This window comes from Copadichromis virginalis, linkage group LG19 (assembly GCF_057382275.1).
Source record: "Copadichromis virginalis isolate Kocher_CV1m ecotype Utaka linkage group LG19, C_Virginalis_male_GT1.1, whole genome shotgun sequence".
Taxonomy (NCBI): domain Eukaryota; kingdom Metazoa; phylum Chordata; class Actinopteri; order Cichliformes; family Cichlidae; genus Copadichromis; species Copadichromis virginalis.
In genome coordinates, this window is record NC_140636.1 from 2854313 (window position 1) to 2998491 (window position 144179).

The 144179-nt window shown below is 41.1% G+C and overlaps 5 protein-coding genes across 6 annotated transcripts; 3 read left to right on the forward strand and 2 right to left on the reverse strand.

Annotated features, from left to right (window-relative positions):
- Positions 1–1015: 1015 nt before the first annotated feature.
- On the forward strand, positions 1016–77990 carry gabrr2a (gamma-aminobutyric acid type A receptor subunit rho2a). The gene is made up of 9 exons (XM_085441221.1): positions 1016–1497; positions 15449–15555; positions 46281–46348; positions 47297–47520; positions 56353–56435; positions 64866–65006; positions 67644–67796; positions 71577–71785; positions 77200–77990. Exons 1-9 carry the CDS (start codon positions 1376–1378, stop codon positions 77533–77535), a joined length of 1443 nt encoding a protein of 480 aa, XP_085297347.1. The 5' UTR covers positions 1016–1375; the 3' UTR covers positions 77536–77990.
- LOC146685369 (uncharacterized) lies at positions 23045–27723 on the reverse strand. The gene is made up of 6 exons (XM_085441293.1): positions 27703–27723; positions 27461–27610; positions 26546–26763; positions 26310–26457; positions 24641–24750; positions 23045–23736 (listed from the first exon to the last, which is right to left on the reverse strand). Exons 3-6 carry the CDS (start codon positions 26741–26743, stop codon positions 23425–23427), a joined length of 768 nt encoding a protein of 255 aa, XP_085297419.1. The 5' UTR covers positions 26744–26763; positions 27461–27610; positions 27703–27723; the 3' UTR covers positions 23045–23424.
- LOC146685370 (uncharacterized) lies at positions 27387–30891 on the reverse strand. The gene is made up of 5 exons (XM_085442363.1): positions 30883–30891; positions 30400–30816; positions 30126–30316; positions 27505–27610; positions 27387–27407 (listed from the first exon to the last, which is right to left on the reverse strand). Exons 1-5 carry the CDS (start codon positions 30889–30891, stop codon positions 27387–27389), a joined length of 744 nt encoding a protein of 247 aa, XP_085298489.1.
- On the forward strand, positions 31690–35971 carry LOC146685371 (uncharacterized). Its single transcript, XM_085442364.1, has 4 exons — positions 31690–31731; positions 32070–32396; positions 33380–33478; positions 33613–35971. Exons 1-4 carry the CDS (start codon positions 31690–31692, stop codon positions 35737–35739), a joined length of 2595 nt encoding a protein of 864 aa, XP_085298490.1. The 3' UTR covers positions 35740–35971.
- Positions 77991–90321: 12331 nt separating the features above from the next.
- On the forward strand, positions 90322–141210 carry syne3 (spectrin repeat containing, nuclear envelope family member 3). Of its 2 annotated transcripts, none has more exons than XM_085441036.1 (18): positions 90322–90452; positions 97114–97271; positions 100813–100985; positions 105658–105967; positions 107301–107456; positions 107768–108127; positions 111519–111655; positions 112572–112746; positions 114557–114739; positions 115698–115841; positions 117880–118014; positions 121513–121674; positions 126775–126947; positions 127639–128125; positions 129565–129708; positions 132951–133136; positions 133971–134021; positions 138323–141210. In XM_085441036.1, exons 2-18 carry the CDS (start codon positions 97128–97130, stop codon positions 138506–138508), a joined length of 3306 nt encoding a protein of 1101 aa, XP_085297162.1. In that variant the 5' UTR covers positions 90322–90452; positions 97114–97127; the 3' UTR covers positions 138509–141210. The 2 variants fall into 2 exon arrangements, with proteins under 2 accessions (XP_085297162.1, XP_085297163.1); XM_085441037.1 differs by having other exon boundaries at positions 138326–141210.
- Positions 141211–144179: the final 2969 nt, after the last annotated feature.

Here is a 144179-nt window from a genome sequence, read left to right on the forward strand (position 1 = left end):
TAAGAAGCAGGACAGTGCAGGAGGGACAGGTGAAGAAGCCATGCTGCTAGCGAGTCGGCTACAAACTAAACTAAGCTGACAAATCTCTAAAGACACAGTGATAAATACTGTGAAACAACTAGTGGGTGATTCAGGAGAGAATGCACTTTGGATAAAGCATGTGACGATCACACAATGAAATAAGATGTTATCTGTGAGTTTTTCCTTAAAAAACACCACTGTGTGTTGTAACAGGAACAGGAAGTGATGCTCTAAGGCAGAGAGAGGCAATCCCACGTGAGAGCCTAAAATAAGTGGACTTATCAGTACTGATTTGTTAGTCTATTTTTTGTATGTATGATTGGTCCTAAAGACATACTGTTTACTATTATTCATACAAATATATGTTGGCTTTGTCACAGGAGTAGAATTTTGATGGAGCTCCATGTGCAGCATACCCATATGGAAAAGAAATAGTAAAAGCTTACATGATTTACTCATGAAAGTGGCCACTTTCTCATTACTTTCATATATTGTTTTAGGAAGTATCCAAAACATACAAGTTTCATATAATTTTTCAAGGGATCTTATATCTGTTTTCACTCTTATATGCTTTTCATACAAGTTTCACACAAGGCAGATACAAACTTTATAAGATTTATATATATCTTTTCCATATGGGTATAAATGGTCTCCTGCTAAGTACAGCTGCAAATCACACCAACATAAGATATCATGTGACTTGGTGGATATTTCTGCCCAGATCCCCAGAAATGCTTCAGCCAGCGCTGCATTGAATGGTTGCATTTAAAATGTTCCAACATGCCTCTGAGCTGGGTGAAACGTGATTCCTGTGATGAGGTTTTTATTTATTTTTTATTTAGAGGGGGTTATAATCTGGCTCTCTTGTGTCATACCAAGCAGCATAATCTCTCTCTCGCTCTCTGTGTGTGTGTGTGTCTGTGTGTGTGTGTGTGTGCGCGCGCGCGCGCGCGCGAACTGTCTTTGTGAGAACCATCTTGACGTTTGTGGTGGACCTTTTAAGAACGGCAGAAAGTAATGTTTAAGGTTGGAGTTAGCATAGATACAGGGAATTCATTATCTGTCAGTCCTCACAGTGGCAGTCTTACTTGTATGTGTGTGTTTCCTCTCGGTGCATGCAGGCTGCAGATGTTCCTCTCGCGCTCTCTCGCTCGCGGGAAATAACTGCAGGCAGAGTGCAGGATCACACACAGACACGTTCCTCTCCAGCTGCCTCGTGAGGCAGAGTGTGATGCCATGAGCGAGACAACGTCCATCCTCTGCTGACAACCATGAGCAACCGACTGATTCCTGCTGTAATGAACCGTCTGAAAAGGACTTTTAAGGGACTCGCCGGTAGATTCACGCAGTCAAGATGCGTTATTTGACCAAATCTCTGATTTTATTTCTATATTTTGCCATTACCGGGGAATGTTATAAGCACGGTCACCGGGTGCGAAGGTGGGCCGGTACTGGGGAGACCCCAAAGCATGGCACGTAAGTGAAAAATACAGAGACAATCAAAGCACGATTAACACGTGGAAATGTGGGTGACTCATCTTAGTAAATTATACGTTTAACAAAACTGTTTATGTCACAAACAAATGTGTTAGTTATCTTACATTAGATATGATGGTTAATGTAGATGCTAAAGATTAATGGATGGCGTGTGATGTTAGAAATATTTAATCTAAGGCGACATTAACCACAGCTGCTCTACCTAAAATCAGTTGAAATTGTTTAGCAAAGAATGGTGTTGATCAAAATGGTGTAGAGGCGTTTGAGTTGAAATTAAAGGTTTTGTCGTTGATTTATTTTAGATGTAAATAGTGTTTTTTAAAATCCCTGAACTTTGTGCACTGCATCAATAAGGTGTGGTCAGAGCTGAATGTCAGTGTGATTATATCTCCTGCTTATGATTATTAATCATTGTACTGGTTATTTTGATTATTTATGACTATTTATTCTTATATATGGCTTAACAGCAATCTATGGACTGCGCTGACTATCAAAGTGCGCTACCAAACGTGTGTTCGCTGAATAATGCTCTTAATAGAAATTTCAGAATTAGAGACTTGTTCAAGGATGCACTGAGAGGTCGTCAGAGACCCCTAAAGAAGAAAAGCATCTGTAACTTGTTGAATTGCATAAAACAGCAAACAGACTTCTGTGTTAATGAGAAGTGGTGTAAGAGCAGAAGTAATATAGTGCACATGGTGTGATATTGATATATGGTTGCAGGAAATAATTTACAATACTTTAACATTTTCTATATTTCAGCAAAAATATAACCAAAACATCATCAGAGTTTTATACAGATGCTAAAAGCCAATGCAGAGATCCTAGTTGGATAAAATACATGACAATATTGAAATTGGACTGGTTCTTATGTCCTGCTTTTTGCCTTGCTTGACCATTCGTTATTCCATTATATGTGCTTTATATATATTACATCCATTAATACAAGCATCTTTTTCTATGCCTGAGTGCTTTCTGTATAGCATTCACAGACATTGTGGGGTGGCTGTAGCTCAGGTGGTAGAGCAGGTCACCTACTCACCGGACGATTGGTGGTTCGATCCCAGGCTCCTCCAGTCTACATACCAAATATCCTTGGCGTGTAACCCCATGTTGCTCTCCGATGCATCCATTGGAGTGTGAATGCAAGTGAATGTTGGATAGAAGCACTAAAAACCTTAGATAAAGTGCTTGTGTGAGCAATGGGTATGATTGGGTGAATGCACGAGTTGAGTGCGCTCAGTGAGAGTAGAAAAGCGCTATATAAGAACCAGTCCATTTACCATTTATATTCTATCTGAGAGCAACTTGGGGGTTTTGGTAGCTTGCCCAAAGACACGTTGGCATGTAGACTGGAGCAGGAATCAAACCACCAATATTCCAACTAGCAGATGACCTGCTCTAGCTCCTGAGCCACAGCCATCCGATCTATCAATGGCCATGATTAGTGCCTCTTTGCTGTCTTTCAGTCCAGCCACTGGTAGGACTTCTGGATGTCAGCCACTTCCTCTATCTGCCAGTGGTACATACCATGCAGGGGTCTATCCTTTCATGATGTGTTACGTCCCCACATGAAAGCTAGGCGAAGAGGGTGGGGGACAGTAACAGTTGGATCTGGGTTGAAATGAAAAGAACGCCAGGCAGAGGTATTTAACACAAAATATCTTTATTATAATCAATTACCTCAATATTCATATAAACAATAACAACAAAAAGAGACAGCAACGCTGCTTTAATGATAAATCAGACAAGCCAACCCAATGACATGGTGACCACTTCAACAAAGAAAACAACTATAAGGCTTCAACAGAAAAAGACAGCAACGCTGCTCTTGGCAATAACCAGGCAGGCCAAACAAAATAATGGAGGCCGCCGTCACCTAAGTGAAACCACTGCTCAGTTAAGAGCTACTCACAAAGAGCCACGCACGGTGGGGCTGGTCACACACACAGCAGGCCTTTTCCACACCTAGACCAGACTCACACACTGACCAGCACAGAGGAAATCCACCAGAAGCCTCTCCCACATCCACACTGCTCTTCTCCAGCTTGTATCACCTCTGAGGGTAATTGGTGGTAAACGAGGGCAGATGAGCAGCAGGTGTGTCCTAAAAGAGAAGGCAGGGGCAGAGAGAGGAGGAGGCGGAGAAAAAACACCACACCCACACAAGGGCAGTTTCAGGAGGCCTGGCTAGGGCTGTAAGACCCCCTCCCATAAATACAAACCAGTGGTTTGTCACAGAATGTCCTACACAAATCTTAAATCTCTCACCTACCATGCACCATAATAATGGTTAGGCATACCCTGCCAAATCTGCCAAGACCTTTTTGATGGGTTGAAAACACTGAATGGGGTTGGCTCAAGTCCCTCAACATAGTGTCCCAAGTGACAGCCAGAAGTTTTTTGAGCCATCACATATGGAGAACCCGTCAGGCAGCTAGAAGGCCTTACAGCAACACTTCTCTGACGCTTCTTCGCTGGGTCATGGCGAAAGGCATGCTGGTTAGCCAGAGGTGCAGGTTGGAATGGTTGTGTCGCACACAATCTGTCACACTGTAGGTCATCTGGACGATGATCAACAGGTGGCAGCTCAGAATTAGTCGACCTCTGACATTCACCAAATGACACCACTGAGCAATTATGCTCCCAATTGTTGCCTATGACTGGCAACCTTGTCTGTTTGTGAACCACAGTTCACTCTTTTGAAAGCAGATCGATTTTGCTTTGAGTTGGCTTTTGAACAGTGAGCAATCAGGTGGCCAGGTTTGTGGCAAAAGAAACAGAGCTTTATTCTGGATCTTGAAACCATGCCAGCATTAGCTTTGTTAGCAGGCACACTCCTAGCCCTCGAGACTGACTGTTTCTGTTTGTAGGTCTTACAATTTGCTACTAAATGGCCAGATTTAAAAGAGTAAAAACATTTTCGGTCTGACCTGGGACAAGGCACAGGCACCTCCCCCCTTGTGCCTTGCTCACCACTAGCACTGCTAGCCTTCGCTAGTGTGTCGTGTCGCTCTTGCTTAATGATACTGGCTTTATGGACGAGTGCGAACTCGTCAGCCAGTGTGGAGACCTGCTGCAAAGTGGAGACTTTCTGTTCATTCAGATATACTGCCATCCGCTCGGAGATGCAATTTTTAAATTCCTCAATGAGAATTAGCTCCCGTACCGAAACTAGGTCTGCAGCTTTACAGGCCATACACCATCGGTCAAAGAGGACACTCTTTTCCCTCACGAAATCCAGGAAGGATTGACCCTGCACCTTTTTCAACCCCCGAAATCGCTGCCTATAAGCCTCGGGGACTAGTTCGTAGGCTAGCAGGATAGCACCTTTCAGTTTGTCGTAATCCAAACTGCACTCAGCGGACAACGAGGAACATACTTCCTGTGCCTTGCCCACCAGCTTGCACTACAGCAGGATGGCCCACGCATCCCGCGGCCAACGCAAGGCTGTTGCTATCCGCTCAAATGATTCAAAATAAATCTCCACCTCAGTGTCATGAAATACAGGGACCAGACGACTATTCCTTCCTACATCAAACTGTACCTCTGTCTGTGACAGCGAAGCCGCCACAGGAGGGGAGGAGGCCTGCTGGAGTTTCAGCTGTCGCAGCTTGACCTTAGTCTCCGCCTCCACCTTCTTCAGCTCAACCTCCCTAGCCCTAGCCAGTTCCACATCCAAACGCCTAAGCTCTAACTCCCTTCTCAGCTGGAACTCTCTCTCACGCTCCTCCTTTTCCAGCTGGAGACGAGCCAGGCGGACTTTGAGCCTAGCATCCTTCTTAAAACCCTCTGATGACTGGGTGGAGAGCGGATCAAAACGGGGCAGCGTCATTGGCCCACCCTCGGGCAGCCCCTGGCCCACAGGTGTACACACTGACGTTTCTACGACCTGGCTTGGAACATGAGGCGCTGCACTTGGTCCATCCGGACCGGGTGTGCTCGGTGGTTCTTGCATTACAACCACCCTCTTCTCCAACAACCCAGACACCAGAGCGGCCTTCAGCTCCGCTTTGCGTAGACCAGTGGAGACACTGATCCTGTAATATGTTGCCACCTCATGCAGATCCCTTGTCTTCCTCTTCTTTATTGGGTTTCTGCTGCCTGAAGCATTCATTGAGCGCACAGTCAGTTGGAGCCATCTTGCTGATATATTCTTGGATGTTTGTCTCATCCTGGACTGTGGTACTGACACTCACCAGTCCCTAGCCTCCTTTCTTTCGCTTAGCATACAGCTTTGGGGTGCTGGACTTGGGTCAGAAGCTACTTGTAGCTGTCCTCTGTGTCTGCAATGTTGCCATCTGGCGGTTCAATCCCCTCAGATCTGACTATGTTCCCTCTCTTTGTTATCATCCAACAACACTTCTCCAGTCCAAATGACATTCCGATGCCAATTCCTTTCTGTGCCCCACTCATGTTTTGAGCCATATGCCTATTCATCTTAGCTGCTATGATGCCTGACAGGAGCTTCCATGTGGTGCTGAGGCAGGTTATTGGATGGTAGTTGGATGGGACTGGTCCCTTATGGGGGTCCTTAGGGATCAACACTGTCTGGCCTTTGGTTAGCTATTCCGAGTGTGTCTCATTGACTAGCAGCTGGTTCATTTACAGTGGGGCAAAAAAGTATTTAGTCAGCCACCGATTGTGCAAGTTCCCCCACCTAAAATGATGACAGAGGTCAGTAATTTGCACCAGAGGTACACTTCAACTGTGAGAGACAGAATGTGAAAAAAAAAATCCATGAATCCACATGGTAGGATTTGTAAAGAATTTATTCGTAAATCAGGGTGGAAAATAAGTATTTGGTCAATAACAAAAATACAACTCAATACTTTGTAACATAACCTTTGTTGGCAATAACAGAGGTCAAACGTTTACTATAGGTCTTTACCAGGTTTGCACACACAGTAGCTGGTATTTTGGCCCATTCCTCCATGCAGATCTTCTCGAGAGCAGTGATGTTTTGGGGCTGTCGCCGAGCAACACGGACTTTCAACTCCCGCCACAGATTTTCTATGGGGTTGAGGTCTGGAGACTGGCTAGGCCACTCCAGGACTTTCAAATGCTTCTTACGGAGCCACTCCTTTGTTGCCCGGGCGGTGTGTTTTGGATCATTGTCATGTTGGAAGACCCAGCCTCGTTTCATCTTCAAAGTTCTCACTGATGGAAGGAGGTTTTGGCTCAAAATCTCACGATACATGGCCCCATTCATTCTGTCCTTAACACGGATCAGTCGTCCTGTCCCCTTGGCAGAAAAACAGCCCCATAGCATGATGTTTCCACCCCCATGCTTCACAGTAGGTATGGTGTTCTTGGGATGCAACTCAGTATTCTTCTTCCTCCAAACACGACGAGTTGAGTTTATACCAAAAAGTTCTACTTTGGTTTCATCTGACCACATGACATTCTCCCAATCCTCTGCTGTATCATCCATGTGCTCTCTGGCAAACTTCAGACGGGCCTGGACATGCACTGGCTTCAGCAGCGGAACACGTCTGGCACTGCGGGATTTGATTCCCTGCCGTTGTAGTGTGTTACTGATGGTGACCTTTGTTACTTTGGTCCCAGCTCTCTGCAGGTCATTCACCAGGTCCCCCCGTGTGGTTCTGGGATCTTTGCTCACCGTTCTCATGATCATTTTGACCCCACGGGATGAGATCTTGCGTGGAGCCCCAGATCGAGGGAGATTATCAGTGGTCTTGTATGTCTTCCATTTTCTGATGATTGCTCCCACAGTTGATTTTTTCACACCAAGCTGCTTGCCTATTGTAGATTCACTCTTCCCAGTCTGGTGCAGGTCTACAATACTTTTCCTGGTGTCCTTCGAAAGCTCTTTGGTCTTGGCCATGGCGGAGTTTGGAGTCTGACTGTTTGAGGCTGTGGACAGGTGTCTTTTATACAGATGATGAGTTCAAACAGGTGCCATTCATACAGGTAACGAGTGGGGGACAGAAAAGCTTCTTACAGAAGACGTTACAGGTCTGTGAGAGCCAGAGATTTTCCCTGTTTGAGGTGACCAAATACTTATTTTCCACCCTAATTTACGAATAAATTCTTTACAAATCCTACCATGTGGATTCATGGATTTTTTTTTCACATTCTGTCTCTCACAGTTGAAGTGTACCTCTGGTGCAAATTACTGACCTCTGACATCATTTTAAGTCGGGGAACTTGTACAATCGGTGGCTGACTAAATACTTTTTTGCCCCACTGTATGCTGCCAGATGCTCGTGGCAGTCTGCTTCTTCTGTCAGTAGGCGTGAACCATATCGGGGCCTGGTGCTGTCCAACTCTTCATACTGGAGACCCTTTCTTGATATCTGCCTCTGTGATGGTTACTGGACCTTGTTCAGGGAGGTTGCTGTGGTGTCCTCTTAGATCCACTACCCACTGAGCATTGCTGTTGTGGGTTGTGTTCTTTTCCTATATGCTCTTCCAGTATTGCTCCATGATGATATCTCCCCCCTGTCATCCTGGCTCCCACTTGCCGTTGCATGTGTATTGTACCTCATCAATCTCTAGCTGTGAGAGCAGTCCCTTCCTCTGAATGCTGGAACACTGAGCTTCTAGTTGATTTGCCGTCAATGTGGATGTTGGGCATCAAAGATTCTATAGTCCCCTCATCCTATTCATGTAACCCCTTTTGCTGGGGTTACTTGTGTAGTAGTATTCCAACAGCACCCTATTTTCATGTCTTGCCCACCGATGCCTTCGTATTCCAGTAGCTCACTTCTCATCAGGGTGCCCTGGTTCCTCAACACCTGAGCTTGTTGATCTGGTCGACATCCGAGCCAGTATGACTTCATATTTATCTCTCTCGCTCATGGCTGCCACAGGCTTGGTTAGCATGGGGGTCTAGCCTAGGATCCTTACTGGATACAGACGCCCCAGACAGGAATCAAACTTGCCCTACCGCACGCAGCTGAAAGAAAAACAGCACCCAAGAGCCATCAGAGCCCTTGGTTATGACCCAGATCCAGGTTATGACCAAAGTCCCCGGTCAAGCCCCCCACGAAACCAACCCTTAGTTAACCCTATAAAAGCCTTAAAATAAATAAGCTCTAGTATCCCATCCCACGTTTAGAGTCACCTCTGCTTGCTGCAGGTTTCACTGCAGTAGAAAGTGGGATGGCTGCTGTCAGCCGTTCTTTCACTCCACCTGAGCTCACTGTTTTTATAATGGCTCCACCTCTTTCCAGTGTGTGTGTGTGTGTGTGTGTGTGTGTAGACAGACTCAGGCTCCATCTTAAACCATGACAGCCTCATCCTCTCTGCTACTGTTGTGTTATTAGTGTTTTGTTTAAAACTGGGCGGTTGTTTGGGCCTAATGTAGTTTTATTTGCATGTTGTTCCTAAGTACAGTCAGGGAAAAAATTATTTGAACCCCAGCTGGTAAGTTTATTTGAACAGTGAGAGACAGAACAATAACAAAAAAATCCAGAAAAATGCATTTCAAAAAAGTCATAAATTAATTTGCATTTTCATGATAGAAATAAGTATTTGCTCCCTTTGCAAAACGTGCTTTAGTACTTGTTGGCAAAACTTTTGTTGGCAGTCACAGAGTTCAGATGTGTCTTGTATTTGCCCAGAAGTTTTTCACACATCTCAGGGGAAATTTTGCCCCATTCCTTTTTGCACATCCTCTCCAAGTCCATGTTTCGTGGCTGTTGTTTGGCAAGTTCAAGTTCAAATTTTATTCGCCACATGCAGTGGCAGGTTGCCCTGCAGTGGAATGAACCCGCCCCCTGACCTTACACACACAACACAGACATCACATGGGAATACAAGTCAGAGAACAGTTGCATTACAGAAAAAAAACACTGAAATATACACTACAATGGGAAAGTACAAGAGGAAAAAAAGAGACCTCTACTCATGCTGGGCTATAGAGGACAGCATGAGAACAGGAAACAAAAAAACTCCTCTGCACAGAAAGCACTTAAATGTCCACAGTACAACATTATAGAGAGCACGTGACCAGCAACAGGGTTGGGTAGGGGATAAGGAGTAATCCCAGGCAACACAGCAGCCATCCTGTCACTGCGCCGACTCTCCAGCGCAGGCCCAGACCCGCCTCGTGTTCCCAGGAGGCAACAAGCATCGAAGGCATTGGAAGGGAAGGGGGGATGTGTGAGTGCTTATCAGTGTAAATGTATGTGTGTGTGTGTCCATAGTTCAGCTGAGAAAGTGTCCTCCGCCCTATCATGCTAAGTAAACAGTCTTCCAGCCAAACCAGGTGGCCTTGCATAGAGTGGGAAGAACAGTCTAAACACAGTCGTTACCAGGGAGTTTTTGTTCGACTCCAGCCTTGAGCCCACAGCTGGCGCCGAGGGGGTATCCGCATTTGATGTTGATGTTGTTGATGTTGTTGATTTTTCTTTTATGCGAGCAGCTCATGAGAATTTCAAAGCTGTTCTTTAACACTCCGACACTGGTCTCTCAATCTCCCGTTGGAGAACCGCGAGCTACCAAACTTGCGGTCCGTGGTCTTGTCATTCTTGTGCTCAGAGAGCCGATTCTGAGAACTCACGACTGCAGTGAGCTGTTCCACGATGTAATCCAACTTTCGCTCAGAGATGTTATTCTGAGCTGACTTTTCCTTGATGTAACCCAATATACAACTCGAACCTTTAGCTCCCTCCACAGATTTTCTATTGGATTAAGGTCTGGAGACTGACTAGGCCACTCCAAGACCTTGATATGCTTCTTCTTGAGCCAATTCATTGTTGCCTTCGCCATGTGTTTTGGATCATTGTCATGCTGGAATACACCACCCACGACCCATTTTCAATGCCCTGGCTGAAGAAGGAAGTTCTCACCCAAGATGTAATGGTACATGGCCCCATCCATCCTCCCTTTTATGCGGTGCAGTTTTCCTGTCCCCGTGGCAGAAAAACACCCCCAAAGTATAATTTTCCACCTTTGTGTTTGAGGCTGGGGATGGTGTTCTTGAAATTATAGGCAGCATTCCTCCTCCTACAAACATGGCAAGTTGAGTTGATGCCTATCATCAGAAGGCATAGCATAGAGTTTCACTGCTATGCAGATGACACACAACTTTATCTATCTCTGAAACCAAATAACACACCAATTAGTTAAACTGCAGGAATGTCTTAAAGACATAAAGATCTGGATGACCTGTAATTTTTTGCTTCTAAATTCAGATCAAACTGAGGTTATTGTAGTCGACCCTGAAATAGAAATATGGTATCTAACCAGATTCTTACTCTGGATGGCATTACCTTGGCCTCCAGTAACACTGTGAGGAACCTTGGAGTCATTTTTGACCAGGACATGTTCTTCAACGCACATATTTAACAAGTATGTAGGACTGCTTTCTTCCATCTGGGCAGTATCTCTAAAATTAGAAATATCCTGTCTCAGAGTGGCGCTGAAAAACTAGTTCATGCATTTATTACTTCTAGGCTGGACTAGGGCTGCTCAATTAATCGAATTTTAATCACGATTACGATCTGGGCTTTCAACGATCATTAAAAATGACTGAGCCGATTATTAGCCCCTCCCTCATTTATCCGCAACACCTTAAAGGCCGGTCCGTGAAAATATTGTCGGGCATAAACCGATCCGTGGCGCAAAAAAGGGTGGAGACCGCTGATTAAGAGGACCCGAGGGAAGCTCGGAAAGCTAAGCAGAAGTTATTTGGAGAGGAGAGTGACTGCCGTTGGTTGAAAAGAGAGGTTAAAAAAAAACTTCAGTGGTGTTGCACACTATTTTATATTATTTTTTAAAGTCATTATTCAATACATTGTTATTGTTAACCCTTTAAAGCCGGTCAGAGCTGCACGCTCCGTTTTGTGTAACTATTTTTAAATCCCTGAAGAACCCTGAGCCCTGTAAGCTAGGGCAATAATTTTTTTTTGCATATGAAACCAGAGGAGTTGTACTTACATCTTATGACATCAGCTTGTCCTCGGTCACGGTTTCCTTCCACATAAAGCTTTGCAAAAATTGCATAAAAAGCGCTTGCAGGAACAAAAACATAATATTCCAGAAACACGCTTTGCCGATCCGATTAGCTGTTCGTAACACTTCCAACAGTGAAACAGAAGTCAGTGTGAATTATCGCGTATGTCCGCCATTTCCTGCCCGAAAACGGAAATGACGTCATTTTCGCGGAAAATGTAGTTTTTTACTTGCAGGCCTTAAAAGCCTATACTGGTGTTTTATAAGTCATGTTTGACTTTTCTGAATAGTTTCTGTGATGCTTAGAACTCGAATTGCACTGCTGGAAATAGTTTATTTTGATGCACATGCTGTTTTCTTTGCAAATTTGCATCATAGGATTGTTTTTTCGTTTTTCCTGCAGTATATAAAAATTGGTGTATCTCCAAAATAAAACTATGAAGACACTCAAAATAAATTTCGTGTTGTTGTAAACTATTTTTTGCAACTTTTTTGTATTTAAAGTTTTGAGGGATAAACCTCTTAAATTTCTCCAAGTAGAAATATATGTAAAAAACAAAACAAAAATGATTTAATTTTTTCGTAGTTTATTGCACTTTTTTGCAATTAATGTAGTTACTATGGACTTAACGCATACATATTATTAAAATATGGGCTATAATAGTTGTATAGCAACTTGAAATGCTCCCACAAATGGCACTACAACATGTAAAAAAAATAATATAAGCTCTGGCGGACTTGGTTCTATAGTAGGTCGTAAGGGTTAAATAAATGTCGTCAAATAATCAAGATCTCAATTTCAGTAAAAAATAATCGTGATTATCATTTTTGCCATAATCGAGCAGCCCTAGGCTGGACTACTGTAATTCATTATTATCAGGATGTCCTAAAAACTCCCTGAAAAGCCTTCAGTTAATCCAAAATGCTGCAGAAAGAGTCCTGACAGGGACTAGAAAGAGAGAGCAGATTTCTCCTATATTGGCTTCCCTTCATTGGCTTCCTGTTAAATCCAGAATTGAATTCAAAATCCTGCTCCTCACGTACAGGCTCTTAAATAATCAGGCCCCATCTTATCTTAATGACCTTGTAGTACCATATCACCCTATTAGAGCACTTCACTCTCACGCTGCAGATTTACTTGTTGTTCCTAGAGTATTTAAAAGTAGAATGGGAGGCAGAGCCTTCAGTTTTCAGGCCCCTCTTCTGTGGAACCAGCTTAAAGTTTGGATTCAGGAGACAGACACTATCTCTACTTTTAAGATTAGGCTTCAAACTTTCCTTTTTGCTAAAGCATATAGTTAGGGCTGGACCAGGTGATCCTGAATCCTCCCTTAGTTATGCTGCAATAGGTGTAGGCTGCTGGAGGATTCCCATGATGCACTTTCTTCTTCAATCACCTTTCTCACTTATGTGTTAATTGGGTCTGCAACCCAGTGTTTTGTGGTTGTGGATTAATTTATATTCCTTGATTATTGTTATTCACGGTTTTGATTTTCTCATTATCGTCTTCTGCTTGTGTTTTATTTTTAGTTCCTAGAATTTAGGTTTCTGTTACTTTGTCTTCCCTGTGTCCCATTTCTAGTCACTCGTCTCCACGTTCCCTGTTTCCCATGTCAGTTGTGTTTCTGTGTCTCAGAGTCTAGTTTGTGTCTTTGTGATTGTCTCATGTTTCCTGTTTTACTTTGACGGTCCCTTGTCCCGTGTCACTGTATCTAGTTTTGCTTCCCCTTTAGTCCCAGCTGTGTTCCCCTCCTGTTTCCCATTCCATCATTACTCCCTTATGTATTTAAGCCCTGAGTTTTCCTTTGCCCTTTGTCGTGTTTCTGGTCTTTTTACACTTCTAATTTCTCAGTGTTTTATCCTTAGTTTTATGCTCTAGGTTTTTGGTTTGTTTTCTGTAAGTTATATTATGAAGGATGTTTTTTTTTGTTTTGTTTTTTTAGCAAATAAGGTTGCCACTTTAAGTTCACCTTTTGAGTTTGAGTCCTGCATCCTGCCTGCCAGATAGACCTCTGCATTGAAATGTACTTCTTATTAATCTCTAGCTCTCTTCCAAAGCATGTCTTTTATCCCTCTTCCTTCTCTCACCCCAACCGGTCGAAGCAGATGGCCCGCCCCTCCCTGAGCCTGGTTCTGCTGGAGGTTACTTCCTGTTAAAAGGGAGATTTTCCTTCTCACTGTCAACAAAGTGCTTGCTCATAAGGGGTCATGATATTTGGGTTTTTCTCTGTATTTTTCTCTGAGGCGACCGTGGCTCAGGGGATTGGGAAGCTCATCTGTAACTGGAAGGTTGCCGGTTCAATCCCCCTACTCTCTCCGTCCTGGTCGTTGTGTCCTTGGGCAAGACACTTTACCCTACCGCCTACTGGTGTTGGCCAGAGGGGCTGATGGCACGATATGGCAGCATCGCTTCTGTCAGTCTGCCCCAGGGCAGCTGTGGCTACAACTGTAGCTGCCTCCACCAGTGTGTGAATGTGAGAGTGAATGAATAGTGGATTTGTAAAGTGCTTTGGGTGCCTAGAAAAGCGCTATATAAATGCAGTCTATTATTATGTATTATTGCAGGGTCTACCTTACAATATAAAACACCTTGAGGCAACTGTTGATTTGGCGCTGTATAAATAAAATTGAAAAAATTGAATTGAATGCCAAAGAGCTTGATTTTGGTCGCATCTGACTATGACCATCTGCATGAGCTTGTTGTCACATCGTCCCTCGTAGCTGTGTGATTTCCTGTGCTTCGTGTTCCTTTGTAACTCCTAGTTTTCCATTCCCTAGTCTTAGTTTCAAGTTTTCCAGTTTAGTATTCTATGGTTTTTCAGCAAAATAAAGCTGCCTTTTTTTAGTTCATCCTCATGTGTACGAAGTCCTGCATTTGGGTCCTAATCCTGCCTGCCACACAGTGGAATCATGGCACTGGGAAGGTTCACCACTATTCCTTGTTTTCTTTATTTGTGCATAATGGCTCTCACTGTGGAGTTCTCAAAGCCTTACAGATGGCTTTGTGACCCTTTCCAGACTGATAGAAGTCTAACTTTATTACTCAGCTGTTTCTTTAGATCGAGGATACTTTTTGAGATCTTTTAGCCTGCTTCACTTTGTCAGACATGTTCTATTTGAGTGATTTCTGCCAGATCTGCAAGTAATCAGGACTTAGCTTTCCAAAAAATGTGGACAATTACAGTTCAATCCTGATTTAACAAGAGGGGCAATTACTTTTTCACACAGGGCCAGGTAGGTTTTCTCCTTTTTAAGCCACAAATGAATGCTCTAACAGAGGAGTCATTACAACACATGGCTTGAGGCAACTGTTGTTGTGATTTGGCACAATTTGAATAAGACTGAATTGAATTGAATTTAACCAATGTGTAAAGCAATACACTGTAGCTCAGGTGGCAGAGCAGGTCAGCCACTAATCAGAAGGTCGGTGGTTCGATCCCAGGCTGCATCCTGGCTGCATGCCAAATATCCTTGGGCAAGATACTAACCCCGTGTTTGCCTACTGGTGGTGGTCAGAGGGCCCGGTGGCGCCAGTGTCCGGCAGCCTCGCCTCTGTCAGTGCGCCCCAGGGCAGCTGTGGCTACAATGTAGCTTGCTATCGCCAGTGTGTGAATGTGTGTGTGAATGGGTGGATGACTGAATGTAGTGTAAAGCGCTTTGGGGTCCTATGGACTAGAAAAGCGCTATACAAATGCAGGCCATTTACAAATGCAGGCCATTTACAATACCCCAGCATGGCCTCTACTCAACAAAAACACAAATACTGTAATTGTACAAACAGTACAAACAATAAACTCAATCACTCTGGTGTCAAACAGAGTGACTGATTTGCTTATGTTGAACTGAACTTTTCAATCATCAATCATATCGGCATAAATCAGTTCATACATTTCTTATTCAGTGCATATTATTTTGTACCATTCTTTCCTGGTGCATTATTTTTTAATTCTTAATAATCAAAACTGTTTAAATCAGCTATCTGACAGTGACTGTCATCCTGCTGTAGCTCCTTGTCAAAGAAGCCTCCAGATGTGACGAAATCTCGCAAAATGAAGACAGAACACCTGCTCAAAGTAGATGACCATGACTTCACCATGAGGCCAGCATTTGGAGGTAGGTGTAGAAATTTCTGCTTTTGTTTGTCTTTCACATAGCATTAGATGTTGATTAAAAGTCAGGGTTGAATTACATAAGGGATTAGCATTGAGCTGCTTCTTGCAATGGTAATGGACAAGTGTCTATGGTGTTTGCAGAAAAATTGTGATCTGTAGTGAGAGTAGGGAGCAGGTAAAGAGAGTGTCAAGAGTATGGGGTATTTCTCCTGTTGTTGTGGACTATCTGGTCCCTGGGAGGTGTTCTGGGCATGTCTCACCAAACCCTAAACCCTCCATGCATGGTAATAAGCTTTTTCAGGTTTGTGCATGATAGGCCATAAGTGTTGATTGCCCAGATCTTGTAATTCTCACAGGAACACATGGTAGGTTATTGGCCAGTAGTTGATGGGACCTTCTGGGGATCCTTTGGGATCAGAACTTCAGTTAGCCATTACTGGTTTATTTGTTCTACCAGAGGCTACTGGATCCTTTTCAGGGAGGTTGCTGTGGTCTGCTCTTAGATCCACTAGCCACTGAGCATTGATGTTATGGGTTGCGTCCTTCTCCCTCACGCTTTTCCAGTATTGCTCTGTCTCCAGCCTTGGTGGGGCTGTTCGCATATTGTTGCCCTGCCACTGAGAATACACCTTAGATAGTTCAATGGAGTACAGCTGGTTTATTCTCCTGCCTCCTTTCTCTCTGGTATACCTCTATAAGTGACTGGCCAAGGCTGAGAGTCTTTCCTTGGCAGTTTTCAACGCCTAAGGCATGGACAGCTTGCTGTACTTCTTAAGCAACCCTTTCTTCATCACACCTTTCTGCAGTATCAATAGTTGGCTTACTTCCCTCCACACTCTCCTCTAGTCCTTTTCTCCATAGAGGGTACTTGTGGCAGTTTGTCTTATAGCCAAGCATCTCTGTGATCACTGCTGCTTTGGTGTAGATCAGCTGATTGGTTTTGGTGATGGTCACAGTAGGTGTAGTCTGTAATGCTGCATTCACGTCCTGTAGTAGACCTTCAGAGGATACGTTATAGAGTCTTGGTAATCTGCCACATAGTGTCCAGGTCCAGCTTTCTTATACTTTCCTATCTCTCAGGTGAGCAGCTCTCACACTTAACACACCTTCAGTAGTTAACCATGGTATCAAATCTTGGCTGGGGTTGAAATCTCCCCACTGACCAGACGTCCTGGCTCCCCTTTGTCGTAGCATTTGTGTTGTACCTCATTGATCCGCAGTTGTAACAGCAGTTGCTTCTTCCAAATCTTGGAACACTAAGCTACTTGTTGAATTCACTGTCAGTCCTGATGCTGGGTATCAACGCTTCCATAGGTCTCACATCCTCTTCATGTAACTCCCTTCTTATTCCAGTACCCCACTACTCATCATTGTTTACAGGTTCCCCAACACCTGAGTCAGACCTTGTCACACAATTTTTTTCCTTCTGATGTTTAAACCTTTTTGAGTTACTAGTTAAAATATATTTTTTAATCTACTTGTAATAGGTTAGATAAACATAATAATATTTAATTGATAAACTTGAGTATATACAGAAATTTACGCTTAGGTCTTGGTGGAATTGTGTCTCTTTTCCAGAGTCCAATTTTTGTGGTGTCCTTAAAACTCAGTGGAGATTTTATTAAGTTATTTGTACGTTAACATCCACCCACATCTCTGTACAGGAGACAGGTGGAAAGCAATTAAAGCTGATTCTTCTTCTTTAATAGAGTCAAACCAACCAAATGCATCATTATGGATTTTATTTAATTTCACAGTACCAATCAGTAAACTATTGCTTAGAAACTCAAAGCTTTGACTCATGAAGGCTTGACTGCCAGTAAAGTACACTTTTCTTCTTGATACAATCCCACTGATTTTCCTATATCACCATCTGGATGGGGCCAAAGCCCATGACTGGCACCTATTTATTGACTTTTCTTCAGCATTTAATAATATCCAGCTACATCTCCTAGCTGATAAGCTTCTTAACCAGTTTAAACGTGATTTTAATCTTGTTGGTTGGATTTTAGACTTTTTAACTGACAGATCTCAGTGTGTGTGAGAGTAAACGGCTGTTTTTCCAATCAGCTGAATTCTTCCACTGGTTCACCACAGCTTTGTTTTCTCTCTCCCCTGCTATATATTTTGTACACTAATGACTGTCATAGTACACAGGCTGAAAGGCATTTCATTAAATATGCAGATGACACAGTCATTGTACGCGTCCTTCATGGTGAAGAGTATTCCCATGGACCTGCTGTGGATGAGTTTGCTTCTTGGTGTGATCAGTCCTTAAAGATCAAAACCTTACAAACTAAGGACATGGTAATTTACTTCAGGAAGCCCCCCTCCAACAGTAGTAAATGGTGCAGCCATTGAACTGGTGGATAGTCATAAGTATTTGGAGGTTGCTCTTGATAAGGCTCTGTCCTTTGAGTCACATTTTGACTCTACAGGGAAAAAAAGGTAAAACAACGATTGTACTTTTTAAGGAGATTTTAACGTTTCACCTCAGATGATTACCTTTTTTATAAAAGTTTTATTGAATCTGTTTTAATCAGCCCAGTGCTGAGGAAGGCAACCTCTGTCATGTCATGTTCAGACCATCCTCTCTTTAGAGACTTTCACCTGTTTCCCTCAGGTCGCTGGTATAAAGTGCCGCAGGGAAGACCGAGAGACATAGAGTGTCTTTTATACCTGCTGCTATTGTTATGCTCAATAACACTAAGCCATAAGTGTTGTTGCCATCACTACTGCACATTGCACTTTGTTGATGCTACTGATAACATTTGGGATGTTTCTTTGTGTGTGTGTGTGTGTGTGTGTGTGTGTGTGTGTGTGTGTGTGTGTGTGTGTGTGTGTGTGTGTGTGTTATTGATGTGTTGACATACTACAAATCAATGTCCCATTGGGGGCAATAAAGTTACCATTCAAAGATTCAAAATGTTTATTGTCATGTGTACAGAAGAAATAGCATTTCTCTGTGCAATGAAATTCTTCTTCTTCTAATGCCAAGTTAGGTAGGGTTGAAGGAACAAGATAAATAAGGATAAAAATAAGACAAGATATTAAGATAAATAAGGTAAAAATAAGGATAAAAAATACTGAAAGATAAATAAGTACAAAATAAGTAAATGAAGACAAGTGAGGTCCTGGTGATCCTCTCCGCAGTTGTTATCACTCTCTGCAGGCGTTTGCGGTCCATAGCAGTAGTGCTGCCGTACCATGCATGATGCAGCTGGTCAATGTGCTCTCCACAATGCAGCTGTAGAAGCTGCTGAGGATCTTGGCTGACATACCAAATTTTCCTCAGGCTCCTCGGGAAATACAGCTGCTGGTGAGCCTTCTTGACCACTGTGTGGTGTTCAGTGTCCAGGTGAGGTCCTCACTGATATGAACGCCCAGATACCTAAAGCTGCTCAACCTCTCCACTTCACTCTCCCAGATAAACAGCGGCTGGTGAGGCCTCGTCTTCTTCCTCATGTCCACTATCATCTCCTTTGTTTTATCAGTTTTGAGGGTGAGTTTGTTGTCCTCACATCATGACACCAGACCGGCCACCTCTCTCCTATAAGCCACTTCGTCCCTTCCAGTGATGCGACAGATCACTGCAGTGTCATCCGTGAACTTCAGTATGACCCTGTGGAACTCCAGTGTTTGTTGTAATGCTGGCTGAAGTCCTGTTGCCGATCCAGACAGACTGAGGCCTGCCAGTCAAAAAGTTCTGTAGCCAGTCACAGAGGGTGGGGTGCAGGCCGAGTGTAGACAGTTTGTGGATGAGTTTTTGAGGGATGACTGTGTTGAAGGCGGAGCTATAATCAACAAAGAGTACCCTGATGTAGGAGTCATTATTTTCCAGGCGGGAGAGTGAGTAGTGGCAGCAGCGATGGTGTCTGACGTGGACCTGTTGGGCCAGTAGGCATACTGCAGTTTTCTCTAATGCGCTGATGACTTCGTGGAGTTTGCCGAGCGCTGCTGCGAAGTCAGCTCGTGGCGGGATGTAAACAATGGCCAAAAACACAGCTGAGAGCTCCCGCGGCAGATAGTAAGAGCGGCATTTCAGCATTAGAAACTCCACGTTTGGCGAACAGTACTTGTAGACAGTCTGCACGTCTCCACACCACGAGTTGTTAATAAATGCACATAGACCTCCCCCAAAAGCCTTACCGGATTCTCCAGTGTACAGAGTGAGTCTGCAACTGGACGGCACATTCCAGGACTTTATCTGAAAGCCAGGTCTCGGTGAAAATAAGAGCACAGCATTCTCTTATCTCCTGCTGTGTTGTGATCCTGGCTCATATTTCGTCGAGTTTGTTTTCCAGGGACCGCACATTGGCTAGTAAGAGGTGGTTGGCTAGCCCGAGCTTTTAGCCTAGCATGGAGCCCACCCCTATTGCCTTGTTTGCGTCACTGTCTCCAAAGTGCTCTCCTGGGGTCGGCTGGCTCACTTGGGCTTGGTGCTTCGTGGCCTTCCTGGGAGTGGTGGCGGTGGCTGCCGCGGGAAAACAATGGCTGTAAGTTCCGGTGGTAGAGCCGAAAGCTCCAGGGGTAAGAAAAGAGTAGAGTCCAGATAATTGTGTGAGTTGCCAATGTCTAGTACTGCCTGTCTCGTGTATGTTAACAGCGCACAACACTTGTCCAGTGCAAAAAGAACAGTGAACACACAAAAAAGCAAAAGAAAGTCGGACATTGACCATTGACCATTTACCAAATTCATGTCCAAAAGCTTTCTTGATTAACACTGCTTTCCACAGCTTTCATATCTTACAACCCCATTTGCATTAAGTTCAAGCAAAGTAATCCCTGCACTCCAAGACCATTTTATAGATACAAATACTCAGATATCATCAGATCTGTACCAATGCCACTTGCTGCAGTATAGGGAGGATGGGCAGGGGAGAAGATTGAGGAGAGGGTTGGGAGTGGGGATTGTGGGTGTGGTGCATGATTTCTCTTAATCCTTGGTAAAGTAACACATTAAGCTTGTTTTTAATCCACCGAGAAGGGAGAAGGATTGAAAGTCCATCAGTGAGATCATTTGATATATGGGCTTGGAATGGTTTGTTGTATGATCTACTAAGAATAGCATAAGAATTGTGTTCTTTTCAGAAAATGTAGAGTTTACCAGAGGATACAGTTTCAAAGTTATTACATGAACATGAAAACATACACACTCAATGAGTAGGTCTGGCTTAGGTTTCATACAGAAACAGTTGAGGATCAAACTGTGCAACCCTGCTATTAGGGGACAATCCTCTTATAGATGACGACATTATCATACAAGTGACATGACAAATGCAAAGCGTTTTTTCCTCATGTCATTTGAGACTGGTCTTGCCAGAAGAACAACAATATTGGCTCATTATTGAAGGAAATTAAAATGACCAGAAAAGAACCCCTGTAAGCAGAGCTTCAATGCCCAACAGTCCGTTTTCGCTCCTGAAGCGTAATATACTGACGATTTGTCAAGTCCCAAGGCATTCCTGAGGAACGCGGAAGGTCACCTTTCGCGTTCTTATGCTACGCGCCGGGTTACGGATGAAATCCAGTAGAATGACGCTCCCGCTGTAATACACATTCCAGCCATGTATTCCAGCCCTAACCCTAACCAGCACTTTAATGACGTTAGATAGTCTTTCCAAAGCGATTTAAGTAAAACAAACATACATGTGTAAATTCATTCTGAACGATTCTCGTGTTTCCTCATTTTTCCAATCTCATAATATAGGGACGTGTTGGGTGCCCGGAACGTAATATATCGTCACCTAGCGTAAAATGTTACGCTTTGGGAGTGAGAACGTGTTGTGCCCAAAGTGCCCAGATGCAAAACACATATCAGTATTTGGTAAAGAGCTCTACAGATGCTGGTGAAAATTAAACACAGACATTGTGTTTTCTTTTTCTGCTTTCCACTTTTCCACACCTGAAAACAAAAAATAAAAAATTAAATGTGTCTCATCATATTGATAATGCTAATTTAACACATTAATGGAAAAACAAGCTAAATATCACCTGCTGCACAATGAATCTGATGTCAGAACTCTGGAGATCGGATGAGAAAATTGTGCTGAGCAGCTATATATTAACAAACAGAAAAACAGAAACATTGGTTTATGCTTCCTCTTGCTTTAATTATTAAAATCACTCTAAATCACGTCATTTTTAAAGGTGTGCATGGCTGTATATTCCCATTAAGATATTTTGAGCTTGTGAAATGTAATGGACAGCAGAAGCTTGTCATTTCTGTTATTTAAGTACACATTATCCCAGTGCATCATCTCTGAGGGGACAAGAGCTCAGGGAAATGACACAATAATCAGCATGGTATTTGTTTCCTTTTTTGTTGCTAAAGCTTTAAGCACTCATTGGTGAATGGGTCAGTTGCACCCATATACCATCTGGAGATGTTGGCTTAATATGACTAGAGTGACTAGAGTTAGTTCAGTTGCTAGCTTTACTCAGTGCAGCTCCCCTTGGCTGTGTGGGCAGCCCTGCCTAGTGTTGTCTAGCAGCATGCCAGACTCCACTCCAGCAGTGACAAGCAGATTAAGCTGACAGCAGTTCCTCATGTTTACAGCTTAGATTAGCACAGGCACCAATCTGTTACGCCATCAGACAGCTGTTGCTTCACCAGTGACACTTTGTCCCAATTTAAGAGCAGACATGGAACTGAGAAGTGGTCCAAAACTGGCTGTGAAAGTACATTCAGTATTATTGAAGGTACTTTGAAATTCTGTGTTTGATAGAAATTCCAATGTTTATGAACACTTTCTCCATCATAGTAATAAGTCATGGTGACACAAGGATATGTTTTCACTATTCCTTGATAAATTATCATTTATACTTTCCTTTTTGATAAAACTTATATTTAGGGCTGGACAGGTGACAGGTTATGGGCTCAGGCTGCTGGGAGACTTCCCATGTTGCACTGACCTTTTTTCTACATTTTCCTCCTTTTCCCTGACTGTATGTTCAACTATTGCATTTCACTATTTTTGTCTACACTGCAAAAATGGCTAGTCTATATTTAGGAAAGAAATACTACATTTGATACAAAAAGCACTGAAAACAAGTGAAATTATCTGTCCATGCAGCAAGTTTATTTTACTTAATAAGAAATCTTGAAATAAGATTTTTTAATCCAGAAATAAAAGAACACATTTGAGAATTGAAGAGGGTTAAAATAAGCTTTAAAAAGCTCAATTTAAGATAAAATTACTTGATATCAAGTCCCAAAAGTAAGTTAAATATGCTAAATTACAGTCTTTTTTATGTTTTGAATTCTTACTTGCAGCAAATGAATGCACTGCAACGAGAAAAATAGTTCTAATACTATGAAAAACTACTCAATATTAGTGAAGTATGATTAATTTGTTTCTTGATTCAGGTTGGCTTATCTTAAAATAGAGCCGAATCGATATTAAATCCAGGCAAAAAAACCTTAAAACAGACCTTTTTCCTAGAATACTCCTTGGCTTCTACTGAAATCACAACCAGGGCAAGAGTGATATATGTCAACATTTATTTCTCTCATGAGAACAAAATCCTTTATTTAAACAATATAGGGCTGCTGCACAATCCCTAAAAGTCTAAATCAACCCTTTAAAAGGCCTAAACAGAGAAAAGAAGTTACATTTTTGGCCTTAAACTTTTGTGACAGTCACATAGTCTCACAATGTTGTAAATAATGGCATTACTGACTTAAAACTTTACATGCCTCAGGTAAAGTATCACTAAGAAAAAACAACAACAACTTTCATTTGTAAAGCATTATAAGTAAAGCCGTTTCTCAGGACATTGCTAGGCAAATTAGGAACAAAGTTGTACAAACGTACTACAAAACTAAACAAACTGCAAATGACCTGATAAAATCCTGCTTGGTATTCACCTATTTCTCAAAGAACGACTTCCACTCAGCTATTGCTTTCTTATATGCACTAGTGGCATCTTGATCATGGATGGCATCAGTGATTACCTCAGTTTGTATGACAGAGAGGACCGTTGCAACACATTTTGGGTATGTTAAGTGCAAGGTGTAGTAATATGCCATCAACACCAACATTCCTTCCCAGAAATCCTCCAAGGGGAGAGTGGTCACTGGTATGTTTCCTACAGCAACAATGCTGGTTGTTCCATCAAAAAGCAGCACTGGGGAGGAGAGAGGCCGCTTCTCCAGGTATAGCATTGCATCTTCACCTGGCTAGAAAAGCACAAAAAAAGGACAAATTCTTCAAGATTTTAAATGAAAGGGTTGCTGTGCATCCAAACAGCTTAAGACACAAAAAGCAATATCAACAGTTTAGAATGCTCCAACTGATTTACTGTTGGAATAGAAGAAATAAATATAAAATATCTGACTTACATGAATATGAAATTTTGGAAATGTACACAGCAAAATCTCCAGTGTTAAATTAACACTGGAGAGTGTCTATATGGGTCCACACCTCTGAGTGTTAAATACAACACTGTTGAGTGTTAAATTAACACTTTGACAGTGTTATATGTTTAAAAGTAACCTAGTCAGTTTTGAAGATTAACAATGGCTAACACTGAGCAGTGCTGATTTTCTAACACTGGAATATTTCTAACATTTTGATTTATTTTCCTGTGTTAGAAAATCAGCACTGCTCAGTGTTAGCCATTGTTAATCTTCAAAACTGACTAGGTTACTTTTAAACATATAACACTGTCAAAAGTGTTAATTTAACACTGGAGATTTTGCTGTGTATTAATTCTGAGCATGAATTTTCTCTAGTTTGCAGCATTTTTATCATGTCTATTTGTGCTTTTTTTCCTCATTTGTTTTTTAAAACTATTTCTTTTAACTGTTTTACATATTCTAGTTTTTGAAGGCCTTTTTAAATATATCATTTTACTGCTTCTACTTGTATCCTAACTGCAATGTGCTTTTGCTCTGTGCTGCCTCTCTGGAGTAGGTTTTGAATAACAATTAAGAAATCCTGACTAAGGAGTAATTTAATCCCTGCTGAATTGAACTTCAACCCACTCTTATTAAGCAGGAAAAGCAAAATAATAATATTAATAATAACAATACAAGTAAATGGAGTACAAGTTACAGTGGCTGGTATTGCAGCTGTTCGCACCTTGAGGATATGAAGGAGAGCCTCACTGGCACTTCCCAGCCGCTTTGGTGGTGTAGTTTTTGAAGGAAAAAGAGATGGAAGTGCATTGAAGAGAGTGACAGTAAAATCCACTGTGAACGGAGAAAAGTATCTCAACAAAGTAGGGCTGAACGATTATGGAAAATAATCTAATTGCGATTTTTTGCCCCAATATTGCGATTGCGATGCGATATGCGATTATTTTTTAAGGTCTTTGTCTTCTGTATTATTAAACAAAGACAAGCAATACATCATATAGTATGGCCAATACTATATTACATTAATTTTAAACTGTTCTTTCCTGGAAGACAGACCTCTGTTATGATGACATGAGGTGATGCATGAATTGATGACTGACATTTTTATTTAACTTCTTCAATCACAACAGTATATTTGAACATACACAATAGTTTATTTTTAGCTTACAAACATCTGAGCATAAAGTGCTGACAAGGAACCCTGGTGTAAACATTAAAATGAAAGTCAGTACAATGTGCAGATTGCAGAAATATACATAAACAAAATCAGTGGCTTTACCACACTCAGTTTTTCGACATCTGTGAACTACTAGACAGTCATTCAATTAAAAAATAATATTAAATAAATAAAACTAATAAATAAAAAATACACACATCTTACTGATCTCTGCAGTCAGTAACATTACACATAAAGTGCAAACATAATAGCAATTGTATAAACACATACACAAACACGCCTTTAAAGTTTAAAGGCGTGAAATTGGACGGTCTAGTTCTGATTAGCGTCACCGCTGTCTCGGTGGAGTTTAATAAACTCGGCCGTCTGCTTCTTGCTATCTAAAATATAACCAGACACTGGTGTAAATTCTCGACTGTCTCATACTTCTGTTTAATAAGTTTTCTGTTTGACGTTTAGTCAGCTGTGTGAAAACCAAGGAGGAACCCACCCGGGGGATTAATAAAGTTTTATTTTATCTAATCTAATAACTTTAATCTCAGCCAAACCGATTTACTCACGAACAAACAAAACACTGAAAAAAGCCCAACAATAACATTTTTAGGTTGTCTAAGTGACTTATATATTACGTTTAACCCGAGCAGCGAAACTCCGCGGTGATCTGAAAATGATGTGCCGGGAGTTGTGCCGTTCTTGGCCGCATCAGTAACCCTCGAGCTCCCGGCTAGCTGTCGAGCTGGTGGGTAGCAGACGCCTCTGAAAACGTCGAAGCACTTTTGCAAATATGGGATATCTTGATAAACCGAGCAGATATTTGATGTTTACACAACTACTTTCTCGCCTGAAAATATTTTAAAAGTTTATTTTGTGACCCAGAAAGATTAGTATGAGTAATTTTAAAACTTAGTAGCGGCCGCCATTGTTGGAAACTGGAGTTTGGCTGGGCCGCGCTATGAATTCTGGGATATGGTAGTAATTTGGACAGCCTTCGGCGCGTCGCTGTGACGTAATCGGTCTACAAATGCGGCCTCAGGAGGATGCAGCCCATGAATTTGGACATGTCCAGAGTATAATCGCAGCCTTTGCGGTTAGAAAATTGCACTTGATCATGTCGCGATATTATCGCAAATGCGATATATCGTTCAGCCCTACAACAAAGCAATCCGAACATATCTGATGTATGATTTTAATGTATGCAAAGGCCACTTACCTCCACGTACATCCAAGGGGAGAGGAGGTTTCAGGACCTTCTTCCAAATGCCATAGAACTGCACCTTCGAACAAAACTCTGCCCATCGACCCTTCATTTGATCTATGTATTTGCAGTTGGAGCCACCAATGATGCGACGCAGTTCATCCATCGCCTATGACAAAGTTGTGCTCAGTTAGTCAAGAACTAACTAAACCTATCCGGGGAAAGCAAGGAATTTAACTGAAGGTAGTTGAACTTACATTTCGTATGTCTTTGAAGCACGGGTATGCTTCAAGTATTTTTCTAGGCCTGTCTTCTTCCCTTGTAACATCTGCGTCAATAAAGGCTCGTCTGGCCTCAAACTCCAGGTCCAAAATTTGAGCAACGTCACTTTGGTTGGGTTTTGCATTGGGTTTCCTGTACATGTTGCTCAAGGTTTTGTAATGTCTTGCCTGCATCTTCAGGCTGTCATGGTCTGCTAGGGAAAGCAAAGAGCAATTGTAAGACATGGTGTAACTAGACTTCACAAAATTCAGATTTTTCTAATCAGTCATTTCTAGTAAGGTTGCATGGTTGTTTTTAAGTATAATATTTATGAGAATTAATGTTTAGGTTAAATATGTTTGAGTAATGAACTGACCCTATATGTCCTGATCATTTCCCTTTGTGTCCTTTTCTTATAATGATCATGGATTTATGTTAATTGTTAGTTTGAACAGAATCAAATATTAAAACGAAAGTTTAAGATGCCCGTGAATAAAACTGTGGTGAAAATAAGGTAAAGGTTGTTTACTGTGTATATCGTTCACATCAGTGTGAACAGTGATTATGAGCTGATGGATAAAAATATTTTAGGTAATTTGATCTATGACAGAAACACTGTGATAAGGCATGATAGATGTGACCAGCATGAGGATTTACATGTGTAAATAATTAGCACTGAGTAACACCCATTACAACACAAAGTGGTAAAATACTTACTATGGCTAACTGGCAAACTGGAATGAGGGATCTATCATATGTTGATTTTACACACCAACTCGAGTTAATGACAAACCACTATGATTTATGGAATAAACACTTAGAATGGGGTTCATTGCTTCAACCATATTTTGGAAAGAGCTGTAAGAGGAACAGTCAGACTGAGAGGTAGATAAGGGTGATGGTGGACTTACCAACAACATCATCTGGAGGTGCAGTTGAAGGACCTATATCAGACCTGGGTGCAGAGCATGAGGCTGACTTGAATAATAGTGGTAAAGCCAGCGTAGTATTGTTTGACGTAGTTGGTACAGTGGAGGGTAGCGGCAATTGGGATTCTTTCTCTGAGGAAAAAACAGAAGATGAACAGAATGGGTGGTCTCTTTGAAGTTTTAGATGTCCAAAAGTCATTAGTACAGCAGACCAAAGTACACACCTGCATTTGAGTTATCCTCGCTGAGGTAATCATTGCTCTCAAGAAGTATGGTACAGTCACTTGAACCACTTGCTTCACCACTTAGGTCACCTTCAGTCCCATTGTCTGTGTCCAGTGGCGTGTCTAGAAAATTTTTGTTGGGGGGGCCAGGTAGGGGCACAGATTTGGAGAAGGGTGGCAGATTTAATTGGCAGATAATGTTTTAAAAAAAAATTCTACCAACCCTTAACCATAATTCAATAATCCTATAAACCTAATAACCAAATGCACTTTTAACTCTTATTAGAATGAGATTTTAACCACTACGGTGCAAAGTTTTTAGATACTGCGTTGATAAAGTACAAGAGATACAATCAGTGCTTTGTCAGTGTTTACTCAGCATTCAAGGACAGCAATATTTGCATAGTATTTTTACTGACATATACTGCACATATATGTTTTGGGCAAAAACATTTTTGAATATTAAAATACGAACATTTGTAGCAAACAATTGACAAATTAGCCATTCCAATGCAAAACTTTCTCTGCCTGTTAAAAAAAGAAGATAATCTTCTCACAAACTGGTGTTTGATTTTGAAACAGGAAAAAAGTGGAGAAACAACTGAAAAGACTAATATTTGAATAAAACCTGAAAGCAAGTAAATACTTTCTATGCTGCCTTATGGTAAACTTTGGTAATATTGATAAAGAACAACACTGGCTGATGATGAAATACATTCAGCTGGCATGGTGACACTGCCAGTATAACCTGCAGGGCTGGACTGGGACAGAAAATCGGGCATTTTGACTACAGACCGACCCACCAGGTATTAAAGCCATAAAGCCTTTGAATGAAAACAAACCCTGTTGTGACAGTGATGTACAGTCTTTTTGGTATATGTATGATTTCTATACATTTTACGTCAGATAAAAACTTTGGTTGTAAGATTTAGATAATTATTTAATAAAAGCTAGATATTTTAAATGAGAATAAGAAAGAAAAGTATTTCTTTGTGCCCCCTTTCCCTGTTAATGCCCTACCTGGCCCCCCTGGCAAAACTTTGCTAGACCCGCCCCTGCACAGTTACCAGCTGTCAGCTACATAAAAAAGGATCCTGGTGGGTGGTCTTCACGTTTCCCTCTAACTAGATATCCAAACCGACATCATGACCAGCAGCTTTACAGCTGTGGCTCCAGCAAACAACAGCTGATACTAGAAATTAATATTAAATAAATTCTAACAACAGCCGATCAAGCTTAAACGTGCTGCTGTTGTTTAGCGCGACATCTGCTGGTTTCGTCTTTCTGGCGCAAAGTGGGCGATAAACAAACAAGAGAGAAAAGCCGATCAGCTGATCATCGATCAGTTTCATGATTGAAGTAGCAACAGGAGAGGCAGGGGGAGAGAATGAGAGAAGAAGAGGCAGCTGTGCAGCGTAACGACAGAATAAATCCAGCTTTGTGTCTTTTTCCATTCTAGCTGAAGTTCGGGACAAACTGCGTCTCTTCTCAGCTCAACACGAAACGTGTAATATTTTCTCTGATTGAGGGACCATTCCATTTTTTTAAGGAGCCGTTGGCAACTCTACTAACCTTATGAATAAAATAAAGTTCACTATCAGTAACATCATAGCAACCGAACAGCTGTATAAAAACTCCAAGCTGGCTAGAACGCAGTATGAGTTATTGCAACTGACAGTAAAAAGTCAGCACAACGAAAATAAACTCCACCTAAACTTAGTTCATATCTGACCCAGATAGACTGCAGGTCATAACTTCTTACCTGAAGTTCAGTTCACCTGACACTCGGACTGGCGGCTGCCTCGGGGCTCTCCTCCTGCCTCCCCTTCCCTCATCCACCTGCTGCCTCTGTGGAAGCCCCGCCATAGCCACCACCAAACAACGGAGTTATTTCTACACATCGACCTGCATCTGGCCAATCCACCACCTCTCATTGTTCATGCCGTTACAAAAAAAATAAAAAATAAGTCAAATAAGCCCGATGGCCAGTCCAGCTATGTTAACCTGCAACCAAATCTGCAGCTCCATACAGCAATGTTACGACTTAGATTATATCTTATAACTCATAACTCTTATGTTAGCTCCCCTCTGTAGCATACTGTCTGAAATATTCCACGGCTGCAATAATTCTTTAAGTGTTATTTTTTCCTTGGTATTCTAATTTCGCCGAAGTTTACTAAACTCAACAAACTTAATATTACTTACCGGGACATTTATTCTGTCCTCATTTTCTTTCACCGAAAAATTGTTTCCTGCAGTGACGTCTTTCGTGCTTGGCTCTCCTACCTTTGCTAACGTGATGCACATAGAGCAGAAACCGATGCTGCATTCACTTACACTCGGATATCTGAGCGTCACCGTGAAAACATAATCGGACATTTAATATTTGATTGAATTTTATTGTTTTGCCTTTGGGGTGGCACCTGGGGTGGCCAGTCTGGTTGGGGGGGTGGCCTGTGCCCCCCCAGGCCACCCCGCTGGACACGCCATTGTCTGTGTCATCTGAGCTGAAAAGAGTCTTCCTGGGCCTGCCTCGTTGTGGCATGGAGCCCTGCCTCTTCCTTGGAGACTTCATATTTTGGAGTCGTGTGTACAGTTTGGTGTAGATGGTCAGCTGTGGTAAAATAATATATTTTTGTACATCCTTTTATTATCTCACTCATTTTTAGATATTGTAGTGGGTAAAGAATGACTTACGTATGGCATGTGTGTGTCAGCATCACGTAACATGGGGTAATAGTCGACAATCTTCTGTGACATTGCTCTCATTTCGAGTTTGGAGGGGTATGTTACTTCTTTCCCCATGGGACTAGCTCGGAGGATTGCAACCATGCTGGTGACTGTGTTCCTTACAAGTCTGCAACAGAGCTCCTTCGACATCCTACAGTCCTTTTCCTTTCCACTGTGGAGCAATGCAAAGTACTGACTGCGCACCATGTCCAACTCTGAATCTGTATACACCACATACTCTGGTGGGTCTGGCATTTTCATTTTTTTGTCAGCAGTGTAGGAAATGGGAGTGGAAGTTTGAGGCTGACATTGTGACACATCAAAGCCTAAGGGGTTACTCTCGCTTCGATGGAAAGTGTTGGCATCTTGGTCAGTACGTTTAAACTATAACAGTTGTGGGATATAAACAAAAATACACAATTAGGCAAGTTAATGCTAGACAATATGGACAGTAATCATCTTCTTAGTGGTATAATGTGTTTACCTTTTGGCTGATAAAATCCCAAATCTTCTTTCTATGGAAGAAATTTTCATGGCCCGGAAAAAGATCCTTTAGGTCATCCCGGGTAAAGCTTCTCAAAGTTTCCTCATCAATATTCGCAGCTGTAAAAGAGAAAAACAACTTCAAAAGTGATATTTATTTCTCTTTTCCTGGGCGTGGCTTACTACATATTGAGGTCATTTTTTGTCAGTAAATGTATTTTAGCAATAAGTAATATTAACAGGATAAAATGTCAAACTTAAAACAGTTTATCAAATATTTGGGAATGCAATAAAACTATTTTTGGGTGTCTTCAAGAATGATGTTCCAAGTCTATTTAGGCAAAGACAGCTCAAGGCTATAATGTGGATAAAGTTCAGAGTAGAGTACAATCCTAGCTCCAAGTTTCAGAAATGATGCTAACAGATGCTGAGGCTGCTTAGCTAACGTACCAAAATAACTGAAAAATAAGACTTACCCTGCAACACAGACAGTATGGCATCATCAAACTTGTCCATGCCGTGACAGCAGTTCTCTAGTTCGTTCCAAAGCCTCTACTCACAGTACCTGGAAATATCCTACAGCTTAAATAAGATCATTTAGCTAAAGTTAACACATTAGCTAGATTGCTAACTAGCAGCAGCCCTCACAAAACACGACTTTATCTTAATAACACCGTTGTACCATAGTATTTTTCAAATCAACTTAATGTTACCAACCTTAAATTACTGTTCGCTTTGTTTAGATAAATAATTTTGATCTTCGTAACGGTCCTGATGGTTAACAAAGCAGGGGAAAAGAGTTTGTCCCGCGTGAAAGTAACGTCACGACCGGAACTGAGAATGCGCATGCAGAAAATTATTTATATTTAAATTTTTTTAAGTAAAAAAAAAAGAAAATAAAAATATAAATTCAGTCTTAAACACTTATTGCCTAAAAATAAATATAACTGATGTAATTTAAACCTGAAAAATTGGATAATTAAGGATACATATATTTTTAAAATCGCCTACCTTTCCCATGGTCCCACACTCTCATCTGTGGCCTTCAGTGGAGAGCGGTAAAGTAAAGCTGCATTGCTACAGCGCGAAAACAGTTCACCATGGCGCTCTGGAGATGTATGATCTGTTTTATCTTTGTTTCTTTAACTCTGAAGGTGCTCCTTAGCCACATAAATGCAGCTCATGGTCGAAGGCAGGATTTTTGGGTTTACTGTGGAATAGATGGCTGTGAACAAGATTTCAGAGTTTTTAACTCATTCTTTCGCCACATTAAACGGACGCACCCTCTGTATTTGACGAATGGAAGCCCACCAAGAGGATGGAGGATCCCCCCAACAGCCCACTCTTTAGGATCGGAAAATTTTGGTGTTTCAGTCTTTGCCAACTGTAGTACTGCAACAACAACCAGCACCGTGGAAATATCAACTGGTGGATCTTTGCCTGAAGTGCAGGAGCCTCAGGTTGTTGACAGCCCGATCACGGTAAGTGTTAAACTAAATAAAATGTAGTGTGGCTTCTGATGACAAATTTAGCTATGTCTAACTCCTCGTATGTGGTCCTATATTACTTTTAATCCTTTTCTCCATTTTTAATCAAGAGAAATTTAACGAGATCTCGCGATATTATACCGCTAGATATTGTTCTTCAATCTGTTACAAGCGATTTCCACTATGGTTGGATTTTAAATCACAATTTCATCCTGCAGGATGAAATAAAAAATAAATAAACAGAATAGCAGTTCAGTGTAGATAGTACAGGCTATGCTGCAGCCGGAGAAGGCACACACTCTGCGGCTGGCATGTCTCCTGGTGAAGTTTGCATCAAAGACACTCTCAGCGCGCTTAAATCGTTCAATGTGGCAGCAATTTGGGTATCTCGTAGGAATTATAAGTGGTGAATACGGTTTCAGGTAAGACACAGAGTATTTCGAAGCACTGTAAAAAAATCTGTTGGCCAGAAATACTGTCAAAACATGGCTAAGAATGATTTTCTTGAAAATTAAATAAATTAATAAATGCATACAATAAAATATATCCATATACTAATACTAACATAAATTCTAAGTGCAAATCTAAATTACGTGATTTAAAAATACATAAATTATTTAATAAATACAACAAACATGTAAAGAAACTAAAATCTAAGTGCGAACAAAAATTCATTATTTAAAAAAATAAAATCTTATTCTCATGAATCCAATCCCTAGCCTCATCAAAACAATGGACAACCCCTTTTTTTGTTTCTTTGTCTTTGATTTCTTTTCCATTTCTTTTTTCTTTATTCCAAAGAATGAATATTATATTATCTTATATTATATTGAATATTCACAACTGTAACACTAGTCACTGTCATGCACTTTGTTTTTTAGTGGACCAATCATTAGGTGTAACTGATTATACCTGTTATGTAAGAATTTCTATAATTGGCCAGGAGTTTGGAGTAACTTTGTTTTTCTGCTCTAAAGGAAGAAGCTGTTGCTACAACATCCTTTACCAGACATGATATTACCAGATCTGCTGCAGCTTTTGCTATCTGTGTTCAAGAACAGTGCCACTTATCACAGGTATGTTATAGTCTTAATGGATCAATACATTACATAAGGCAATCAATGTCTTACTTGTTCATAATGGAATTCAGAATTATAATTTTTTTATATAAATGCAGAATAAGTTACTTTTATTTCAAATGTTTTCACAGAGAACGGTCAAACATATCATCTCAGGAGTGCAACAGTATCAGGCTGTTCTTTTGGATACGCTCAAGGAAAGAATGAAGACAGTGTTTGAAGATAATGCCGAGGGAACCACTCAGCTTCAAGATGAGGCTTTGGCTACATTTGATAAATTCATGGATCCTTTCTCCACCATTGCATATGGACAGAGTAGAGCCATAGGGGAAATGTTCTGTCAAGTCAACGCAGAGGAAGTAGTAGTATCCCAGAAGATATGTTGGGTAAAGCAAGGTCTTTCAAGGGTCATGTCCATAAGGAACAAAAGTTTTTACTATGTACCATTAATTGAAAGTCTAAAGCAGTTAATGACTAATGAGAGAATCTTTACCATGTTGAACACTGCACCACAAAGAAGCAGAGAGGGATTCTTCTGTGATTTTAGAGATGGGTCCCTCTTTACATCTCACCCCTTGTTTTCTCAGAGGCCAAATGCATTGCAATTAATACTGTACACAGATGAAATTGAAATATGTAACCCCTTAGGGTCCCATGCTTCTGCAAACAAATTGGTCATGTTTTATTATACTTTAGGAAATATTGATCCAAAATTTAGGTCAAAGTTAGCTGCAATACGACTTCTTGCTATTGCTAAAGCAAATGACATTTCTCAGTGGGGTATTGATGTTGTACTGAAAAGAATACTTCAAGATCTATCACTGCTTTACAATGGTGTAAGGATTGAAATGTCAAATGGTGAAATTGAATTGTTTGGTGCTGTTATAGCCATTTGCGGAGACACGCTAGCCCAGCATGAGATTGCTGGCTTTAAAGAAGGGATTGGTTTTGCTTATAGCAAATGTAGACACTGTGAATGCAACTTTGATGATATGCAAAGTGTTTTTGAGGAGAAGAAGTTTGTTCAAAGAACTCTGGAGAAACATATCAGGCAGTGTTTTGAAATAGATAAAGCAAGCACAGATTTATTGAAAGCATCCCTCAAAACTACTTATGGAATTAATAGAAGAAGCAGACTAGTTGATGTTCCTGCATTTGACCTGATCAAACAAACTCCACAGGATATAATGCATGTTATTTTTGAAGGTGTTGCATCAATGGAAGTTAAATTTGTATTAAAACACCTAATTCTCTCAGGACAATTAGAATTAGACAAGTTTAATTCAGACATTCAAAATTTTCCTTACTCACCTCTTGAAATACGGGATAAACCATGTCCTATTAGCTTTGGCACTTTAGTGGCTAACGACAACAAATTGAAACAGTCTTGTGGACAGATGCTAATTCTTTTAAAAATATTACTTTTTCTTTTGTATGGTGTGGAGAGTGAGTATGTTGTATTTATTAGAAAGTTAATTATGATAGTTCAAATAGTTCTTGCTCCCATTATTTCTTTACAAACTGTATTGCAACTGAGAAGTATGATTGAAGAACACCTGTATCAGTTCAAGCAACTTTTTCCCGAAGCCAATATAATACCTAAGCAACATTATATGTTGCATCTTCCCAGTCAAATCTTATCCCTTGGACCTTTAATAAGGAGTATGTGCATGCGCTTTGAGGCAAAGCACTCCTATTTTAAACAGTGGGCTTCTAAGTTAAATTTTAAAAATGTTTGTAAATCCCTAGCAAACCACAATCAATTTCTTGAGTGTTGTCAAAATGAAATAGGAACTGAACATCCTATTTTTGCAAAAGAAAAGGAATTCGGGCCAGTATCAGCTGTTAAAAATAATGAATATGTTAGGAAAAAAATTAAAGAATTTTTTGGAATAGATGTCATGCAGTCTGTTGTCTCAGTGAAATGGTATGTTCTAAATGGCAATAAATACATTGCTGGGAAGTCCATGATTATTGCAGACGTGGATGGCACTTTCCCTGTGTTTGGACTGATAAAGGATATCTTTTTGATTGACTCATCTTTTATTGCTTTTGAGTACCAACGCTATGAAACTTTGAATTTAAATGAAGACTTATTGGCATATGAAGTAACTGTGCCCATTGTTGCTCAAGCTACAGAATTAGCCCATGAGCTCATTGATTATACTTCATACTTTTCTATTAGTTTTAGGGACAGTGTGTTTGTGCCAATCAAATACAGTCTTTCTGATATTATTTCCCATAGAAATCACCCTTAAGATTAGGGTTGCACCAAGTATTGGCTTAGTGTAGTTTGTGATGATATCAGTTGACAGTCATTAAATGTTCCCTAAACCAATGTCAATGTTGTACCACATAATGCTGGCATGCTGGGACAAACAGCTGTCTTTGAAATGTGATTTGTATCATAAATTGTGGTTAATTTTTTTCCCTTATATGTACAACTTTGAAGTCAGACATGATTTTGAATAAATCATATTTTCAACAGGTGCCTTTTGTGAATTTCCTAAATCAAGCAAATTGAGTTTGTCACTCTATCTTGAAACAAGTGATATTTTGAGAGACATCTGGTGAGAGACCTAATGTAGGCTATTTTAAGAGCTATTCTTCCCATTTCTGGATTTCTGTACTAATATAGACACAATTATATGGTTATTCTCAATTTAAGTTTATTATCTAAAATCTAGACTTAGAAACAAGTAAATCTTTTTTTAAAACAAGGCAAATAATCTGGCCTGTCTAAAAATAGGATTTTAAATCATGGCAAGCACCAGATAATTTGCAGTGTACTTTCTCCTGTTTATTGTTTTTGTTCTTAGTTGTTCATGGTCTCGCTATGCTTGTCTTTTTTCAATTTCCTTTTACTGTTACGTCTAATACTTTGCAAATATAAAGGCAGTTAAGACAATTGTTGTTTGATTTGGCACTGTCTACCTGGAACTGAACTGAAATGAATAAGTATTTAAGAAAATGGATGGATCAATTGATCTAATTTGATTTTCTTCCAAGGTCTGTCAAACTCTTAAAATAGTAAACATTATTATGGCAATAAAGAAAAAAAAGGTGAGGTATAAGTAAGACTTTATCAAGGTCATTGGAATAAGCATTAGTCCGAAGTACTTTTGAAGTTCAGTTATTTAAATTTAAATCCAGGTTGAAGACTCACCTATTCTCAGCTGCATTTGAATAAAACACCAAATCCACACATTTAAGCTTAAATTTCAAAACTTACATTTTAACTACTGATTTTATCTACTATTCTGATTTTATCTACTGTTTTTTTAATCAATTTTAAATCATGCTTTTTATTTGTTTTTGTTTTTTAATGTCTCTGTAAAGCACTTTGAATCACCTTGTTGTTGAATTGTGCTATATAAATGAACTTGCCTTGTCTTGCCTTATTTCAAATTTATTTATGTAGCGCCAAATCACAACAGTCTCCTCGAGGTGTTTCATATTTTAAGGTAAAGAAAGCCCAATAATCAAAGTCATCATATTCATATGTATAAAATGGTATGCATGTCAGGTTCACAGTAAGTACGGGACCCAAATGCAGGACTTTTCCAAAAGAGACAATGAGTTTATTTACAGTGCAAAAGGTGAATGACAACAGTGACAGTCCTCGCTCTGTGGCTCCCCTGTGATTCTACCAAAATCCCACACAGTGCTCGTGTCCGTGGCGTGAATCGGGAAAACTCCAAACCCCATCTATACAGTGGCTCCGCCCCCGTGACAAACTCTGTTCCCAGATACTGACAAAAAAAGATGCAGTGATTAGTCTGGCAAGCAACACACACACACACACACACACACACACACACACTTTACTATAGAGCTGGGGCTGTACCGAGTCAACTCAACGATCCAATAACATCGGAGATCTCTGTCCAGAAGAGCGCAGTCCTTGGAACAGTTAAGATACTGCGCAGGACCCTCAAGCTCCCAGGCCTCTGGTAGAGGACCCGAGCTTGGAGGATAAACCGCCCGCAGGGGCGAGCTGGGTGTTTTTTTTATTTATATATATATATATATATATATATATATATATATATATAAAAACACCCAGCACGTCCCTGCGGGCGGTTTATCCTTCAAGCTCGGGTCCTCTACCGTACGTGTTGATGGCCCGGATCTTGTTCTTACCATTCAGCTGACTCCTCAGCACTTGCCTGACCCTCTGGAGGTACTTGGTGGTTGCAGAGGATCGCAAGTTCGATTCCTGGGGCGTCTGTATCCAGTAAGGGTCCTAAGGCTAGACCCCCTATGCTAAGAAAGCCTACCGCAGACATGAGCGAGACAGATAAATATGAAGGCATGCCGGCTCGGACGTCACCCGGATCAACAAGGTCCGCGTCAGGTGTTGAGGAACCAGGGCACCCTGACGAAAAGTGGGCTACTGGAACAAGAAGGCATCGGTGGGCAAGAGACGAAAACAGGGCGTTGTTGGAATATATATATATATGTATATATATATATATTAGGGGTGCAACGATACTCGTATCGATATTGAACCGTTCGATACAGTGCTTTCGGTTCGGTACGCATATGTATCGAACAATACAACATTTGTAATTTATTTTATCAACTTTCCTTCTGACGATGCTGTCTGTGTTAGCGCTCAGTGAATCTGCGTTCGACTACTCCGCCTAGGCTGCACTGTCGAGCGCAGATCCACTGAGCGTTCAACACAGACAGCATTGTCAGAAGGAAGAGCGCAGGGCAAGCTAGCGAGACAGAAGTTAAGCTCTCCTTGCAACATGGCAAATTGAACCTCCCCCACCCTCATTCAGATCTGGCGTTTGGAATTATTTTGGTTTTCATGTGATGTATGACCCTGAAGGTAAGCGCGTCATGGACTAAAGTAAAACAGTATGTTGGATGTGCCACGCAATGCTCAATTACATGGGTGGGAACTAGTGTGTTAGCTCAGTTAGCTCGTTAACGTGTTGGCCGTCTAGCCCCATGCAGGGGTAGCTCGTTAACGGAGATTTGCCGTGTTGTGGCGTTAAGGCCATTTCAACGAGATTAACGCTGACAGCACTAGTGGGAACACAACGAATATGACTGCACATTTACGCCGACATCATCCTAGTGCAAAGACAAGTGGAAGCAGACAAAAACAACAAGCATGCATGCTACAAACTTTACCCGAGTCATTTAGACAGCCGTTAGCACAGGATTCTCCATATGGGGACCTGATATGTTTAATATTGTGGCGAGCTCAGACAAGGAGGAGACGGAGGTATCGTTTGGTCTTGCTTCCCGTGAGCTAGCCAGGGAGCACAGCCGTTTATTGACATTTGCAGAAGAACACTGCGCTAGCTAACTGCTCAGCGCGGCAATCGCACAGCAACAACAACACACAGAGCGCCCTCTGACCCCGGAAGGACACACCGTCGCAGCGAGAAGGCGTCACCCGTCACTATGGCACCATAAACAAAACATAACTGTACAAACAGAACCCCGAACAGCGCTGACCTGCTACATAGCCCCCACCTAAGGGGTCAGTCGTCCCCGACGACCCCATTGCCCCACACAAAGTCCTGCAAATGTCCAGGTGCCTCCTTTTGGCGCACCGGCCGGTCACGACCGGCGGGGGAAAAGTCACTCGGGTCAGAACATGGGGTGCCACCATCATCCCACTTCTGACACCAATGTGGCGAGCTCAGACAACGAGGAGACGGAGGTGTCTTTGGTCTTGCTTCCCGTGAGCTAGCCAGGGAGCACAGCCGTTTATTGACATCTGCAGAAGAACACTGCCGCTAGCTAACTGCTCAGCGCGGCAACCGCACAGCAACAACAACAACAACAACAACACACAGGGCGCCCTCTGACCCCGGAAGGACACACCGTCGCAGCGAGAGGGCGTCACCTGTCACTATGGCAACATAAACAAAACATAACTGTACAAACAGAACCCCGAACAGCCCTGACCCGCTACATAGCCCCCCACCTAAGGGGTCAGTCGTCCCCGACGACCCCATTGCCCCACACAAAGTCCTGCAAATGTCCAGGTGCCTCCTTTTGGCGCACCGGCCGGTCACGACCGGCGGGGGAAAAGTCACTCGGGTCAGAACATGGGGTGCCACCATCATCCCACTTCTGACACCAATGTGGCGAGCTCAGACAACGAGGAGACGGAGGTGTCTTTGGTCTTGCTTCCCGTGAGCTAGCCAGGGAGCACAGCCGTTTATTGACATCTGCAGAAGAACACTGCCGCTAGCTAACTGCTCAGCGCGGCAACCGCACAGCAACAACAACAACAACACACAGGGCGCCCTCTGACCCCGGAAGGACACACCGTCGCAGCGAGAGGGCGTCACCCATCACTATGGCAACATAAACAAAACATAACTGTACAAACAGAACCCCGAACAGCCCTGACCCGCTACAATATGCTGCTGAGAATATAGCCCAGAAGAAGCGGATAGTATAGCTTTTATTTTGGAAAGAGCCATTTCTCTGTAATAAACTCTCTTTTCCAAAGATGAGTGATTCCTCAGTCAGATACAGGGCTTGCAAAATCGCTAGCCCGAGGTCCCGGGGCTAGCGATTTTTCCAGTCGGGCTACCAAAATCTATCTCTGCCCTGCCCATCGGGCTATTGTAGGAAGGAAAAATATATGTCAATGCTTTTGCATTCTTTCGGAAATGTAGCTGGGTAATTATGTCATTGGCATCGGTGAGCCACTGTCAATATGTGACATATTGAAATCGCGTTTGAATTTGCGCTTGTTTTTTGCTTTCACTTTGCAATCGCGAACTGTGTATAGAGAGCGACAGCACTGATTGGTGAGTGATGATAATTTGCGCACCAATTCCTCTGACATCGTTTTATCAATCGTTAGCTTACTATGCAAACATGACAAGTGAAATCTCCCGCAGCAAGCTTAAACATATGAGAGGTTGATCACGCAGAGAATCGCTGAGCTTATGTGTGTAAAAGCAGCAGGATATATATTTTAGTTCTGCTGAGCCAAATAAGACAGGTCAGGGTGAAGAAGTGACAGCCAAAGAAAAGCTTACCACAAAACGGAGAAGTTATGACAAATCAGACTATAAGGCAAAAAGAAAGTGCAGCTTTATGGTTTCTTGGACAAAAGAATTTCTGTGGCTGCAATATGACGAGCTATATAACCGGGGCTGCACATAAGTGGTCCGCAGGTGCGCATTCACTGTCAAAATAAAAAACAATATAAGAAGTTGCAACGCGTGCTTGCATACATAAGATTTTCTGGAGGAGGACAGACATTTGTTTAGAACTCTTAAAGATGTCGAAGAAGCTCCTTTAAGCAATTACTTTGGTGTTCCTCCACCTCCAAAGAAATGTCAGAAGGAGTCCCAACCACAAAAGAAGCGCGTATTCTCGGAAAAGTGGTTGCAGGAGGTGAGCTGGCTTCAAACAAATGATGAACGCACAGAGATGTGGTGCGGAATGTGCCGTGAAAATCCCACTCTAGTGGACAAAAACAGCTTTTTATATGGACGCAAACGCGTGTTGCAACTTCTTATCTGGTGCGCGTCTTTTATTTTGACAGCGAATGCGCACATGCGGACCACTTATGTGCACCCGTGTAAATAACATAATGTTCTGCCGGGTGTGTTGTTGGTTTTCTCTCGATTTCTGAGTCGACAAGCGCCTTTGTTACTGGGACCAGTCATTTTAAGAAAGGCCCCCATTAGAACCCATGAGAAATGCAAGAAATGCATTATTGCTCAGTCTGCAATATCTTTCCCAGAACAAACACCAATTGCAAATAACATACTAAAAATAAACCTGAAAAATCTGTTTAGAACAGCTACTATGTTGCAAAGAGTGAACTACCACTGGCAAAATTTAGCAGTCTTTGCAAACTTCAAAAAGCAAATGGCCTCGATCTTGGTTCCACTTGTCTCTTACCCGTGACTTCAGTGGAAATTTCAAATTCAGGATCTGACACAGACGGATTCATGTCCTACACAGTTCTTACAAGTTCATAGAAATTTCTGTTCAATTAGAACCAAGTATTTGAGTTGATGATTGTAATTTTTATACAATGTTGTAATTTGTTTTTCAACAATTTTTTGATTAATGTTTTGTTTCCTTTACAATATTATACTTTAATGTATAATATTGTAAAGGAAACAAAACAGGAAACAAAACATCAATCAAAAAATTGCTCTCTTTTTTATTTGGGCCACTTACATTTATATTGGGCTACCAAAAACTGAAGAGTCCCTGCCCGAAGGGCTACCAGGGATTTTGAAATTTTGAGAGCCCTGAGATATATTTATTTTTTTAATTACTTTTGTTTCAGCAACATTAAATTTAAAAACTGTACTTTTGAGTTAAAATATATATTTATAATTTTAATAAATGACAAATTAAAAAGGCATGAACATTTTTTTTGTATCGAAAAAATATCGAACCATGACACCAAAGTATCGAATCGAACCGAACCGTGAATTTTGTGTATCGTTACACCCCTAATATATATATATATATATATATATATATATATATATACATATATATATATATATATATATATATATATATATATATATATATATATATATAAGACAAAAGTGCTTCTTATCCAGTTACTCAATTAATATATGGGATAATCAATAAATTATTTGATTACTTAAATAATTAATAGCTGCAGCCCTAGTTCACTTACTCCCCATGCAGCTTCTGTTTCTACCTGCTCATGTTTCTACAGTAGAATCACTGTGGCGATCACTTTGAAGTGTCTTTGTGCTGGTTGTCATCTTTGCTTTTTGTTGTCAGTTTTGTGTTCATACCAAAGCACTAAGAGAAAGATCATGTATGTTTCCTCATTAGGATAAGGATTTTTGTTAGTTTGTAGGACTGTAGCCTTGGTTTCTATCTCGCCTCTGTCAGTGCGCCCCAGGGTGGCTGTGGCTACAATGTAGCTGCCATCACCAGTGTGTGAATGTGTGTGTGAATGGGTGGATGACTGGATGTGTAAAGCGCTTTGGGGTCCTTAGGGACTGGTAAAGCGCTATATAAATACAGGCCATTTACCATTTACCACTGGTCTAGTTAATGGCAACAGAAATATGTGGCGGAAAAACACTTTGAGGCACAAACTGTATATGAAAGATGGTCATTGCCACACTGTATACATTGTTCCTTTTAAAGAAAACAAACAAAAAGCACTGATTGTCAAAACACAAGGTTGAAATGACTGAAACTGCAGAATGCTGCATGCTCAGTTCATAATGATTTCTCTGTCACAAGTTGTTAGTAAATAAGCAAACCCTACTTTATGCTACTCTCCGAGTCTGAAACAGACCCGAATTAACTTCACGGTGTATTCAGTAAAACTTGAAATTAGTGACTGAGCTCACAAAGTCAACAGGAAAGTGTTTACTAAGGTTAACAGCAAAGGCGCCGAGGGCTGTTTTTATATAGACCTCTATACTACCTGAGGTCTTGCAGACACTCTCTGGCTTTTAGAATGTCCATCTTCTAAGAGAGGTCATGGTCAGAATATAGCCTAACTATCAGATATTACCAGAGGGTCTTTGGAGTCTATGCTGGTGGTGAAGCGCTGCAGACAGAGCTTGTGCAGAGGCTCAATAGTACAGACATCCGGACCAGCAGATAGCAGGAAAAGTGCTATACAAATACAGGCCATTTACCATCTATTGTTAAATGGTAGTTATGAGACAATGCTTTTCAGCTGTTTTACAGGAAAATGAAAGTAATGTAATGAGTAATATAATGAACTACTTTCTCCTTTGAGTAACATAATGCATTATTTTTTAAGAAAAGTAATATGTGGGGACCAGTGTTGGGAAGGTTACTTTTAAAATGTATTCCATTACAGAATACATGCCCTAAAATGTATTCTGTAACGTATTCCGTTACGTTACTCAATGAGAGTAACGTATTCTGAATACTTTGGATTACTTAACATATTATCATGCATTTTACAACTACGTGAATGTACTATTGCTGTGTGATTTATTACTGTTACTGAAGGTCTGCGGCTCCGAACCCGTAGTAAAGGGACCTCTGACTAATACGGTTCCGTGTCGGGCTCGTAGCTGAAAAATAGCTTTACTTTGTTGTCTGGGTCAACTCTGCTTGCGAGAGACAGAGAGAGGCGTTGAAAGGCTGCTCCAACAGAACTTATTGTTTTCGGAGGAAAACACGAACACGGTGTACAGTCGAGTCTTAATAGCTTACTTACAACTGGGCTCATCAGGCTCTCTTCTTGGCTGCAGTGGTTATTATTATATTTACATGCTTCCAGCTCCCGTTTTTGCTCGATGACAACTCGTACCTTTCCACTCCCCTTTTTCTCCCTCCTCGCTCACAGACACATAACGGGTATGGCAGTCCATTCTCCCTGCAGCACGGACTACACTGCCCATGATGCTACATTCTTTAGAGCTGTAGCATTCTGCCTATTAGCTTAGCACAACAACAACAACAAAAAGGCGCTCTCTCACCCAGGAAACACGCAGAGCGAGAGCGTCACCCTGTAACCATGGCAACCGTAACACTGCCGCCTGGAACTACAGAACGTAGCTGTCAAACAAAACCAAACAGTCCTGACCCGTGACAATATGAAACAGGAAAGTACCGCAGTGTAATCCATTTATTTCAACAAAGTAACTGTATTCTAAACACCACCTTTTTAAACGGTAACTGTAACGGAATACAGTTACTCATATTTTGTATTTTAAATACGTAACGGTGGTACATGTATTCCGTTACTCCCCAACACTGGTGGGGACAGATGTCTAAAGAGGTATGATTTGAGCTGGGAGACATGGAAAACCTTGTGTACGTGCATATTGCAGGGTAACTTCGGGTGAGCAGAGACAGGATTAATCATTGCCTCGATTTCGAAGGGGGGCTAGTATCTTGATTTAGTGGCAGCTGTGCAGACGGGACTGTGTGCTGACCTTCTATTACTGGAAAGAGTGGTGGGTAGTAGCCCAGGGAGACCTCGAAGGGGAACAGGATGGGGGGCAAGGTAGTCGGGCAATTGTGGGCATATTCCATCATCTATTGTGAGGATTACCGTGTTTCAACCTGAGGGAGGCAGACCAGTCACAAAGTTAAGGAAAGGTGTGAGACCAGGGACACCCTGGAGTGGGAAGGGGTTTGAGCAGGCCTACAGGAGGGGAACTAGCAGACTTATTCTTCACACAGGTTAAATAGACTGAAACATACTCTCTAGCATCCCTAATTAGTGTGGGTCACCAAAAGAGATTGGAGGAGAGGTTGCAGGAAAGTGAGAATCCTCCTCCAATCATACGTGAGGGGGAAGAGACAGAGCCAGATGATTCCTGGACACCTCTGCCAGATCAGGAGAGGCAGTGATGGAGTTAGAGTGCTAATGGAATGGACAGAGTAACAGATTTTAGATGGTTCATGTGGAAGTCATTACTTCAACAGGAGATGCAATCCTTTCTCCAATCGATACAGGGGATGTGTAGTTGTAGCTAAGGATGGCCCAAAACTATGGCGTTATTTTTGTGCCTCTATTCTGAGCGCACGTAAATAATTTTTGCAAGTAAAAATATTGCATTTTAAGGAGAATATTTTGTGTGAAGAAAATTCATTGCTGCGTGCAAGAAATGTGTTTCAGTGTTTGCTACTATCCATATACATGCACAATTACAGCCCTCTCCCTCAGTTGTTGGCATTTGCTCTTGCTCAGATCTCTGCTCTGTGTGCTGACAGACATCTGTGGACCTGCTCTCAGAGTGTCGCTCCAGCTCTCAACATCTCTGCTCCCTGCACGCTCAACTCTTTCTGTACTCCGTTATAAATGTGCCACAAAACCAACCACTCACAGACTTGGATGCAAAAATTCTGATTGGTTGTTGTGGTCTCCAATTGGCTCGCTATTGACTGCATTCCGGAAACACTGTCCAAAGTTTAGCTAAAACCATTTTCGGTTAGCATGTTATTTTATTTTATTGTAAAATATATCATTTTTTTAAGACCATCGTTGGTTTTAATATATTTAAAACCAAACCACTCCACTGGATTTATCTACATTTCGCTCAAATTAAGCTTTTTTTCACTCAAAATAATTTTCTCCTCAAAATGCAACATTTGTTCTTGCAAAAATTATTTACGTGCGCTCAGAATAGAGGCACAAAAATAATGCCATACAAACGCTCTGTGTGATTACTAGAAAGGGACAGGGTTTGGGTTTGGTTCTAAGAGTGACATCGAGCAAGTGTTGACCATTTCAAACTGTGACCTGGATGGCACGAGGCTGAGTTTGGAAATAATACATTTTTGTGCCAGGGAGTTATCAATGAAACACTGCTCTACACCCAAATCAATAAGCGCTTGGACAGAGTGGGTCTTCCCATGAATCATGAGGTGCAGAGGACTGAGAGAGCCAGAGATTTTGCCCACCAGTACTTGTTCCTTTACAGGTGGGCGTAACCTTTTGGCCAAATAGGACAGGCGTAGATGTAATGACTCCTCTTGTTTAAAATGTGTAATAATTACTTTTTTGAATAATGACCCCAACACTGATCACAACAAAAAAGGCAAATGCCTTCAACATGCCCAAACATTTGACCACACAACATGCAATTAATTTGAACAGATGCAAGGTCTATGTTGTTTAGCAATGGTGGTGATGCTCAAAGCTGAGCCATGGAGAATCCGTAAGGAAATGAATCAATAAGTGATATTGACAATGCAATCAGTTGTTATCAATCATTATTAATGTCCATCCCTACTGATGTGTGTGTTTTTAGGCTATATAGTCTACTACAGTATTTGGTCATGATGGAATTTTGTTTGGCAGGTCCTGCAATCCCTGTTGGAGTGGATGTTCAGGTGGAGAGCTTGGACAGCATCTCTGAAGTTGATATGGTAAGCTGGCTACACACCACAAAGAGCAAAGAGGCAGCCCTGTTACCAAGGTGGTGAGCTGAGGTTGGGTGAAAGAAAACATGTGAAACAACTTATGAAAAGAGAGAAACAACCATGTTATCCCTTATGTAAAAGATCTATCCATGAAAATCAGGAGAATGTTCTCCAAGCACGACATCCCAGTACACTTCAGACCTAGCCACACCATCAGACAAAAACTGGTTCATCCCAAGGAGAAAACTTGAACATAAGCTAAAACCAAACATAAACATAACATATATGGTTTGAAAGAAAACATTAAATATGAAAACAGAAATGAAACATAGTCTACATACAAATTTAATATGAGGTCAGCAAGTACAATGTAGGTGTATTGTGTTAGGATCAGAAATTAATACTTTTAAAACAATAAAATTGCTGTAAAATTGATTTCTGCCAACATAAAAAACAATAGAAAATCAAGATAGATATGGGTTGCAGAGGGGTGTATCATTGAACAACCATTAGAATATAGAGTTTTCCGAGATCTACTTTAAAACCAGTGTTGGTTACTCCCTTACACTTTAAACTTTTGCTTTGGTATGATAAATACCTTGTGGGTTCATGTATAAGAGGATATTAAAGAAATTGAGTCAATCACTTTGTTACTGTTTGTTAGTGTTGTTGTTTCTCTATTAGTATGCCTGAGATATACATCTTACCATAAAACTTGGAAATATATTTTTTCTTTTTTTTCCTTTGGTGCCAATGATATTTTTAACACAAAAGCAACAGAGGGATTGGAATGCCTGTAGCTTTCTCAATTTGATTATTTAATGAGAAAATTGGCATGGCTTGATGAGTGCAATTGGTACATTAGAATTTGGTAAATGTTTGTGTTTCGTTCACTCAGTCACTACATAATCTCCACATTTACAGTCTTTTAATTACACTCTTTAACTCCACCAGGACTTCACCATGACCTTGTATCTGAGACATTACTGGAAGGATGACCGTCTGTCCTTCACCAGCAGCACCAACAAGAGTATGACGTTTGATGGCCGTTTGGTGAAGAAGATTTGGGTCCCTGATGTCTTCTTTGTCCACTCTAAGAGATCCTTTATCCACGATACGACTACTGACAATATCATGCTCCGGGTCTTTCCTGATGGACATGTGCTTTACAGCCTGAGGTCTGTAGAATCTCTGCATCTGATTTATTGACAGATCAATATTTGAATCAGCCTCCAATTGTATTTTTTAATTGAATTATTCAAATTATTCCTCTCCAAGTTTCTTGAAAAGCGATCTGGAAGCTTTTGCAATTTTCCTTTCAAACATCAATAGATCTCATTGGTGGAGTAATTATGCCTCAGGTTAATTAAAATCTTAGGTGGGCATTTAAACAGGGAACATGTCCTGGATGGCCGGCCAGGTTTCACCATAATTTCACAAAAATTGCATAAAAATTATATAATTTGCTTTTTAGTCAGTTTTTAATCATGGTCACTTTGCTTTCAACTCATAATGTACCTCCAAAAGCTACTTCATCAGACAGAAGTTATAAAGTAAACCAGGATTTCTAAGCATGAGATTTTCAGACCATATCTGATTCCACACTACTCACTTTTAAGGTTTCGAGGATTCAGCGGATTTCCTTTAAATCCATCCATCCATCTTCTTCCGCTTATCTGGGGCTTGGGTCGCAGAGGCAGCAGCCTAAGGAGTGGAGTCTAGACCTCCTTCTCCCCTGCCACCTCCTCTAGCTTTTCTGGGGAAACAGTAAGGTGCTCCCATGTCAGCTGAGAGACATAATCTCTCCAGTGTGTCCTGGATCTGCCCCGGGACCTCCTCCAGGTAGGACATGCTGAAACACCTCACCCAGGAGGCACCCAGGAGGCATCCTGGTCAGATGCCCGAACCACCTCAACTGGCTGCTTTTAATGTAGAGGTGCAGCAGCTCTATTCTGAGCCCCTCCTAGATGGCCAAACCTCTTAACCTATCTCTAAGGGAGAGCCACCCTTCAGAGAAACTGCTCTGAAACTGCAATGCTTGTATTCACAATTCCATTCTTTCAGTCACTACCCAAAGCTTGTGAGGGTAGGTAGGTAGACCAACCACTAAATTAAAAGCTTCACTTTTACACTTCACCATGACAAACCACTCCAGTGCCAGTTGGAGGCCATCACCTGATGAAGCCAACAGAACCACATCATCTGCAAAAAGCAGAGATGAGATTCTGAGACCACCCAAGTGGAAGCTTTCCGTCACTTGGCTATGCCTAGAAATTCTGTCCATAAAAATTCTGTCCAACACCCACTGGAAATGAGTGGGTGCGGGGCCAGCTATCTGGATCAAGGTCTTGGGCTAGAAACCCCATACTCCTGAAGCATCCCCAAAGGACACACAGAGGAACATGGTCAAATGCCTTCTCCAAGTTTACAAAACACATATGGACTGTTTGGGCAAACTCTCATGCCCCCTCGATTATCCTCGAGAGGGCAAAGAGCTCGTCCAGTGTTCCACGCCCGTGGCAAAACCTGGATTGTTCCTCCTGTATCCGAGTTTCGACTAACGGACGGACTCTCCTTTCCAGCACCCTGGCATAGACTTTACGGGGGAGGTTGAGGAGTGTGATCCCCCTATAGTGGAGCACACCATCCGGTCCCCTTTCTTGAAGATGGGAACCATCAGACTGCCAATCCAGAGGTACCGACCCTAATCTCCACGCAACATTGTAGAGGCGTGCCAACCAAGACAGCCCTACAACATCCACAGCCTTCAGGAACTCAGGACAAACCTCGTCCACTCTTGGGGCCCTGCCACCAAGGAGTTGTTTAACTGCCTCATTGACCTCATCCCCAGAGATAGGCAAGTCGTCCCCCCTCTTCCCCAGATTCTGCTTCCTCTAGGGAAGACATGTCAGAGGGATTAAGGAGGTCCTTGAAGTATTCCTTCCACCACCTAACAATGTCCTCAGTCAAAGTCAGCAGCATTCCACCCGCAATATATACAGTGCAGGTACATCACCGCTTTCCTCTTCTGAGTCGCCTGATGGTTTGCCAGAATCACTTCAAGGCAGTGCAAAGGTGTTTTTCCATGGTCTCTCCATACTTCCACCACACTCAAGTTTTGCTTCAGCCACTGTCCGAGCCGCGTCCCGCTTAGCCTGTTGGTACGTATCGGCTGCCTCCCAAGTCCCACAGGCTAACCAAGCCTGATAGGACTCCTTCTACGGTTCCCTTCACCTGTGGTTCCCACTATCTGGTTGGGAGTTACCACCATGACAGGCCCCAATCACCTTGCGACCGCAACTCAGTGCAGTTGAGATTGGCTGGACATGGTAAATGGTAAATGGACTGATTCTTACATACAACATGCCACAGTCACACCCACACACTTTCTCTAAACTTAGTGCTGTCTAACCACATTCACACTCCGATGGATGCATCGTAGAGCAACTTGGGGTTAGTATGTTGCCCAAGGATACTTGACATGCAGACTGGAGGAGCCAGGAATTGAACCACCAACCTTCCAATCAGTAGGTGACCTGCTCTACCTCCTGAGCTGCAGCCACCCAAAAAACATGTGAGGCATTCCCAGCACACCCTCACTATATTTTTAGGCGCACCAGGTCTACCCAGTATCTTCCAGCGCCACCTTATCCACTTAAATGGTGATCAGTTGACAGCTCAGCAACTCTCTTCACCCGACTGTCCAGAACATATGGCTGCAGATCTGATGATACGATTACAAAATTGATCATTGACCTGCGGCCTAAAGTGTCCTGGTGCCATGTGCACTTATGGACACCCTTATGTTCTAACATGGTGTTCATTATGGACAAACACAGAAGCACAGAAATCCAATAACAGAACACGACTTGGGTTCAGATCTGGTTGGCCGTTCATGCCCCTCCAGGTCTTACTGTCGTTGCCCACATGAGTGTTGAAGTCTCCCAGTAGGACAACAGAGTCCCCAGGTGGAGCACCCTTAAGCACAGGCCGGGTACTCTTAACCATCTTTCAGCACATAAATGCAGACAACAGTCAGGACCCATTCCTCAACCAACCCGACAACAAACCCTCTCGTCCACTGGGAAAAAACCCCAACATACAGGCAGCAAGCCTGTATGTTGGGTGTAGGATACCCACCCCAGCCCGCTGCCTCTCACCAAGGGTAACTCCAGATTGAGACAGTCAAGCCCCTCTCCAGGAGTTTGGTTCCAGAGAGGTGATATGCCATGTCCCAGTTGCTAATTTCAATAGCTGGGGGATCAGTCAGCCAGGGTATCTGCCCCTGGCCAGTGCCCAGCACACATTGCACCCAAATCCTATGGCTCCTCCTGTGGGTGGTGGGCCTATAGGAGGGTGGTCCCATGTCCCCTTTTCAGACTGCCGAGCCAGGCCCCATGGACTAAGGCCCACTTGCCCTTGCCACCCTCCCTGGGCTTGGCTCCTGGGACACACAAACCCGTTGACCATGATATGGTAGCGATTCACAAAGTGGCTTTTAAATAGTCCCAGTTGCATCATATAATGGCATGGTAAAACACTTCATGCACTTCATTACCACAAACAGGAAATCCAAATTGGAGCTGGACATAAAGTCATTTAGAATGAAAGTTTTATTCGATATGGATCTTGGGCTGGTTAGCACCAGCTTGGCTGGAAGGGCCATGTGATGTGATAAGGGTTTTTACAACAGAGGGCTAAGGGGTCCGGGCCACTGTGCCATATGCCACCATGTTTCACTGTTTGCCTGGCAGGGGCACCGCCGGGAGGAATTTCAAAGTCAGCAGCTGAGCCCATAGGGCAATGTTCCCTCTAATTTTTCATGTTTCTGAGCGAACACACAAATTCCCGGAGCGGTCCCTTGGACCACTGTGGTCACGCCAGCATCGAATCCATCCAAGTTACATGGTTTATTAAAATAATCAAATTACAGCATTTACATTTATGTTAGACTACTTTTAATTAACTGCTTTAGCCCACTTATAATGAAAATATAAATATATATATGCATTTTTATTTTATTTTTTTAAAGCTCTGACTTGTATTATGAGTATGAGCCTGTGGTCTGGGAGAGAGTCCTGTAACTCTCTGTCTGCAAAATACAGTATATAATGACCATCCATCCATCCATCCATTCACTCCCGCTTATCCTTTACAGGGTCGCGGGGGGCGCTTGAGCCTATCCCAGCTGTCATAGGGCGAGAGGCGGGGTACACCCTGGACAGGTTGCCAGTCTGTCGCAGGGCCTATATAATGACCAATGTTGGGCAATTTAATTATATAGTTACTTCTTCAAAAAAGTAACTGAGTTTTGCAAACAACAAAGTTTTTTGCAGCTGTTTACCTAAAAATGCAGCCAAGGCGTTTTTTTAAATAAACATTTCAAACTATTTACAGAACAATCAGGTGTTTTGCATCAAATTTGATGCCACACAAATTATTTGTGCCACTCTAAAAACTAATTTCTGTCCACTATGAGATAAAGGAGAACAACAGCCTGAGACCTGCAGGCCTGACAACAGGAGATGTATCACTGCTGTAACACCTGTAGCACTCAGTGTCGCCTCATGGTTCTGACACACACAACAAAACTACTGACTACACTACACACTAACTACACAAGATTTGTGCTAAACGTTGCAAATCTCTCACATCTCAAAACACCGCCGTCACTCCTAAAACTTCCCCCCTTCCTAAACAACTAAATGCCATGTTGCCATTAGGGCTGCCACAAACGATTATTTTGATAGTCGACTAGTCACCGATTAATTTTGCGATTAGTCGACTAATCAGGTCATGCATCCATTGGACGTAAAATTTACAACTTATTGAACCAGCATGCATCTGTCTTATATAACTATCCTTAGCTTACAGCTTTAAGTGTTTAAGGTATGTGCTAACTAAAAATAAAGACAAGATGGTACTTTATTAAATTTTAATGAAATTTGCAGATTGTTTCGGTGAAGTTTAATAAACTCCTTGATATCTAAACTATAACGGGACACCGGAGTAAATTCTTGAGCATCTCACACTTCTGATAATCAGCTGTCTGCTTGACGTTTATTCAGCTGTGTAAAAACTATAACTTTAATCTCAGCCAAACCGATTTACTCAGGAACAAATAAAATACTAAAAAAAGCCAAAAAAATAAAATTTTTAAGTTATCTAAGTGACTTATATATCATGTTTAACTGAGTAGCGAAAGACGGCGGTGGGTTTGAAAATGATTTGCCGGGAGTCCGATGTTCTCACAGCTCTAGTGAGCCTAGCCCCCGGCTAGCTATCGAGCTAGTGGGTAACAGACGTCTCCGAAAACGTCGGAGCGCTTTTGAAAATATGCGGTGTCTTGATAAACTGAGCAGATATTTGAGGTTTACACAGTTACATTCTCGCCTGAACATATGTTAAATGTTTATTTTGTGACCCAGAAAGAATAATAAGAGTAATATTATAACTAACTAGCCGCCGCCATTGTTGGAAACTGAGCAGGGCCGCGCTATGAATTCTGGGACAGAGCTACTTCTTCTTCTTCTGGGGTTTAACGGAAGCTGGTATCCTTGTACATGCAGTGCTGCCATCTTCTGTTTCAGTCCGTTATTACACTCTTAAATCCTGCTACTTATTCCTGCGTCTGTTGTGATCTTACAAAGCTTCAAACGATTAACTCAGTCGTCGACGATTTTGATAGTCGACGTAATTGTGACTAGTCGACTAATCGTGGCAGCCCTAGTTGCCATATCATTTTTTGATTGGTCGACATGGTACATTTTTCGACCAATAGGAAAGGGTGGGGGTTTTTTGGTTTTGGTTTTGCTCACAGGCGGAGAGTGCTTTCGAGCATTTTCCTTATAAAACGCCGTTTTTACCGTTTCTTCCCGCAGTAAATATAAACAACGATAGTATTCAGGAAGAAAACCAAACATTGCATATATTTTTATCATAACTCTGGTTTTACATGTGCGCAAGCGCACAGCTTAAAGCATAGGAGTCAAACTCTGGCCCGTGGGCCAAATTTGGCCCGCAGCCTAATTACATTTGGCCCGCAAAGCCATACCAAATTACTATTAGAGCTGGCCTACTGGTATTATACAGCTAATATATATATTATTTAGTATTAAGCTTTGCTTGTTCCATATTCAATTTTTCAGCAAAACTTGTTTGAGTCCATAAGAAAAGATTCATTCTTATATCTAGAGGAAGATTTTTTTTTCAATAAATATTAATGTTAGCCCGCGACTTTGTTCCAGTTTTGAATTTTGGCCCACTGTGTATTTGAGTTTGACACCCCTGGCTTAGAGGGAACATTGCCATTGGGATAGGTTGGAGGAAAGTGTATCTGGGCACAAGGGAGTGGCAGTGGATTAGTTGGATTAGCTGACAAGGCCAATCAGATCCATCTTCCTCAAGGTGAAACAGGCCTGAAAAGTAGTGAGCAGAGGGGGGCTCATGTTAATCCACCCTGCTTCCAACAATCGAAAGGGATATTTGCTTTATAAGTAAATATATTTCCTTATATTACTGATTCATATTATATACTAAAACAAGTCACAGTGCAACTAATAAAGGCTGCTGTAATTGTATCACAAAGTCTCTTGATGCATGCTCAATCATCCAGGTAAATGAATCCCCAAAAGTTGATTCTGTTCAACTGGGTGTAGCGTTTTCAGAGGGAGAAACGTTTCGTCACTCATCCAAGTGACTTCTTCAGCCTCTGGAGTTGTTTGTCATCAGCATCACATGATTATTGGTCCACATGCAGTAGACTTTTTGGGTGCAAAAGAAAGAAAAAAATCTAGTAATCGCAGGAAAAATTCAACAGAATGCACTACAACAACAACAAAAAAACTTAGTGGAGAAACATGAAAAAGCAAACTTCAAATAAAGCAAACTGAGGTTGGCAAACAACCTCCCCAAAGGAGACAATATAAAACAATATATACACTTAGACTCCGCGGGGGTCTAAGTGTTAAAAACAAGACTGAAAATGAGAAACAATTGGCAGTTGTGTTATAATCATAGTAACAAATCATATTCTATGTGTTCTATACTCTGTCATTAAAAGATACACCCTGTGTTAACTGAGATGTACCATAGCACTGTGACTTGTGATTCCTAAATTTTAAATTTCCTGCTGGTCTGTAACATCAATTGTAACTGAATAATACACATACACTGACTGGCCAATTCGTTTGGCAAATCATTAATGCAAATATCATTCAGTCACATGGTCCAACATGATGCATTTACTAATATTCTAATATATGTTCATGACACAGTGAGGTTTCCCACGTGGTGTGGGAGTTGGTGACTTATGGCTGGCTTATTGATGCCAGAGATCAGAAAAGAATGGCTAAACTGCTTTAAGAAGATAAGATAAGATAAGATAAGATAAGATAAGATAAGATAAGATAAGATAAGATAAGATAAGATAAGAAGATAAGAAGAACTTTATTGTCATTGTAGTTATACAACAAAATTTGTTTGGTAGCTCACAGAGGCCAGCAGCAATAAAACAAGAAGCAGCATAGTAATAAATAACCATAGTAAAAGTATAAGATATAAAGTAAAAGGAAGGCACTTAGCACAGTAAATAACAAAGAAAATATAATAGTATTTACAATATAACAAACAGTATAAGATAATATAACAGTATTTACAATGTGGTAGTTGAGTGCAAACATGAATGTCCCATAAAGTGTCTAAAATAATACGTATAACAGTATTTACAGTGTGGTAATTTAGTGCAAACATTAAACATTAACGCCCAGTAAATGACTTTTTACATTAGCAGCAGACATGATATGGGGTAAAAGAGAGAGAGTTAGCTATTGTGTGTTGGGGGAGGGGTGACACAGGCTCCAGCTCTGGGGAAAAAGCTGTTCTTTAGTCTGTTTGTGTGGGTTCTGATTGCCCCATATATCTTCCCCGATGGGAGGGGTACAAAAAGTCTGTGACCTGGATGGGTTGGGTCCTTGATGATGCAGCTAGCTCGCTTCTGTAAACGGCTAGCATATACAGTGTCAAAATTCAGGAGTTTGGTTCCAATGATCCCCTTGGCAGTTTTAAACTAATAGAAAGGCAACAGTAACTCTTGTTGCCACTTTTTAAAACCAAGGTATGCAGCAGAGCATCTCTGAACACTCCACATTGTACCTTAAAGCAGATTAGCTATATCGGCAGAATATCGCACTGGTGTCTTCAAGTGCCGGACTTGTAAACTAAGAACAGGAAACAGAGGCTACAAAAACATTTCTCGGTCTGATGAGTCTTGATTTCTCTTGTTACATTTGCACTGTAGAATTTGGCATAAACAACATGAATCTACCCAGCATTATATCAGCAATAGAAGCTGCCAGCAGTGGTGTAATGTGTGGGGGATATTTTCATGATGCTCTCTGGGGCACTTAGTATCAATTGAGCAGCATTTAAATTTCACAGCCTGCCTGAGTATTGCTGCTGATCATATTCATCTCATTACAATTATACTATGCCCATCTTCTAATGGCTGCTTCCAGCAGGTAACACATCATGTCACAAAGCCCAGATAATCTCAAACTGGTTTCTTGAACATGACGATGAGTTCACTGTACTAAAATGGCCTCCATAGTCACCTCATCTCAATTCAATAGAGCATGTGATGGAATGGATATCATGGATATATAGCTGACAAATGTAATCATGTCAATATGTGGACCAAAAGTCTGCAATGTTTCCAGCACCTTGTAGAATTTATGCAACATAGAATTAAGATATTTCTGAAGAGGTCCAACCCAGCTAATGATGTGGTACATGAAGGGGCACAAATTATATCTGTATTATAATTCATTCCACAGAAATATGAAATATGCTGTGATGACAACCAAACTCTAATCCTGGTTCTGACCGTGTCACTGTGAGGGTCTTTTCCACTTGTCTTCTGATAAATTGATATTCTTCATTTTGTCACATGTGAATTTACAGTGTGCACTACTCTCACTGTGTCCCTCTATTGGTGCATTGTTTGCTCACAGAGTAACAGTAACAGCAGCCTGTAACATGGACTTCAGTCGCTTTCCTCTGGATTCTCAAACCTGTTCACTGGAGCTGGAGAGTTGTAAGTAAATTTCATCTGATGATAAAATGGTGCACATATCAAGTATTTCATTATTATTAGTAAATATCAATATATTATCTTCTTTTTAAATTGTATTGTCTACCATGTACTCTGCTATTTCTTTGTTTTGTTTTTTGTAACAGTTCCTCTATATTTGAACTTTTCTCCATACATGTTAGGAGAATTGCAGTTAAACCAGTATAAAACTGACAGACCATCATCTTGATGCATCAGCAGAGGTGGCAAAAGTGCAGACAGGGTTACAAAGTACTCCAGTAAAAGTTGAAGTACTGATTCAAATTCTTTACTCAAGTAAAAGTCAAAAGTAAAAAGCAAAGAAACAGACTCTGAAATGTGCTCAGAAGAAAGTAAAAGTAGATCTTTTTGAAAACATTTGCCCCAGCTGTTTTTTATGTAAAGCCAACTGAACCTCGTGCTATATTAATGTAATGTAATATACTCAGCAAGCAAGCAGAGTAAAAAAAAGGGTGAATTTTTAAAAGTAGCTCTATTTTCTGTTACCTCAGTCTGAGGAAAAGAATCAAAACTTTTCTTGGTGTACAGGCTGTGATCAGCTGCCATGCTAATACCAACTTTATGTAGCAAAACTACATAAAGTTGGTGAACCACATTCACTGAATTCATCTAAGCATCATATACTTAAATTCAAATTAATGTCTGCTCCCCATTATGCAACCCATAGCCACTGTGCACCAGTCTAACACAATGTTCTTCACTTTAAATCCATTCCAATATGGCAAATTAAACTTCAGAGTGTTTTTGCAACCTTTTAAATAACACAAAATCGTTAAACACCTCAATTTGTTTAGCAAGACTTTTCAGTATATCAAAAATATCAAAAGACATAACTTCACATCATATGCTTCCTTTATTTTTTCAGCTTATCAAATTCCTACTGTGCAGTCCTTACCTTTAAATATCACCTCTCTTCTTCCTCTCCTGTCCTGTCAGCCTCATTTTTCTATGTATGGATTAGCTCGTACTCGCTCGTACTCTTTTCTCTCCTTGGACCATTAAGAAGCTAGCAGACTCAGTGTGCAACAAACTGCACACAAACAGTTTGTATGTATGTATATTTGTTGACCTCATAGAAATGCTACATTTGAAGTTGCCGTTTAAAAAAATGTTACTGACTTTATGCTAACAATTGAGCTGTGAGGTCAGGTCCTTGATCATTAACATGCAAATTGTCATGAACATTGATCAAAAACCACTGATCAAAGCCCATTGATCATTGGCCATGAGTACCATTCACATTGTTCCTTCAGTGGGCTGGTTTCAGTCATTATGCAAATGTACTGTTTATAAGATTGGGGAAACCTGCAGTCAGCTGAGACTGAAGAAGTCACTTGGAGGAGTGACGAAACGTTTCTCCCACTGAAAACGCTACGTCCAGATGAACAGAATCAACTTTTTGGGATTTACTTACTTGGATGATTGAGCATGCATCAAGACATCCTATACACCTGCACACAACCACAAGTGGATAAACAGCTGATTCAGTGCTCCACAACCAGGATGTGGAACATTGGTTCTCCTGGATATAAAGTTAGACTAATGGAAAGATTCTCCATAACGACCTATGCCAGTGGTTCTCAAACTTTTCACAATGAGTACCACCTCATAAAATATATGGCTCTTAAAGTACCACCCTTATGACCGACATTAAAGTACAGTAGTATAGGCCTATTTAACCCTTGTATGGTGTTCGGGTCTGTGAGACCCGTGTTCAGTTTTTTTCAAAAGAAAAATTAAACAATTAATTATTTTTTCACGTGTAAATGTGTTGTGTCTTTCCACTCACTCCACTTGATTATAACTGATTTATTTATAACATTTTATATAAAAGAAAAACGAGAAGCACATTAATTCATAAATGTGATCTAACAAAGGTAAAGGGAAAAAATTAACCATGTTTGCTGTTCATATGTCTTGTAATTGGGATGAAGTAAACATCTGTTGAGTAATTTAACATAAAATTGTTTGATAGTGTTAATTTGGAAAGCCAAAACTGTAGCGGGTCCACCAGACCCATGAACACTGGCTGAGTAACAAAAATACGAACACCACACAAGGGTTAACACCACATACTGTTTACCCAAGGCAATTTTATTTCTTATATGAATGTTATTCATTTTAACTGTCATAAACAGGATGTGAAAAGTGATAATAATAACAACTGTACTGCATTAAAACATTCACAGCAGGTGGGATATGCAATCTTTAAGTGATGACATATGAACCCTGCTTCCATGTCCAAACTATTCTACATTTATTAAGGCTGTTGTGTTTTTAACATGTTTTAATGTTTTGAATTTTGTTCTAATTATTTAGAACAAGCCCCTAAAAAAAGTTGGTGATCACTGTCATCCTCTCTTGGTTTTAATCATCACTATTCATTTTAAAGCTCTATTCATTGTAAAACCTTACAATGTAACTACAGCCCAGCCCATGCAGCAGTATATTAATGACTAACCTTGTATTGTGGATGGATTATCTCAGTTGTTCTCCTGACTGAAGTTTGGTCCATTTAAATCATCCCGACATGCAATTGCATTTGTCCTTAACCATCGGGAACCTTCACGTTAACTTTTATCGAGTGGAAAAAGGTTAGCGTTCATCCTCCAGCTTCACTGTGTTTATGTTATGCTAACTATAGCTGTGTAGCTAGCCACATCATTATATACCGGCTAGCCCAACTTCAGTAACCCTGCAAACGCTTTTGCTGTTTAGTTTTCTGTCTTCATTTATGTTGGAAGTGATAGCAGAGCTGTACATTTTAATTTTTGCTGTGGCGGTTAAGCTGCCGGATTTTTGGCTTCACGACCCTCCTTCATAGTTTGTGTACGTCGAAACTCAGTTTGCTCAGTTTGCTCGTCGTGGTGTTTCAGCCAACGACACAAAATGTGGTGGCCTTGCTGGATCCGCTGTCCACCCGCCATGTGATGACCCTCCTCTGGGATCTCTCCAGCCAAGGAAAATACACCGCGCTCAGTACATCGCTACTGCGGTGCTACTCCCTTTCTCACATAGAGCAGGCCGTGAAACTCCTCTCTCTCTCGGGCCTGGGTGATGGTGCCACTCTCGAGCTCATGGAGAGCACGCTGTCCTTGCTAGGAGTAGATGACGGCGGATTCCTGTTCACTCACGTCTTTCTCCGATAGTTGCTGGTGCGAGGTGGCCTCGCCAGCTGGGTGCGAAGGATTAACGCCCTCTCGCAGAAGAAGTGGATCGCATCCTGACCCACTGACGGTATCTCCCGCACCCCTACCGATTCTCCCGGGAGCCTCCGACTCATTGATGGTGGCTGGGATCGCAGCACCGCGGAAAAGGGCAGTGTTTTTACCGTCAGCGTGACAGCACCATGGCACCTTTGCAGTTTTAAGGCCCAGGGAAACGAGCCTGCCAGCACTCTGTAGTCTGGCTGTGACCTTTTCTTTTTACTATTTAATCGTAAAAAAAATGGAGATTTCCCGCGTACCACCAGAGAGAGCCCAAGTACCACTAGTGGTACGCATACCACCATTTGAGAAAGACTGGCCTATGCCATTATGGTGCCGAGTGCACTTACAGACACTCTTATGCTTGAATGTGGACAAACTGTGGCTGTCAAAGAATTCCAACAACAACACACCTCTCTGGTTCAGATTGGACCAGAACAGTGCCAATCACACCCCCCAAGGTTGCACTGTCATTGCTGACGTGAGCACTGACATTTCCCAGTAGAACAATGGAGCACCACACCCTGAAATTACAAGAAGGCTTGGTACACTGAACTGTCATTTGGCAGATAATTACAGAGAACAGTCATTCCTAGGTTACCAGAACTGAGGCCATAGGGAAGGAAAGTAGGATTTGGTGTAAGATCAGTTGCAGTGGTGCTGTGTGGGGAAAATAATCACTTAAAAATAAGTCAATAATTTGTATTATGAGTTCTAATAGAATTTGATTTATGAACAGACTGTGATTAGCTGACCTGTGTTGCTTTGAGATACTGTGCTCGGTGGGACAAAAATGCAACTAGAACATGCTGGAGGTATTAAAGGTATTGCGCTACAGTAGTTTGAATGATATTATTCCAGTATGCTCCAATTTGTTCAGCTAAATGGAGAAATCTTCCTCATACAGTAAGGTTCATTTTGGAGTTCCACACGGTATTGTGTTGGTAATTTAATTTGTTTCAATTTATATTATTCACACCTCCCTCAGGCAATATTCTTAAAAGTCATAGCATACATTTTTCTCAGAAGAGAATTAAAGGGTGAGCTGTGCTACTAGGCGCACATGTCATATTTACCATCAACTACAGGTTGAGGCATCTGACAGTCTGTATTATTTTGAAACACCATTACTCCTGCATCATTTTTTTCCTCTAACCTCTTTGTGTGTGTGTGTGTGTGTGTGTGTGTGTGTGTGTGTGTGTGTGTGTGTGTGTGTGTGTGTGTGTGTGTGTAAGGTTTGTGAGGTTATACCCGTAATCTACATAAGATAAGCACACCCCTAAAAACATTGTGTACGCTAGCTTAGATAAACACCAGGTAGTGTGGTAACTTATGCTGTACAAACAACTCAACAACATGCTGTGTGACAAACATGCATGAAAGTCTGCACCAGTTTCCAGAGCCACCATGGAGATCTAGTGTAAGTCATCCAGCATATCCCAGTCCCTGGACATAGTAATGGCACCCAGAGAGAAGGTCCCAGAACACCACAGAAGCCGGGGGACTGCGAACAAATCCGAAGCCCAAGTGGGGCACTGGACAACACAACCCAGGCATCACGGCCCACCCCAAGAGGTGCAAAACAACCAGCCTGAAAAGGGCTGAACCCCAAACTCCCAGACGCCTACCAATCCCAGGAGCAAGAGGCACCCACCCAAACCCAGAGAGCCAGGTGAAGGGAGAGGACAGTGGGCAGGGAGGGCACCAGAACCGCACCACACAGGCCATATGAATAGATCCTGCTCTGACATATGGCATAGAAACATTTAACAGGATTCCTGGAAAACCCTCTTTTATCTGATCATGTCCTAATCAGAGGTGGTAAAAGTAAAGACAAAAAGTAAACCACAGATTGTATAAAACTGACAGACCATCCATTCACGATCCATCAGCAGAGGTGGCAAAAGTAAAGACATTGTGTACTTAAGTAGAAGTACAGATGCTAGTTTTTACAAATACTCCAGTAAAAGTTGAAGTACTGATTCGACTTCTTTGTCATTCTTGATAGAATGATAGATGCGCAGTGAAATTTAAAGTAAGTGACATGAATGCTAATTGGCCTGGAGAAAATGATTTGACTAGACCAGTGATCACACAAACAGCTTAAAAGTATGGAAAAGGGGGAGTGATAAAGCTTGGATTTGGCCGGCAACACCTGGGAGCAGACAGATGTGAGACCATAGATTTTCCTTATTGAACTTACTGGAGACTAAGTTTCATTAGTCTCCAGCCTCCTTCCTTCCATTTACCGTACAGTCTCAGGGTGCTGGATTTGAGGTTAAACCTTCCATACATGGTCAAGAGCTTCCTTGTCTTCCTTGTTCTTGATTTCTATCTCCTGTCAACACCTACAAGGTGTTGACACCCCGGATCTTGATCCTACCATTCCGCTGACTCTTCAGGACTTGCCTGACCTTTTGTACTGCAGGTACTTGGTGGTTGCAGCTTTCCAAGTGGCCTCTTCCTGATTCCATTTGCTTGTGGGATTTCCAAATACTTGTAGCTGTCCTCAATGTCTGCAATGTTGTCTCCCGGTAGTGCGATCCTTCAGTTCTGACTACCGTCCAACTGACATTCTGATATCGTTGCTGTATATCTTCGTGGTGTGGATCAGTGAATCGATGTCTCGTTCACTCCTGGCATACAGCTTGATTTCATCGATGTAGAGGAGGTGGCTGACAACTGCTCTATTTTGTAGTCGGGTTCAGACCTGTGAAGAACAGCAGTGGGGAATGGGCAACTCCTTGGTAGATCCCGCACTTGATGGTGACTTCGGCTATTGGTTTGAAGTTGGCTTCTAGTGCTGTTCACCACATCCCCACTGAGTTCCTGATGAAGACTCTTAGGATCCTGTTAATCTTGTATAGTTCTAGGCATTCCAGGATCCATGTGTGGGGCATCAAGTCATAGGCCTTGTAGTCAATCCAGGCAGTGCACAGGTTGGCCAGCCTAGTCTTGCAGTCTCAGGTGACTGCTCCATATACCAGGAGCTGGTGTTTTACGCCTCTGGTATTGGGGATCAGGACTGTCGGGCCATTCTCTGTGTTTCATCCCTTAGGAGCCTGTTCATTTTTGCTGCCAGATGCTCATGGAGTGCAATCAGCTTCTTCAGCCAGTAGGCATGAATCATGTCATGGCCTGTTGCTGTCCAGCAGCTAGATGTTTGCCACTGTAATGCTTACTGGACCCTGTTCAGGGAGTTTGCGGTGGTCTGCTCTTAGATCCACTAGCCACTGAGCATTGCCATTGTAGGTTGCATCCCTCTGACTTATGCTGTTCCAGTATTACTCTGTCTCCAGCCTTGGTGGTGCTGTTCTCATATTCTTCCCCTGCCATTGAGAGTACACCTTGGATGGTTTGGTGGAGTACAGCTGGTTTGTTCTCCTGCCCTCTATTTCTCTGGTATACCTCTTCAAGTAGTTGGCCAAGGCTGTGAGTCTTTGCTTGGCAGTTTCCAAGGCCTCAGGTATGGACTGCTTGCTGTACTTCTTCGGCACCTTCTTCATCACACCTTTCTGTAACGCCGATAGTTGGCCAACTTCCCTCTGTGCTAACTTGATCTTGGCTTCTAATCTCCTTCTCAATGTAGGGTACTGTTCCTTCTGGCTTTTCATCTTATAGCCAAGCATCTCACTGATTAATGCTGCTGTTGTGTAGATCAGCTGATTAGTCTCGATGATGGTTGCAGTAGGGATTGTACATAGTGCTGCATTCACATCTTCTAGTAGATCTTCAGAGGGTACTTCATGCAATCTTGGTAACCGGCTTCGTACGGTCCAGCTTTCCAGCTTTGCCATGATCCTATCTTTCAGGTCACTACTTCATACTTGGTGCCCAATCTTGGGTGGGGGTGATGATATCTCCCACCTGGCTCCCCCTTGCCATATCATTTGTGTTGCACCTCGTCGATCTCTATCTGTGAAACCAGTTCCTTCTTCTGAAAGTTGGAACACTAAGTTACTAGTTGTTTCACCATCAGTCTGGATGCTGGTTAGGGTTAGGGACCTCTGTGGCCAACAATAAACACCCCTCTAGCTCCACTGCCAGTCGGTGTTGTTTTCCGCCAATCACCACGCAGCTGTCAATCCTGCATCCTCGACCGAAGCTATTGGCTGAGTCTGTTTGAGTCTGTTTGAGTCTGTTTCTTTGGCGAGTGAATGGGCATTAATGAAGAAGCGCAGGCCACTCCTCTTACCCTGCTTTTTTTTCCAGATGTCTCCTCCGTCTACTAGGCCCCAGATTGAGGATGGTGACAGGACAGGACCAGGACCAGTAGTAGATTTGCATTACCACAAACAGGACAATGAAAACAGGAAAAATCCCACAAACTGCCATTTCTCATTATATAACTTCAGCAACAGCAAATTAATTATATTTAATACAAAAAAATGTTGTCAGAAATCCCTGAAAGTGCAATCAAACTAGGCCAAGTAAATGCCATCCAGTGGATGTCTTGATTGTAGGATCCAAGGGTTCAAGTAACTGTGGCTCTGTGCATAAAAAACATAATTTTCCCTGTTATTTCTGCAATACTCTTCTTACTATCCAGAGATAGAGCTACCTGTGTACCTGGGCACCTTAGTACCCAGGTACACTGCACCTTCAGCCTGTTCATTCCTTTATTTTTAAAGGCATCAAAAAGGCTGCCAGGAAAGCCAGCACACACTAGTGTCTCTATACATTACATCCTCTCATGTTTTAAATTTATCTGTGAACTATGCGAAGCTTCAAAATCTCAACAAAAGACAGTTAAGGAATTGCAACAGAAGACAGTTGCATTGTGTAGTAAATTTCTTGAGTACCACTTCAAAAAGGCTCTTTTTTCAGTGGTACATTTTACATTTGCTGAAGAGACAGTGCTTGGCATAATATTTATAAATCCTGTCCAGCACTGCCTTAATAATACAATAAATACAATCCCTTACTAAGGTTGCTATAGCTCAGGCTATAGAGCAGATCATCTACTAATCAAATGGTTGGTACTACTCATATGTGGTATGAGTAGTTTTTTCATGTTATGTACATACTAATATATATTCTTCTGACAGTTTTAAGTTGCAGTTTCTTTACTTTTGATTTAGGTTGCTCCTCTGTTTTGTTTTGTTTTTCTTTTTTTTTCTTAATGTAAAGAAATGGTTAAAAGTTCTACTGGCCAAGTCTAAGCTTATTACTGCATGGTGTTTTACAGATGCTTACACAGATGAAGACTTGATGCTGTACTGGAAGAGCGGAGATGAGTCCCTCAGCATTGATGATCGTATCTCCTTATCACAGTTTCTTATTCAGAAGTTTCATACCACATCTCGCTTGGCCTTCTATAGCAGCACAGGTATAAACACTTAACAAAAAATCATAAGTTCTTGATGCTTTTTAAATTATGTTTTTGTGTATCTATACAGGCTTGCACTTACTTACTGGGTACAGTCAACATAAAACCTTTCCTTTAATTCCACCCTTAGGATAAATTCGGACCTTTTATATTGGCTGCTATGCTAGCATGGTTTTAAGGGGGAGGTTTTTAAAGAATCTGAAATCCTCAAATAGTCAAACTGAGCCTAAGTTAAACTCATTGAAAATGAAATCATTTATAACAGTAAATAATGAAAAGTAGAAACAACAACTTTAAGTTTACAGAGGTAGAAAGACATCATGGAATTAGCCGGTAATAACAAGTCAAATACAACTGTCAATCTGGTGGGACCAATACCAAGTCTGGACCACTACATGGAGTACAAATTATTATCATATCTTCATGTTTTTATGTTTCTTTATTTCATGCTTATCTAAATAAGCATATGGTTAGCCCTGCTAAGCCAGGTCTCAGTAAGCACGAGTAAACAACTGTCTTTCACCTCTCATGTTGATGTTACATCCTGTCTGAGATGGTTCCGTTTATTTTCCAGTGAGTGGACGTTTGCTTTGTTTAGTATAGCAATTCTTCTTGATACTTCGGAAATTAATGAGATGATGAAAAGCATAAACGAGTGTCTGAATAGCCTTGCAGGCCCGGTATCTTACCAGTGATACCTGTTATGGCAGATACCCTCTAAATTGGTGCACTGGGTTAAATTTTGGGGCCTGGACAGTAGACCTCAAAGTTCTGTTACTTTCAAAGGGCTAGAGTAACCTGTAAGACCTATTTATACCAAAAGGATTAATACTCAGAAATATACCTTTACTGTTTCACAAACGATTAAAAATGACTTTAATTACAGGATATCAAATTGAAACAATTTAGCAGGAGCAAAGCAAAAGCAGAATCAAATAATAATAGCAATCACAAGTCATTGAAATCACTTCATTGCATTTTTTCTTTTCCATGTAATACTTAATATACTTTTAATAATTACACAGCATTTGAACCTTCAGTCAGCTATGGATACAATATCTTAATGTTTCATTTGTTTCAGGTAATTCTACTTCAGGTAGATTTGTCATTAATACATTCTCATATGTACATCCATTTTAACACAATTCAAATATAGAGGAATACTCACTTTTTCTTAATAGAACTTATATTTATTAAATTATACATTATAAAAATCAGACATTCTTTGGTGGCTCCTCCCCATCCTGCAAAACACACACACACACACACACACACACACACACACCTCCTAAGGCTGTTTCTACACAGCCTCTCAGTTAGACCTGTCTTGGAATCATTTCATAGGTTGTATTGGCTTATTTGTTATATTTGTTCAACTTTAAAATACTTGCCAAGGTCGAAGCTTGATCACGTGGCTGTAGCTCAGGTGGCAGAGCAGGTTAGCCACTAATCAGAAGGTCGGTGGTTCGATCCCAGGCTGCATCCTGGCTGCATGCCAAATATCCTTGGGCAAGATACTAACCCCATGTTTGCCTACTGGTGGTGGTCAGAGGGCCCGGTGGCGCCTGTGTCCGGCAGCCTCGCCTCTGTCAGTGCGCCCCAGGGCAGCTGTGGCTACAATGTAGCTTGCCATCGCCAGTGTGTGAATGTGTGTGTGAATGACTGAATGTAGTGTAAAGTGCTTTGGGGTCCTATGGACTAGAAAAGCGCTATACAAATGCAGGCCATTTACCATTTACCATTACAAGATCACTGCTCAAACTTAAGAATAAGGATGATTTACTAAACCACACAAAGAAACTCTGACTGGATGTTAAGCCTTTTCGTCCTGTCTCTGAGGTGATGAGAGGTAAGTCAGGGGGACTTCAATCTGTCTCTATCCCACCTTTCTTGATACAACCTATCTACAACCTATCCCCAGCATAAACTCTGAAGTTCTGCATTCTTTTTCGAGGCAGAAATGTTAGTGATAGTATTTCTGGATTTTAAAAAAAAAAGGTATAGAAATTGTTTAACTACAATAAAGTTCAACTCACCAAATACGGATTGAAGAATTTGAAATAGCTGGCAAGAGCCACCCAGAGGGTGTGATTTTAAAAGCATCACTTTATTATTTGAAAAATACCTTTCTCAGAAACCCAGGAGACTCATCTTTATAAATGTCTTTTGCTGCTGAACATTCTAAATTTTGCTGCACAAATAACGAGCATTCAAACATTACATATTACATCTGTCTGAAAGTCTTTACACTGGTTAAGCACTTAGTTAAGCACTGATTTCATTTCATGAGTTTTTAAGCCAGTGCGTGGGTTTTATCAGATGTTTCTTGCGGATAACCAGTGGTTTATAATCGAGGAAGGCCCTGTGGATCTTCCAGCTGTTTTCTCGAAGAAGAAAAATATTTGGTTAGGCTGCTTTTTGTTTCTATCTGTCACCAGGCAGTTTTTATGTTATTAAGTTAGAGGGCAAAAGTCATACATTTTGTTGCAGTACTTTAGAGGAAATAAGAAGCAGAATTCTTCACTTCTTACATCTTACACCTACACATTTGACACCTCATGCAAAATCTTGACATTTCAGGTAAGGAAAGCTCTGACTGTTTTACCACTCTGAGAAGGTCTCTTGTTGTGTTTTCAGGCTGGTACAATCGTCTCTACATCAACTTCACATTGAGACGGCACATCTTCTTCTTCCTGCTGCAGACGTACTTTCCCGCCACACTCATGGTGATGCTTTCATGGGTGTCATTCTGGATTGACCGCCGGGCTGTGCCAGCCAGAGTCTCCTTGGGTAAAAAGAAAAAGAGAGAAAAAAGAAAAGAAACTCATATCAAATGTTCTTTGAAGAGGCTCTGCATGCCTGAGGAAAATCTGTCTCTGTGGAATGTTGAAAGCTTGTTTTGACATAGCTCCACCAACTGGGAATACACACATACATGTGTCATCACACAAGCCTCCCACGCTATACCACGCTTACTTTTCTTTTGAATTATTTTCTGTATTGGGGCTGTTGCTGTACTTGTCACGCAGGCATCTGCTTTCCCCCTTACTTCTCTTATGGCTCAGCTTATCGCTCTTATTAAATTCAGTTGGTGGAGATGTTTTTACGTGACTGTTTGAAGGTCTGTTTTTTTCTTCTTTCTGCTTTGTGCATTTAATAATTTACAGCAGCAATTTAAATTTGAAAGTTGCTCAGGCAGTCCTTGGGCAGTCTATGCAGATGAAATTAACAGGTAGCTAATTCTGGTGTCTTTTCCTTTGAGAATTCTTTTAAGAGTACCTGACAAGTATGTTAAAAAAAAAAAAAGTAACACATAAAGCAGAAAGGTTGGTTCTCTACCTCCTATTAAATTGAAAAACAGCTCACTTACTGTCTCCAAAAGTTGATTCTGTTCATCTGGACGTAGCGTTTTCAGTGGGAGAAACGTTTCGTCATCATCCAGGTGACTTCTTCAGTCTCAGCTGACTGCAGGTTTCCCCAAATCTAATTGGGGAAACGTTTCTCCCGCTGAAAACGCTACGTCCAGATGAGCAGAATCAACTTTTGGAGATTTACTTACCTGGATGATTGAGCATGCATCAAGACGTTTTAACCCGCACTTACTGTCATTCAATGGATTTACCTACAGAATTTTATTTTAGCTCTTCAGCTAATATTGCCAACAATGACCAGTTTAACCTGCATTGGCTGCTTTGAATACATGCTGTGTGTTCAAATAAACACCTTTGGAATGCTAACACAACTTTTGAACAATTCCAGACCTTTTACCTGCTTAAAGACTTTCTCAGTCAGTTGTTTGATAACATTTAAGCCTCCAGAATTGGGGGGGGGGGGGGCGTCTCACCTCTCAGTTAAAAGCTAAATGTAACCAATTTTTCATCCCATAACTGTAAACTGAATAGGTTTTGGTACACAGCTGGAAAAGTGCAAAAATGTACCAGTGTCTAAAATTATATGGTTCTAGCCAAAATTCTGCAGCCACCCAATTTTCTAGTGTACATGCTCCCCACCTCCTCACTTCATTAATGGAGTCATTCTACTGGACTCCCTACATTAATGAGCTTCTCAAACAAAATGATTTTTAATAAAATGGACTAGAGAATAACCTTTTTATTAACTTTACATGACATTTAAACTAAGCCTATTATGGATTTGATTCCCTTATAATAAATTAAATGTTAATAATGTTTCACTTAAATTAATCTTTAAAGACCTGTTTAACAAAGGACTTAAAAAGACAAAATATATACTCATTTTGAATAGGCTGTACATTTATCAGTTATCTATAATTGACGTCTTCATCTTCTAATATTCTCTTAATTTATAAAAAGAATTTCCAAATTCCCAGTCATGTCCTCTTGCTACTTGTTAATCTTTAAGAAATGTCCCCATGCCACACAAACAATGTCAGCGATTGCTGTATGCACCATTTCATTTGGTTCTGTGGCCAACAGAACCAAATGTACTGATATTATAACTTCAAATGAAAAACAAGATGGAAAAAATCCAGACACGACCCAGCAAGAACTGTGCATGGTCAAGCTGTTTTAAGAAGCATTTTTCAATTCTATAAATATGGAGCTGTTAAAGATTGATACCATCAGTCGGAATGAACATGATAAGGTCTTTAAGCCACAGATGGTCCTTTTGAGAGATGAACTAACACACTACTAGTTTTGGTCTTTTTAAAACCAGGAAAACATGAAACAATTGCAAGCCTATCACTGAAGTGAAATGAGGCGAGCACTGTGTTGGATCTGAGGTTGCCGAACTCAATTCCTCACATTCCAAGCATGTAGGAGAAACTACTGTGACTTCACAGTATGCTTGGCAGACCAAATGTAGATAACATTGGTTCATTTTAAACAAATGAAAAGCAATGATTCATAGTTTAATGCGATTATACAGAAAATTGCTCATACTTTGCACCTGTAACACATTGGTCCTTTAAAGACATCTGGACTCATCCTGCTGTAAAAAAATGGAGGTATTAGAAAAATGAAATGACATTCAGGTTGGCTCTCTCTCTTGCAGTAGAGTATCTCTTCCTGTTACAACACACACTGGTGTTTTTGTGTAGCTTATCTGCGTAGCCAATTTAATTAAAAACTCGCTAGCAGCATGGCCACTTCACTCGTCTCTCCTGCACTGTCTTGCTCACTGCTTCAGATGTTTAGTTAGTCCTTGACATCCTTGAGTAATAATGTGTGTTTGCACATTATTCCACACCAGTTGATTAATCAACCAAAGACCTAGACAGAATTTTAATTCATTCAAAAGCCTGACACTTAGCCTTGTCCACCCCAGCTGGAAAAATCAAACAGTCTTATTTGTTGTTACCCATCATCCACCTAGGCTGAGGTTCTGTCCGAATTCTCAGACTTTGTCTCTGATTTATGGGGTCATATAATTGTTGGGGATTCTCTGTTTTCTTTTTATTATTATAGGGTCTTTACCTTACAATATAAAGTGTTTTGAGGGAAGTGTTATTGTGATTTGGCACTATATAAATTTAATTAAATTGAATTCTGTCACAGTCTGGCGAGAGCAGACTGTATGAATTGAGAAAAGGACCCAAAACGCAGACTCCAAGGAACAGGGAACAGAACTTGAAATGTTAACAAAAGGCGAGCCGTTTAATATGGCTGGTAGAAAAGGTACAAACAAAGGGCAAGGCAAACTGAAGCAAAATTAACACAAACCTAAACTGGGGAATCTAAACAAACAATAAGAAAAACCTAGACAAGAAACTTGGAAGCATGGCATGAACAACAGACGACCTGACAATCACACACTGAAAATAGAGGACTTAAATACACAGCAGGTGATTAGGGGAAGTGGGAACACATGGAGGAACAGCTGACTGACATGAGCCTAATGACAGGACAAGGGAAGTGAAACTAAATACAATGAACAAAGAACACACGACTCCTTCAAAATAAAACAGGAAACATGAGACAGACATGATAATACAAACTTGATAACATAAGACACGCAGCATGAAACACGAAGGTTGAGGGGAAACTTAAATACAGGGGAAGAAAACACAAGGAGTCTAATAACCAAATGAACTTAGATAACCTAATGAACAAAATAAACTCAAACTTAAAACGCTGGGTCAAAAGACCCAGGATCATGACAGAATTCAGTTGTTAATAGTTTTGCAATTACAAGTGGTTGTGAGAGATCCAACAAATTTCTAAAACTCACACTTGTAAATTTACGATGATGTTAAAACACCTACTATCATTGTAGGTAATACACTATACAAGGCCACAACGCACTGATGTATTTTTATTATTTTCTAGTTATATTTAATTTAAAATGATGATTTTATTATCTTCAGCATATAATCAAATATCCAGCCTTGTCATGTCACATGCATTGCGTGGCAATGGTATTGAATCAGGGTAATGCTTTTACGCCTGCACTTTTAGCTATACATAAGATTAGCTCCCTGACTGAAGATAAAAAAGAATTATGCTGTAGTGTCTACAATGTAATATGAAAAAGATGCATGCTAAGATTCAAACATGTTTACTTTAGTAAAACTTTGTATCCTGTGTCCAGGCATCACCACAGTGTTGACCATGTCCACCATCATTACTGGAGTGAATGCCTCCATGCCCAGGGTCTCCTACATCAAAGCTGTGGACATTTATCTCTGGGTCAGCTTTGTCTTTGTCTTCTTGTCTGTGTTGGAATACGCTGCTGTCAACTACCTGTCCACTGTCCAGGACCGTCGAGAGCGCAAAATGAGAGAGAGAGTGCGGTCTCAGGTTTGTTTCACTGCACTGATAAATCAAAAGAGAAAGTAATGTAACTAAAAAGAGGTTAATTCATTCTACTCACAAGGCACACCTCAACTCCTTCAGCTGTATCAAATGGCAAAACCTCCAGACTCTCTTCCCGAGTCACTTCACTTACTACAATATCTGTCAGGGTTTCTGTTTTACAAGCAACACCTCAAGAGTGCCAAAGAAATAAAGACAGAAATAAAGAACAGAGAAACAGTGAGTGTTTGTGGCCAGCAGTTTGTTAGAGTTAGTGAAATTTGTGAGATCTCATCCCTGAATGATGTTTAACAGTTGAATTATACATTTAGGGAAACCAAAGAACCCTGGCTAGGTGGATGGCACAACACAGAAGAGCTATCTTGTCAGGCCAGGACTCCGCAGTCTATTTACACCTACAGGCCAGTCTTCCAGTGATGAGGATGTACACATCTTGGACAGGGAGAAACGCTGGTTGGAACAGAGTCAGGGAGGTCTTTAATGTTAGAAAGGGAACGAGCATCACTAAGCTGAGGAGGAGTCACCATCCTACAGTGCTGTGATTGCAGCTTTTTCCAAAGTATCTCTCCCCCCACCACACTCCCTGCCATTGCATTCGTGGTTCTCTGTGTCTGGCGCTGGGTTCTCGGGTGAGTACTGGCTCACTCCCAGCAGCTGCTTGGTGGGGCCTGGTCCCCCTGGCTCAGTTGGGCACCTCCCGGGGTGTGGAGGGCCCTTGGATCTCAGGTCTCTGGGCCCGGGGCTTGATCTGCTCTGGCGTAGCCGTCTGCCTGCTGGAGCCTGCAGGCTCCTGTATGCTGCTCAGTAACATTCAATATTTATTATTTACTGTTACTGGTTTGTTGGTTGGTTGTTGCTGTGATTCCCCTACTCTGTTATTTTCTTTTTGCTTTTTTTTTCTTCAGCAGGTGATGGAGCAGATTTTTAGTGTCTTTTCTCTCTCTATCACTCTTCTCCTTTATTTTTCTTTATATCTCCTTCTGTTAACTCAGGAGACAGACACATCTCTACTTTTAAGATTAGACCAAAGTGCCTTGAGGCAACTGTTGTTATGAATTGGCGCTATATTAATAAAACTGAATTGAACACCTTGTTCGAACATAAGAGTGTCCATAAATGCACGTGGCACCAGGATGCTGTAGGCCGCAGGTCGATGATCGATTTTGTAATCTTTCCACCAGACCTGCGACCATATGTTCTGGACACTCAGGTAAAGAGAGGGGCTGAGCTGTCAACTGATCACCACCTGGTGGTGACTTGGATCAGGTGGCAGGGGAGGACGCTGGACAGACCCAGTGCACCTAAACGCGTAGTGAGGGTGTGCTGCGAACACCTACAGTGTGCACCTAATGACGTTAGATAGTCTTTCCAAAGCGATTTAAGTAAAACAAACATACATGTGTAAATTCATTCTGAACGATTCTCGTGTTTCCTCATTTTTCCAATCTCATAATATAGGGACGTGTTGGGTGCCCGGAAGCGTAATACAGTGGGGCAAAAAAGTATTTAGTCAGCCACCGATTGTGCAAGTTCCCCCACTTAAAATGATGACAGAGGTCAGTAATTTGCACCAGAGGTACACTTCAACTGTGAGAGACAGAATGTGAAAAAAAAAAATCCATGAATCCACATGGTAGGATTTGTAAAGAATTTATTGGTAAATCAGGGTGGAAAATAAGTATTTGGTCACCTCAAACAAGGAAAATCTCTGGCTCTCACAGACCTGTAACGTCCTCTGTAAGAAGCTTTTCTGTCCCCCACTCGTTACCTGTATGAATGGCACCTGTTTGAACTCATCATCTGTATAAAAGACACCTGTCCACAGCCTCAAACAGTCAGACTCCAAACTCCGCCATGGCCAAGACCAAAGAGCTTTCGAAGGACACCAGGAAAAGTATTGTAGACCTGCACCAGACTGGGAAGAGTGAATCTACAATAGGCAAGCAGCTTGGTGTGAAAAAAATCAACTGTGGGAGCAATCATCAGAAAATGGAAGACATACAAGACCACTGATAATCTCCCTCGATCTGGGGCTCCACGCAAGATCTCATCCCGTGGGGTCAAAATGATCATGAGAACGGTGAGCAAAGATCCCAGAACCACACGGGGGGACCTGGTGAATGACCTGCAGAGAGCTGGGACCAAAGTAACAAAGGTCACCATCAGTAACACACTACAACGGCAGGGAATCAAATCCCGCAGTGCCAGACGTGTTCCGCTGCTGAAGCCAGTGCATGTCCAGGCCCGTCTGAAGTTTGCCAGAGAGCACATGGATGATACAGCAGAGGATTGGGAGAATGTCATGTGGTCAGATGAAACCAAAGTAGAACTTTTTGGTATAAACTCAACTTGTCGTGTTTGGAGGAAGAAGAATACTGAGTTGCATCCCAAGAACACCATACCTACTGTGAAGGTGGAAACATCATGCTATGGGGCTGTTTTTCTGCCAAGGGGACAGGACGACTGATCCGTGTTAAGGACAGAATGAATGGGGCCATGTATCGTGAGATTTTGAGCCAAAACCTCCTTCCATCAGTGAGAACTTTGAAGATGAAACGAGGCTGGGTCTTCCAACATGACAATGATCCAAAACACACCGCCCGGGCAACAAAGGAGTGGCTCCGTAAGAAGCATTTGAAAGTCCTGGAGTGGCCTAGCCAGTCTCCAGACCTCAACCCCATAGAAAATCTGTGGCGGGAGTTGAAAGTCCGTGTTGCTCGGCGACAGCCCCAAAACATCACTGCTCTCGAGAAGATCTGCATGGAGGAATGGGCCAAAATACCAGCTACTGTGTGTGCAAACCTGGTAAAGACCTATAGTAAACGTTTGACCTCTGTTATTGCCAACAAAGGTTATGTTACAAAGTATTGAGTTGTATTTTTGTTATTGACCAAATACTTATTTTCCACCCTGATTTACGAATAAATTCTTTACAAATCCTACCATGTGAATTCATGGATTTTTTTTTCACATTCTGTCTCTCACAGTTGAAGTGTACCTCTGGTGCAAATTACTGACCTCTGTCATCATTTTAGGTGGGGGAACTTGCACAATCGGTGGCTGACTAAATACTTTTTTGCCCCACTGTAGCAGAGGCCCCAGTCTGTGAGATCTTCAACGCACACCACCGGCAGAGCTGCAACAGCATTCCGAGGGAGACTGGGGACATTGAGTCCAAATGGACCATGTTCAGCATCTTCATTGAAGCTGCTGCATTTAGCTGCGGCCGCAAAGTGGTTGGTGCCTGTCGTGGTGGTAACCCCCAAACCAAATGGTGGACACCAGAGGTGAAGGGAGCCACCAGGCTGAAGAAGGAGTCCTATCAGGCTTGGTTAGCCAGTGTGACTTCGGAGGCAGCTGACAGGTACCGACAGGCCAAGTGGAATGCGGCTTGGGCAGTGGCTGAAGCAAAAACTCGGGTGTGGGAGGAGTTCGGAGAGGCCATCGAAAAAGACTTTGGGACTGCCTCGAAGAGATTCTGGCAAACCGTCAGGCGTCTCAGGAGGGGAAAGCGGTGCTCTACCTGCACTGTGTATAGTGCTGGCGAAGTGCTGCTGACGTCGACTGAGAAAATTGTCGCGCGGTGGAAGGAATACTTCGAGGACCTCCTTAATCCCTCTGACATGTCTTCCGAGGAGGAAGCGGAGTCTGGGGATGAGGGGAATGACCCGCCAATTTCCGGGGGCGAGGTCACTGAGGCAGTTAAACAACTCCTTGGTGGCAGAGCCCCTGGTGTTGATGAGGTCCGCCCCGAGTTCCTGAAGGCTCTGGACGTTGTAGGGTTGTCCTGATTGACACGCCTCTACAATGTTGCGTGGAGATCAGGGGCAGTACCCCTGGACTGGCAGACGGGGGTGGTGGTCCCCATCTTTAAGAAGGGAGACCGGAGGGTGTGTTCCAACTACAGGGGAATCACACTCCTCAGCCTCCCTGGGAAAGTCTATGCCAGGGTGCTGGAAAGGAGAATTCGTCCACTAGTCAAACCTCAGATACAAAAGGAACAATGCAGTTTTCGCCCTGGTTGCAGAACACTGGACGAGCTCTTTATCCTCTCAAGGATACTTGAGGGCGCATGGGAGTTTGCCCAACCAGTCTACATGTGTTTTGTGGACTTGAAGAAGGCATTCAACCATGTCTACGGGATGCTACGGGAGTATGGGGTGTCTGGCCCATTGCTACGGGCCATTCGATCCCTATACAACCTTTGAAAGAGCTTGGTTCGCATTGCCGGCAATAAGTCAGACTCATTCCCGGTGGGTGATGGGTTCCGCCAGGGCTGCCCTTTGTCACCGATTCTGTTCATAATTTTTATGGACAGGATTTCTAGGCGTAGCCAAGTGGCGGAAGGCTTTCACTTGGGTGGCCTCAGAATCTCATCTCTGCTTTTTGCAGATGATGTGGTTCTGTTGGCTTCATTGGGTGATGGCCTCCAGCTTGCACTGGAACGGTTTGCAGTCGAGTGTGAAGCAGCGCCGTGGTTCTCAGACGGAAAAGGGTGGAGTGCCCACTCCGGGTCGGGGATGAATTCCTGCCCCAAGTGGAGGAGTTCAAGTATCTCGGGGTCTTGTTCGCAAGTGATGGGAGAAGGGAGCCGAAGATCGACAGATGGATTGATGCTGCGGCTGCAGTGATGCGGACGCTGCACCGGTCCTTCATAGTGAAGAGAGAGCTGAGTGTAAAAGCGAAGGTCTCAATTTACCAGTCGATCTATGTCCGTACCCTCACCTATGGCCACGAGCTGTGGGTAATGACCGAAAGAACGAGATCGTGGATACAAGCGGCGGAAATGAGTTTCCTCCGAAGGGTGGCTGGCCTCTCCCTTAGAGATAGGGTGAGAAGTTCAGCCAACCGGGAGGGGCTCAGAGTAGAGCAGCTGCTGCTCCTCCACATCGAAAGGAGCCAGCTGAGGTGGTTCGGGCATCTGACAAGGATGCCTCCTGCAGACCCAGGACACGCTGGAGAGATTATATCTCTCGGCTGGCCTGGGAACGCCTTGGTGTTCTCCCGGATAAGTTAGAGGAGGTGGCTGGGGAGAGGGAGGTCTGGGCTTATCTGCTTAGGTTGCTGCCCCCGCGACCCAGCCCCAGATAAAGTGGAAGAAGATGGATGGATGGATGGATGGATGGATGGATGGATGGATGGATGGATGGATGAATTTAAACAAATGGCACTGTGCTGTACTGAGAGCTTTTAAAGCAGAAGTTTGAACAAACACAATCCTTTCTGATAACAGTAGCTGAAATGAATAAGATTGGCACATTTACAAGACAGCTATCATTCATGCAGTGATCTTCAAAAAATCTGTGTTCCAGCTGCTCTGTCCTGGAGCAAAGATGAACTGTTGATATGTGGTGATGTTGCATGCAATAATGACTTCAGTTGTATTTCTTCCCTGCCAGTCACTGCCCTGTACCTGTGGTATTTCCCAAACACGAACCATGACCATGTTGGATGGCACCTACAGTGAAGCTGACACCAATAGTTTGGCTGGCTACACTGAAGAGCCCATAGTACCTGAGGAAGTACAGGCAGACATGCACGAGGTTTCTGATAAACCTGATCATATGGTGGTACACCTGTCAGTGAGTAGTGAGTCCACAACAACGAAGAAGAAGAAGAGCCTTCGTGCCCTCAACATCATCCAGAACACGCATGCCATTGACAAATACTCCCGAATGATTTTCCCTGGTTCATACATCTTCTTTAATCTTATCTACTGGTCAGTATACTGCTAAACAACACTGTCAGTCAAGACTGAGGCCAGTGGGGACATTAGCATACACAGATAGTATGAATGCTACATCAGTGAGACAAGGGACTAATTCTGAGTGCTGTTGTGCTGCTAAATCATTATAATGAAGGACATGAGCAAAACATGTCTTAAATGTTTCCAATGTGACTATGGGATGTCAATCAGTTAAAAAAAACAAAAGATATAAATTCTGTTCCAAACCACTGATGCTAATTCTTGTCGTCTCTTTTAGCTTTGTCAGTTGTCAGCTGCTATTGAAAAGGTCTTTGTACAAATTACTGCTATTCCTGGTATGATGAAGAAACCGTATATTTTGTATTTTAATTGTATAGATAAAGATACAGTGTATAGTGTCTGTATTTATGCCGTGAGGTATTGATTGTTTATTTATATTTATTGTTTTGATTTTTAACAATCATAAAATGAAAGTCACAATGAGGTGCATTGTTAATCATGACTCAGTTATTTTCATATATATATGATAGATAAATAATGAACTCTGATCATATTTGTAAGACAGTTATTTCAGCTAAAATGATATTCTGACCTAAGATTGAGGAACACACATTAAGAGTTCTCCGAGGTTACTCTGTTAGTATGCGCATCATCTTAAAGGCGAATAAGTGCTTTTGCTTTAACATGGATACCTGCTTCTATTTTGCTGCTGTCAGTTTCAGCATTTTCATTATATGCTGTATAGAGTTCTAGAAACAAATGTGGGAACAGCTCAAATGTTTTTGTGAAGAATGGCTTCTAAAAATATGAAAGAAATTGATTAAATACAAAGTGAAGCTGATGAATGTCAATATAGTAACATTAGTGGAAAATAATACATAATCAAAGTTCTCTGTAAAAGAAATCAAGAAACTCAGGATTCATGCCGTGGAAAACAATACTATGTATACCAAAGTTTCTTGTAATGTAACCATAACTGCAGAGATATTTCACTTACCTAGGACACTTGAACTAAAATTCAACGTACTAGTAACACATGACAAAGATCAAAGGTCTGTTAGTCAGTATTAGAAGTTGGGCTGATCATATAATGGCTAACTCAACAGTAACTCAGCTGTTAGCATCTTGCTGGTGATTGATCAACACAATCACATAAAAAAAAACAATCAATTCTCAAAAGACAGAAATATGTGGATATGCGTAGCAATGGGTTTGTTTCAATAATGTGAATAATTATTAGTCTGCATGGTTCAGAGCAAAGATTTGGTCTGCTGCTATTTTTAACACTTCTTTAGTCTGAAAGCTGCAGTCTGGCAGGACTTATTTACAATTTTTTACACTCTTTTAAATAAAATTAAAATGTAAAAAATATTTGGATGGAAACAGGCAAGTTCCAGAATTTTTCATGTGCACAGGCTGTGGTGGGAAGTTAAAAATACAAAGTGGTTGAAAATACAGCTAGTTCTAATGATTTTAAATGTTCAAACTCCTGCCTCCATACGTAAGGTTTAGAAGTAGTGCTGTCAGTGTTAATAAATGTTAATAACGAGATTAACGCTGACAGCACTATTTAGAAGACATGACTGCCTCATAAGAGTACATTAGCTGAATTGAAGCTCAAGTTTCAGCAACAAGGTAACTGAGCTAATAACATATGCTCTGGTTAATTTTTTTCCCACATTTTCCTTAAAACTCACCATTTCAGTGAGGTCAACAGACCAGTAGGTAGTAAACCTAATCACTGTGAGGCATATGAAGTGGTGTCCATTCTTAGCCAGTCATCATCACTGTTGAAAGGAAGGTGTGTTCAATTAGCACAGTGATGGATACTCATTCATCTAACAATATAGACCGGTAATGTTTCTATTATTTAGTATATTCTAGCCAAAAGTGATGGAATGGGAGAGGTTTAAATGGGCCCAGCTTCGGCTTTACAAGTTTCAGAAAACATGGCATCAAAAAGGTCATCATAAACCAGAAGTTTTTAGAAGACACCTCTGAAAAACATTGTTCTACAATTTAGATAAAAGGATAAAAATCAATTTTGGATGCCGATTACCTTCAGACCCTCAGATGACACTGAATTAAGAACAGGTATCATTCTATCGTGAACTGCATAGGCTCAGGAGCACCTCCAGAAATCATCTGTGAAGACAGTTTGATGGCTGTAGATTAAAACTCTGTTATACAAAGAAAAATTGACTTAAACAAAGTGGAAAACACTTCTGTAATAAGACAAACTAAAATTTGAAATTGTTTTTGGAAAACAGAATTGGGCACTTGCTCCTCTGGACTAAACAGGAGAGGGACCATCTGCCTTTCTATCAGGACTCAGTTTAAAGCCTCCATCTCTGATGGTATGGGGAGCAACTTATGTACCATCCAGAGTATGGCTTCAGGGAAGGGTTTGCATATTTCAGTAAAACCACATACTGCATCTCTTCCAGCAGCATGGCCTTGTACTAGAAGCATCTGGCCACCAACTGAAAAACATTTGGTGTGTCTTGAAATGAAAAACATGAGAAAAAAGACCCAGGACTGTTGAGCAGCTAGAATAATCTATCAGGCTACAATGGGGCAACAATATTTCTCTCCCAAAAGAGCAAGATCTCCTCAGTTCCCAGACGTTTATAGACTGTTACCAAAACACGAGCGTAGTGCACCTCAGGAGGTAGTGCAGGTCATCTGCTAATGGTGGTGCAGTCCCTGGCTGCTCAGTTGACATGCAAAGTATCATTGAGCCAGAAACCCTAAACTACTTTCTGATGCAATTATTGGAGTGTGACTGTTAGAAAGCACTTAGGTGTAGAAAAAAGGTGCTGGTGTGAATGAGATAAGTTGTACAAAGCACCTTGAGGATCTTTGGGTTCCCCAACACACACCACTGGACGCAAGTCTCTGGTTATGCTTGTCCAAAGGTGATACTAGACCAAACCCAGTTCGCTCAGTTTTATTAACTGTCAGAGCTACAGTGACTGCCAATCAAAGTCAGCACCAACCACACCTCAGTGCCAGCTTACCAAGTGTGCACATAAATAGAAGAACATAGCAAAATAGAAATGGCCTCCTCTGGTACTCGTACTAAACATAGTCCCAACTATTATCGAATTTAAAATTAGCTATTTTTTTCTTCTTAAAAATTGTACATTTTCTACGTTTCAACATTTGATGTATTTTCTATGTTCTGTTGCGATTAAAAGATGGGTTTGTAACATTTTCAAATTGTTGCATTTTATTTAAAATTTACATTTAATACAGCATCTCAAATGTTTTCAGAACTGCTGTTATATTTAAAGTTGTGTTTAAAGCCACATGTGACTTGGGATTATGTTTTGTAAACTGCTGCAATTGCAATCAATACTATGGGTAAAAAAAGGAAACTACCTACCTCTTCTGGTGTCATGTTTTCTAAAACATCATGTTTCTCAAGCATTGTCGTTTCTGTATGAAGATAACCACACATTTATGTATTTCTAGCCACCGGTTTTCTGGAACCACTTTCACTCAGCAGGGATTCAAGGTGTGTCTGACCAGTCTGCAGATTCAGATGTGAAACACTGATGCCCTGTACTTCTTCCTGCTGTGTTCACATGTTTCCTGACTTTTTATTTTGTTATGCAGTTCAACAAAGTGAAGTGTTAAAAACACACAATTCTGCAGTGATTACGGGGTGTAAACGGACTCACGCGCAGACCAGGGATCCTTGCAAAGAAGACAGTGAATTTATTTACAAAAGACACCAGGTGATAATATGCACACGTGCAAGAGGGGGGAAGCGGGGAGGTCCAGGGCTCCAGGCAGAGGTGGGACCAAGTCATTGTTTTGCAAGTCTCAAGTAATGTCAGGCAAGTCAGAGTCGAGTCTCAAGTCACTGGTGTAAAAGTCCGAGTCAAGTCACAAGTCTGAAACTTTGAATTTCAAGTCCTTTCGAGTCTTTAAAAAAAAAAAAAAAAAGAAAAAAAAAAGGAAAAAATAATGTTGCAGTTATGCTAAATGTAAATATTAGACCATGTAATTTTAAAATCTGTGTTTTTCTCAACACATGACAAAATAGTGAACTTAGAAAATATACACAAATTGTGAAATTGCACCTCTTTAAAATGCAGCTCAATTAAACCTAGCTCCAAGAATAATTTTCACCGACAGTTCTGAGATAAGCTGCATGTTATTCTTGGATGCGTTTGTAGGACCAGCTTTAAAATCGCATGACAAAAATATCATACACATTTAAAAAAAAAAAAAAAAAAAAAAAAAAAAAAAAAAACTGCATCACCAACGTAGCCTGGACAACATTTGCTAGTTAGATGAAGTCAGCTATCTCATCTTAGCATATTTATATGCATATTTATAATTATACGGTTCTTGGAGTGAGTGCACACACTCATGAAGTTTAGTAACTTCCGGTCACTGCAACAAGCCCAGGTACAGTTTACTGACGGATGGGTGCAGGACCTTGAAATGCACCGTGTAGAACGAAAGACCATCGTACGTATCATAAGTTTACCAGTCTCACAAATCGTCGTCATAAATACACATTCGTTAACCGTTTATTAATAGGACCTTTGAGCTCAACGGTAATTAATTAGCAGTGGAAATAATTTCTGGTAGCATCACAGAAATGTAGCAGTGACAATAATATTGTATGCTGTAATCGTACTGGGCAATTAGTGATACAAAAAACCTGTTTTATCCTGTGAATAAAAGTATGTTTTTGTCAATGTACCATAATAACAGAAGCGAAACGCAATATTGTGTCAGGATAATTCACTATTTATGCACAACAAACAAAGGAGCATAGCGCGACAATTTCTGTTCAGCGCCAGACTTGCTTGTAACCTATATCACCAATTATGTTAAGAAAAATGACGTATTAACTACTAAAAAACACTGACCTTCGTGTAAATGCTTGGAGCAGACTAACGTGTGAGCTGGAGGGTTCTGGGACGTTATATTTGATCTTTGAATGGCTGCAATCCAGGCCATCCGTCGCGTCTTTGTTACTTCGGAAACATGGCTCGAACAATTTCTCTTCAACGACGTAATCCGATAACAACCGATCTCTTTACCCGTCGGCTTCCTGTGGCTGTCATGCGACCGGCTATTGCAGTTAATAATACAACGGCTTCTTGACATTTTTGTGTTTCTTTTTATCGCTGTGTAACTGATTTTAATTGAAAGCCTGTGTGCGCTAGTACCGCTTGCCACGAGTTCCCAGAATCCTTTGCGGTTCTACCCGTGAATGACGTCACATTTTCAATCTCTATATAATATGCATGTTAAATTTTATATTTGGGGTAAAATATCAAGTCTTTTCAAGTAAACCGGTTCAAGTCCAATTCAAGTCCCAAGTCATTGGTGTAAAAGTCCAAGTCAAGTCACAAGTCTTAGAACATTTTTTCAAGTCAAGTCTAAAGTCATAAAATTAATGACTCGAGTCTGACTCGAGTCCAAGTCATGTGACTCGAGTCCACACCTCTGGCTCCAGGGTCCGTGAGGGATCGAACAGACTCCAAACGTTTCCAAATTTCTCTCCTCCACAAGGTCGTACACGCCACACACTCGCTCGCAGGCGGGTCCGGGAAAGATCTGTACACAGAAACTCCAGTTAGAAACAGACTGACAGAAAGCAACTCACAGATTCTAATTTTCTGACTGCAGGGGGACTGCCGCTGACAGCTCAACGATCCAGCGACGAGTAGCACAGTGCTGCCATCTTAAGTAGGGCTCGGGATTACGAAGATAGGCAGCAGGTGTGGAGATGGCAGGTGCGTGGGCCAGGGGCGGGAGCCCATAATGAGCACCAATGAGCATAATGAGCTGATCGTGCAAACAGTTCTTTTAGCCCGTTCTAATTTAATCACATCATGCCGAGATGATATTTGACAGTTGCTGGATTTTTCAAAGAATGTATGTATGTAAAGTACAAAGTTTGTTTGTTTGTTTGTTTGTTTGTTTGTTTTTTTGGGGGGGGGGGTTATATTTAATAATACATTTATACGTCAAACAAATATACTGTGACAAATTTTTTCAAATCCACCAATTTTATCCTATGACAGCATCAGTAATTCAAAATTTAATTAAGTTGAGTGACAAATGACATGTCCACAGTAAAGCTTTATTCATATCGATCGTAACTGTATAGATATTTATGTTTTTATTTGGAAGCTGATCCTGTATCATTAATAAACATGAAGCCTGTGACTGAAATGCTCTGTACACATGAGTTGTTACTATTTTTTTGGATATATTAAACACATTAACTCACTAAATCCTCTCATGTAAAATTGCAGTAATCCATATTTTATGTTAGCTCTATAGAGCTTATTGTATTGAATGATATTTATGTCATAATGTATGTGCAAGTAAAAAAAGCATAATTCAAGCAAATAATTTCATGTCACAAATGCAAGCAATTGCCTAAGCTTGACTACTTTATCTATTCTGTAGCAATCTTTAGCATAATCTTTACTTATATACTTTACTTATATACTTATATACCATGCATTTTAATGAATTTAAAACATGATAAAGTAAACAAAAGACAGAACGCTTTTTCTTAAACAAGTGGAGAGCTCAATGTTTAGGAAAAATACAGTTTTTCTCTATTTAAATTAATGCCACTTTATAATTGCCTTGAAATTTAATAACATTATCAACAGTGTATCAAGAATATCATTTTTGATCTTTCCACACATACGTGTAAAAAAAACTCATGCGCAGTTTGGAATCAGACCTGTATGAGTCATACATTTCTTATCCTCTGGAGGGCGTCCACATGTCAACTAAACAAGAGGGGAATTTAAAAAGTGGCCATGTATTTGTTTGCACTCTTTTCCTCTCTTGTGTGTTGTGTTTTTCTACATGTACAGCACTTCTGTCTGCCCCCATGTTCCCGTATTTTAGAAAGATGTCATACTGCCTTAGAGATGTCTTTAAGATTTGAACCAAAATTAAAATGAGCAATCTTAAGAACACAAAATACTTGCTTTTAATGTAAACTTGAGATGTCCTTCTCAAAGTCATCAGAGTGCTCTTGAAACGTCCCATAAGAATAAGACAAGAGGGTGTGACATCACAGCAGAACACAAAGAGGATGAGCAGACTGTTTTTGCTAATGAAGCTTGTGTGTGCACCAAAATGTTGAAGATGTTCTGTCAGTCACTTCTGGTGAGTGCCGTGTACTTTGCTATGGTGTGCTCCATGAGCCGTACTCCATCATGGACAGTCCTGACCACCCTGCGAACAATCATAATCCTCTAATTCAGGTCTGCTCCTCCAAAGAAAGATACAGGAAATCTTTCATGCTATCGCAGTCTATAATGTGACCCAGTTCTGAAAGCCTTGGACTACTGTGTAAAATGTAATAACAGAGTGCAGTGATTTTCATGTTTTAAGAAATAAAAATAAAAAGTTATTCTTTGTAATCATAAATGTCACTTCAAGGTCAACCACTTCAAGTATTATTTTTTAGTTATTTGTTAGTTTTACCAGAGCAAGAAGTGGACCATACATTTGAAGACTTGCTGGTCTTTGTAACTGGAGCTGCCACCACTGGGGTTCCCAAAGTCCTGCAATAGTTTTATGACCAGGAACCAGGATTGCGCTGCATATTGTACGCTTACGACATGCAGCTTATGCCTCTATCTGCCAAGAGGTGTCGAGAATGAAGAACAATTTAAAGAACTTATTTACACTGCATTAAAAGGATCCCTCAGTTTTGGAAAGGCATGTGACTTCATGTGAAGTAATTGTGCACTGCTTTGAACAGCTGACTGTAAACCTGTGACTTTAAAGATTGCATGTTCTCAATACGCCTGGATTCACCCTGGCTTTCTGAGTTTTTCCGATGTATTTTAAAATATAGACCTTGAAAGTGTCTAAAGTGTACTCTTAGAAATTGTGCCTTCTCTGTATTTACTTATATTTATTGTTTAGTTTAGACAACAGTTGGTTAAGCAGGAGGCAAACAGTGCACAAAAATTTGTTTTCTTTGAGTGTTGACTGTGTTTTAATTTTGTACAAGCCTTTTGAATATAAACCTGTTAACATGAACAGAACTGTCGCTGGAATTATTCAAACATAAACCTAGCTGCATTGACTATAGTAAAAAATAACCAATAATTTATTTATTTTTTATTAATTCCAATCAAAAAATGAAAAAAGGCAAAGCAGAGACTGTGTGTGTTTCTTCATGTATGTGTTGGTAGGTGGGCATAGCACCAGGGTGTAGTTTAGCCTTGTACGGTTGGTCTTAAGTGTCAGAGGATGAATAATTTGACACAGGCATAGGGTAGCCATTATAAGTGTAAAAACTGTCTACAGGAGAACTAGGTTTTATTGTAGGCAGAATATTATGTAATGTAGGCTGGCACTACCTTTCTGCACAACAAATTAAATAGACTATGTTTGTGTTATTCAGATGTTGCATGAAAATGCTCGGTAGCTTTGTGCAGGAAAAACAGGTTCGCTTGCAGTAATGTGGTGAGCTCACAGTAAAGGCTTTGGTGTTCATGGTCAGTGATATATCAAGTGTAGCCGAGATTAATTTATTTATCTGAATAGTGTAGTATCCAGCAGCTGGATGTGTAGTGGTACACTAAAGTAAAGTGCTATACAAATACAGGCCATTTATACAGTTTCGAAGTGGGAGTCGCAAGGCTGATTCCAACCCGGTATCCAATAAGGGTCCAGGCTACGTCTGCAGAATGTCCGCAGTTTGAACACAAGCATTTCACTACATGTTGACTGAGATAGTTTTGAAACATCTTCCTACGTGTTGTTTTCAAATTCAGTTGTGTAAATCCATAAAGAGCAGCTCGTCCATTAAGAAAATCTACTGGAATTCACATTAGAAATGATCCTAGTTTTTAGTATTTCCCCCACGCAACAGCACAAAACAACAGATCTTAGGCTTCCCCCATCTTTTGAATCTTACTTTAACGCCTGACTGTTCTCATTTTTCTGTTTAGGTGTGGAGGCAAAGTCATCCTCAACCATGTAGGCAACAGAAAAATGAGATAATTTAAAATTCTCTCTTACTGCTTGTGTCCTGTATAATAGATTCAAGCAAAGAACATTCATTAGAATTAGAACTGAGATTTAAATAACATCAGTATTCTCATGTACTACGATTATATTAGTATATAATGAATATAGCAGAACGTCCAGTTACCTTTCCATAAAAAATATGGTAGAAATGTATTTTAAGGAGCCACGTTTTGCTTTCTTACTTTGAGTGCATTTCATAGCCATTACTTTTTCACTTTTATTGAAGTAAAGAAGTTGAATCAGTACCTCAAGTTTTACTGAATTTTTTTTAAACTTTCTTTTTATTGTTTTTCTTTAAACACTATACAACAAAACAAAACAACAAAACAACAACAACAACAAAAAGATAAATACAACAAGTAGGATAACAAACAAACAAACAAACAAACAAAAACATGTTGGATCTCTTTGTTTCTACAGTTTGATCATTTCTCATTATCAATGTGTTGGTCTTTATCCTGTTGGGTTTATGTGCTCAGTCCATTTCTCCCACTTTTTATGGTATTGATCTTCCTGAGTCCTTATTCTGTAGGTCAATTGTTCCATGGTTTGTATTTCATCTATAATTTTGATCCATTCGTCCTGTGATGGTGGGTCTATCTTGTTCCATTTTCTTGTAATTGCCTTTTTAAAGGCAGCAAGCATAATTTTCAATATGTATCTACCTTCTTTCATCACATTTACCGTAATGACACCAAAGTATATTAATGTACAAGTCTTAGATACAGCATAACCCAGAATTGTACCTATAACTAAATGAACATCTTCCCAAAATTTTGTAATCTTGGGACAGAACCAGAACACATGGGAATGATTCACATTTACCTCTCCACAGCCCCTCCAACACGGTTGTGGTAATGAGGTATGTTTGTTCGTAATTTTGGGTGTTATAAAAAATCTAATTACATTTTCCCAGCAGTGCAGTCTCCAGGCACGTGATGATGTTGTTGACTGCTGTATTTTCCAGGTTTGTGAACATTCCTCATCAGATATGTTCACTCCCAACTCTCTCTGCCACTTCAGTTTTACATATGTTATTGTACACCCTCTTGCCTCCATTATATGCTCGTAAATTGTAGAGATTGTTCTAATTGTTTTTGCTTTGTAAACTTCAGTTATGGTTTTAATTATCGAATTTTTATCCAGATGTACACTATGTTTTACTTCTTTATTAAAAAAGTCCAGAATCTGTAGATATCTGTAGTGATCTTGATTACTTAGGTCATATTTTTGTTTAATCTCCTGGAAACTCATAAAATTCCCATTTTTAATTAGTGTACACATCGCTGTTAATCCAGTAGGAATCCACTGTTTAAATCTTTGTTCCACATAACCGGGTGTAAAACCCTCATCATAGGCTATCCATCGAACTAATCCAAGCTCTTTTTCTAGTTTGTATTTTCGTATCAGGTTAAACCATATTTTAAGCGTAAACTGAGTGACTGAATTCAGCTGTTTAATTACTCTCATTGTTTCTTTTCTGTCTCCTGTAAGGCTTTGAATTTCTCTTCCTTGTGCTGATTTTTCTAAATTCTTCCATTTGGCTTCATAATCATTGTCACACCAACAAATGATTTGTGCAGCATAAAAGTATGCCTCAAGATTTGGGAGTGCCAAACCCCCCTTATCCTTTCTTATCTGTAGTGTTTCAAATTTAATTCTTGGTCTATGACCATTCCATATAAACTTGGATATAATTTTGTCCCATAATCTAAATTGTTTTTCAGGTATATCAATGGGTAGTGACTGAAAAAAGTAGAGAAGTCGGGGTAAGACACATACTTTTATCGTCTCTATTCGAGCGCCAATATCTGATGGAAGAGTAGCCCACCTATCCAAATCTCTCTTAATTTCCTTATCTAAGTTAACGTAGTTAAGTTTATATAAGTCCTCAACGTTTTGTGATAAGGTTACCTCAAAATATTTCATTTTTGTTGCTCTCCAATTCAAATTATATTTTTGTTTTATGGTTTTGGATGGGAGATAGTTGAATGTTAAAATCTGAGTTTTATTCAAGTTATGCTTGTATCCTGAATAAAACCCAAATATGTCGAGTTGCTTAATTAATATGGGAATACATATGTCGGGATCCTCTAAAAAACAGATCACATCATCTGCAAAAAGTCCTATAATATGTTCCTCATCCCCCACCACTATTCCTTTAAGATTTCTATTTTGCCTAATTGCTTGTGCAAGGGGTTCTATAAAGATTGCAAACAAAGTAGGAGAGAGGCAGCAGCCCTGTCTGGTAGACCGCTCTAATTTTATACTCTCAGTTAAACTGCCGTTTATTCTTATCCTTGCAGTTGGGTTTTGATAAAGCGTTTTAATACATCTGATAGCTTTATCATTAAATCCAAATTTCTCAAGTACCTGATATAGAAAATTCCAATTTACGCTATCAAAAGCCTTTTCTGCATTGAGGCTTATAAAGACTGCACATTTTCCTTTTTGTTGAATATGATTGATAATATATAAAGTTCTCCTTATATTGTCTTGGGTTTGATGTCCCTTTATAAAGCCTGTCTGATCTTCATTGATAATATCTCTAATAAAATATTCATATCTTTTAGAAATAATTGAGGTATATATTTTATAGTCAACATTGAGTACTGATATAGGTCTATAATCTGAATAAATCTCACTTGATTTTTTTTGGGGGGATCACTGTTATAACCGCTTCTTTCCATGAAGGGGGCATTTCACCATGTTCGAGTGTATAATTGAATGATTTTTCGAGTAGTGGTATAAGCTGTTCTTTAAAAGTTTTATACCACTCGGAGGGTAAACCGTCACTGCCAGGAGATTTATTTGATTTTAATTTATTTATTGCTTTATCTATCTCTGTTTTTGTAATAGGAGAGGTCATAAGGTCATTTTGATTGTTCCCAATTGAGGGTAAATCCAGTTTCTCAAGAAAAGCTTTTATTTGATCAATGTCAGCGGAGAGAGGTTGACTGTATAACTTTCTATAGTAGTTCCTAAACTGATTTCCAATCTCTTTAGAGTCATAAATTATTTGATTAGTTTCTATATCCCTTATCTTATGAATTGTCCGATCTGTTTTTACTGAAATTTTTAACAGAAGTATCTGTATTTCTACTTAAGTCTGTAAGTTACCATGGTGATTTAGCCGGTTAAAACTTCGCGACACAGATAACTCGACACGCGCTAAGCCATTAATCTTGCTTCGTAGTTACACCCCTCCGGACTCAGCAGCTGCTCCGGGTTTGTTTAGTCCTCTGGTTCAATCTGTCGAGTTCAGGTTCTGGCGGAAACACTCTAGTAATACGACTAGAACTGAGAACGGTATGCAATTAACGGTCAGGAATACCATATTAGTGGAACCTGCAAATCTGCAGTCAACAAAAACCTGTATGCATGTTTTTCGTGAATGTGTCAAATAAAATTGTGATTTCACGATTACTGTTTCTATCTCTATTTGAGGAATAGGCAAAAATGTACTATCTTCCTTCTAAGCATGTCGAATGCTACAGGAATTTTCATACTTTTACTCGGTTTGTTTGAGATATTTCTCTGTGTAGTTTTGCATTTGTTTTTGTATTTCTTTTGACAAATCTAAAATCTTCTTTTTTCATCCCACTTTTCAGAAACCTTAGCAATATTATTTAACAGTATTTAATTCCTTTAGTGTTTTTTTGTTTGTTTGTTTGTTTTTATCTGCGTCTGAAGCACATTTCTGGGTTAGTTTGAAACATCAGGTCATTTGCAGTTTACATGGTGTCCTTGAAGGCAGCAAGGCAGGCTGCCTTGCTTGCCGTACACTCCAGCCCCCGAAGGCCAGGGTTACTTCCTGCCTTTTGTAACTTTGCTGTACACAACATAGAAGTACAGCGATCGCGGCGGTGGCTTCTCTCACTTGATGAACTCAAAGCTGTAAGTTTTTATTGTATTTTTTTTATGCCACATGATAGTAAATGCACCGTCGTGGAGATAGCCGAATCACAGAACTAGCTCTAGCTACAAACACGGATAACTCTCTGTACTGTACTTAGAGTTGCTCTCTGTTAAAATACTATGCAAGAAAGAGTTAGGTAGAACTGAAATGAACGCACATGGTTTAGTTGTGTGTATGTATGTATGTATGTGCTTTTAACAGTAAACCAGTGGGGCACCGACCTTGAATTTTGCCTGATAGTTTAGCATACCATAGCATAGCATAAAAGTCGTTAAAAACGAGACTGTAGTTAGGTGTGGAAGTTGAACTATGTATGAATATTCACATGTGCCTTTGAATTCTAAATGAGCATGGGAACCTGGCTTAGCATGACAGATAATTTGTTTAATTGTACCGCCGTCAATTGTAGATGCGTGTAAAAGTTGGAAATAATGGTAATGCGAGTTGACCGCACGAGCTGTGAGGAAGGAAGCGGGGTGTCACTACAGCCATGATACAATCAAGCAAACCAAAACAAAGGTTCCGGCGGGGGCGCAAAACGTGTCAGCTGCTCGGTGTGTGTGAGAGAGAAAGAATTTGTTACAACGCAAGTGAAAAGTTTTCGTTGGAACTTGGCAACGTTGCTTGTTGTGAGCAAACCCGAACACATCTGCATTTCCTTTTTAACTTGCTGCGTTGCTGACTCACCTGACAACAAACAAAGCAATAAAAGGGGATGCCAGCTAGTATACTAGTAGCTACATTTAGTCGTCAAATATAACGATAGTTCTAATGAAACAAGGCATTAGCAATGAAGATGAAACAATTTTTAATAAGGGAAAAGCACGTGGGTGTTGGCAAGGATAAACAAAGATTTAAAATTTCCTATCTTGAGTCGGGAAATGAAGTCCTAAGTATTAGCAAGCCTCCATAGTCTGAGGTAGAGTGTGCAGATATTTGTTAGAAGGAATGCTGTGGTGGGGAAAAGTGAGTCACTCATGAGAGGGGCCTGTGCTGCCTTTCTATTTTCCCTTGGGTTTTTTTTTTTTCTTTTTTGGGCTTTGGCTTCTGCAGTGAACAAAGTGTCATAATAAGAGTATTCTTCTCTTATCTGGGTTCACTTGGCCTGGCAGTCAGTCACATGAAGCAGGCTATGAATTTGCTAAGTTAATTCAGCATGTTCGCATAAAAGATTTTTCTTTTACTTATTTAGTAAAAAATCTACTTGGGGAAAGTAAAACTCTGAGTCCCCTGACCTCAGGTTTTTTTCCCCACTGAATTATTGTAAGTAAGTAAGTAAGTAAGTAAACTTTATTAAGCGCTTTTCGCAGACAGGCAATCACAAAGCGCTGTACACAAATATTAAAATATTAAAATAAACAATAAAATCAATAGACATTATATACAATGTAAAAGATCAAATGTAAATAATGTAAAAAAAAATAAAATAAAATATGTAGATCAACAAAAGGCTTGTTAATATTGTTAATATTAATTTTTAACATCTACACCATCATAACGTTTTGTTTTCAGCAGAAGAAAAATTCTGCATCAAAACAAACTGGCAAACTTACTTATTCACTTGCTTGATAAATGTGAATACACACACTCCAAATCTACCCCATTCAGGAGTAATACACTGTCAGTACACCCCAGATTAATGTCAGAAAACCTGAGAGAGACAAAGTTATAGAGGTGAAATAAATATTTGATGCCTTAGTTTAGATTGCATGTATATTTTCATGGACCGGCCTGTAAAGTGTCGCAGATAAGTACAACAAAATAAAATGACACGACCAAGACAAAAACTGTGGTATTTTGTAAATATAATAATAAACCCAAATTCACTGTGTAACTTTATTAGCAGCATCCTCCTGAAATGCGCCAACAACATTGAGAGTAACATCCTCTTCTCTGCCCCTTAATGCTCTCTGGGCGCTATGGTAACGCGTAAATATTTCTTTCAAAATAAGACGCACAACTACAACACGGGAAAAGGCCCATGGAAACCATGATAATGATAAAAACTCTGAAAACCCTAAATTTCACACCCGAGCCTCAACTCTCGCGGGGGTTGGGGACCGCTGTCTTATTTTATTTGGCTTTGACGTTTGAGCACATTTGAGATTCTTTAAATATTTTTGCATTTAAAAAAATGTTTTCTTTAAAAAAATGAAATTTAAATATAGAAAGTAAATACAGTCACAGCTTCTAGTTTTTTTGTGTTTTGTTTTGTTTTTGACAGTTGTATGCAGTTGAACTTTAAAACATTGCAATTTCTAAAATGAAAATAAATGATTTTTTTTTTTAAATAGCTGTTTTTTTTTTTGTCTTTTGAATGTTTATCATTTGTCATTAATAAGACAGAAGTATTTCATATCTGATTACTTGATTCATTGACTGAATAGTCAATAGATTACTCGATTAATAAAATAATCAGTAGCTGCAGCCCTAACCCTAGGCGTTACCAACCTTCTGTTGGGATAACAGCAAAATGTGGCCTGAGAATGTCAGAGCCATCAGGAGTTCTAATCGTCCAGGGCAGAGGTTCAGGTTTTGTTTGTAATTGATCTACAATAAAGTGTGGAACCAGCAATGAAGCTTTTACATTTATGCTGAAATAAATAGACACTGTTCTTTATAAATTCTAATATAAGTTTAGCACAGAATTTTAGATCATCTTATTATTTGGTGTATTTTACTTTTACCACAGCATGTACTTAAACTCTCAGAGTCCTCAGGTTTGTCTCTCAGGTTAGCCCACAACGAATCTTGGTTTTGATCCCAATTCTTAGTCGAGTTCAGAGATTATGAATGTGAATCAAGAACCGCTAGTTCAATTCCTTGGAATTTGTTGGTCATGGTGGACTGGCTTTTCTAGTCTGAACACTCAAAGCACTTTACAAAACTTGCCTCATTCACACAAGCACTTGCTTCCTTTGCACTTTCTATCTAATATTCACATGCATTCATACTCAGATGGATACATCGGAGAGCAACATGGGGTTAGTATCTTGCCCAAGGATATTTGGCATACAGACGAACAGACAGAGATCAAACAACCAACCTTCCGGTTGGTAGGTGGTCTGCTCTGCCACCTGAGCTACACTTCCTTGAACTTTCGATCCCATTTAATCTTTTGCTGTTGTGCTACAATAAACTGATTTCAGTTTGTGTGCTGGAGGATGAAAATATTGCCATAGTCTACAGCAGCAGTCCCCAACCCCCGGGCCTCGGACTGGTACCGGTCCGTGAGCCGTTTGGTACCGGGCAGCGAGAGTTGAGGCTCAGGTGTGAAATGTATGGTTTTCAGGGTTTTTATTGGTTTTCAGCGTTATTTTGTTATCGTTTTTATTGTTAACTCGGTTTTCCTGGGTCTTTTAACGTGTGTTATGAATAAATCTTCTTTTTTTCGGTACCGGTACTAGTTTTATTTTGTTGTATTTATCCGCGACACCTTAAAGGCCGGTCCGTGAAAATATTGTCGGGCATAAACCGCTCCGTGGCGCAACAAAGGTTGGGGACCGCTGGTCTACAGCATGGATATGGATATTACTTTTACTTTATTATCATTCTGTTGTCTTTTTGTGCAAAGTGGAAACTGCATCCAGGACAGAAATGCATAATTAATATAATGAGCAGTATAACAGATTACTTTCTCCTGGGTGTAATTTAGTAACATACTGCATTACTGTTAAGAAAAGTGTTCTGTGTAATATGTGTAATTATTACTTTTTTTCAGTAGCAATTTCAACACTGATCACAACAAAGACTGAACGCCTCCAATATGACAAACACTTGACCACACAGCATGCAGTTAATTTGCACGAATGTAATGTCTTTGATGCTGCTTAGCTCAACTCTGTGGTGACTCTGAAAGTGGAGCCAAGGAGAACCAAATGACAATTTGGAATTGAATTGACAAGTGATGACTATCAGAATCAGAAAAGCCAAATTATTATCAATTCCCATCCTTACTCCCCATTTTCTCAGGAGCATCTCTGAATCACTACCAGTACACAAGAGGGTTTAGAGAGGACTTTTGCTGATTGAGTCTTGTCTTTTTTTAAATAGTAAATTCATCATCTGTGATCTAGCTATCTATCTAGCTATCTATCTAGTTATCTATCTAGCTATCTATCTAGCTATCGAGCTATCTATATAGAGAGAGGGAGGGGCTGGGGTCTATCACACCCGGCAAGACCCCAGGTGCAGGCTGTGTAAAGATGCCCCAGAGACAATCCAGCACATAACAGCAGGGTGCAAGATGCTAGCAGGCAGGGCATACAGTGGGGCAAAAAAGTATTTAGTCAGCCACCGATTGTGCAAGTTCCCCCACTTAAAATGATGACAGAGGTCAGTAATTTGCACCAGAGGTACACTTCAACTGTGAGAGACAGAATGTGAAAAAAAAATCCATGAATCCACATGGTAGGATTTGTAAAGAATTTATTCGTAAATTAGGGTGGAAAATAAGTATTTGGTCACCTCAAACAAGGAAAATCTCTGGCTCTCACAGACCTGTAACGTCTTCTGTAAGAAGCTTTTCTGTCCCCCACTCGTTACCTGTATGAATGGCACCTGTTTGAACTCATCATCTGTATAAAAGACACCTGTCCACAGCCTCAAACAGTCAGACTCCAAACTCCGCCATGGCCAAGACCAAAGAGCTTTCGAAGGACACCAGGAAAAGTATTGTAGACCTGCACCAGACTGGGAAGAGTGAATCTACAATAGGCAAGCAGCTTGGTGTGAAAAAAATCAACTGTGGGAGCAATCATCAGAAAATGGAAGACATACAAGACCACTGATAATCTCCCTCGATCTGGGGCTCCACGCAAGATCTCATCCCGTGGGGTCAAAATGATCATGAGAGCGGTGAGCAAAGATCCCAGAACCACACGGGGGGACCTGGTGAATGACCTGCAGAGAGCTGGGACCAAAGTAACAAAGGTCACCATCAGTAACACACTACAACGGCAGGGAATCAAATCCCGCAGTGCCAGAGGTGTTCCGCTGCTGAAGCCAGTGCATGTCCAGGCCCGTCTGAAGTTTGCCAGAGAGCACATGGATGATACAGCAGAGGATTGGGAGAATGTCATGTGGTCAGATGAAACCAAAGTAGAACTTTTTGGTATAAACTCAACTCGTGGTGTTTGGAGGAAGAAGAATACTGAGTTGCATCCCAAGAACACCATACCTACTGTGAAGCATGGGGGTGGAAACATCATGCTATGGGGCTGTTTTTCTGCCAAGGGGACAGGACGACTGATCCGTGTTAAGGACAGAATGAATGGGGCCATGTATCGTGAGATTTTGAGCCAAAACCTCCTTCCATCAGTGAGAACTTTGAAGATGAAACGAGGCTGGGTCTTCCAACATGACAATGGTCCAAAACACACCGCCCGGGCAACAAAGGAGTGGCTCCGTAAGAAGCATTTGAAAGTCCTGGAGTGGCCTAGCCAGTCTCCAGACCTCAACCCCAAGTATTGAGTTGTATTTTTGTTATTGACCAAATACTTATTTTCCACCCTGATTTACGAATAAATTCTTTACAAATCCTACCATGTGGATTCATGGATTTTTTTTTTTTTTTCACATTCCGTCTCTCACAGTTGAAGTGTACCTCTGGTGCAAATTACTGACCTCTGTCATCATTTTAGGTGGGGGAACTTGCACAATCGGTGGCTGACTAAATACTTTTTTGCCCCACTGTACATGGAACGCCATAACCAAGTGGCCGGCATAGTGTACAGAAACATCTGTGCCGAGTATAACCTGGAAGTCCCAAGGTCAAAATGGGAGATGCCCCCAAGGGTGGTGGAGAATGACCGAGCTAAGATCCTGTGGGACTTCCAGATACAGACGGACAAAATGGTGATGGCTAACCAACCGGACATAGTGGTGGTAGACAAACAGAAGAAGACGGGCGTAGTGATTGATGTAGCAGTTCCGAATGACAGCAACATCAGGAAGAAGGAACACGAGAAGCTGGAGAAATACCAAGGGCTCAGGGAAGAGCTCGAGAGGATGTGGAGGGTGAAGGTAACGGTGGTCCCCGTGGTAATCGGAGCACTAGGTGCGGTGACTCCCAAGCTAGGCGAGTAGCTCCAGCAGATCCCGGGAATAACATCGGAGATCTCTGTCCAGAAGAGCGCAGTCCTGGGAACAGCTAAGATACTGCGCAGGACCCTCAAGCTCCCAGGCCTCTGGTAGAGGACCCGAGCTTGAAGGATAAACCGCCCGCAGGGGCGTGCTGGGTGGTTTTGTTTTTTTTTTTGGGTTTTTTTTGTTATAATAAAAATAAAAATATATACAATGGGCGGTCAATATATACAATATAGATAGATAGTTTTTATGTCTTGGAGCAAAGCGTGAAGTTTTTGCAAATGACCATATAGAACCCCTTAGAAACCTTCAGTCTAACCATGATTTTTTTTACAGAAAAAACTCCTCACTGCTTTGCTGCAAACGAGCACAGCCATATGTACGGAGTCACTGATTGTAACAAGAACCTGAAGTGGATATGCAATGATTCTACTCTTGTTCATATCAAAGTGTTGTTCAAGTTGTTTCTCAAAACGTCACCAACCTACAGCTGGTAAAGTTCCTCTTCAGCAGAAAGTGTCTACTAAAACTGCCTGCTGTTGTTCTTTTCAGACCCAGAACTAGTCATGACTCTACCGGAGCAGCAGGAGTTCACAGACAACCTGGATTCAGCCAAGTCCTGGATGACAGCCATCCAAGAGAGGCTGAAGGCCAATGACAACACGCAGGGCCCCCGTCAGGCTCTGGAGGCCAGACTTAGGGAGACAGAGGTGGGTTGGTAAAATTAATCTTGACCCTTCCCTTCTGACCCATGCTGTGTTGTTATACATCTGACCAGTTTCAGACAGGGTCTAACTTGAGGAGACATAACCCGGTGGAAAGCAGCTATTTGATCTCAAGGACTGCTGGAATTACATCATGCCAGCCATTCGGGAAAACATGAGGCAGGCCAGGGCTGGTGGGGGAAGGAGGTAGCTCAGTAGGTAGAGTGTTTGCCCCGAAGGGTTGGGGGTTCAAATCCACCGAACAGCTACCCTGACGTACCCCCGAGCAAAGTACCGTCCCTACACACTGCTCCCCGGGCACTGGATTTTTGGCTTCCCACTGCTTCACTGAGTGAATGGATTAAATGCAGAGGAGTAATTTTCCTACGGGGATTAATAAAGTACACATACACATCGGTTAGTTGAACTTTCAAAATAATCAAAGATGGTGTTGTTTTCTCAGATGAGTAAATAAAAAATTACAGGTCACCAAATATTGTTTCACAAAGGGCTAAAAGGGAATGCCACAATTTAGACAGAAACAAAATACTTGTCTAATTAACCTACTAATGCCGACCTTGTTCTAATTTTTGTGAGGAGAAAGGTTGGAGGTGAGGATAAGCACAATCAGATCTGAAGATGCACTTATCTAAATCCTCCCTAATCTATAATCTAACACGGCAAAAATGAGCAGAGAAAAAGCCAAAAAATACAAAACAGTTTTGCAAGTTCACAATTTGGGCAGCTGTCAATGTCCTATGGCGTCTCTGCTGGACTACTCTGAACTGCTCGTGTTGCAGAAGAAAAAGGTAAAACCCCATATCTCTTTTTCACATAACTTTCAATACCTGTGATATCTAATCACCGGATGTCCAACCACACCTTATCATACACTCTGTGACTAAAAAACAAAACAAAAAAAAAAACATACCCCAAATCACAGAAAGTTGGGACGGTGTGTTAAATTAAAATCAAACTGAAAACAGTACTTTGTTAAATTATCTTTTACCTGTATTACATTGAAAACAATACAACAGCGCATTATTTAATGTGTTCCTCATGAATTTTATGGGGTTTGTTTGTTTGTTTTCAAAATTAACATGTATTCAAATTTTGGTTCTTGGGACACAAAAAAGGTTCGAACAGTAAAGCATTTACCAGTTACCATAACACTTAAAAGACGTTTAGGGACTACAGACACCAAGTGATGAAGTCTTTCAGGTGTAATTTTGTCCCATTCTTTCTGCAAACAAGTCTTAAGGGCAACTTGTTGCTGGTAACCTTCTAGGTTACCATTTTCTTCTTTGGTCTGGAGTACACGGCGTCCATTTCTCCCCAAAAATACTTGAAATACAGAAATTCGTTTGAACACGTTTCTACTGTGTGATGGTCCATCCTTTTGGCACAGAACAGTTTTAACTGGCATTTGTGGACAAAGCTACGTATTGTGGTACTTGACAAAGCTTTGCCAAAGTAGTCCTGTGCCCATGTGGTAATATCGTTTATAGATGAATGACGATTCTTGATGCAGTGCCGCCTGAGGGATCAGAGATCACGGTTGTTCATATTGGGCTTGCGCCCTTATCATTTACGCACTGAAATTCCTTCAGATTCCTTGAATCCTTTAAGAATGTTATACACAATCTTTCTTTGAGGAACATTGTTTTTAAACATTTTAATAATTCCTTTACCTATTTGTTGGCAGACAGGCGATCCTCGGCACATCATTGCTCCTAAAGGAATAGACCTTTCTTGGATGCTGCTTTTGTACCAAATCATAATTACAATCATCTGTTGACATCACATCCTTATTTCAATTCAATTCGATTCAATTTTATTTATATAGCGCCAAATCACAACAAAAGTCGCCTCAAGGCGCTTCATAGATACAGAGAAAAACCCAACAATCATATGACCCCCTATGAGCAGCACTTTGGCGACAGTGGAAAGGAAAAACTCCCTTTTAACAGGAAGAAACCTCCAGCAGAACCAGGCTCAGGGAGGAACTACTTTTTCAGCGTCACTCTGAGACAGGATATTTCTAACTTTAGAGATGTTGCGCAAATGGAAGAACGCAGTCTTACATATTTGTTTAATATGTGCATTGAAGGACATGTCCTGGTCAAAAATGACTCCAAGGTTCCTCACAGCGTTACTGGAGGCCAAGGTAATGCCATCCAGAGGAAGAATCTGGTTAGATACCATATTACTAAGCTTTTCAGGGCCGAGTACAATAACCTCAGTTTTATCTGAATTAAGAAGCAGAAAGTTAGCGGCCATCCAGGTCATTATGTCTTTAAGACATTCCTGCAGTTTAACTCATTGGTGTGTGTTATCTGGCTTCATGGACAGATAGAGCTGGGTGTCATCAGCATAGCAGTGAAAATGTATGCTATGTCTTCTAATGATGCTGCCTAAGGGAAGCATGTATAATGTAAACAGAATTGGTCCTAGCACTGAACCCTGTGGAACTCCATAATTAACCTCAGTGTGTGAAGAGGACTCTCCATTTACATGCACAAACTGGAGTCTATTAGATAGATATGATACAAACCACTGCAGCACAGTACCTGTAATACCTACAGCATGTTCTAATCGCTCTAATAGGATATTATGGTCGACAGTATCGAACACTGCACTGAGGTCTAGCAGGACAAGCACAGAGATGAGTCCACTGTCAGAGGCCATAAGAAGATCATTTGTAACCTTCACTAAAGCTGTTTCTGTGCTGTGATGAGCTCTGAAACCTGACTGAAACTCTTCAAATAAACCATTCCTCTGCAGATGATCTGTTAGCTGTTTGACAACTACTCTTTCAAGGATGTTTGATATAAAGGAAGGTTGGAGATTGGCCTATAATTAGCTAAGACTGCTGGGTCTAGAGATGCTTTTTGAGTAAAGGTTTAACTACAGCCAGCTTGAAGGCCTGTGGTACATAGCCGATCATTAGAGATAGGTTGATCATATTTAAGATCGAAGAATTAATTAATGGCAGGACTTCTTTGAGCAGTTTTGTAGGAATGGGGTCTAAAAGACACGTTGATGGTTTGGAGGAAGTAATTATTGAAGTTAACTCAGAAAGATCAATTAGAGAAAAAGAGTCTAACGTAACATATTTAACCAATTTACCTGATTACTAGCCCTAAATTGCTCCTGCCCCAACACTTTTTGGAATATGTTGCAGGTCTGAACTACAGAAAATTATGTATGTTTACAAATGAAATGAAGGTGTCCAGACAAAACCTGAAATATTTTGTGTTCATATTGTCTGCAATGAAATAGAAGTCAAAGTAAATTTAGAAATCACTACTTTCTTTTTTTATTTGTGTTTTCCATACTGGCCCAACTTTTTCTGATTTGGGTTTGTACATGATTCAAAAAAAGTTTAAACATTAAAATCTATTTTGTTTTCATGTTATACTTAACAAATTCCATTACATATGAACATACTTCACTTCATGTTTTATTTAGCTCAGGCAATTTTGTTAAAATTAGATTTATCCACAGTTCATTCTCTCTCTCTCAATTCCACCTTTCTCGACAACAGAAGATCCGCCAGTCAGAGGAAGAAGGCCGTGTGAAGATGGACATGGTGCTGGTGGCTGCTGAGCAGCTTCTGCAGAATGGAAATGAAGAGCTCAGGAACCACACCCATACTCAGCTCAAAGACCTGAAAGGCCTCTGGGAAGAAACCTGCACCTACATCACCCACTGTCACAGGTGGTCATCTACACTGTTCAGGAGTGCAGGATGTGTGGTAATGTGTAGCATTACTGGTTGGTTTGGCCTGAGGGCAGCCTTGACTTCATGTTCTGTTTTTGAATTGCCTTACCGTATAAGCTCAGCTTAGTGGGTCTAAACTAGAGAAAAAGGCTCTTACTTGGTGTTGCCTCTCTCTGCGTTAGAGTATCACTTCCTGTTACAACACACAGTGATGTTTTCGTGTAGCTTGAAAAAATCTCATAATTCTGACATTTCTCAGAAAATTCTGGATGGGAGTAGATACAAAAAATGACGGCCTCAACGTGGCATTCAATCTATTATTAACAGAGGAGGTGAAAGTACGCCTCTTCTACTTAAGTAGAAGTACAGATACTTAGAGCTGCACAATTAATCGTTAGAAAATCGCCATCTCAATTCATACTTATGTGCGATCTCATTTCCAAATGACAACGATTTAAAGAAAAAAGACGACGACGATTGTACCGCATTTTGATCCGGGACGTACTCTGCATGAAAACAAGCGCTCACTCTTCCTGCTCAACAAATGACAAGGGCGGAGCCTTATACCACGTGATACAGAAGCTGGCTGCTAAAATTAGCAGGGAGAAAACAACGGAGAGCACGTCAGGGATGACGAGAAAGTGACAGGAGAAAATCCGTCCCGGTCAACCACCCAAACATCAATAACGGGAACCTTATACAGCGCTTCCCTATACCCGTCGACCTCCCGCAGGCACAAAGAAATCACGGAGGCCATCACTTATCACCTGACCAAAGATATGGCTCCATCAACACTGTGCAAAATGAGGGATTTGGGAAAATGATCAACACCCTAGACAAACGCTACACAGTGCTGTCCCGCAACTATTTTTCTATTGTTGCACTACCTGCTCTGTACACGCAGCGTCGAGCAACGGTGGAGACGGGATTTCAAGCAGTACAACATTTTGCGGCAACAACAAAACATGAGACATTTGTTGTTTTTATGTTTATTTATTGTTTTTATGTTCAGTCTCAACTGTTACAAAGTTGATGTGCAGTTAATAAGTGCAATAAATATTTATACTGGAAAAGAAAATCGTGATCTCAATTCTAAGCAAAAAAACCGTGATTCTCATTTTATGCAAAATCGTGCAGCCCTACAGATACTAGTGTTAACAGTTGAACCAGTACTTAAACTTATTTACTCAAGTAAAAGTAAAAAAGAAGTACAGACTTTGAAATGTACTTAAAGAAAGTTTCTACCAGCTTTCTGTGCAAAGCTAACTGAGCCGTGTGCTATATTAATGCAATAATAAAATAATATTAGAAAATGGGAATACAAACTTTAATATAATTTTTAATTCTAACAGTACTCAGCTTGAATCAGAAAGAAGAAGAAGAAGCAGCAACATTTTTAAACTTGATTTTCTTATGCCTACATTAGTGTGACTGCCTCTAAACAGGAAAATGAGCACAGTCAGGAGTTGAAGTGGGATTCAGCTGCTGAGGGAACCCTAAAATCAGTTGTAGTAGCATAGTGTGGGGAAGAATCACAACTCACAATAATTTTTATTGAGAGCTCTGTTAGAGTTTCTTGGTCTACAGGCTGTGATCAGCTGATCTGGGCTACTGCTGTCACACACTGCTCCTTGTGGATTTGCACAACTAAATTCAGAAAGATGTAAGCAGACATGTCATGAGTTGTCCTCGCTGATTTCCATCCTTTTCATTGACAGTATACTGTATTTTTCTAGATGGTATGTAGTTGGTATGAAGGTGGAATTCAGTCAAAATGAATCTCAGCATCATCAGCTTAAATTTACATTAATCTCTGCTACACTCGATGTAACCTAACTCTGACCATGGCCACAGCCACTGTGTATCAGTCACACACTGTTCTTGAATTTAAATGCATCACAGTACACCAAACTAACCTAAAGAATATTTTCATGCAGTCTTTAAATGCCACAGTTAGTCTACCTCTAACGTTCAATTTACAGCATGTTTCATAATATAAAAAAACATGTTAGGTGCACAGACCTCTGATTTGAAAACATAAGGACTTGCATGTAAGCTTTAAATTTCCAGTTTATCAAACCCCACTGAGCAGTCCTTACCTTTAAATCTAACCTCTCCTTCCTGTCCTGTCTTTCTTATCTTTCTCCATCTCTGATGGAAAGTTATCTCTTTCTTTTCTCTCCCTGTCAAATACAGCAGCTGGACCTTTAGCTGCAACACACTGAGACAAACTCTGCACAAGCAGTTTTTGTGTTTGCTGATTTTTGAGCTGATAGAAATGTTGCATTTCAAATTACCTGTCACTTAAAAAAGATCACTCCCTTTAAGTCCCCTCCTCTTCTGTAGGGCTGGCTAGGTGCCATAGTACCGCAACTGCAACTTACGGACACCTGCTGTTGTTCTGGTGTCGTGCAAAAAAACAAAACAAACAAACAATCAAAGTAAACAAGCAACTTTAAACCCTAACTATTGCACACGCCATCTCTTTTTATGTGACATCTCTTTTAGATATTTTCTGGCAAAGTCTAATCTGGTCTTTCTGTGCTTGTGTGTAACCGGTGGTTTGTACCTTACTGTAAACCCTTGTTATGTTCAGGGTGGGCCATTTATATGGATACACCGTAATAACATGGGAATGGTTGGTGATATTAAAGTCCTGTTTGTGGCACATTAGTATATGTGAGGGGGCAAACTCCTCAAGATGGGTGGTGGCCATTTAGGAGTCGGCACGTGAGGAGCAGATCGAAATTGTGTTGATATTTGGTGAACACAGTAACCGGGTCATTGCAGCAGATTTCAATGCAAGACACCCTACGAGACCACCCATCTCCCATGCTACAGTTAGCAAACTGATTGCAAAGTTTCGTGAAACTGGTTCAGTGTTGGATTTGCCAAAATGTGGACACATCAGTGGCTGTCCTAGCTTCATTCAGCAAGAGCCCACAGCGTAGCACTCGCCGCATGTCACTGGAGAGTGGCATTAGTTGAACATCCCTTCAGCGGATATTAGCTACTCACAAATGGCACCCTTACAAACTCCAGCTACTGCAGCATCTCAACGAGGATGACCCAGATCGGCGCACAGAATTTGCAGAATGGGCAAAACAAAAATTGGAACAGGACCCTCAGTTCACGCAGAAGATTTTGTTCAGTGATGAGGCAAACTTTTATGTGAACGGTGAAGTTAACAAACAAAACCACCACTATTGGTCTGACACTAACCCACATTGGATGGATCCCTCCAAGACTGTTGGAACAACAAAAGTGATGGTTTGGTGTGGTATATGGGGCACAACGATAGTGGGTCCATTCTTCATCAATGGAAACCTCAAGGCCACTGGATATTTGAAATTGCTACATGATGATGTGTTTCCTTCTTTGTGCACTGAAGCTGGCACGTTCCCTGAGTTTTTCCAGCAAGATGGTGCACCACCACATTATGGGTGCAGGTCCGAGCATTCTTAGATGATCAGTTTCCTGGAAAGTGGATTGGTCATCGTGGGCCAGTTGAATGGGCCCCAAGGTCTCCCGATCTGACCCCCTTAGACTTTTATCTTTGGGGTCATCTGAAGGCAATTGTCTATGGTGTGAAGATACGAGATGTGCAGCACCTGAAACTACGGATACTGGATGCCTGTGCTGGCATAAATCCTGTGGTGTTGCTATCAGTGTGTGAAGAGTGGGAGAAGAGGGTTGCATTGACAGTCCAACACAATGGGCAGCACATTGAACACATTTTATAAGTGGTCAGAAACTTGTAAATAACTCATGAAAGAATAAAGTTACGTTGAAACCAAGCACACCATTGTTTTTCTTGTGACATTACCAATAAGTTTGATGTGTCACATGGTCCTCTTCCTATTGGAAAAAAACCAAAGTTGTATCCAAGATGGCCGACTTCTAAATGGCCACCATGGTCACCGCCCATCTTGAGGAGTTTGCCCCCTCACATATACTAATGTGCCACAAACAGGACTTTAATATCACCAACCATTCCCATGTTATTACGGTGTATCCATATAAATGGCCCACCCTGTACATTGACATCATGAAGACAACTCCTGATTCTTACAAGCATCCTGAGTTTGCCTTCGAAGGTTTTTTCTTAAACAAGTAAAGAATTCTGCAGTTATGTCGTAGTTGAACATAATGTACAGCACTTGTCACACACTGCTGCTTGAAGCTGTGTTAAAACAATGCAGATGTCTAGCATGTATGTGTTAAACCTCTGTATTTTCAGTTTAATTGTTAGACCTTCATGGTTTGTGATTGTTCATATGCGGCCAAAAGCCCCTTGATATGCATAAATGCCCTCATGGCTGGATTAGGAACCCTTTATTGACTTACAATGTTGGGGTATGTGATGGAGGGGGAGGATAACACGTGCTGGTCGAAATTCATGTATGGCCCTCAGATGGTTTCCTGAAATAACCAGCAAACAAATAAATAAATGTAGCAAATAAGCGAGAAGGTAAATAAAATCCAGTTTCAGGAAGCTAAAAATGTCTTTTTAAAGGCAACAAACTTTGACAGCAGCCTATGTCTAGTTGTAGAAACAAATGTGCTTTGTTAGACCTATCACTTTTAATTAAAAACGTATTAAATAGGACTTACTGAAACAATGGACCTGACACAAATTGTCTCTTTCTTGTTTTTACCTTAAAAACAGTCGCATAGAGTGGGTGTGGCTGCACTGGAGTGAGTACCTGGAGGCCTACAAAGAGTTTGAGCTGTGGTTGACAAAGCAGCAACGAAGCCATGATGTCGAGCTAGAAGCGCAGCTGGGAGCGAAAGAGAAGCTTTGGCAGGTCGATCAGCAGAGGGTGGTGGTGAGTGATATTAAAGGCCAGGCGGTGCTACTGGAGAGGCTGCTGGATGAGGCAGCTGCACTGCACAACAGAACCCAGGACCCCAGTGTGGATCCTCAGGCCCAGGAGAGACTGCAGGAAGCGTACAATCATGTCAGAGACAGAGCTGAGGTGAGGCACTTACTTGACCTGGTTCTTATGAAAAGTGTAAGGTGGCCGCTCTGTAGGCAAAGTTCAGAAGTCACAGTGCAGTTTGTCGTTGAGTCTATTTTTTCTTTTCTTTTTTAAAACCATTTCCTTTCTTGACTGTTAGTTGGGACCAGGAAGCAGAGTCGTAGCCTTACTGAGCGTCAGCTCCCAAACCAACAAAAACAAAGCAAAAATCTGCAAAAAATCATTTAAATTTTTTTTTTAAAACACAGAAAGAACAGTGTAGTATCCACAACTGCACAAAAGAGTAAACAAATGAAATGTGGATTATTAAACATTAGGTGTCTGTCACTACATGAATTAATAATTGACCAAAAAATCGATTTATTCTGCCTTATAGAAACTTGGTTACAGGAGGATGATTGTGTTAGTTTAAATGAATCAACACCCCAGAGTCATAATAATTGTCATAATCTTCAAAGCACAGACTGAGGAGTGGGTGTGGACTGATGGACAGAGCTGATTTAGTAGCATGCCTACACTATGTTAAACAATTGTTTTAATGTTGTGGTTGATTGGTGGACGTAAAAGTAAAGCCTCCAGTGCAGTCCAGTTCCTCTGCATCAGGAAGCATGGAGCTTGAGAAACACCTACAGATGTAGTCGTCCTGAGCTGAAATGATGACAACCACTTCACGCACAAATTCAAACACCTACACACAGACTACTGGTGGGTCAAATAGTTGGTCAAACATTTGAAATATTCTCAAGGGACATGACTGTGTGAAGGGTGCAGTCTGGATGAATATGTCAATGAAGATATGTGGTGATATTTATTCTGTGCACCTGTAATCTGATCCAGGGACTGCAAGTTTACTGACTGAATAATTTACCTTACTAGTGAAGACAACGTTGGATTAGTCAGTAAGAGCAAACACATGCAGGCTGTTGTGCTGTTCCCTGAGTCACACAGTGTTCTTCCTCTTTCCCTTTTCAAATAGCTCTTTAAAATGTCAGTCGCATTTTCCCACACACTGCTTTTATAAGCTGAACAGATCAGTCTGCTTGCAGTGCTGTATTTTTAACTACAAATGGGAAACGTCTGATTTAAATAAAAGTGTTTTTTATTTTATTTGTTTTTCTAATGAGATTATATTCCCTGGAAGCCTCTCTTACTTGGAAACGCTTGTTAGTATTTTTCTTCTCTTTTATTTTTCAGCAGAAGGTCTCGCAGAAGAATACAAATTCATATTCAGGTTTCTCACTCAGACATCCAAATGTGGTTTAAGATGTTCGTTTGTTTTGAACAGTGCAATGCTAAAAATTACCTAGAGATATATCTCCCGCTGTGCTAGGAACGTCTTTCACTGCTTCAGAAGATCTGCGAGGAACACCAGACATACCAAGGTTGTGTTCAGAGGTTCCAGTCCTGGCTGCTGTCAAAAACCAAGGAACTGACTGAAGTGATGGGGAGGAATGACATAGCTGAGGAAAAGCTCAAAGCATTAAAAGTGAGACCCTGAAACTGAACTGATTTCCTAACTGATTGTGCACGTCTAGAGCAATTCTGCTGCTATGTTTACCTTAGATTAGAGGTAACTTAGATTAGATTTTAGATTGTTGTTCCAGATGAGAGCTGGTTGCTGGTTCAATCACTCTGTAAAATTAGGCTTTTACAGAATGATTCAAAGCTTCTGGCCTGAAAAAGGTCAAGAGGTGCACATTTTTGAATGTGAGGTCTGAAAATTTGAGTTACCTTGGTAGGTTGTCGTATATCTTTGCACCAGCCATCATGCATTGTTTTGTCTCTTACCTTTTTCAGGCTCTGGATGACAGTGTGGCCTGTGAGGAGAAGGCCCTGCTGGATATTGAAGGCATGGTGGAAAGCCTCAGGCCCAACACCTCTCCTGCGGGAGTGGAAGAAGTGGTTGAAGAGGCAGAGGAACTGAGGCTGGGCTGGCAGCGACTGAGGGAGGGTCTTTGCAAGGCAGATGAAGGCCTCCGCTCCAGCCTGGATACTCACAGTCAGTACATGACCCGGTGCCAGCGGCTGGGAGACGATATCGGCCGCCTCAGAGAGCTGTTCAAAGGGCTGGACCAGGAACTGGAGGAGACCCAGGACTGCAGGGATCGCATTGACCACACTGAAGAGCAAATGGTTGGCCAGTGGACAAAATACACGGTAGGGTTATTAACCATATCAGCAGTGTTATAGTGTAAAGGGTAGTGGAGATGTAGATAAATACAGGAAAGTCCTACCTCTCCTTTTCCTGCCGTTTCTGTAACCAAGTTACTGTGGTTCTTTTAATGTGCTGATGATCGATTTGTATACTGTCTGGGATGTCCTGATGTAAACAATAAAAAGAAAGCTCAGTTTAGGTTCCAGTTTAAGTGGCCAGTGTATGATTGAGGGTAACAGATGTTGCACAGAGCAGTGTACAAACCTACACATTGGGTCATAAAAAATGAAAAATGTGTTTGTTACATACATATTGAGTTATAATTGCCATGTTTATGGTTAGCTGCCTCATTGTTAGCTTTTGCTTTGTATCCCAGACTTTGAGTAGGTCAGAGGGTACTTTAACAGCCATCCAAGTATATCTGATGAATCACTTCAGACTGTTTTTGTTTTTATTTTGTTGTACCTGTCTGAGAGAACAGTATCATTCTGAAACAGACAGTCACTGCTTACCAACTAGCTGTAACTTAGCCCCTCCCTAGCGTCTTGTGTTTTAACATTCCAGGTTGCTGTTGTTGTAGTCCCTTTGACTGTTCAGCTGCTTTTCCAGAAAGAATCTCAGATGCACTCCAGCTCTGCTTTATACTGGAGTTAGTATTTCTGTTAACCTGTTCATTCTCTTACCTCTTAACCTCAAGAAAACAATTCATGTCTGCGTTTTATCCAGGCTTTATTATTGCAAAAGGCAATTAAGGCAATAGGCATTTTTAAGGCACTAAATGGATTAGCACCTTTCTGAACTTTTAAATAAGTAAACTAAGAACAGAACTTTAACTTCAGCTGGTCAGATGCTTCTGGTTGTTCCGAGAAGCAGACTAAACCAAAGACTAAATCACATCTAGTTGTAGTTTTTAGTTTAGTTAATTATCACATCTTTGCTGAAAGTTGTCATTTGTCAACATTTTGTTAAAAGAAAGTAACACCAGAGTTTAACTGGTTCTTTGTTTGAATGTGCCTTTACTCCCAAATTGTCATGATAGTTAGTCTGATAGTTTTGTTTGTTTTTTTTGGTAGTCCTGAACACAAACAACATGTTTCCAAACAGTACATTGCAAATTTTATTTTATAGACAAGTTTCTCTTTTCACTTAATTTCTTGCCATTTCGAGGTATTCTCCACTGTCTGATATGTTTGTTTGAGACACCGGATTCCTCAGAGAGGTGTGTCAGTCACATTATTAGTTCTATCTGTGTTCCTAGAGACGTAGCCAGATTTATTTTTTGCAGACGAGCTCTGTACCTGTGGAGTGGCTTCTGTTAGGTGTGTCTGGAATGCCAGACGATCTGGGGTATTCATCTGTATAATCGTCTCACCTTGAAGCAATCTTATGAGGGTTTTTTTCTTAAGGTCGGGAGAAAAGATAGTAGGATCAAGTTCATTCCCAGACTCAGGGGAAGGGTGGCAGTCAAGGAGCCATACTTAAGTTAGGGGACTGGTACAAAATCACAGGTATGCCAAATTATATGAAAACTGCATTGGAAATCCATGGTAACAGACCCCAAGATACTTAAACTCCTCCATTTGGGGCATGAACTAGCCCCCGACCCAGAGTGGGCACTCCACCCTTTTCCGGCTGAGAACCACGGCCTCAGATTTGCCCCTCCGCGAATCGCTACCTTATCGTGGTGGAGGGGTTTGTGTGTCACAGGGATCCCAGGAGCTATGTTGTCCAGGGGCTTCTGCCCCCTGGTATGGTCTCCCATGGCAAATTGGTCCTGGGTGAGGGACCAGACAAACAGCGATTCAGAAGACCCTTATGAGAAAACCATAGAAGGAACAATTCATCCAGCCCAGGATAGGGTTACCGGGGCCCCGCCCTGGAGCCAGGCCCAGAGATGGTACCCAAGGGTGAGCGTCTGGTAGCCGGCCCTTAGTCCAAGAGGCCCGGCCGGGCAGAGCACGAAAAGGGGACATGGGCCCATCCTCCTGCTGGCCCACCACCTGCAGGCGCCATAGGGATAGGGTGCATTGTGTGTTGGACGGCGGCCAGGAGTGGAGACCGTGGTGGACTTGATCCCTGGCTACCAAGACTGGCAATTGTGATGTTAGTTGGACATCTTTGTAAAATTGCTGAAATTATAAATGCAAAAAAGTACCACAAGATCTTCATCAACCACGGCATCTGAATAGTGTCTAATTGGCAGGACTTTATTGTTGAGCATGACTGTGATCCCAAACACAGCAACAAAGAAGAGCTTTGATTAACATCCTGGAGTAATTTTTTTGTGTGTTTTTCAGCAACTGTCACACATGCTTCCTGAGCAAACTCAGCCCGTTCTTTTTTTAGCAAATCTCTCGCGCTGCTCCAGAGTTGATGGTCTTCTGGCATGAGCCTTGGACTTTATTATGGAGGTATTATGTATGCTGCATCCCCTCAGCATAACACTCCTTCCACTGTGGAGGGAGTGTTAAAGTGTTGTTTGGGTTGTATCCCTCTTCTTTCTTTATCCAAGCGTAAACAGTGCCTCATTGTCCAGAGAGAGTTCTAGTTTAGTTTGCAGCCTTGGAGTCCATTCCTGTGCAATGCTCTAGGGGTTGTTTTCTTTGATATTACAATTCCCAACTTGGCTAGGTCATTTACTCATGTTAAGGTAAGGTCTGTATACATGTCTCTGATTACTTTTGTTTCTTGCATCTTACCTCTGCCAGGCTTGTTCTGCACTCTGTGGTTTTCTTTGAATTTCTTGATGATAATTCTCACTCCATTTTTGACCCTTGGAAATGCTGTGTTTCCTTTGTGTATCCACAGAGATATAAAGAAATGAGAATGAGTCAAAGCCTTTACATAGTGCTGTTTATTGAACCATATTGCCTGTGTGACACCACACTAGGGACAAGAGTTGAAAGTCAAGAGCAACTGCTCGACAAGCAAACACACGCAGCTATCTCTAGAGTTTTCAGAGAATGGTCTTTAAAAGAGAAAATATCCAGTAAGTGGCTGTTCTCTGGGTGAAAATGTCTTGTTGACTTCAGACAAGAATCGCTAGAATCCTTGAAGGCAGTAGAAAACAGCACGTCCAACCTTCATGCAGATAGGCTGCAGCTGTCGAAGACCACACCAGCTGCAACCCCTGTCATCTAAGAACAGGAGGCTGAAGCTACAGTTCACACAGGCTCACCAATATTAGACAGTAAAATATTGGGTAGTCTCATTAAGCTCTAAATCTGCTACAACATTCAGATGGTAGTGTCAGAATTTGGCCTTTAATTAACCCTGGGATTGATTAGAGTGCAGGATTATATAATAGCTCAGTGAGCGTTGGGGTTGTTAGTTTTTGTGTGAGTTGCTACTTGTACTCCTCTTGTACTGTTTATATTCTGTTGTGTGTTTCAGGGTGTGAGGAATACTTTAGCAGGGGAAGAATCCCAGGTGGAACTGCTCAAGGCTCAGCTCAGGGAGCTCTTCAGGTTCTCAGAGGACTCGCGTCACCTTTCTCATGATGTCTTGGCTGTTGTTAAAGAACATCAAAGGTATGTGCTAGGGAGCTTGTGTTTGTGTGGGAGTTTTTTGAAACCCCAAAACAAAACTAAAAATAAGGCCCCATGATGACTAATCATTTAGTAAAATTAATCATTTTACTTTCCTTAGATTACTGTTGTTATCTAAATGAGAATGTTAAAAGTGAAAATGTATGTGCTATAATAAATCTGTTGAAAATATAATATAATAATCTGAAGAATGCACACACTTTATAAATGCGGGTGTGTTACATTATAAATGCTGTGTTTAGTTATACAGTGGAACCCTGACTTACGAAATTAATTCGTTCCAGAGGGTCTTTGGTAAGTCGAAATTTTCACAAGTCGAAGCACCTTTTTCAAACACATTTGCATGACATACACTACCAGTCAAAAATTAGGACACACCTTCTCATTTAATGTTTTTACTACTTTTCTACATTGTAGATACATACTGAAGGCAAATATAATATATATGAAGCATATATGGAGTTATGTAGCAAAGAAAAAATGGATAAAAACTTTATATATGTCTTATATTTCAGATACCTTAAAGTATCCACCCTTTTCTTTGTTGACAGCTCTGCAAATCCTCGGCCTTCTCTCACTGAGCTTCATGATGTAGTCACCTGAAATAGTTTTTACTTCACCACTGTGCCTTGTCAGGGTTCATTTGTGAAATTTCCTGTCTTCCTATTAAATTAGAAGCTGTGTCTGTGACTGGTAGTGTATCTTCACTGATGTGTCACCAGCAGTAGCTCTCCATCTAGGGAGAAATATGGAACTACCAGCAGGAATGTGGAACTTATTAGCTGCAAAATCTGACTCTGTTTATTTACTGTAAGGATAAATCATAACACCTTAGGGCTTCTGGGAAACTTCTTTTCAAATTGTAGTTGGACATTTGTACATATGTGCTGTGTTTCAGTGTGAAATGTCGAGCAACTAGACTGTGTTCAGAGTCCGAGTTGGGACTGAGAAACATCCTCCAAGACCCGCTACTGGTCTACGACCAATGGAAAGATACGGTTTCTCAGGTGTTGGAAACTTCTGCTGAGGTCACAGACTTCTCCCATGTTGCCATGTTAGTCCAGAAGATTGAGGTAAAACAAATGCATTATCTTTAGAAGGACTTTTTGCTCATATAGAAAAATTCCTCACCTTTGTAAATTTGTGTATGTTAACCCCTGCAATTTGAATTGTTTGGTGCAACCAAGAAAAACTTTCATACTAGCTTAACACAAACGGAGCAGACACAATCATACAGGTTGGGAGGTCAGATGGGCTTTCAAAACTGCTACCAATTTAGAATCAGCTCTTTAACCTGACATGTAGAGCAGGGCGATGTGACCAAAAATATTTATCACGATATACATTTGAAAATTTGCGATAACGATATAACTGACGATATAATTGACACGAGACAAAATGCTTTACAACTCCACAACTTTATTAGTGCAAAACAAAAAAAAAATCAATGTATTTTCACTTAAACAAGCAGCTGTTTTTTATGTGCATTAAAGTTATATAAAAATGTAACAGTGCAAATGCAAATTCCTTACTGACAGTTTAACCAAAAGGCATTTCCAGTGGAAACTGGCCGACATATCCTCAGCATAACCATGTATAATATCCACAAAACTTAAAAAGAGGTGATACACACACAATACGGTAATATTATGTTGAAGCACAGTACGTATCACTCCGCGAGGCTCCTGCCTACGATAGCCGTAATGCTCCAACAATCCATCAAGCGGTGCGGCTTCGTAGCTTAGCAAAGTTGTACTAAAACATTTGACAGATTTTCGAGCGCCGTGTACATAAAATCGTTTCGAGGTCAGTAAACACAACCAGAGTTCATACATAAGGCACACGGGATTATAAGGGGCGCTGTCGACTTTCAGAAAAATCAAAGGATTGATTTTAACCATGTGTAATAACGACGGCCCGCTAGCATGCTCTACCAAAAATAGTGCTTTGTTGTGTATCTGACGGACGAAAGCTAAACCAGTTCCACACCACTGAAGCTGCAGCATTTTTACAAACCAGTTCTGGTTCATCTGTTTCATTCAACGATCCACTTTCACTCTTCTCATTCTGCGTTGCCGGCATGTGCGTCTGTAAACATAGGCACTGCGCATGCGCGTTTTACCCATATTCTATCGCGATATGTCATTTTCCTATCGTTGCCCAAAATTACACCGGTATTACCGTGAACGGTATGATATTGCCCAGCCCTACTGACATGCATGTCTTCAGACTGTAGGGAAAAACTGAGCACAAACGGAGAAAAGGCATGCAGGCACAGGGAGAACATGAACGCTCACATAGAAAGGTTTCAACCCAGTTCGTTCTACATTCTACAAAGACCTCGGTGGGAAGATACGATTCTATTGTCTGCTGCACTTTGGTTATCCTGATGTGCTTGTTTGTATTCATAAGATAATTGTATCATAACTGGTTAGCTTTCTTCACTTTGGAAAGTTTTGAGTTGCGTAACTCAGTCTGCACTGTAGGACAGTCAAAATTCTCAGTGAAAAGTTCTGTGTGAAAGTCTGCATAGAAATAATTTTTAGAGTTTCATTTGAATGTTCATGTAAATATGTGGACTTTGAGAAGTTGTATAATGCTAGCTGGGCAGCATAGTGGCCTCACAGCAAAAAGGTCCTCAGTTTGACTCCACCATCTATGTGCATCTATGCAACTCTATGTAAGATATGCACATGGAGTTTGAGTGGGTTCTCTCCAGGTACTCCGGCTTCTTCCCATGGTCCAAACATGTGCAATTAGTTGGGTTAGGTTAATCGATGATTCTAAATTGCCCTGTGACAGACTGGCAATCTGTCCAGGGTGCTGACTAAAACGTTCAGGAATGAGACGTGTGAATATGTTCTTTTCTACTCTCTGCGCTAGTGTCTCCTGAAGGAAAGTGTCCAGCTGCAGGAGCGCTTCAGTCTACTGGAAGTGAAAGGGGACCTGCTAGACTCTGTGTTTGGTCCTGAGAGGTCTGATGGACTGCAGAGCGAACTGAGCACTGCCATGAGGAACAGAGAACTGTTGCATGTTCAGCTGCAGCAGAGGAAGAGCAGGCTACAGGTATGCGCGTGTTGGCGTCGTCCACTGAGCTTTGTTTTGTCTTAGGTTTGAGTGTCAGTCTATTCAAAGCTTTACCGTATCCCTCAGGCTTAAAGAAAAGACCAAGACAAACCTTTTGGACTTTTAAACTGATCCTGAAATCATTAACAGGTCATGTTTGACAAGAAATGCATACAGAGAGCGATGAGAAAAGAGGGCGGAGTTGTCCAAGAGACAGTCTAAAAGAGAATGTGACGATCAAATCAGTAAATATTTTCAGAGGCTACATAACAATCACGGGTTTGCCTTTTGATATCAGACTATGGAACGATAAGTAACCTGGCAACTGTTTTGTAATTAGTTCGTGTCAGTGAACAGACAAGATTGTCTTGGTGAATGCCCTTCTGTCTCGCTTTGCCCATACCAATCTTATTTACTGCAGTGTAACAACAACGTCACTCATTAGATTTTGTGCAACACATGTGAGCTGTCACAGTTTAGAAACTGAAATCATCAGATGCATTTACTAAAGTGTGCATGAATGCATTCTAGTAAGTACATGCAGGATCTGGTGTAATTATCAAAGTAGATACTAAAAGCACTGTAAAAGCACTTGCTGTAGTGTCAAATCTTGGACTTAGTACTCAATGTTGTGTTCATACTATGGCTCATTCAATAAAGTGTGTGTGTGTGTGTGTGTGTGTGTGTGTGTGTGTGTGTGTGTGTGTGTGTGGGTGTGGAGACGGGTATTAACATCTTCATGGGGACCAAAACTTGGTAGTTTACACGACTTTGAAGGCATTTTTGAGACTCAAAATGTGGTTTTAGTGTCAGGGTTACAATTAGGTTATGGTTAGGTGAATGAAATGAAAACTCATCTTCAAAGAATGAAGACGTCTGGTTGACAAAATACTGTTAGACTTTAAGTTGACTGGGATAAATGATAAGAACACACTTAATGACATTTTCCTTCTCACAGGCATTCATTTCAAGAACCAAGGACTTCACTGACACCTACAAGCTGATGTGCTCAAAGTTGTCCAGTGTCAAAGGCAGACTGATGACAGCTGATGGTCTACAGCCTGACATTCTCGCCAAAAAAAGCCAGTCAGACCAGTTTGGGGTGAGTTTTTTCACCTGCCAGACTTTGGGTTAGACATTTATTAACCAGCCACACCATAAATCCACCTGCCTATAATTTGACTCGTCTTCTATGACTATATCTTTCTAAGCTGACAAAACAGCTGTGACCTGTATGGGCATGGACAGCACTTGGAATAGATTGTCTGTATCCTGTTTGGCATCTGGCCTGTCGCACTCTCAGTGCTCAATCAGAGATCTGGCTGGTTTGAAGGCCAGGTCCAAAGCCATGTCGCTCTTTGCATTCCTCAAAAATTTTCTCATCATTGCTGGTACATAGTTGTCCAAGTATGCTGAAAGTTGGACTGTATTGTATTGTATTTGCTTATTTAATTTCAGTTCACATGAAGAGTCACACTGTAAAGTGTAAACCCTTTAAATATGAGTTAGTCCGTCAATGTCAGGAAACGCTGTCTGTTCATATTATTTCATTCAATTGCCTCATTTAAGTTTTTCAGTCCCGTAAGGTTCCAAAAATCACTCGTCTGAAGCAACATTTCACTCTGAAAATGAAATTCTTATCATTGCTCTCAATTCCAAAAGCAAATGAAATAGTCGTCCACTGCTTTTAATGCCTTTCTCGTCATCAGAAGTTTTGTTCAAATAGTCTGTTTCTCTCGGGAAGGTGAAGTAACGCGTGTGTGGTGGCCATGAAAAAGGCTATTGACATTCTCCAAATACTGAAAAAGGAGCTTTAATGCTTCCTTTAGCAGAGGGTTTATAGAAGGAGAAGAGATGACTCTATAAGGAGATGATGAATGATTGGCAAAGTAGAGAAGATCATCCAAATATAAATGTTACTCATAGCTGCATTTTTCATTTCATGCCAGAACTTACTGATGGCCTGTTAAAGGCACATGTTAACTATGAACTGTAACAAAATGTGCTTCTTGTTAAATTGTTGCCTTCCATGAAGAACGTAGCTTTATACAAGCGCTGTAAACCAAAATTCTGATGTATTTTAATCAATTAAAGTGTGCTTAAGCTTCTGTATAGTTTAGGTTTCAGGTCATTGTATTGTCAGCCTTTAGAATTATTGTTTATTTATTTATTTATATATTTATTTTTATTATTATTAGTATTATTATTAGTAATAGTAGTATTGCTGTTGTTTTTTTACTTGGGGTCAGCTGGCAGGAAAATGTATATTAGCCTGATGCTGCATTTGCAGGGTTACCTAATAGTGCACTAATTAACATACAAATGCAGCTAGTTTATTTCAGTTATAAGCAGCATTCTGCCAAGAGCAGTGCAAATGATCAGCTCGAAAACTAGCTGACCTGATAAAGGAGTAATGTACGTATCACAATAATGCAGCAGTGTAATCCTGGTTTTCCGTTTGTGTTTTTCTCTGAAAACATCAACAATTCAGATAAATAAAAGGCAGGAGAAATAGTGTTAATGTAACTGTTGTGATAGAAACTGCTGGATTTCTCAGAGGACAGCTGCATTACTACAAATTATTTGATGAAAACCTAACATCTCTTTCTAACAGTTGATCTGTACAATATATATAAGACACTTAATATTATTTACTGTCACTCCTGTGTGTTAGTGAAGTACTGTTATTATGACACGCTGTATTTCAGTTCAGTGAAGCTGTACACTGTTTCATCAAAATCCCAGTATTACTAAGGAGAATGATGTAGTGCTTGTCTCTCAGGGCGAGGACTGTAATGAAGCAACACTGTAGTTTCCATACGTTAAGCATTCAACATGATGAACCAAGAGACTATAAGAGCAGCTGGATTCTTATAATGCATCTTTAAATAGTCAATAATTGCATTATTTTATGTGACCAGTTGTTACAAAGGCTGATAAATTTTGTTGTGTACTGCTGGAGGGCTTTATGAAAAGGTGATTAGTCTTTTGGTTATCTTGAATGTTTCAAACTGTGAATGTCTGATCTTGCCTGTACCTCTTCCCTTAGTGAAACTGAAGTTCACTTCAGTTGAAGTTTAGATGTGTACAAAATTTTATTTATTTATTTTTCATGTGCACACTTGCTTTTGTGTCTCCAGGTCATCCTAAAGGATGTAGAAGACTATGAAGCCCAGGTCATGGCACTTGAGACTCTGGTCTCCTCCAGTCAGACCAACAGGATTCAGTTTGAGAAACTCTGTGATGAATGGAAACATCTGCACATTGCAGTCAAGGTGAGGGGACATTCATATAAGAAGTGTGAATAGCCCATTTTTCCTAATACTCCCCTGGAACTGGGTACTTGACTTCTGCTGGAGTTAGATTATCTGTGACCCTGAAGTAATATGATCATGTTGAATAACAAGATAAGTACCCACCATGACCTCAACCATCCAAAACACTTTTATCTTGGCAGCAGGCAAGATTGTTTTTGATTCAAGCCCATGAACAGCAAGTCTCACACATTTCCAATGATTACAGAAGGGACAGATGGTCTGCACCGTCTCCTTCTCCGGTGACGGTGCCGGAAGAACCAGAAAACGAAATAAGAAAGATGTGCAGAGCTGTAGTAACTACTGAAGGATAACGTTGATGAGCCATACCATGAAGATGTGATAGAGTTGTTGAAGCTAGATTTAAAAAGGAGAGGCGATGATCAGTGAGCAGCAGTATGGCTTCATGCTGAGAAAGAGAAACACAGATGTGATCTTTGCTTTGAGAGTGTTGATGGAGACGTATAAATAAAGTGTGGAGGAGCTTCACTATGTCTTTGTGGATCTAGAAAAGGCATATGATAGGGTGTGTGGCGCATGAAGATGTCAGGAGTGGCAGAGAAATATGGGAGAATAATGAGACAGTGGTGAGGTGTGTTGACAGATAGGTTGAAGGTTCGAGTGTTTACATCACTGATCTGCTCTCAGCCCCTTCTTGCTTGTTATAGTGATGGACAGGTTGATGGATGAGGTCATGCAGGAGTCTCTGTGGACTGTGATGTTTGCAGACAGTATTGTGATCTGTAGTCAGAGCAGGTGGAAGGTAACATGGAGAGCTGGGGGTATGCTCTGGAGAGAAAAAAGCAGTGTTAGGTGTTGTCATCCGACTTTTTATGTGATTTATTGCTCAGCTCAGGAAAAAGAAATTATTGTTGGTAATTTTAACATCCATGCAGATACTGAAAATGACAATCTATTATTACAGACACAATTGGCAATGTAAAGGAACCCACCCACCACTTAAATCACACTGTACATCTTGTTCTGGAATTGGAACATTTGAACATTTAACAGTGTTTCCTCACACACCTCAGTTTTCTCCCAAAATCCTGTTTTGTCTTATCTGTTTCTAATAGCATTTCATTTTACAATAATGGATTACACAGCAGTGAGAAATACATTTCATCACAGTAGATGTCTTTCTGAAAGTGCTGTAACAAAGTTTAAGGATATAAGTCCTCCACTGTTATTTCCTTCAATACCATGTGCTGACACAGTGCAGAGCAGCTACACCAACTCTATTCACAGAGGTTGATTATTGTGTTAAGAATTTCCTCTAGCTCCTCTGAAAAAGAGCCTTCAATCAGAAGTACTTGACTGACTTGTATAACAAACCTGCACCTTAAAGCAAATAACTCATAAGCTGGAGAGGAAATGGCATTTCACTGATTTCGAAGGTCTTCATTTAGCCTGGAAAAACACTTTGTTGCTCTGTTTTTAAAAAAAAAAAGAAAAGAAAAAGCCCCCCATAAGGCTAGAACATCTTACTATTCATCACTGATTGAAGAAGAGAAGAACAAGCCCAGGTTTCTCTTCAGCACTGTAGCCAGGCTGACAAAAAGGGAGACCTCTGTTGAGCCAAGCACTGCTTTAACCTTAAGTAGTAATGACTTCATTAATTTCTTGAGATTAAAGCTCTAACTATTAGAGGGGAAAAAATAATCTCACAAACATAACATTATGTTAGCCGACTAATCTTTGCTGTTGACAACAGCCCATATCCGTATTGACTTACTTGTCGTTTAATCTAACTGTTAAATTTTTAATTGATGCCCAGTGCCAGTAAATTATTTTCCTAAATGTTATGCAGTCGCTAGGAACATCCCTAGTACAGCTACTTTCCATACCACTGATATTTATTTAGACTCTTTTTCTCCAATTGATCTTTCTCAATTAACTGTTACTGTACTCTGTCCTAAAAATCTTAGAAACATGGTATCTAATCAGATGCTTACTCTGGATGCATTAGCTTAACTTTCAGTAGTACTTCTAAGTTCTTGACCAGCATATGTTGTTATAGCAGACACACTAGTAAGCTATCTCTGAAACGTGATTCTGTACTGATCCCTGGTAATAAGGTCCAGTCAGAGACGTGGAATAATGTCACAGTGTTGAAGAACTTTATTTACAATGACGTGGTTCTGAAATTAATACAAATAAGAAATAACATAAACATCTCTTTCACTGGTTCAGCATCTCTCACATTCAGTATTACAGAGAACACCATACCAAATTATGCATGGACAGAAACGGATACCACAAAAGGATTATCATAACGACATAACAGGATGAATAAACACAGAATCATAGTCAATTTAGGCTAATTCTCTCATTTGTGACTCGACACCACCCTCGACACAATTGCTCACTCAAATGCCGTTATGCTTACACAGGGGTTCTTAGCAAAAACAGGTTTGTATGCTAGCACAGAAACTACATCAAGGAAAATCTTTGTGAACATTAATTCTCCACAACAACTGAAAACAACTTAGAAATGAGGAGTAGCCTGTGAAGCCAGGCTACTACCTACTTTGCTTTGACAGTATAGCTGCTGACACACAGCTAATAATAACAGCTGTCCACATGGGTATATTAAATGCAACTGAAATAAAATATGTTCCCAATGTGACTTACTGTTTCTATGAACGCACACTTGCCAGCATTAGTCCACTTCCGTTCAGATCCATAACTTGCCTGCAATTGTGGCATCAAGGATGGACTCCTCCCATGCAGGTAACGCATGCCCGGGCAGGAGGACTTTTTAACATATGTTCTTGAATGTATATAAAACAAATATTTAGGATTGCTTTCTTACATTTGCACAATATCTATAAAATTAGAAACATCCTGTCTCAGTGATCCTGCAAAACTAGTTCATGCATTTATTACTTCTAGGCTGGAGTATTGTAATTCAGTATTATTAGGATGTCCTAAAAACTCCACAAAGCCTCCATTTGATCCAAAATGCTGCAGTGAGTACAGACAAAGACTAGAAAGAGAGAGCATATGTCCTTGAATGTCCTAGAATTATCATCTTATCTTGAAGACCTCATAGTATCCCAGTAGAGCATTTCAGTATCAGACTGCTGGTGTACTTGTTGTTCCTGCAGTATTTAAAAGTAGAATGGGTGGTAGAGCGTTCAGCTTTCAGGCCCCTCATCTGTCGAACCAGTTCACAGTTTGGATTCAGGAGACAGACACCCTGTCTTCTTTTAAGATTATGCTTAAAATGTTCCTTTTTGACAAAACTTCTTTCAGGTGACACTGAATCCTCCCTTACTTACACTGCAATAGTTTTAAGCTTCTACGTAGCTACTACTAAGCTACTTTCCATGATGCATGTTTCTTCTTTCCTGACCTTTTCTTTTTTATCTTTTTTTTAAATCCTGCACTGCATGGATTCTAAGTTGTTTTTTCCTGACAAAGCTTGTCTAACTTGTATTTTTCTTTTATATACAGGCAAAGGTAGATGAGAGTGACAAAATTGTTGCAGAACATGAGAGGTTCCATGACAGCCTTCTAAACATCGAGAAGTGGCTGATGATCATGAAGCAGAAGCTGATGTCCTTCCACAGCCCAACAGGAGAGTGGAGCATAGAGGGACGCCGGCATGAAGCTGAGGTCCGTGTGTGTTTGCCAGTTACACTGGATGTGCTAAAAACAATTAGATAGATAGATAGATAGATAGATATAGGACAATTCACTTACCTAACTTTTTAAACGAAAAACAGGAGAAAACTTAATCAACAAAAATGGCTTCTCACACCTACTAGGCTGCTCCAGTGGACAATATATAGAAGGTGAAAAAAACTCCACAATTGCTACTTTACAAATCTATTTACAAGATTAAGGTTCTAACGCCAGACACACACACAAAAAGGTTGTACTTGGTTATACTTGCAAATCAATGGGCAAAGACACAAACAAATCAAAATCACAGGTCCTTTGTTGGATCGTGGAGGCTAGGAGAGAGGGGGCCAGGTGGCTGTCATTTGGTGGTTAAATACTGGGGGTGATCAACCAATCAACCAATCTCAGGACAGGAAGAGACTCCACCCAACTACTCAGTAGGCACGCCCAGGTGTCCACCCCCTAAGAAAAAAAAAAAAAACCCTACAGACTTTTTATCAAAATTGGTTTTCATTCTGACCTGAGCCTTTGCTAGCGCGTCACGAGCAAAATTGCAGGCATTGTGCAGCCTCTCTCTAAACAAACTAACATAGTCCAGAATGTTTTCTCTTGGACGATGCCTATCTCAGAGAAATTTCTCTTTCAAAAGACATAGCGGACCGCGCACAGTGTGGCCAAAAACGAAATCAGCTGGACTGAACCCCAAAGACTCCTAGCATGTCTCCCTGACGGCGAACAACAGTAGTGGCAACTCCTCATCCCACTCACGGCTTGACTCGGAGCAAAATTTGCGAAGCATGTTTTTCAGAGTTTGGTGGAACCTTTCTAATGCACCCTGACTCTCCGGGTGATACGCACTGGAAGTGTGATGGTTAACACCGAGCTCTGTCATGATTTTGCCCTGATCTGTTTGGATGCGTTTAGGCAGTCCAAAGGTAGAAACGAACTTAACAAGTGCTTTCACAATCCCACAGGTTTTTAATGAGCGCAACGGAATGGCCTCAGGATAACGGGTGGCAGTGCACATCATGGTGAGGAGGTATTGGTTTCCGGATTTTGTTTTTGGAAGAGGACCAACACAATCAACAATAACATGCTCAAATGGTTCTCCAACGACTGGAATGGGTTGCAACGGTGCGACAGGAATCACCTGATTAGGTTTACCTACAAGCTGACATGTATGGCATGAGCGGCAGAATTTTACTACATCAGATTTAAGACCAGGCCAGAAGAAGTAACAGAGGATACGGTTGTATGTTTTTGTGATTCCCAAGTAACTGGACATGATGTGGTCATGTGCTAAGCTTAGGACCTGGGAACGGAATGACTGCGGAACAACAATTTGCTGCACTCCCTCATGGGTGCAGCCAGAACTGGGAGTCCAGTAGCGCATCAGCACACAATCTTCAATGAGGTAAGATGCAGATTTCCCAGGTTCCTTCACATAAGCCCAACAGGATGACAAGCTTTCATCATTTCTCTGGGCTTCTATAAGCTTCTCTTTATCTACTGAGAGTGTCATAGCTTCCTCATCAGGCTGAAGCTCTACTGAAACAGGGGTACTTTCACAGTCGGGTGGTGCGCTTGTTGGATCTGAATCACTCAGGAAAGAGTCACTAAGAGCCACCAAGTCTCCATGTTTGTTTGCCTGCGCACGTGTCACAGCACACACAGGAAACAAAGGAACAGAGTTTGGTGTGACAAGATCAAAACCACTGTTGTCTGTAACTGGTGTTGCAGCCAGCTAGATTGTTTCCAAGGATGATGTCAATGCCTGCAGCTGGTAACTGGGGTCGCTCACCAAGTTTAACTTCACCCGACACAAACTGAGACGAGAGCTGCACAAAGTGCAAAGGCACACGCATTACACACATTCTAACTCCCCACGCTAACACATCAGCACCACAATAGGATTGAGCTGAGAACGGTAAGACACTCACGAATGAGCGACTGTTTTGCACCAGTGTCCCGCAAAATACTGACAGGAACCCTCTTTTCTTCTCCCAATAATGAAACAAAACCTTCTGACACACAAGGCTTGAACTCTTTATCTACTTTATCACTTCGAATTACAGTCACACCTTCTAAGACATGAAGTTTGGTCTGTAGAAGGTTTATTGGGGAAGGAGATTTACCCTTCTCAGACTGTTCCTTTCTTTTGAGAACGGAACAAGCAGCAATGAGGTATCCCTGCTCATGGCAATAATAACATTCTCTATTTTCAGTGGATGCGGTGGTGGTACGACAGGTGTTCTTTGGAGACCTGTTTTTTGGGCTAACTGAACCTGGTGTGTTGTGAATAGGAGGTGTAAACACACTTTTGTGTGTCAGCGCAAACTCATCAGCCTGTACAGCAGCAGCGGCAAGGGTTGTAACCTTCTGTTCGTTTAAGTAGGTTATCGCTTTTTCTGGGAGTTGACTTTTGAACTCTTCCACAACAACACCAGCTCACACAAGTCATCTAAGGTTTTTACTTTGGTAGCGTGACACCATTTATCGAACAGTGTTTTCTTTTCTCTGGCAAACTCCACATAAGTCTGGGTGGCAGATTTTTTCATATTCCTAAATTTTTGCCTATAAACCTCTGGCACAAGCTCGTATGCACGCAGGACAACGTCATAGTCCAAACTGTCCTCACGTGAAAGAGCTGTGCATACCTCTTGAGCTTTCCCCACCAATTTTCACTGAAGTAAAAGAGACCATACATTCTTTGGCCAGTGTAGTGCACCTGCAATGCGCTCAAACACTGTGAAATAAGAGTCTACCTCAGTTTCTCTAAATGCTGGGACTAATTTGATGTGCCTACTTACATCAAAGCTGTCTTCTGGCTTACGGGATGGTGACTGCGGAGGTGGTGACTGCGGAGTTGGTGACCGAGGTGTAAGAGGACTGGCATCTCCAGAGCCCTCACCCTTAAGTGCATGGAAGCCATCCAACTGCTGCTTTTTTAACTCAGCCTCCTTTATGCGCAGTGTTAACTGCAGCTCGTCTGCAGAAGGGCCAGTTTGAGGAGGGAGATTTTTCAGTGGGGCAGGAATACCAGCAACAGCTCCCAGCTCAACTCCTTCCACAGGAGCTGGCTCACCAAACAACCCCCTTTCATGCAGTTTAAAACACAGGAGCTCTTTCAGCTCTTTTTTTCTTTGCATTCAATGGCACAGTCACATCAAAGAAATTGGCAATAAGAATGAGGTCATCCTTTTTACATCTGTTCAACTTTTCCTCATTTGGACTTAAAGTGAAATCCTCCAATTTAAATTTCATACTAACACATACCCCCCACACAAGATAAAACTGCCAACCAGAAAAACAGAGCCAACAAAGGACACTGGTAACCTACCCGCAACAATGGCAACAAACAAAGAACGAACAAGCTCGCGCTCCAAGTCAACCCGACGAGACAAAAAAAAAAAAGGATGGATGAGCCCCCCAATTCATGTTACGTTCTTAGTCTCGGCGTGCATTGAACGCAAAAAGAAATTGGTCCCACTCACGCACCACCCAAGAAAGAACACAAACAGTAATATCTTTTAAAGTGCTAATGGGTGAATGCACAAGTTGTATAAAGCGCTATATAAGAACCAGTCCATTTATAAGAGTTAGACAGCACCAGGCCCTGACATGGTACACGCCTACTGGCTGAGGAAACTTGTGCAGACATAGAAGGCAGCTACAAGTACCTGGGGATCCCACAGGCTAGAAAGCTGCAAGCACCACGTACCTGCAGAGGGTCAGGCAAGTCCTGAGAAGTCAGCTGAACGGTAAGAACAAGATCTGGGCTATCCATAGCCCAGCTATCAACACCTACGCCCTGCCCGTGATCAGTTACCCTGCTGGGATAATAAGCTGGCCAAAGGAGGTGATAGAAGCTACTGACATAAAGACCAGGAAGCTCCTGACCATGCACGGAGGGGTTTCACCCCAAGTCCAGCGTCCTGAGGCTGTATGCTAAGTGGAAGGAAGGAGGCTAGGGACTAGTGAGTGTCAGTACCACAGTCGAGGATAAGACAACGAACATCCACGAATACATTAGGAAGATCCCAAACAACGGGTGCTCAGTACTCAGGCAGCAGAAACCCAAGAAAGAGGAGGAACCATCATGGAAGGACAGGACCCTGCATGGTATGTACCACCAGCAGATAGAGGAAGGTGGCATCCATAAATCCTACCAGTGTTTGGATAAAGCTGGACTGAAAGACAGCACAGAGGCACTAATCACGGCAGCACAAGAACAAGTGCTAATTACAAGATCCTTAGAGGGTGGAGTCTACAACACCAGGCAAGACCCCAGGTGCAGGCTGTGTAAAGATGCCCCTGAGACAATCCAGCACATAACAGCAGGGTGCAAGATGCTAGCAGGCAAGGCATACATGGAACGCCATAACCAAGTGAGAAGAAACATCTGTGCCGAGTCCCGAGGTCCAAATGGGAGACGCACACTAGGGTGGTGGAGAATGACCGAGCTAAGATCCTGTGGGACTTCCAGATACAGATGGACAAACTGGTGACGGCTAACCAACTGGACATAGTGGTAGACAAGCAGAAGAAGATGGCCGTAGTGATAAATGTAGCAATACCGAATGACGGCAATATCAGGAAGAAGGAACATAAGAAGCTTGAGAATTACTAAGAGCTCAGAGAAGAGCTAGAGAAGATGTGGAGGGTGAAGGTAACGGTGGTCCCCGTGGTAATGGGAGTGCGTTTCAGCTGCATCCACAAAGGAAGTGATTCACAGCAACCCAACAACCAGATACCATAGAAAGACAGGTCTGATAGTAAATGCATTAGGGGGTTACTTGGGCAGCTGGGAGCTAGAATGTCCAATTGTTAACGAGCTCTGCTGAAAGAGATGTGCAATGAGGAAATCGCTACCAATGTGGACAAAGCTTTACTCATGAGCAGAGTAGCAATATGGAATATGGATGGAATACATTGGTATTTTATTTGACTTTGTATCACTGATAAAAATGAGACATGCATCACTGAAGCAAGTGGAATAAAAGAAGATACTGTGGCTTTAGTGCTAAGACAAAAATATATTTTGTCTAGTTTGTCCGCTATGTATAAGTATTTCTTTCCCTTTTTCCACAGAGAGCACTGGGAGAGTTCCCAGAGAAGGAGCTCCAGCTGCAGCAGGTGGATATTCAGGGTCAGGGAGTTTTAAAGAAGACTTCTGAGGAGGGGCAGGTCCATATTCTTGGAGACATGAAGCGCCTAAAAGACTCTTGGTTGGCCCTGTACGAAATGAGTCTGAATCTGCACAGGTACAAGAAAAGCACACAGCAGTTCCTTTTTTCAGCCTAGCTTAGTGTGTGGTACTAACACAGTGTGTGGTATTATCACAATACTGCTCCTAGCTTGTTTTCCTTTATCGCTCTGGCCTTGTCTATACCAAAAGGACACATCTTAGCAGCACTAGCTGCTGCTTGAGTCCTTCATAGACACATTTTTTAATTATAAATGTGTTTCAACAAACCCGTCCTATCAAGGCTGGCTGTTTGCAGAAATGTCTCTAAACCCTCAGTTTACCTAAAAGAGTACAAAGACAGCATGGTTATTTGTTTAGTAACTGATGACACCAGTGTCTGTAGCTTTTGTTTCTCCGTCTTAGCTGGCTGTAGATGTCTACTCAAATATTTGCTGCTTATTTTTTGTTGTGTTTTTTGTTTCTTAATGCTCTAAATGCTTTCAGTGTCTTATATTAGATTTAGTCTCTCTAAACTACGAAAGACCGTCCCCGCTGCATAAATTTTGAGAAAAGGATGGCAAACAGTTAGGTTTGGCTCACTCTGACAGATCTGTTTCCTAAATGTTGTTTTTTAATATATATCAAAACAACCAAGAAATCAGGTTTTGTGTTTAAAGTAGGCACTGAGGTTTGACATGAAAGTTTCTGTCCACTGGTACCACTGACGAGTTACGACAGCATGAAACCTGGATTTCTTTGTCTTTCAGGTTGTTGAACAGTTCCAAAGAGCAGAGAGAGTCTGACTTTGCCAAGACGTCTGGCTCTATGCATGCACTTGGAGGAAAGTCGGAGGCAATGATAGGGAGGGAGGAGGCATTAATGACTGGCCAGGAAGGGTGGAACCAGGGCCAACGAGGTTACCACATATTGGCTGAACCAGATGTTGAAAATCCTATTTCATCAAGTAAAGTCAAGGGAAGTGCACTGACCTCCAAAACAGATGAAGTAGATTTCTCTGGCCATGAGCAGGGAGTCTCCAATGACAAGCCAATAGGAGGTAACAGCAGTGTCTTGGCAGAAGACGGAGAGGAAGCAGTATTATTTACACAGGCCAGCTATCCTCAGCCGCCAATGATTAGCTCTGGAGATGACAGCACAGAAGCAGGGGGATGCCTCATCTCAGGAGGAGGAGTGGGAGAGATCAGAAGACCCTCAGCCAAGAAAGCATCAGCAACACCAGTTCAATACTCAATGGTACTGTTGTGCAGGATTTTGTTATTTTCTACCAAGCTAACTTACAGCAACTTCCTGCATAAGTTACTGTTATGTTTTGTATGCTACTATAGTGCCCAAGTATCAGTGCACTATATCAGTTATGGAGCACTAGATGCTCCATAACTGGCCCTGCGGCAGACTGGCAAACTGTCCAGGGGTGTACCCTGCCTCTCAGCCTAAGAAAGCTAGGATAGGCTCCAGCCCTCCACAACTCTGACAAGGATAAGCAGAGGATGGATGGATGGATGTTCCATAACTAAATAACCAAAACCGTCAATGCAAACTGATCTAATACAAACAATAAACACACAACATCATTGACTTTTATAAACCAATTCCAAAAAGGGTTTATGTGTGAAACACATTATTCAGTCCTCCCACAATTGAAGCCACTAACTGGTTGTTTTGGGTTTGCCTCTATCATGGGAAAGAAAATGCTTCTCTGAACCACCAGTACAATCACTGATACACCAAAAAATTTGGGCTGCTTTGTAAAATGTAAATAAAAACAGAAGTCAGTGATTTGCAGACCTCAGAAACCCATAGAAGACATATCAAACATCTGAAATGAGAAAGTGTACTAATTTTAAGAAAAGAACATTTTGAATTTGTTGCCCACAACACATCTCAAAGAAGTTGTGTGGTGTTCCTTTTTCTTTTACCAATAGTCCATATGCAACTGTTGAACTTGTGGGAGAGGAAAATTATCCCATTCTTGTCTCATAGAGGATTTTAGCTGCTCAGCAGTCCAGGGTCTTCCTCCTCCTCATATTTTATATTTCATTGTGCGCCAAATGTTTTATGTTGATATAAGGTCATAGGTGCAGCTGCTAAAAATCTCAGGCAAGTTTGAATCTCATTGTCCTCAACCTTGAGGTCAGACGTCATGTTTTCTGAAGACCTTGTGAATTTAATAACTAATACCATAGGTGTGTCGACTACGATGCTGAGGGGTAGCGCTGGCGGTTGCCGGTATTTTTTGAGTTTCATGTTGCTGCCCTCACATTCAAAATATGCTAATATTTTTAATAAACATTTGACATGTCTTCTATGTTCTAAGGTGAATAAAATATAGGTTTCTGAGATCTACAAATCAATGAATTGTTTCAATTTTTTTACATTTACTCTAAGGCCCAATATGCTTGGCAACAAAGACGCAACTTATACACTTTAAAATACTTTGGTAACATACTTTCATACTCTGGAACACTAAAACTGAGAGACTTTTTGGCAATCTGAAAATGCATTTTCTACATATAAAATAAGTTCAAGTTTGTGTGTTAATATAAAATAGATTTTTAAAATTTTATTAAATCACTAATCTGGGTTTTAAATGGTTTTCATTTTTCACTTGGTGTTTTAACTAAGGTGTTTTAGTGTGCATGTAAATGTTTCATTACTTGTTTGGGGTTTTCCAGGGGAGCCAAGGACACCATGAATCCAGGAGGAAGGAGTTTGATTCTTGGCTGTTCAAACAGAATGAACTCCTCTCTGAGATTCTCAGCTCCAAAGGAGCAGCACACAGCGCCAAAGATGTCAGACTCAAGCAGGATACACTCAAGGTGAGCTTGTGAATGTGCAAACAGTCAGGACGTTTTTGTTGCAGAAAGATGCCAGGACAGGTGGTGGTCACCGGTTAGGCTGGATTTAGCTCAGGCTACCCAAATTGAGGTCTTGCCCAATCAGAAGTTAAGGGAAATATTTTATGTGTGTTCAGCACTTTAAAAACATGTTCAAGCGTAAAATAAAATTGTCTATACTCTGTCATCATGGAAACCTCTTAAATAGGAGGGAGAAACTACGCTCTACACAGCCTCGTGTTAAATGAAGCACTGAAGCAAAAAACTGATGAATTAATCGATGAATCCTTGTATTGTGATATTTTTGTTTAAGAAAAAAAAGATTTCTCTCATATCCATCTGAGATTTGCCCTAATTTGCATAATGTATGCCTGGTTGCAATTGTTTATTGTTATGGTGGGACTGTGAAGACACACTGCAGTTATAGGTCTAAAATGCTAACATACATGTGTTTACACCTTTTACAACGTAGCCAATGAATCACAGACTATAATTTTACTGGTATGATGTTGGAAAAGGTAGCACAGACTGTTTGAGCTTCAGAACAAAATCTCTCTGATGCAGCACATCTAGCTAGACGGAGGATTTTGTCAACAAGAGAGAATGAAGCTGTTGGAAGGAGAACAGCAGGGCTTCATATCTAAATAATCTAGTATAATAAACTCTCTGCAGACTGTAGATGTGTTGGTATCAGAAAACACATCTACAGTGGATTTTTCTGAATAACCAGTTCATTATTTATTGATTTTTTTATTGTGACTATATTTTTGATACTTTGATTATTTGTTTTGAGAGCCGGTATCTCTGAAACTGTGCTGTAACACAGTGTTATTACACACACTGTTGCAAATGTTGTTGTCACAGACCAACTCGCAGTAGATCATAGTGTTCATATTTTTCAGATGTCACATTTCTATTCAGATTTGTGGTGCTGTGTCCACATTCTTCACATGCTTCATTCAGTCAATATTGATTTTGCTGAAATTACCGTCATGTCTCCTGGTGATTGTCACAGCTGTATCACAGTAATGAGGCCCATTCAGAAACTTGCAAAAACTAGCAATCTAGTAATAAAAATTGGTCAGTGCAGAAAGTTAACTTTTAGTGAAATGTTTTGCATTTTGAAAACATTCGGTCTGGATATTTGAATTTCTGGATGTTGTTTGTGTCAGTGCAGTCGGCAACAGCAGTAAATAAACCTCTTAAGATGTGCGTAACCTACTACACACGTCTGTTGTAAGAAGGCTTTCACAGGCGGAAGGGGTGAAAAGCTGGATAAGCATTTACTGTCCACCGCACAAACTATTCAGTGACAATCACGGTAAAGTTAACAATGAAGAAATAAGAGACATAGCTGAAAATTTTTAAATAAAGGTTAAAACAACTGCAGGTTAGTTCATGCAGCAGCGTCCTGCTTTAAGTACACAAGAAAATCCTCTCTGAAATGTTACTGAAGATAAAGAGCGTGACTGGAAAACTGTGCAAACAAGAGAAGCTCAGTCCAGAGTACATGTCTACAGTCCCAACATCCAAATCTGCCTTCAGTCCTCAGTGACAGACCTCCAGCTTTAAAAACTGATGTGAGTACATGGATAGCCCAACACACTGCAACATCAGAATCAGACTTTATTAATCCCAGAGGGAAACTGAGTTGTCATAGCAACAAACGTCAAGCACTCATATAAAACGAAACGTAGAACCAGATATTGATAAGTATTAAGAAGACTATTGAGATAGAGGAGTAAATATAAATATACTTATAAATATAAAAGGACAAGTATGTGTGCAAATATATGTTGCGGTCTACAAAAGCGACAGGGTGCATTGAGGTGTGAGTCATTCTGTTCCACATGTGTGGATCTGACCCAAGTGGATGAATTCAGCAGTCCGATAGCAGCGGGAAGGAATGACCTCCTGTAGCTTTCCTCAGGCAGCCAGGTTAAAGGAACCTGTTGCTGAAACTGCTCTTCACATTGTCCAGTGTGTTATTATAATTTAATATTTCTTGCGCACCAGCGGGACTAACTCTGTACCTCGGCTCTGTACGCTGTCTCATCTCCATCAGCGATGACCCACCCATCGTTGGTGTACAGTCATAGGTGTACAGTAGGAGGCAGAGAATACAGCCCTGCAGGGATCCGGTACCTTGTGACAGTGCAGGGAAAGGCAGGGGCCAAGTCTGATTGATTGAGGCTGATTGGTTATTATGGTAAATAATGTTGTCATTACAAAAACAAGTTTTGTTTTCTAATGACTGCACATTATGCAGACTGAAACTGATATTAAAGGAGAGGGATGTGCTACATTAGGCTGACAATGAATATCGCTTAGAACTACATCATTAAATCTGAGGGTGTTAAAGCCTGTTATTTATTGCTGGTATATTAGCTATCAGTCAGTTATTACTAGAGCCGGTTGTTAAGGGCGTCATATTTCACTTATTAAGGTTCCAGTTGTTTCTCTTGAGAAGCTCTCATGGGTACAACACCGTACCCATGTGTAGCTCAGATGTTTTCCAGCCAGTGTTTGAAAATGCAAAGAAGAGCCTTTCACATCAATGTTATTGTTTGTGTCAACACTCTTTTATGTCTGCATAGACATATCATAGTGTGTAAGGCTGTAATAAGGAACCTGATATGTAAATACACGAGTAGATTAGACCATGTAGAAAACAGTATAAGCCATGTCACAGGAAAAAAATGGAGTAACCATACTAGTTTCCTGCATCAGGGTGAATACCAGTCCTCCCACATTCTTTATCCATGCAAGAGTCAGAATCTTTACAGCATGTTTTCAAAGTACTGCACTCTCTGATACTGTGGGAAAGAATTCCACATGTCAGCAACAGTTTTGCCTGAAGACCCACATTTACCATAACAATGAAGCTCTAACAGAACCTCTGGTTCACCTTGAGCCAGACCTCGTGGTTTTTTTCATCTGCTGAGTGGCTGTGGTTTTAGAACTTTGTATAATCTTGCATAACAATTGTTCACGTGTCAAAGTGATTATTTTGCATAGTGATTGTAGTCAGATTTTTTTAATGATCAGCCTGCAGAGCAAGTTAAAAGACACTGTTATACTGACCTCTAGTGGTTAAAATTTGAGTTTTGTTGTTCTAAATCTTGCATTTCACCTCAGAAGTAGCAATCCAAACACCAGGAAAAGCCTGTACTGTTTAATTTTTTAAAACTAGTTCTGTGAGTCAAATCTGTGTCCTGTTGCAGTCTCTGAGAGCTGACCTGTCCTGGGGTCAGAAGCAGTTTCAGCTGTTGATCCAGGATAGCCAGAGCAGTGAGGCTGGTACTGGACCAAAAGAAGAGGCCGGCCTGGAGGACCTCCGCTACCGCTGGATGCTTTACAAGTCTAAGCTCAAGGATGTCGGAGATGTGAGGAACAGGATCAGTTCCAAGGTGAGAGGACCGCTGACTTCTGAACATTATAGAGACAAAACTAGCAGGAAACTATTTTTCTTGGCTTCTGCTGTAAGAATGAAAAAGTCTAATTGATGTGTATTGATGAGGCTTCACCTAGGTGGCTGTAGCTCAGGCGGTAGAGCAGGTCGCCTATTAATCAGAAGGTTAGTGGTACAATCCCCTGTCTGCTCTAGTCTGCATGCCAAATATGCTGATGCATCCATCAGCGTAAGAATGATTTGCAAGCGAGAAAGAGCAAAGAGGACCAGTAATGTGTTGTGAGAGCACTTGGGGCAAACTTATTACTCAGGTCTGCAAACCGAATCACACTCGACATATCTAGTTAACAAATTAGAAACATTTGCATGTTTGTGTTTTCCCTGTGATGGAATCTATGTGGATCTTATGGTGTTAACTATGCATCCATCCATCTTGTAAACAAAAACAAAGTATATTTCATATAACAGGAGAAAGGTGAGGTAAAAAGTAACAGACTGGTTTCTGCATACATACAGCAGGTATCCGGGGCCCAAATGTAGTTGTTTGATTTTAAACAATCTGTTATTGCTGTTCTTTGCTAGTCTCACATTTATTGCTGTCTTTATGATGGTTTCTTAACTTATGTGACATACAAGAGATTTGTCCCCTTACTTTTTCACTGGACTGTGTAATGATGTTAAAGTTACGCATTTTAACAACGTTCTCTAGGTATTGAGACACGGCTGTTTATATAAAAACATTTATATAAATAAAAACATATAATCCTAAAGGACACAGCGCACAGTCTGGTAAAACACTGTAAAATAACGGGCAGGTTTTTTTTCTCTGCAGAGAGTCTCAGCCACTCAGGAGGATGCAGCCATTGCAGCACCAGCTCGAAAGGTAAGAGCAGAGTTCAGATATGTTCAAATGACAACTACAAGCATCCTCGGTCAAAAAATATTTCTTTCACTTTAGTTACAGAGTTGGTTGAAGTCTTGGAAGATTAAAATATCACAGTCTGTGGGCTACCTACTCCAGCTTGTACATGTAAATTGTTCTAAATAGATTTAACAACTGATTAAAACGAAAAATGTGATTATGAAGATTTGTTACTAAATCAAGAAAACAACATTTTTGTGCTGAAATCAAGTAACTGTTAAGGCTGGGGTATAAAAAACAGTTCAGGTGAGCGCATCATGTGATATATTACTTGGTCACAAAAAGTTAACTTTGTTGATTTTGAATTTTGTTTGTTTTTGTTTGTTTTTCTAACATAAATCATTTCAAAAAATGTTGTGAATATATGAAATATTTCAGGGATGTTTTTATTTTTGGCTTAGAGGTCATAGAAATCAGAAATGCCATTGTTAGAATATACTGTATTGAGAGTACTGTGCAAAGCTTTTGAGTAACCCGCTTTTGTTTATATTTTGCAAGGATATTCACTAAAATATACATGAAAAAACAGCATATGTGGCAATATAAATGACCACCTTTATTCATCAACAAAGCCTGGACTCTCTTGGACAGCTACAATTTAAAAGAAAATTAAAGAAAAATTATTTAATCGTGCACAAACTTCCTGCAAAGGTGGAGATTTTCTCTGAGACTGGTAGAACTTTCATTTAGGCTGTTTTGTTTTCTGGTTTGTTACTTGTTTAGGTTTCTTTCTGAATTATGATAATGGCCTATATTCTTTTCCGTTTAGTTGCAACTTAATATTTTTATTTGTTATAATTATTTAAAATCGTATATTGTGCAAAAGTCCATCCATCCATCTATCCTTCTCCTTCTGCCTATCTGGGGCTGGGTCGTGGGAGCAGCACCCTGAGCAGAGAAGCCCAGGCCAGCGTGAGATATAATCTGTCCAGTGTGTCCCGGGTCTGCCCGGGGCCTCCTCCCAGTGGGACATGCCCAGAACGCCTCACCAGGAGGCATCCTTGTCAGATGCCCGAACCATCTCTACTGTGATCTACCTCTCAATCTCCTGCTGCCTCACTTGTAAACAAAAACGGGGTATACTCTCTACTTTGGGCAGCAACTCGTCTCTGACCCTTTTCTGGCTGAGGATCATGGCCTCAGACTTGCTGATTCACATTTCTGCCGCTTCACACTCAACGGGGAACCACTCCAGTGCGAGCTGGAGGTCACGACCCGATGAAGCCGACAGAACCACATCATCTGTGGAAAGCAGAGATGAAATTCTTAGACAATCCAAGATCATCCAGTTCTCATGACCATTGATTAATGATCATTGATTAGTGGTCAGTGGCCACTGATCAATAGAATAGACTAGAATAGAATAGCCCTTTATTGTCATTGTACATGTATAACGAAATTGTGGGTGCCCCAAACCAGCTCTGTTGGAATAAAATAAATAGTAGACAGCTGGAATAAATAGCAAATAGTAGAAATATATACAATCGAGAGGGAAATATACAAAAGAGAGAGAGAAGCACACATTAGAGAAAAGTTGCAAAGTGCTTGGAAGTAGTGCAAAGAACAGACTTAGTCCATGTGTGAGCGGCCAGAGTGATGGGGGTTACTCTTAACCATGGCTCAGATTTGTGAGGTGAATAGGCGGGGGTGGGGAGTCAGGGGATAGTGTTTAGTAACAGCCAAATAGCCCAGGGGAAGAAGCCGTTTGTGAGTCTGGAGGTGTGGGACTTGATTGACATGAGGTGCCAACCAGAGGGCAGCGGGTCAAACAGGTGGTGGGCAGGATGCAAGATGTCAACTTTAGCCCTGGTTTTCCTGAGACAGGAGACTCATACAATGGCCTCCAGGGGTCAGCAGAGGGCAGTCTATGATTTTTTTTTGGGGGGGGGGGCACTGTTAATTACCCTCTACACAGCCTTTGTGTTGTTAGTTATGGCCTCTGCATACCAAACACCCAGAAATTAGGAGAAAACGCTCTCTACTGAGGATCGATAGAAGGCCAGCAGCAGCTTCTGGTCTAGGTTATTGTTCATCGTGACATGGAGGAAGTGCAGCTGCTGCTGGGCCTTTTTTACCAGGGCATTGTTGTTGTGGGTCCAGGTGAGATTGGTGGAGTTGTGGGTGCCCAGAACCTGATGGTGGAGACAAATTCCACTCGTTTTCCATTTATAATGAGAGTGGAGTGGACCTGTTTTTACCTCCTGAAGTCCATTGTGAGTTCTTTTGTGTTGAGGACATTCAGCTTCAGGTTATTTTCTGAGCACCAGCAGGACAAGGTCTCTTCATCTGCTCCGTACCCTCTCTCATCTCCATGAGAGATGAGCCCAACCACAGTGGTCACCGGCATATTTGTTGATATGACATTGGTTGGGTGGGTTGGTGTACAGTCATATGTGTACAGGGCATACAGTAGGAGTCTGAGAACGCAGCCCCGAGCATGAGTCAGGGAGAAGTAGAACAGCCTGGTGAGGACCCCTGCCGGTTGGTCCGTGCAGGCTTTAACCACAGCTCCTGGGATGCTGTCAGGGCCAGCAGCTCTCCTGGGGTTCACTGCTCTCAGTCACCTCCTGACCTCATGCTTCTGGAGGGAGAAGGGGGAGGTGGGGGGCAAGGGGAGTGGGGGTTGGGTGGTCTCAAATCAAGCAAAGAAGCTGTTGAGCTCCTGTGCAAGTTTGAGGCCCCTGTCGGGGGTTGGAGGGGGTCTGCTCTTTAGAGTTGGTGAGGGCTTGGCATTCAGGCCAAAGAGTTCAATGTTTGTTTCATCAGACCAGAGAATTTTGTTTCTCGTGCTTTGAGAGTCCTTCTGACAAATAGGCTGTCATATGTCTTTTACTGGGGAGTGGCTTAGCACTGGCAACAATACAGTCCTGGTTGGTGGAGTGCTACAACATTGTAAAGAAGAGTGGACCAAAGAAACGTCCAAATATCTTTTTTAACAGTAATAGCCACATATTGGAAAAGCCTTTCAGACAGCTGCAGTGCTATTACATTTACTCAGTTGCAGTTATTGTCCTGAAGGAGCTGCTGTTATTTGAGGGTTGGTTTTTTTCCAGAAAGTTGAAAAAATGGTAACTAGTGACCATAATCTATACACTATTTTTCCATTGACAAATATTTCATTGAGTAAAAACCATAAAATGTGAATCTAAACACAACACAATGATGCCCGACACAAAACCATTGTGGCTCATTAGGCATTGTGCATATTCTCATAATCATCATCATTATCAAAGACTTCATTCCAGTTCATTAATGCGTTTTCTATCAATTTGTCCCTCAGCCATCTGTATGTATTGTTATTAGTAAAGTGCACAGAGATCTGACGTGAGGAAGTACAACAATGGTGTATTTTGGGAAGTTTTATTTGTACTACACACCAATACAAAGCATCTTAAATATTTTTCTGCCTTTTTCCTGGTATTACACTGTGTAGACCTCAGTTTTGTTGTTTTCACATTGCCACCAGTGAGGCTGGTGATACAGTGTTCAGAAGGTGAAAGATGGATGTAGGCGGTAAACATGATTCACAGAATAACAAGTCTGAGAAAAAAGAGGCAGAGGCCTGAGCTGAGTCATTTTGCTCTGGTATGTGTTGTTTCTGACTGTGTGACTGAGCTGTCTTCTGCTTTCTGCTTGCAATGGTGCAGATTTCCTTGTTGAACAGGTTTTCTCTTTTTAAGAGCTGATGAATGATCACAGAACTATATCATTGTTGTCATTCACGTTATAGATGCTAATAAAAACACTGTAGAGATGAATAAAACATGGTTTTGATTGCTGTGATATCGACTTTTTTTTTTATATTGTTTTTGTTTATTTTTAACCAGGCATGATGACTGATGGTGCAGTGTTGTTATCAAGTATTGCTAGCAGCCTTGGGTAGCTTGGTTAGCAAGCAGTATTCATGAACTGCAAATGTGCTGCCTAACAAAGTTAAAAAGAAGAAATATTAGAATTTCACCAAAATTTACGGGTAGACTTGGACATGCTATTGCTCCATTACAGAGGCACCAGCAATGCAATTGCATGGGACATTGCTATTAGCAACTAGCTACAACTGCTTTTTTCAGTCAAAGTAACCCAACTTTAAGCTCTGAGAGTTCCAAATGGATTAATTAAGAATAGGCCAGAAGCATTATTTGTGCTGGGCAGCAAGCACACTTTTTAGTGCTGTATAGTTGGTCATTTTAACATGTGTCAATGGGGATTCATTTGTTTGATTAACTATGTGTTCCAGTAACCCTGTATTACTTCTTCATCAGCAGAAACCTGGACTGCTGCAGCGGGTTTGTCGGTTGGCTCTTCCTCTGTGGCTCCTCTTCCTCGCTCTGCTGCTCCTGGCCTTCTTGCTGCCCCTCATGGATGAAGGCAATAGCTGCTCTCTCTCTAACAACTTTGCCCGATCCTTCAACATCATGCTCCGCTACGAAGGACCTCCACCCACATAGGAGCTTTCCTGACAACAGAAAACTCTATGATGGGCTGTGGATTATGTAGGAAATGTTGACTTGATTACCTAAGACCCGGCATTCCCCTGTGATTGAAGATCATATGTAACTGTACTAGAACCACAGAGCTGGTCTACCCAAACTTCAGATCAGTCTAAAGTCTGCAGTGCATATCTCTCTGTGACAGATCTAGTCTAAAAGAATAGTGCAACCTAGAGCATCGTGTGTATGCAAACAACATTTTGCATTCTGCACTGCATGGTTAAATGTCTTCTAAGGTTTTTTCACTATATGAAACCATGATCTCTTAACCATGTGTAAAACTGCCCATCACCATTAGAAGTATTAATTGGCACATCAGTCATTCTTAATCTTATCATTTACAGATGTGAAGTGTCTATGAAGACAGGAGAAAGCTTAACATCTATAAAATACAAGTCCTGACATGCTTTTGAGTTTGAGCTTGGGACTTTTAGATTCGTTTGATTCTTTTATTTTTTTTTTTTTCATTTAGTATCATTTTTACCAGACTCACATAAATCTAATTTTCTTACTTTGAAAATTTGAGGAGACGTGGATCAGTGCTTGTTTGATTGGAGACTGATTATCAGCTGACTGGAATTGTTTTAGTTTGACCATTTAAATCCACCAAAGAGAGATTTAGAAATTACAACATGATAAGCCAAAGTCACAGTTCATACATAGAATTGTTGAACAAGAAGGCTGAAACCAAAGACTATAGCAGCAATGCTAGACACGGTACTTTGGCATTTATACATTTTAAATGACAAATATCTTACCATATTTCCTCAAATAAACCCTTGTCGCAATTTAAAAGCTTTATTTCTGATGGTTGCCAAAGGTTGAGTCAACAGGAATATTAAAGGCTCAAAGTAGAGCCTTTATAGTTAACAAAAAAAAAGCCCTGTAAACAAATTCGAGGTTTGTCCACTGAAGCTCCAGGACTTTTATCGTCACTTAGAACATTTTTATTATATTTGCAGACAGTCTGGGGGTTTTTTTTCCGTTTCAATATGCTTACTGTTTGCTTGTGTTTTGAAGTTGTGACATCATCAGTGCAGCTGACTACAGTTCCTGTGTTGATCATCATGCTGATGCTCTGCTCATCTACGTAAAGAGTAAAGGAGAAGCTCCTGGTGACTCTCTGATACCTGTCATGGCCACTTTTCACAGTAATGCATTCCCTTAATTTGTCATAAAAGCAGAATAGCTAAATGTGGTCACTGTTGGAGTAAATACAGTAGTTTGGATTAGACCGCCCTTGTATTCTGACTTCTGGGGAGGAACATGGACTCTTTAATACTGTCTTAAAAAGTCTCCAGGTCATGCTATGCTTATCTAGTTCCATTTGTCTTATCTGTTTCTTAGGACAGCATCTGAAATAACTGAGAATGAGAGGGAGCAGGCCATTGCAGTCGATCAAAGAAGTGGGCGTTGCTTGTAATAAAGAACAAAAGAGTCTATAGCTCAGTGCACTGATGATGTCAGAATAGAGTAAAATGTGCCAAAGGGTGGATGGGTATTCCTGTTGCCGGCCAAGTGTTCATGTTTAATGACGTATCGAGCTGGAAATCACTTCTCTCCTGATTTAGATTTTTATGTAATTTCTCAGAATTTATTTACATTTATCAAGTGGCAAGCACTGCTGAAGTGTGTAAAGTGTACATTCTAGTCCAACTTTGAACATATTTGACATTTCTAAAAAATAAATGGTGAAACCTGACTAAACAGTAAAACTGTATACCCCTCTGACTTCAATAGAAAAGTCTTGATCTCAGTTCGTGATTTGTTACTTTATGTACTATCATATCAAGGTTACAACAAGAACCTGGTTACAATATGAGGCTCGCCGTGTGTACAGAGTCATCTAGTGTTTATAACATATTTTTGGTTATGAAACCTGGAAAAAAAATGTGGGCCACATGCCACAAAGGCCTACTTTTTCTGGTATGCTATGAACCCAGTGTCACCCCTGACAATGTCAAGTTTGAACTTTCACTGTGGTTCACACTGGTTTATCAGTGGTGATTAAACAAAAGCAATGGACAGAGTTTTTTATTTGTTTTTTTTTCTTCTGTCACTTATTTGAGTGATCAACAATATATTTGCTTCATGTAGCAGCTTTACACAAAAATTAAGAAAATATGTACTACATAAAAGTAAAGGCATCCAGTTACAAAGCCTTAAAAATTAGATTGGCTGTATTTGGCACCACGCATACAGTATACGAGTTACACAGTAACACAACGCATACGTGTTTCTATCATGTGTGTTGCATTGTATGCTGAATCAAGAATAACTTGTGTGGCATTGCTCCTTGCTGCACTGTTCTACTCAGTCCTATGATATGTATGCATGTATCCCTTTAGAAAAGCCTATGCAATGCCTGTCTCAAATCCCATAATCCAACCGTATGCATTTATTAATAATTTATGCAACATGTCCAATGACTTGCATCTCTTGAGCACAGCTGGTCTTTCAGCAACAGAGAGGGTAGAATATATGTTATGCAAACTTTCCTCAGATGGATGTATTCATTGTGAAGATGCAGGTAAACTCTGACATGTAGGATTTACATATTGTTACATTATAGAATAGTGAAGGAAGAAGTGCTTCATATTATTCGACAGTGCTTGTATTTAACCGGTTTTTTATTCTGTTATTAAATATTTTGTGAGGAATCATTGTGTGGTTTGGTTTTTGTTTTGTTTTTTGTATTGGGTTGAATATTTGATTAATGCTACCAACAAAGTGCCTGTATTTTTCCACTGACGTGAACATAAGAGGATTGGATAATTAAATGGGGTTTAATTTATACAGCGCCAAATCACAACAACAGTTGCATCAAGGCGTATTGTAAGGTAGAGCCTACATAAGAGATATACAGAGAAAAACCCAACAATCATATGACCCCCTATGAGCAAGCACTTTGGTGACAGTGGGAAGGAAAAACTCCCTTTTGACCGGGAAAAACCTCCAGCAGATCCAGGATCAGGGAGGGGCGGCCAACTGCCGCGACCGGTTAGGGTGAGAGAAGGAAGACAGGATGTCGCAGGGGTGTGGTGGGATGGTGCCAGGGAGGTGAAGTAATCACACTGGAGGGGAACGGATGCGTGCTGGCAATGGTGGTCCGAGAACAGTTTGTGGATGGCCTGCCCAGGGAAACAGTGCGCTGGCTCCATTGCCACAGACCGGTGAGCTTGGAAGCCACGGTTACCCTTGTGAACGATCACCTGGCTGCCTGGCCAGAGGGAGTGGTGAGCCGTAACCACCTCCTGTGCCAGCACTGAGGAGGAAGCCTCCTGGGCCTGCCACTGCAGAGCGTACACTAATCCATTTACCTCCACTCTTCTTCCCCAGGGCCCTGAGGTGACAAATTGTTCAGAAAGAATTGACTGAAATGCTGAAAATGGGAGTTATAGAAGAGTTGCACAGTGCTTGCTGTAGCCCCATAGTTTTAGTTATGAAGAAAGATGGGTCTAAATGGTTCTGTGTCGACTACCTCAAGTTAAATGAAGTGTCACGATTTTATGCCTACCCCATGCTCCAGATGGACGAGCTCCTGGACTGGTTAGGCACAGCTTAATTTTTCACTGCACTGGATTTAACTAATGGTTACTGGCAGATTCACTTGTCTGCAGAGTCCAAGGAAAAGACAGCCTTCTCCACTTCGTACGGGTTGAAGTTTGACCATTTGTCACACTTCGGCTTGTTCGGAGCCCCAGCCACTTTCCAGCGCCTCATGAGGTGCTGCAGCCACACGTTGCATATGTGGCCACCTACCTGGATGACGTGATCATCCACAGTGACACCTGGGCAGAGCATGTGCAGCGGGTGGCCACGGTTCTAAAATCCATGAGGCCAACCCAAAGAAGTGTGCAGTTGGATGGAGGGAGGTACAGTATCTGGGGTACCACTGAGAGACGGACAGGTGTGTCCACAGATGTAGAAAACAGCAGGTACTGCATCCTGCCTACTCCCAAATATTAAAAAGGAGGTGAGACGTTTCTGGGGTTGGCTGGTTACTATCTCCGGTTCTTCTCCGGTTTTCGGACCCAATCAGGCCCTTGACCGATCTCACCTGAAAGGACACCCCAGATCTGGTCCAGTGGACAGAGTGGCAAATGTGCAGGTGAAAAAGGCTCTCTGTGGGGAGCCACTGTTCCACACACCTAACTTTCCCCTCCCATTCATCCTGCAGACGGACGCCTCAAACACAGGGCAGGGGGACGTTTTCTCAAAGCCCAAAGCCCGGATCACCCAGTGGTATCTCGCTTTACAGCCCTTTAAATTCAAATGATCCATAGGCCATAACAGATGGCCGTGGCCGATTTTTTGTTTTCTTTGTCTCTCCTCCTCCTCTCTGCCTGGGTGGAGCTCGTTACAGGCTCTCGCTCTTGGCCCATGCACCTGTGTGATTGTCTCCACCTGCTGCTGATCTGGCTGATTTCCCCAGCTGCTATTTAAGGCAGTGGCACAGAGCAGCTCATCGTTGGAACGTTGAACCTCCTGAGTTCATGCTCTCGGCATTATCAAAAGAATCCCCTGTGTGTATTTTGCTGTGGAACTAACGTTGAATTCTGTGTGTAGATATCCATCTTCTGGACCAAATCACGGGACCTGCCTGGGTGTGGCAGCGTGTGTGGAGTTTCAGAGCGAGTGCGGCCGAAGAGGAGTGCGTGTGTGCGGAGGAGCTGTGGCGGTGACTGAGTGGAAGAGGAAGCGTGTGTGGATTTCCCTCCCCCCCTCTCTCCCTGGAGCCCTGGACCCCCCCCACCCCCTCCCAACTCACTGTACATATATAGCACTGAGGTGATCCCTGTTGTAAATAAATAATCTCCTTTTGTTCTGAAAGAAAGAACTGTCCGTCCAGTAGCCATGACAATATTTCTAACTTTAGAGATGTTGCACAAATGGAAGAAAGCAGTCTTACATATTTGTTTAATATGTGCATTGAAGGACATGTCCTGGTCAAAAATGACTCCAAGGTTCCTCACAGCATTACTGGAGGCCAAGGTAATGCCATCCAGAGTAAGAATCTGGTTAGATACCATATTTCTAAGATTTTCAGGGCCGAGTACAATAACCTCAGTTTTATCTGAATTAAGAAGCAGAAAGTTAGCGGCCATCCAGGTCTTTATGTCTTTAAGACATTCCTGCAGTTTAACTCATTGGTGTGTGTTATCTGGCTTCATGGACAGATAGAGCTGGGTGTCATCAGCATAGCAGTGAAAATGTATGCTATGTCTTCTAATGATGCTGCCTAAGGGAAGCATGTATAATGTAAACAGAATTGGTCCTAGCACTGAACCCTGTGGAACTCCATAATTAACCTCAGAGTGTGAAGAGGACTCTCCATTTACATGAACAAACTGGAGTCTATTAGATAGATATGATACAAACCACTGCAGTGCAGTACCTGTAATACCTACAGCATGTTCTAATGGCTCTAATAGGATATTATGGTCGACAGTATTGAACGCTGCACTAAGGTCTAGCAGCACAGAGATGAGTCCACTGTCAGAGGCCATAAGAAGATCGTTTGTAACCTTCACTAAAGCTGTTTCTGTGCTGTGATGAGCTCTGAAACCTGACTGAAACTCTTCAAATAAGCCTCTGCAGATGATCTGTTAGCTGTTTGACAACTACT

Excerpts from the sequence above, each read along its gene's own strand:
- gabrr2a (XM_085441221.1), top strand. The coding sequence starts at position 1,376 with ATGCGTTATTTGACCAAATCTCTGATTTTATTTCTATATTTTGCCATT. Across the intron at positions 15,556-46,280 it reads CATGAGGCCAGCATTTGGAG|GTCCTGCAATCCCTGTTGGA; the intron begins GTAGGTGTAGAA and ends TTTGTTTGGCAG. Across the intron at positions 65,007-67,643 it reads GGCCTTCTATAGCAGCACAG|GCTGGTACAATCGTCTCTAC; the intron begins GTATAAACACTT and ends TTGTGTTTTCAG.
- LOC146685369 (XM_085441293.1), bottom strand. The coding sequence starts at position 26,743 with ATGCAGGCAAGACATTACAAAACCTTGAGCAACATGTACAGGAAACCC. Across the intron at positions 26,458-26,545 it reads GCTTCAAAGACATACGAAAT|GCGATGGATGAACTGCGTCG; the intron begins GTAAGTTCAACT and ends ACTTTGTCATAG. Across the intron at positions 23,737-24,640 it reads CTCTCCTTCATATCCTCAAG|CCAGGTGAAGATGCAATGCT; the intron begins GTGCGAACAGCT and ends GTGCTTTTCTAG.
- LOC146685370 (XM_085442363.1), bottom strand. Across the intron at positions 30,317-30,399 it reads CTGACACACACATGCCATAC|CTGACCATCTACACCAAACT; the intron begins GTAAGTCATTCT and ends ATTTTACCACAG. Across the intron at positions 27,611-30,125 it reads AACCAGACTGGCCACCCCAG|AGAAAGAATCCCAATTGCCG; the intron begins GTGCCACCCCAA and ends TTTTTTCCTCAG.
- LOC146685371 (XM_085442364.1), top strand. The coding sequence starts at position 31,690 with ATGGTTAACAAAGCAGGGGAAAAGAGTTTGTCCCGCGTGAAA. Across the intron at positions 31,732-32,069 it reads AGAGTTTGTCCCGCGTGAAA|GTGCTCCTTAGCCACATAAA; the intron begins GTAACGTCACGA and ends TTAACTCTGAAG. Across the intron at positions 33,479-33,612 it reads AACAGTGCCACTTATCACAG|AGAACGGTCAAACATATCAT; the intron begins GTATGTTATAGT and ends ATGTTTTCACAG.
- syne3 (XM_085441036.1), top strand. The coding sequence starts at position 97,128 with ATGACTCTACCGGAGCAGCAGGAGTTCACAGACAACCTGGATTCAGCC. Across the intron at positions 100,986-105,657 it reads TACATCACCCACTGTCACAG|TCGCATAGAGTGGGTGTGGC; the intron begins GTGGTCATCTAC and ends CCTTAAAAACAG. Across the intron at positions 107,457-107,767 it reads AAAAGCTCAAAGCATTAAAA|GCTCTGGATGACAGTGTGGC; the intron begins GTGAGACCCTGA and ends TACCTTTTTCAG.